The sequence below is a fragment of the Ostrea edulis genome, chromosome 7 (genome assembly GCF_947568905.1).
Source record: "Ostrea edulis chromosome 7, xbOstEdul1.1, whole genome shotgun sequence".
Taxonomy (NCBI): Eukaryota; Metazoa; Mollusca; class Bivalvia; order Ostreida; family Ostreidae; genus Ostrea; species Ostrea edulis.
In genome coordinates, this window is record NC_079170.1 from 48034916 (window position 1) to 48179094 (window position 144179).

Consider the following 144179-nt stretch of genomic DNA (forward strand, 5'->3'; position numbering starts at 1 on the left):
GTATATACAGAACACGTTCAGAAATAAGATAACTCAAAGCGAACACGAAAATTTCAAGTCCATATCAAATGCGCCAATATACTATACAGTATGTCAATTTGCATAATATATATCATATATTATATATATATATATATATATATATATATATATATATATATATATATAATCTTCAGAAGATTTGAAAAGAAAACGCTAAAGCTTAACTTAACATCTTTACGTTTCTTTCAGAATGCTGCTGCTGTATTTCCCATCATCAAGGGCATAAAAGGCGAAGATAACGAACAGTGGTCAATCTCACAACTTTTTGATCAACATGTATCTCACATCTAGACCTATACTCGACCTACGTCACAATCAAATGTAAATGCGGAGCCACGTGTCGTTTCCCGAAATGTGGTATTTTAAAGATATCGGTTTGATTTTTACATGGTGATATGAATGTCCGATATCGATTCCTTCTAAGGCGTTCTTATCAGCTGCGGTCAAATTTTGTATTAAAGGGGGGAACTAAAGAAGTTTCAAGCTTTAGAAAAAAAGCAGTTGGAGAACAGACAACATTTTGGGGGATGAGGGCGTGTCAATTGCATTGTACATGTCCATGAGGTACATTGACTATTCATGTATGTAAAAGTTTTAGAATCATATGGAATTACGCGGGCATCAGAAAGTTGGAGAGACGATGGGAAAGGGGCGACCAATTCATATTTCCATTATGATAATAATGTTATCTATTTTGTAAGGATCCGGGTTAAAATAATAGCCCATGCTTGTCGTAAGAGGCTACTAAATGGGGCAGTCTTTTTGATGAGACCGCAAAAACCTAGACCCCGTGTCACAGCAGGTGTGGCACGCTAAATATCGCTACTCAAAGGCCATCAGCGTCGAGCATAGACTTAAGTTTTGCAGCCCTTCACCAGCAATGATGACGTCTCCATATGAGTATAAAATTCTCGAGCGTAATAATTGCTAATTGCTGCATCGTCGGAAACCCACGGTTGATTACGCTTCGTTCCTCTCTCCATCACGTGATCGAGAGAGGAACGAAGCATAATCAACCGTGGGTTTCCGACGATGCGCAGCTGTTGAATCCAAATTATCATGAACAAATACACGGTAAGCTTGTGTAAAAATAAAAGTTCATACTTCACTGCTCCAGTGACCACAGACATCGTAGTTGTATTCGCTGCTCCAATGTTGCAGATATTGACGTAAGCTTCAAAGAACGGTTGCAAATAATTTGTTTTATTTCAAAGACCGTCAAAAATTTGTCTTTTTTATCTCATCCCCTTCCTTTTTTCAAAATTATTGGAACGACATCTGTATAACGCGATTAGTTCCATATTGAGATTGCATCTCATTAGATCAGAGTAAGTAGTGTACATGAACGTATATATCCAATTTAAATGATTTCATGACCAGTAGATATTCATATAAAACTTTGTCTCAGGATAAAAGATATAACACACATTCCACACATGCATTAATCATATCAGCAAAACCATCAAAATTCAGTTTGTTACTTTCGTTTTACATTCACAATGTGAATAACCTTCTCTAGGATGCTTTTTTCAGTTAAAATGTAAAATCTAATTGCAAACCACATGTATGCTTATAGTTTAACATATTAGTTCACATTATTATCCAAGGTTGTAAATATACTTAAATTTCACATATCGTATGAAAATATGATAATGTATCATTCAAGATTCTTAATTTTTTTTTTGGGGGGGGGTGTACTTGTTGTAGAGCTTATAGATTTAAAATGTTACTTCAACATATGATTTTCTTACGCAAATCCTTTTTCTGAGATAATAATCTGTAAATTAAAAACAATTTATTCAAGTCCATAAAAATTTGGAAAAGAGACCAATATTGACATCAAATGGTATTTTTAACAGTATTTCTTATAACAAGTTTGGTCTCACAAAGTGTACATTATGAAAATAGTTATTCAAATTTATTAAAATAAATGATTACATATCATTAAATATATAGTCTATGTTGTTTATTACAGTCCATTTGTTGGGGGAAATGATAATTATTAAGAAAAATAAGAAGGAGGAATACATTTTCATTAATACTGATTACATGTGGATGGGGTACTTTCTTGTGAGAAGCAATAACAATGACAATATCATTGTAATGTTCTTGTATTTATTTACGTTTTATGCTAAATTTTCCCCAGAGTTATTTTCCTTCACATCTACAAGAGTTATTTTCCCTGATAATGTGAATTAGTTATCTTTCTTTTTTAAAAGCGTTAATGTTCCTTACTTCCTGTTTACTTGTTTTGGGTGTGACCCACATCACTCACCGTTCACTCTGAGCTCCTCAGATTTTCATCCGTATGCAGGCACACAGTGTAAGTACATTGTGATATTTGTGCATATTTACTGTTGTGTATATCATTATGATGTGTATTATTTGCTATAATTAGGAATTGAGACTGTATCAGTAATTCTCTCATTCACTCTTAAAATTATGGAAAACCATTATTGTCATAAACGTTATATGTATAAAAGTACGGTTATCAAAATTTTCCTATGGAAAGCCATTTGTGCTATAAATACATATTTTGGACTTATATTGTTACTTTTTGATAGTTCTTCAGCCATTATTATTGTTATTACAAATTTGGCATATGTTTCATTCTATCCAATAGCTATTATATATGTTCTGTGAATTAATTAGTAATTAGAACATGTTTCTTTGTTTCAGTCTTTTACCACACACACGCACACGCATACATGTACATGGTTTAGGACTAGTACCACTTCGAAAGGAATAAAGTCTACTGAATTCCACCGAGATCTTTGTGAAGTTGTATACATGTACAGTATCATGGTTATACTATCTGCGAACGAATGGGCAGAATAAGCATGTTAACAGATATATTTGTTTAATGTTTATATATCACCGGAATATATATCTATCTTCTAAAGGCAATCTTTTCATGATTGACTCCATTTAAGGTCGAGTATATATATACCTTAACATGACTATTTAGAAAATATAAGTTTTAAACGCATCTTCCAAATCATGAATGACAATGACCATCTAAACGTCTGCATAACTAGTACAATTTTGAACCACATACATATAGAAAACAAAGTTTTACAAAGACAATACGGCTACTGAGTGAATTATATGATGATGAATCTTTACCCTGTTCACTTTTCTGAAATGTATCAGATTAATCAGTATTCCTGTGCATCAATATGTGCATTATCCATTAATGTTTGAGTGCATGTAAAGTAAATAGCTTCTTGGAAATCGACATATTATAATACTTTAACTACAAAAACCGTGAACTTGCCAGATCATTCATTCAAACAACGAGGTCAGATAGAGAATACAAATCATGAATGGATATTCACATGTACAAATTATATTGATAAATCAGCCACACAAGTTTGAATTAAGTAGGGTTAATAGTTCATTAATAGGAAATGGGCAATCTCTAAAACTTTAACGTTCAGGAACACCTCCAACAATGACACCGGTGATATGACTATAGTTCTGGATATTCTGTTTCGGCAAGCTCAACATTCAAAAAACTTTTAAATAATTCAAATTCTAAAAAGACTGAAGAAAATAAATCCTATACTACTTGATTAAAAGTGAAGATAACGAACAGTGATCAATCTCATAACTCCTATAAGCAATACAAAATAAAGAATTGGGCAAACACGTACCCCTGGATATACCAGAGGTGGGATCAGGTGCCTAGGAGGAATAAGCATCTCCTGTTGACCAGTCACACTTGCCTTGAGCCCTATATTTTGAACAGGTAAACGGAATAACCCGTAATCAAAATCAGTGTGAACAGAACGGCCTGGCAATTTGCATGAAAAACGTCAGACAACATTTGACCCAATGACAGTTTGTATTGGCAAACTAGATTATTATATAACGACCATAGAATTTGTGAAAAGTTGACTATAAATGAGACTGTTGAAACCCCCTGTAACATCAACTTGCTTGTCAGTAACCAATTAAAATCAGACTTCTTAGATTAGTACCCTATACTCTGCGTAAGTAGATCTGACAAAACCCGATTAGGGGTCATGTTCAGATGATCTTTATGTCAGCCAATCAGCGCGTCGGCTTTGAAATCGTCGGTATTCACAATTCAAGGAAAATGGCTGCGATTGTTTGGTTTGAAAGAAAACACATCGCAGCTAGATGCGACGTCACAATACACCGTTTACATCGACTGGCGTTATATTCCTCGCGTTATTTAAGTAAACCATCTTGAAAACTATTGAAATCGTACCCATCCCTATTTATACATAAATCAGAATTCACAATTTAATTTTGGTGCATTTCATATCGTAAGTTTTGTTGTTTGTATGAACAGAATAGATTGGGCATTATTGTGAAAGTTTAAAATTCGTTATGCGAGAATATACAATTTTACATTGAGGAAAAAATTTCGTGGGAGAGAGATTACAGCAATTTGTTTACGAATTGCCAGGAACCGTCTAAATAGACATCATTGCATGTATGGTGCAATCTGACTAGCTGATAGTTCTCATGAATATTCCAAGCGAAAGGTCATGCAGACATAACTCCCAATGGGGTTATGTCAGATCCTATTGTAGCGATTTCGAGTGCTTTCTAGGATCTGATTTTAATTAGATTGGTCAGTGACCTGCCTCATTTTCTTTTAAATGATCATATGCAGAACAAGCTCCAGTGGATCTAATATGTTGAGAGACATAAACACCAGATGCAGGTGGCAATGGAATATTGCTACATAAATATATGGGATGCTAACGAATGAGAAACTGAACTCATCCCGTTTGTCAGAAATTTGCATTGCTGATATAAAATTTGATGTCGTGACGATGAACAAGCAAATGCGATCATAAAATAGTTTTATGGTATGTTTGTTCACTTTGCGATGTGTGTTCGTAACAAATGTTTAACATCATGTAAAGATTACACTCTTACAATGTTAGTTTCGTAAATTGATACGCAGTGCAAGTCTCGAGTTGGTATAATATATATTTAAGAAAAGGCATTCTAAAATAAATATCAAAACGTTTTGGTTAGTTTGAAAATTATCTGACCAAGATATAGATTCACGGCGGTGTGACCACCCAACAGGTGATGTTTACCTTTCGTAGACAAATGACCCACCTCTGATGTTTCCAGGGGTCCGTGTTTGCCAAACTCTTTTTGTATTGCTTATAGGAGTTATAGAGATTGATTACTGTACGTTATCTTCACTTTTTCATAACAATTTCTACAAATACTTACTTATCGTTGTGTGTTTTGTTAAAAGAAGTCTTCAATCCCAAAATCTTAATATCCAAACTAAATAGATGAGACCTTCAACCACTTTTGTAAAGATAAACCCGCGCAGAATTTCTAGACTTACATTACATTGTGTGGTGCATTTCAAAGTATAGATAGCAGTGGTAAAGGGGATGGATTCTAGTAAAATATTGATTGTATCTTGTTTAACGTCTCTCTCCAAAAATTTTCACTCATATGGAGACCTGTGAAGGGTTGTACTCTGCACTTACGGCCATTGAGTAGAAAGGGTTCTTTAGCGAGGGTTCTTTAGCATGCCACACCTACTGTTACACGGGACATCCGTTTTTAAGGTCACCTCCAAAGACCCATAACATTCACACCTGATGCCGAGCGTTTGGCGATGGAACTGGCACTACTTGTTTTAACGACTTAGGTCTGTCGAAACTGGGATTCGAACCCCGGCCTTCCGCATGCGTGGCGGGCGCTCTAACCTCTAGGTCACCGCGGCGGTGTTCTAGTAAAAGGAAAATGGAATGTACTTCATATGAGAGTAATTAGAGTTATATTCCCTTGAGGTCAATATTTGCGATCAGATTGGTTATTCTTTTACTGATTCTTGTTAACTTAAAATGCTATTAGTAAATCTTGTAAATCCGGCTTTCTTCTCTATTCACATGCGGGTTTTTCAGTGGGCGTGGTTAGGCATTTTAATTACTCATTGTGCAAAAGACAGTAGCTATCGTACGACAAGCAAGAGCTTTAAGGAGTTGGGCTGGACTTGTCATGCAAATGAGAATTCTATACAATTGTCCTAATTAACGTTTTTCAAAATCTCACTTTTATGCAATGGCAAATAAAACTTCAAATTATTCATCCTTGATTACAGATGGCGCATGATCCGGTAACGTCCAAGGCGTTTCTAACCTCAAGTTTAAGAGAGCGTCGGAAGGACATGTTTAGATTAGAAAGTTGTTGAATATTTAGTAACGATGGCGGATTACGGTTCGTAGGACCTCATTGTGCTTAGAGACGAACTTAGAAAACACATTGCAAGACTCTCTGAGCGGAAAGGAAAGCACGTTGAGAGTTTCAGCTGTAACCGAATTTTCTCTGTCACATCGATTAAATAAAGACAGTAAATACACATTGAACGTTTTTCATTATAAACTACTTCGTGGTGAAGTTTACATAAACAGTAATTTAGGTTGAATATATAATATACAATACATTATAATTCTTTATAAGTTGTTATATTGCATATGTTTAAAACAATAAGATGCCTCTCTCTCTCTCTCTCTCTCTCTCTCTCTCTCTCTCTCTCTCTCTCTCTCTCTCTCTCTGATTAAGAATATCAATTATTAAATATACCCATATATATCTGAAATTCTATCATTAAGCTGTTAAAATGTGTAGTAATAGTGAATGTATATGTATAACTTCTCTTTATGAAATAAAATTCATGATAGAGAAGGCACATGTATACAGAGTACATGATATATCATACTACATTAAACATTTTATTTGCGTGTTTTAACTTATATCACTTACGTGATGACGTCACGATAGGTAAACAGTTTGCGATTAACTTTTTTTTATTAGTCCATAGGGCAAGCGAGAGCATAATAATTGGCAGGTCTTTCAACTTCTAAATTCACGTCTTCATCCATATACTATGATTGATATACTATGAGTTGGCTGTACTCTGCGTGAAAACATGACTGTATCGCATATAGGAATGGTTGTATCCAAATGACGTTTGTCCATGGTGCTACAGGAAACTGATGTAGGCCTACATACATGTAATTTGACCCGTGTTTACTTTCATGTATAAGGATTTATCATGTTTATATGTACCATGACAGTTCATGATATGAATGATTTAATACTAAAATACATCACTTAACAAATGTAGTACACTTTTCAATTTGAAGGTCAATTTGAATGTTCATACTTCAGATTGAAATCGAAGTTACAAGTGAATATTGAAAAACGTAATGCAATGATTTTTTAAAATAAAAACGACAATGAACAATAGGCCTATGTGTGGCTTTTATTATAAACACAACATTGTATATATGATAGCGAAATTTGTAATTTACTTCACTTGGATAAATTTATAGCTTTATGAATTTGCATTTAATTTTGATAAAAGTAGATATGATTCAAATTTTATTTCTAAAAAATTCAGAAATATCTTAATCTCTTGAGATGCATTTTTTTTCTGGTTTGCGTCAACTGTTAAAATAGGCTAGGACTAGTATTCGTTTCTTTGGCGTATTGGACTGTACTTCCATGGGTCAGTTGATAAACATGACATAACAACATAGCTATGATAATGCAAACTTTGATTAAGTTATGAAAGTTTGACAATTTCATCTCATACTTGGATTAATTTCATACGTATTGACTCTTGAAGAATCCAGACTCGTTTTCCCTGAAATTCAAACAACATTTTACAACACTTTTTGAATTATAACAAAATTAACAATGAAAGTAAAGTGTTGACATCAATTTACAATCCAGTCATCAAAAACGAAAGCAAGACCTAAGAATATTCACTGCCTTACAGTTACAGTCTGATTATAGCCACCCCTCCATTACAGTCGTGTCGTCGTACCGAGTGACGGTGTAAGAGGGGTTCTATTAGCAATCGCGTTCATTCATATTTTGACGATCTTGGTTAACTCTAAAATTAATTTTTAAATGACATCTGAAATGTATTTTTGTACCATACTTGGTTTATATATTGAGGACTCAAATTTCCCCTGTTCGATTATAGATCTAGTCTAGAAAGAGTGGGGGGGTCATAGAATTATAAGATCATTGATGACTGTATCACTAAGGATAGATAAAATTTCAGCATAAAACATTCATGCAGAATATTACGATCTACAAAGCAAATGTTTAATTCCCTGTAAATACTTTCTGCAACAAAGTCGTCATCTGATATCTGTGAAGTCGGACTGAACTGAAGACTGAAGTTTATAGCGCACGACGCTGAGTGGAACTTAAAACGATCGTTGTCGCTGTCACATTTGATGACAATGAACCAATTGAATTTTTTAAAAGCTTCATATCTCGGGCATTCTACCCCCACTCCCTATTTGCACAACAAAAACCTTACACTCTCTTATAAATCTTATGTACACCGGAAGTCAACAAGGGCGTAAACGAGTCTTGCGCCACCTATGTTTGAAATAGTGGAAACAACTGACAAATATTCGCAAATTGAAACATTGGGTGAACACAAGCTTAAATAGAATAATTCATGAACGCGAAGTATTTTGCTTGTTTGTTTTACTTTCCATAGCCTTTTTTCCCATAGCCATTTTATGATGTACTGCATACTTATATTGAAGGCGAAAACGTTTTAACATTCATATTTAAATTACAAATGTGTTTTTATTCATCTGTCATTATTTTGTCGCAATATGTAGTAACTTTCAATGAAATTGTGAGAGAGAAAAATTTGCATGCATTCACTCAAATGGAAGATCAGATCATTTCTTCGTCTTTTCTGTTTTATACGAAAGGCGAAGATAACGAACAGTGATCAACCTCATATATATAAGTGAATAAAACAAAAATGGCATGTATGTTTGAAAATGTTTTTTATTACCAGTAATTGAATGACAAAATGTTGTACATTGTATAGAAATGGATTAGTGATGACTAAAGACAGTGCAAAAGATACTATTAGACTAAAAATCACAAATAATGAACAGTGATCAATCTCACAAATACCACAAAGAATACAAAATTAAGAGTAGAGCTAACATAGACCCTTGGACATACCAGAGGTGGGATCGGGTGTTTCGGAGGAGTACAATATAAGTATCCTCTGTTGATCGGTCACACCCGCCGTGAGCCCCATATTTTGATCAAATAAATCCGTAGTCAACATCAATATGCATAGAACATTACAATTGATATGAAATATGTCAGACAGGATTCGACCCAATGACGTATTTGCAAATTAAATCCATATACGTACCATAAAATTTGCGAAATGCTGACTTTAAACGAAACTGTTAAAATCCCTGTAACATCAACTTATTTGTTAGGAAGCTGCATATCATATATAAAATATTTCACAGCCTTACCCCGTTTACATAAAATATTCCGCCTATCAAAATCTCCGTAGTGAATGGACTTTCATGTTATGAATATAATTAGAAAACCAACATATTTGATTTTAAAAAAAACAGGCAATATTTTAAAATATTTCATTATACTTCGCCATTGATCACTTAGGTCATTTGACAGAATACTAACGTGACATCAAGTCTGTGATTTCGAGGAGTACATATGTTTCAGGTAAGCAAACTGTCAATAAACAGATCTATACATTTGGTATCTATGTCTACTTACAGTATTCCTACTGAGGCAAATGTCCTCCACACCATAAAACCAAAAAAGTTGTTACATCAGGAGAAATTTGTAAAATTATTGTAATTTTTAATATTGCTGAAAATACATATTCATATTCACAATTTTCCCCAAAGAATATAAGAAAAACAATTCTGGTAATTTGCAGCTTGTCTTTGCTGTACATTTAAATGAAAAGATAAGAAAGAATACCATTGTGTGAATTTGTCATTTGTTGAAATAACAAATGACTACTACATGTAACTAAAATTGCATATTACATAATCATGCATAACAATGAATTGGCTGGGCTTACATCAGCTAATTGACAAATACCTACACATTGACTAGATAGTGTTTAAAACAGGCGGACTAGTCACGTGGCATAATCAGCCCAGCCAATAAAACAGGTACAAATGCTAAAATACACTAACAATATTTTCCTCCATTTTTGCATTGTTATCAAATTTTTACTTTAAGATTCAATTATGAAAACATTACCCAAAAGTTGAAATTATTCAAAACGTTGTTTTTGGTGCATTTCATGCATTAATGGCCGATTCACATTATTGTTTGATCAAATAATACAAAATCCATTTCCTAAAGTCTATTATAAGGTAATTGGATACCCAAAATTTTGGATGCATTTAATGAATTTGGACTTTGCTGTGTTGTTGAGTTTACAAGTAATATTGGTGAATAATGCAAAAATAAAGGCGAATTCGTGTGAGCATTTTGTGGTAAATATGTTTTTTTAGCTATATTAAATATTGACAATACTTTTACAAAATCCTATAGCAAATCATTTTGGTACATTCTATATGTCCTTGAATGTAGGAGTTCAACAACAGGACATATTTACCATAATTGACACATGAATTTATCACGGAAAGCACATTTGTACATTAATCTACAATGTAACATTACAGATAGGTCGATTCAGTTTTATCATTAATATAAACATTATCAATAAATAAGAATTCAAACTCTTGATTACAAGTCTCGAAACTGGCACCTGCTATTGTGCCTAACTCTATGTTGCTTCGTAACTTACCATACTGAACAATTCCTGGCTTGTTTTCCTGTTTGGTATTTTTCATGGCGTTTTCCAAAATAGTATTTTGTTCATGTTCAATGGCACTTTTATTAATTACACATCTTGCTTTTGTGGGTTCATTTCTTATATCTCCCTCTAGATCTCTTTCACACATGATCCCTTCATCTGAATGATCATTAAAGAGAGTTTTCTCTTTACGCAAAGTGTTCTTCGCATTTTTTTCACAATCATCGTCAGCTATCTTTGTTTGTGATGTATGACCATTTCTAATCAAATCAGTCGAACGTAATTTGATATTATCGTTAAGAAAATTTACGTCAATAGTGACGTCATTGATTTCTGTGTAAACATTGTCTCCTTCTAGAATAATACACGGTTTTTCATTTATCGCACTATAGCGAGGAATTTGGCGATATCTACAGATTTCCTTTATGATTATTAATATCAGCACTATGCATATCAATGTTCCAGGGGCTATTATTATCGAATCAAAACTCTTCCTACTGTTTTCTTCTTGCATTCCATTTTCTTTAACTGTTGATGTTGACTTTGGGGATGTTAAATCATTCATAAGTAATGCTTCAGTTGTCGACTCTAAAACACATTTCTTTTACTTAATTTGAAGGTATAGGTGTACATGTTTGACAATTCCCAAAAGTTGTTAGAAATCGTTATTGTGCAACAGAACACCTGAACATGTAACATATGTTTATTTTAAAGGGTTATATGATATCTTATTTCATTTTAATGGCATCCTTAAAACATAAAAATTTACACGCTCCATAGAATGTCAAAATCTTATTCTATTTCAGATTAAAGACAGTGTGCAAGACAATTTCATATAACTCGTAGTTCATATTTACGGTCATTTGCAGTACATGACATAAAAAGGTGTAGATAACGAACAGTGATCAATCTCATAACTCCTATAAAGAATACAAAAGTTACGCAATTTTCCAATTTCGCAAATCTAGATAAATTGCTATGTTTTGTTAACTTTTGTCTTTATGACACATAGAACGCAACGTTACCATTTTCACCATTTTAGTGTAATGGAAATGTAATTTTGTGGTAAAAACACACAGTTTCTTCAAAGCTGTGCTCGATATCTTCTGGAGGAAACATTGCGTCGACAAATAATCATTTAATGTCAAATTGCCAAAAATAGCGGACATAATTAAGTTTTATTTTGTGATGCAGTATTTCGAATAAACATTATTTTGATTTAACACCTCAGTTCCATCGGAATACATGTAGTAGCATAAAAGATAATCTTTATTTGGTGGACAAATACAACTCTTACCATATGTAGTTCTTTTAATCATGAAATAATGCTTGAATTTTCGGTTTGCTTGTGTAGAAATAATTTATCGTAAATGGAAAACAGACTCCGCAGGGATTCGGGTTAGAATAGGTACTCCGTTTCCCATGCTTTTCGTAGGAGGCGACTAAAAATGGCTACATGACATGGCTTCGTCATTAAACGACATCACTTGAAGCTGTGAATGTTCGGGTCGTATGGAACTCTAATGAATATCTGAAGGTATATTTGGACACAAATATAGCAGGAAAATATGTTACGAAATTTTCTATATTGAATTGATGAGGCGGCAATGCAACAATATAAGGCCTCAATCGTGCGTCTTTTTGTGCGCTTTAGATCAAAGGTTTTTATAAGTGCTCTCTGATCTGTCTCAATATTTTGTCAGAGAGCTACAGTTCTGCAGCTACCTAAACTGGTGACGTCTCTACATAGCGAAAAATTCTCGAATGTGACGTAAAACAACAAACTCACAAACAAAACATTTTATCATGAATGTATCCAATATATCCAATCTTATTTTTTGCATTCTAGGGTAATTGAATCTTTATAATCTTATTTATGTTGAGACTTGATACAATCAAAGTACCTTCACTTTCCTATACAACGTATATTTATGTCACTGGCCTTAGAAAAATATCAGGTATTTAGAGATATTGTTTTAGTTTTATTTTAAATGACCATTTTCCATTAAATATACGAGGAATTGACATTTTTATGTACCTATAATGATTCAAAACGTGTAAAAATCCTATGATCTGGATACTTTTATCTATATTGTGTCTATTCATTGCCCAAGTTAATTATCCATGAATAATTCTTATTTTAGATATACATGTAATTTTTGCAATTATCTCTTCAATTAATTAACCATTTCCAAATAATTATATATAACCCATGTTACTATTACTATCCCTAGATAAAAATGTAACGCAAATGAAACATTTCATGCGTGTATGAAGTTACAATGTTCTTTTGTTAAATTCTTACCTCTATGTGCAGACCAAGTAGTTGGCGGACATCCGTATTGGTGGTTACACTCAGAGATTGGACAAGTGCACCAAAATCCACAGCGCCATCCGTATCGCGGGTAAGGACATTCACTGGTACAATTATAACCGTAAAATCCAGGGACACATTCTACATTTAATAAAATAAACAAGAGGACATTGGGTCACATCGTTCACCTAAGCAGCACTTCCTAGCAATAAACAAGCTTGAGCAAACCTATCATTATACAAGCAGCTTGGTTCAGAAAAAAACTTTTTAAAAGTAACGACTAGACATTCATTGATTATCAAACTCGATTATTAAACTTGACTACACATTCATTAAATATCATATTGCCCTTGTAGACGGGTATGGTCTTTCATATTAACAAATTTCATCTAAGGATACTTTATGCCTTTTAGTTTGGTTCCCTTCACATGTAAAACTTTGATCCCCTATTGTGGTCCGATCCTAATCCCAGGGGTCTTGATTTTTACAAACTTAAATCTCCGTTTTGTCTAAAAGCTTTCCTATACATTTCAGCTTTTCTGGCCCAATGGTTCTTGGGAAGAAGATTTTAAATGATCCCACTATATTTTTGCATTTTGTTAATTATCTCCCCTTTGAAGGGGGCATGGCCCTTCATTTCAACAAACTTGAATCTCATTTACATAGAGATGATTTGTGTCTAGTTTGATTGAAATTGGTTCATATCAGCATGTAAAACTTTAATCCCCTAATGTGGCTATGATCTGAATAAATTTGAATCTACTCTATACCATTATGCTCTCATTCAAATATTTTCTCTTATAGCAAGGTGGTTCTTCAGAAAGAGATTTTTAAAGATTTTTCCTATATATTCACATGTAAATCTTTGATCCCCTATTGTGGCCCCAACATACCCCCGGGGTCCTGATTTTTACAATTTTGAATTTCCACTATGTCAGAAAGTTTTCGTGGATATTTTGGCTTTTCTTACCCAGTGTTTCTTGGGAAGAGTTTTATATGAACCCAACCTACTTTTGCATCTTTGTGACTATCTCCCCTTTGAAAAAGCCATAACCCTGCATTTGAACACACGTGAATTGTCTTCATCTATAAATGATTTGTATCAAGTTTGATTGAAATTGGTCCTGTGATTCTGGAAAAAATGTTCCTTTATATTTGCATGTAAACTTTTGATCCCCTATTGTGGCCCCAACATACCTCCGGAGGCCATGATTTTTACAAACTTTAATCTCCACTATGTCAGAAAGCTTTCCTGTACATTTCATCTTTTTTGGTCCAGTGAATCCGAAGATTTTTAAATGACCCCATCCTTTTTTGCATTTTTGTGATTATTTTCCTTTGAAGACGTCATGACCCTTCATTTCAGTAAACTTGAATTCACTTTACCCAAGGATGCTTTGTGCCAAGTTATAGTTGAAATTGCCCCAGTGGTTCTGGAGAAGAAGGTGAAAATGTGAAAGTTTACGACGATGACAACGACGCTTAAAGAGGTTCGCACCTGACATTTGGAGTAATGTCATTTTTTTAGGAAGTGTATTTTTTATTTCTACATTGAAGGAGAATTAGGAAATTAAAAAGAAAAATTGGGGTCGCAACACTTGTTATTGAGCTATAGTGTTCTAAACATGACCTTTGTGCACTTAAAATTTATTCAATCAAACTTGATTTTTCTGTTAGTGTCAACACAACATAAGCAATACAAATCAATCATTACATAAAATAGATGCATAATCATGTCCTCTAACACTTCAGGTGAAAAAAGAAATTAATACTAGTAAATAAAATAAATAATGACCTTTTTGCACTTGATATTCGAAAAACTTCATGATATCGAAACTGAGAGTTTAAAAGGACATATTAGGAGTAATGTCAATTTCTAAAATTTTACATACTTTTCAAGGTCAAGTTTTCCAGTTTAAAATGCAACTAAAAAACGTGGGAGTTGGAGATCAATTCTTTTGAATTATTGGCGAAAATACTGAATTTTTATACAAAATTTCAAGTAAATTAATTAAAACTTTTTAAAGAATCGGTGTTCTGTTTGAAAAAAATATATCAACCAAGTTAATAAATTACAACATTTGAACTAGTTCCAAGTCTCAACTACCTGTATCATGAATTATAAAACTGAAATACACGTATAGGGTTCTAAAAATAGACGATAAATTGGATGAAACAGAAACTGTAATATCATGCAGAGTTAGACATTTTTGATTAGTGAATCCTTAAGCCACAAAATATAGTCCCTGTCAAACCCTTTCAAAATTTGAATTGACACAAAAAATGTCAACTGGTCCAAGTGGAAAGGGTTCAGTAATAGATGTGTAATATATTTGCACCAATGGGATCAGTATTGAACTAGTGAATACTTAGTTGTAGCATCCTGCGCAGTTGTACTCAAAAGCTCAGGAGCTAACTTCCTGAAAGAACACATGTCATGTTTTCAAAGTATACAAAATTACATGCATTTTGTCTTCTTTATGCTTATAGTAATTAATTCTAATACTTCGCTCGCCCAAATTTTGCGATAATTAACCACAATACAGACTTAAATCTAAGCCCCGATTTCAAAAAAGTCTATTTAAATAGATAGGTAGTCACGTGGTTCAGTGACGTCACATGCGCCCTTGGATTGTGAAAGTACTGCGAGATATTATTAAAAACTCAGCTTCTAGGGGCCTAATTTATTCACCATGGGCAACATTTAAATCGATGTTGACAAATTTCCCGAGTTTTATATGTTTTCGCCACTAGTGCATACAAATAGCGATGTAAATGCCCAAATATAGCGAGGAAAGCGAGTATGAAATCGGCAACATTGCGAGTAAATAATGTTTATATGGGTCGCTGTCTACAAACTGTTTGGGGATGTTATTCCTTTATACATCTGTAATTGGCACTGTTTTTCTAAAATAAACAGTGCAGTCATTATTTAATTTTGGATTAGACAAATTATGATACGTTACATTGTTGACAACTAGACCCTAGGCCAAGCTACTGTCACGGGTGCATTTCAGAAAGAAAGAAAAAGAAAAACACCACACAAATCCATAAAAATAGTCAAATTTAAAGTGGAAATCACGTTATCTTATTTTGATAAAGCAATCTTATTATCAGTTTTGAATTGTGATCAGCACGTCGTTAGGAAGTGGGAGCACGGCGTTATATTGACGCACTCTTGAAATATTTTACGAGTTCAACGAGGAAATAATTTTATAATTTTATAATTCACTTTAAAGTTAGCAGATAAAATATTCTATTACCTATATAATCAAAAGTTCAATTATTTTGTATCATTAACATTTTTGTAAATTTGATCTACCAGTTGGTAGAAACTCGCAAGTTACATGGTATAATTATGTTGTTACAAGGTGAGGGTCAATTGATCCGAGTGTGTATAGAATGTATGCTATAGGCCTACCAGTGTTTATAGCTTCGATATACCCATGTTCTCGCAGTTTATTAGGGTCTCTGTCCAAGCGGTTTTTGAAAAGGAAACTGGGTTTTTGTTTTTAAGGTAAAGTTCTTGCTCCAACAAAAAATATCCACGTCTCTCTTCTCGCACGTTCCTTCGAAAAATTTAAAAATACTCAGTCTAAATCCTTTCTGTCGACAACTAGTACACCCGAGCACGGCACAAAACATTTTCATGCAATTTTATTTACAAGCCGTTAACGTGATAATTGGTTTTTTGTCGATTAAATCTGATCTGTTTATGAAATGGCTAATAGATGTTTTCAAACCCGAAGGCGCATATGACGTCACACACAATGGCGCGTAAAATAGCAAAAGTAAATATGCATATCGCAAGATTTGAATTTCATCGCTTTCAAACTCGAAAACTACGCAAAATATTTCATTTAAAACACATTTAAGGTACTTTTAGGCATGAAAAGAATTGATTTTGCTGAAAAAATGAGAAAGTTTAGAAACATGCGTTGTGTCCTTTAAGAAGAACAACGGAAAGTTTTAATCAGAAAAGCTCACTTGAATCTTTGGTTCAGGTGAGCTAAAAAGTGAAGTATGACATGCATGACATACTGTAGACTTCTTCGTGTTCGATGAAAGGGTGAAGATGACAAACAGTGATGAATCTCAAAACTCATATAAAGAATTTGGACATACCAAAGCTGGAATCAGGTGAATAGGAGGATTAAGCATCCCCTGTCGACCAGTCACATCCGCCTATATTTCTTCCATGTAAACGTTGAATAATTTGAACGTACCTTGACAGATATTGTTGACTCTGAAGTAATTCCTACAACATTCTGTTTCGTCTTCTGTAATGTTTCTAACGTAGAAAGAAAATCCAGTCGAGCATTAAAAAGCATTATGACTTTCATTCTGTAATGCGTTTAGTTTTGTCTGCACATTTGCCTATGTCATATGTAAGTATAATGCCCTGCTTGGACCATGATCAAATATACATGTGCACGAACAATCGTTGGGACTTCGTAAAATTTGATCATATGACAATTATCTATTATCAGGCGCATATAATAGGGGAAGGGGAGCTCTCGCTTTTTTATAATGATCAATATCCGTTATTTTCATATGCAAAAAATGATATAGGGGGAGGGGGTTCCCCCTTAACTATTTCGAGCTGTGAACAAGAAAAATTTCAGCTTGGAAGTGAAGAATTTAACCCATGTTTCGAAGTATGAACGCCCTCCAATTTACTTCAAATTTCCCCACAATTTAGATCTTAAAGATTGGGCCTTTTTGTACAAATATCGTGCCACGTAATTGATACGATCATGTGATGCTAACAACAGTAAAATGAACTCCTCTCTGGCATAAAAACACCAATAATAAACTCTTCTTACTAATCAATCTCTACATAGTGGCATGAATTGAGTGACATAATACCTTGCATATATGAAGTGTTCTTTTTCGTGACTAAATTCATATTTCGGGTATCCTCATCATTCCTGTGCAATGTAATACGTACAAACAGCAGAACTGTAACTCTCTGTACACCAGCAATCTCATCAAAATCAGCTCCTCGATCCGCTCCTCTTTTTTAAATGCCGCTACACGTGACAACATAAAAATAAAGGAGCGGATCGAGGAGCTGATTTGAATCAGATTGTGTACTCCTGTTACTATCTGTAGAAGAAAATTGGGTTAAACCACATTTGTTCCCAGAGATATAACAATTCCGCAGTTACTATCACGATAAATTAAGAGGTAAGCAATGAGAATACCTTGTGAAACGTCTTTATTTTGATAACCTCTGTCATGGTATTTTAACTACTTACCCTTTTGAACATCCATTTGCATAAGCTTTTCCAGAAAATAAAGCTGCAACATAGCAAGCAAAGACGGCATGATTATGAAACATTGTGCTGCACATTTAACAATCATGAAATGCGATATCCAATCTTCTGTGATCGTTTTTACGTCTCTCAAAGTGTCCTCATGCAGTTGAAAGCAGGACGGAATCCACGAATGCTTCAGTCTCTTAGATCCACCAAATTCTGTTTAGACTACAATAATTTATCATAGATATTCTACAAAAAAGTTAAAGATAACTAATAATGATCAATCTCATTAATCCTATAAATAACACAAAAGAGTACAAAATTAAAGCAGGGCAAACACGGAGTAACGTCAAAATATTACTATTTGAGTTGTTTAGATTAGAACATTCGTAGCAATCCCTTCAAGGACGTCCCGAGTTCGAATCCCAATTTTGTCGACACTTTTCCATCGTACCTGACATTCTACCCAATAACCCCCTAGGCATATAGCATCGTTTTTCAAAGGCGGGGAGGCAGCCAGGGGAGATGGTAGCTTAACTAAAATTCTTGACAAAACAAAAACACGAACACTATGTCATTTTCACAAAACTTTAAAATCCTAAATCAGGCAGGGATATTCAAGATTCATACCTTCAAAACTTACATTCTTCCTATTAACAAAAAATAGTTCGTGGGGGGTTACCAATTATATCTTTAATAACGAAAAATAAACGTCAAAAAGGAGGCATATTTATCTGATTCTCTGTGCCTGCCCACAAGTGGTTATCATAATCCATATAGTTGAAGTTTTCAGAATGGCAAACCTGATTTAAAGGGTTTCCATATTTGTTCGGGAAAAGGAGAAGAGTGCATGAGGTTGAGTACATCTACAAGGTTGGTATAGCATCCTCAGGATTCACGAAAGGACCCCGATTGGAGTCCAGGTCCGGTCGATACTTTTCCTTTCAGTCAGAATATGTATTCAGTATAATTATCATAGGTGTCTTCTACCTACACGTAACATGGATAACAATCGTTAGCTTTTGTCTAATTTTCGCTGGGTTTTTTTTTCTTGTTTACTTTTCTTTGCTTTTTGTTTGGTTGATTTTTTTTCTTTTGTTAATTTTTGTTGTTTCCTCTCTCTCTCTCTCTCTCTCTCTCTCTCTCTCTCTCTCTCTCTCTCTCTCTCTCTCTCTCTCTCTCTCTTATCATTATATTAAGTTAATTAGGTTATTGTTATGTGTTTTAGTTTGCTTTTTTGGGAGGGGGTGTTTGTTTGTGGGGTTCTTTTTATTTGGGTGTGGTGTTTGGTTTTTTTTTTATTATACATGTGTATGTATTATGTTTTTATACTGCATATATACCTCCTTATATGAATTTAAGCGTCAAGATTTTCACTCAGAAATAGTAATTCCCATATGCGATTGCAACCATTTTTATATGTATCATACGTTACCCAATAAAATGAACATGCACGTATTACAAATATACAGTGTTGTCTTCGTATGTCACTGGCGAATCAGGTGAGTATAGAGAATACAACTACGGTCCTCTTACCTTTGTAACAGGAAAGGAAAAAATGCAACGGACCATATCGGGATTTTAACCCGGACCCCCTGAACCCTAGTTAGTACAACTGATCTATCTGGCTACCGGCGATCGAACCCATCTGACCGCCATACCTTTGAGAGAAGCACTTTCCAAAAATTAGTTTGCGTATTTTGTGACCGCTACCCCCGCCCCAAGAGAGTATTGAAATAGTGTCATTTAAGGTTCCCCTTTCCATCCATATGATGATATTCCTGTGATCCTGGCATCATACATGTTAACTAGGATCAGGAGTGACATGTGTCATTAGATCATGAACAACCTCCTCTGAAGTATCAGTATCCACTGCTTATTCGATTTATTTGTCAAATATATATAATGTTGTTTGTTACATAGCTGATTGGAGAGAGAGAGACAATTTAACTCCGATATAACATAAAAATGCAGGGTGTATATTTGTCTGTTTACAATTTATAAAATATCATCCGAAAGTTATCATGAAGATTGGTAAATGAAAACCGAGTAAATGTACAGAGTGCATCTGTAAATTACATATTACGTACTGACATCTGTGTTAGGAAGAATAAACAAGAATACACATTACAAACATTAAAGTTCTGTCAACCTTTCGTGATTTACACTGTACCATGCATTTGCTCTAACGTGTACATGTATCTATTAACGAAAATTAAAAACATCAGAAATTTCTAAAGCTGAAAATCGCCAAAATATATGAAGACGTCACCAAGACCGGTGAAGGGGTTCAAATTTAGGCCTATGCTCGGCGCTTACGGCCATTGAGCAGTGGGGTTCTTCAGCGTGCCGCACCTACTGTGGCACGGGATATCCGTTTTTAAGGTCATCTTCGAGAACCCGTGACATTCACACCTGATGTCAAGCATTTGGTGATGGCATTGTCAATACCTGTTTTAACGACTTCGGTCTGCAGCGGTCGGGATTCGAACCTCGACCTCCCGCATGCGGGGCGAACGCTCTACCTCTAGACCACTGCGGCGGTCGAACAAACAAGAGAACGAGCAAACCGTGATATGGGCACACATGGAGCGCAATTCAAGTTAATCCCATATACCTCGGGGGAATGATATCAAAAACCGTTAGAGTGCGTTCAGGATTGTAGTGGCAACACTTTGTCTGAACGAGGGAGTGATTTCGCAGAAATTGCAACATCTTATACATTCCATTTCTTTTAAAAGGGAAGGAGGGGCGTATTCCCATGAGGAACATAACATCAACACCCCCTATGTAACATCTAATTTTGAAGATTTTGTCTTTACTGAACGTATTTTCAACCTCGGAATATGAAAAACATACGTTTTCGTAACATTTTCAAAATTGAGGACGATTGGTTGTCTGCACATAAGCTTTTGATTATAAGTTCTCGACGCAAATCAGGTGGTATTCTAATAGACAATGTATCCTTTTGTGTAAACATTTGAAATGAACTCGCCTTGTCCGCTGCCAACAACTTGGTCGTCGCATAGTTAACACCCCAATTCTTCCGTTGGACGTGGTGATGCTGAGACGTTTGATATACAGTAGTGAGTTCGCTTAGAATATTTCGGGTGTTATTGCGGTTGACGTGATGGTTGGCCATTTTGCGAACTCAATTATGTCGTACTTCTGTGGTCAGTGACTGTTCCTAATAGTATCGGGTCTTTTTAAAGGAAGTCCCGGGTTATGGTGGGTGTTGGCACAATAAAGAACCCTGACTGCAATGGCCGTAAACGTCATACATACGTGTATATCAAACATTTTGAAACTTCCGCTGAAGATGGGGACGTCTTTGCATGTCAGAGTGAAACATTATCGAATAACGTGTAAATAAAAAAAAACAATTTTTGTCTCAATGGCTTTCGACTACATGCTCAATGTGTTCATCAAAACTGCAAACGATAACTTACAGTCAACAAGATCTGGTGGCAGCATCCAGTTGTAGGCAGAAAAAATATTTTTCCTAAAATATCAACAGGGACATTTGGCAAACAGTTTTAAAAAAAACACCTCGCAGCGATGTTTTTAACTTCATACAATCATCAACATCCTACAATTGATATTTTTAGAAAATTCTTTCCGTATTTTGGCATGACAATACATTCGTATTTGGTGTATATTAAATTCACATAATAATTATCCCACCTCATTATATTTTATTCTGCAGAAACGGAAATGTTATGAGGAACAATTTATAGAATTGCAATTAAATTATTCAAGCCCTTTCCGTATAAAATAGGTGATGATACATAAGTGTAGCTGTTATTATTTCCTGTTATAGTTATTAAGTTTGCATCAGTACCGAGAGTTTCGTGATCATGAGAGAGAGAGGGGGGAATCATATTCAATATATACACTATTAAACTGTTATGCATAAATTTACCACGGTTATGACAAAGATCAAAAGAATGCCGCGGTCATTATTCTATGATATACCTTTATACGTTTTAACTGATTATGAGAAAATTGATTCACATATCGCTTCATTTCGAGTTTTGCTGATGCAACAATAAAGTCTATGACTTATGATTCAATTTTATATCATAAAAATCAATCATTATATGTTATAAAACAAATTCATAAATTACTGAAGAACATTTGTTATTCAGTAGAAACCAATCGTCTGCATTCCGAGTGCGATACAAATGTAAACATGGCGATGGACAGACAATTTCTTCTTGAACTGCATCTAAAGCAATTGATATAATCTTTTAACATCAAACTAAATACTTGAAATATTTTTGTTTTCAAAAATAGATTCCGAGGTTATCCTGCAACATACACGAAAACGCTATCATTATTTGTTAAATCATCACATTATCTGTGGTGGTTAATCACATCACATACCCAACAAACTAGACAGTAATATTCCTTATACTTGTGTTTGAAACAAACATGAAAATATAAATTCCACATATCAAAAATACTGTCTGATAGAAACTGAAATGCACAGGGCATTGCATGTTAATTTCCATAGTTCTATCCATTAAAGTCATCGATGTACATGCAAGTAAGAAATACCTATACCTGAATTAGGAAATTAGCACATTGGAACTTGGTTATCACAGAGAAAACAGTTGGAAATATAAATATATGCGATTGAATTAATTACAGTAGGGAAAGAAGAGCATTCAAACATTACAAGGATATTGATTTTATGTTTCGCAATTTTGAAATAGATAAACCCATATATGAGCAAAAACACTGGCATTTCATAGCTCAGGATAATCATTGAAGTGTCCAGTGAAATAACCCAACAGTTTAAAGAGGTTCGCACCTGAGATTTGGAGTGATGTCAATTTTTTGGGGAAATGTATTTATGATTTCTACATTGTAAGAGATTTAGGAAATTAAATATAAAACCTGGGTTCGCAATGCTTGTTATTGAACTACAGTGTTCTAAACATGACCTCTTTTGTACTTAAAATTTACTCAAGATTTATTCAATTAAACTTGATTTGTCTGTTGGTGTCAACACAATATAAGCAACACAAATGAATTATTTCATAAAATAGATACATAATCGTCTTCTAACAATATAGATTAAAAAAAATTATTACTAGTAATGGAATTAAATAATGACCTTTTTGCACTTGAGATACGAAAAAATTCATGATCTCAAATTTGAGATTTTAAAAGGACACATTAGGAGTAATATCAATTTCTAAAATTCCACATACTTTTCAAAGTTTTGTCTTAAAATTTTAAATGGAACTAAAAAAGGGGGTGGAGATAAAAAAAAAATGAATTATTGGCGAAAATACTAAATGTTTATACAAAATTTCAAGTAAATTAATTTAAACTTTTTTAACATCGGTGTTCTTTTTGGAAACAACATATCAACCAAATTAATAAATTACTTTGATTAATAAAATAAACAATAAACTAATTTTTGAACTAGTTTCAAGTCTCAATCCTTGCATCAATATAAAACGGAAGTACATGTATAATAAAATAGAAGATATATAGGATGAAATTGTAATATCATGCATATATAGAACTTTTTTATTAATCCACTTGATCAATCCTTCCGCCACAAATCCGTCCCTGCCAAACCCTTTCAAAATTTGAATTGACACAAAACAAATTCAACTGGATAGGGTTCAGTGATTGGTGTGTAATATGTTAGCACAAATGGTATCAGTATTGAACCAGTAAATATTTCGTTGTAACATCTTGCACAGTTGTGTTCAAAATCTCAGGAGATATCTTCCTTAAAAGTGAACATGCCATTTATTACTGTGATCAAACAAATGACGTATAGTCCAAAATATACAGAATTAATTGACTGGGATAACTTAATACAAACAACCGTTTACTAATGTCTAGGTCTGCAAATGAGCAAATAAACATATAAATTACACAAATTGATATCAGCCAATATACATAAAAACTAATAATATCAAAAAAGTTACGCACAAAAAGGCTATAAAATCAATATTCTTTAATTTCTTAAACATGACACGCACCTCATCCTCATCCACCCCCAGGAAAGATACTACGATAAGGAACTCAATGACGATTGAATGAAAACCACAGAGGTGTTCCAGAGAGTGAGATGAAGGGTAAAATAAAGGAAGATGATACAGAGTGTTTGATAAAGCGCACGTGTCTGTGTTCATACCAGGGATATAAAAATCCTGTATTACATAACAACTATATGATGAACGGTATTCTCATCAGCTCGAGCATATTATGTAGGTGTAAGTTCTCTAGAATTGATTGTCTTTGAATAATTATATTGGAGTTGTAAAGTAACGAAATACATTGAACTAACCAAAGCTTTAATTCCAAGATTATGATAAAGTGTAATTTCAATATCTAAAATACTTCACATACATAATTCTAGAAATGGACATTACTATGAGGTACGTGTATAGTGGGAAGGCAATCGTATGCTATGCTATTGTGGAAGTGTGCAGTTTATGCCGTCATGTGTTTTCAAAACTGATTTTTTTTTTATTGAACTCAGTCACACTACGCTTTCTTGCGAAAGCTATTAAAAGATTAAACTATCGGGAGGAAATAGATAGAAAGGCGTTATAACGCGAAAAAAGGCATAATAACGCAAAGTGAAAAGGCGTTATAACCCGAAAAAAGGCGTTATTACGCCTTTTTAAAAGGTGATATTATGCCTACATTATATATACACCTCGCTATAATATTTAGTCACTTTCTTTGTTTAAAGAAGTAGATGGAAAATTACATACATGCAACCCCTTCTTCCCCACGTTCTGTATCACGCATTGTCTTTCGACAGTAGTAACACCCTATTTGTACATGAGTGTAAAGATAGAAAATTCAAAGCTGGAAATATAATTTCCTTTTTAAAATCTTGTCTACATCATATTTTATTAAAAGATGCATCGGATATCCATTCCGAGATAAGATTTGCATATGTATCTGCCGAGATTTTTTATCAGTTAAGGCTCAAAAGCATTAGATCTTTTATTCTTTATCCGGATAATATATGTACAATACATTTAGACTGAAATTGCTACTATTAAAACTCATTTTTATGAATTGAATTGTTATAGATTAGTCAAGTTTATAATTAACATAAATAATTACGCAGACGCCAAGTTTTTCTCCATTCCTCTTTGAAGTTGTTTTTTATCTGAGTACATCATGTTACATGCATGCACTGATTTCAGCTACTTAGTAAATCTTTTCTTCATCCATCTTCTGGGCAGCTGAATCATTTATCTTCCTTAGTAAAGATTTGAAGCTGTCTTCCCTCATGTTCAACGAAAGAGAAAAAAGGTATATGGAATGATTCGTCTATTTATATATAAACATGACTTTCAAATCGCGTAATAACGCCTTTTGGAAAAACGTTAAAACGCTTTTAAGAAAGGTGTAATAACGCCTTTTGAAAAAAAAATTATAATTTCCGAGAGGGACTTTAAACAATGTAAAACCGAACTATCATCTCTACACACGCCTTACACTAACCGGTTAAACTGTCGACCGATTTTACGACGCCTTGTCGGGATCGTTTCATGAGGTTAGAGTATTCAGGGACAAATAATCCGAGAATGAGCCAGGATATTGTTCTGAGGCATGCAGTGGAAATGCGTCTTCCTCAGTAATCGTCATGTAACACTGGTATTAAACTGATGATAGTAATGATCGTTACTATCATCTCAAGATGGCGGAAGGAAATTCCGGAAAGACCACGTTTACTTATTATATCTATTTGTATTGTTTATTTGCGAATGATATGTAGGTAAGAAATATCATACACTAGCAACAATTACGATCAGGTGTTATTTTATCTTTTATACGGCTCATATGAACAGAAAATTTGTCTTTGAAAAAACAGCGAGGATGATAGTAACGGAAATAAATGATGATAGTAACGTAAGAACTTTCGTTACTATTTAAGTTCGATGTATTGACCCCGTCGTCTCCCTGTTTTCAAAACTGGTAATGAATGAAAGTGGAATATAAGGGTGATTGAAGCAATAATTTTATTAAATTCAAAACGTTATTTATTTTTTTCGACTGCGTATCGTAGCAAAGAAGGATAACTCTAATTGATTTCAAATTCGGGTTCGGACTGCACATTATTTGTGTGCAAATACAGACTGCAAGTAATGATTGTTTTCTTCATCCACATTGTCAACAAACTCAGTCAGGTAAATACATGTACTTCTGTAGTCGTAACTTTTTAGTGAAACAATCGTAGGTGTACGTGCTACTTTCACGTTTACATCTATTTTACGAATTACGATCAGGTAGGTATAGTGAAACCACAGGCCTCTGAATTTCTATCAATAAGCCATTATATGATTGATCAGAGGGATATATATATCCCCTCTTTATATAAATTTAATGTATTTATATATAGAGGGGTTATATATATCATTCGGATCAATCATATAACGGCTTACTGATAGAAATTCAGAGGCCTGTGGTGAAACGGACAATCGGGCGATCAATCCTGCAATATTTTAATCACATAAAAAGTCATATTTATGCCTATATATTTTAATACGCCCGCTCTCAATTTTTCCTGGCTAGCGGTGTTACTTTTCAATTACAGGGATTTGACTTCTTTTCCTGTGAACAAACTTTTTTACGTCAATACTCTGCTTATATAAAAACCTTTTTTTTTTCATTATATGATTTTCAACGTCAAGATCCTGTGTTTTCGATCTATCGACGGTCTATTTTTTCTTAAACAAATGATTTGTCCTCTTCTTGGTCGAGGCAGACATCTTCAACGACGGACATCACGCTCATTTTCTCTTACTCGTCTCAAAAATGCAACCCGCGCGGCAATTTTTAACGAACTTACCGACAGTCTAAGAAAGTTAAGACAGCTCTAAGGCAGTCTTAAAATTGAAGACAAAATAGCAATCTTAAGTCTAAGTGATTTTTTTGTGATCCACTTTCAGACCAGTCTTAAGATTTAAGTGCAAATTTATTGATTCAGACAATCTTAAAGTTTAAGACAGTTTCATGATCCCGGAGCCTGATCACCAAAGACCACGAAGATATTGTCAATGAGGAACCCCAGCATATTTTTTTTTCAAGTTCAGAGTATTTGTGTGTGGAATCAGAGTAGCGTTTATCAAAGTAATTTTTTGGTTGACTGATCACTAGATAGGAATATTTTTGTTTTCCATTTTTGTTGGAGAAGCGTACTATGATGTGAATAAAGTATAGTCTTTAATTTATCGTGAGGAATGGTCGTGTAAAGAGTTGAAAAGTGATACATTTTGATGTTGTTGATTTGAGAAAAGTTTTGTGATTTCAAGTTTACTAAAAGTTCTTTAGAATTTTTTAGAATCCACATTTGATTTACACCACTTCTGGCATATGTAGTCGCACATTACGTTTGAAGTTTCTCCTTCACAACTGTTAATATTTTCATGACGAGCAAAGATAGGGACTTGGTAGAACAATTACTGGATCCAGCAATGTATCTTTGTAAAGGTTTTTATGAAGTTTAGGAATCCAGTATAGGTACGGTAACTCATATTCATCCGACCCATTGACTCGGATATTAAATGTGTCTAAAACTGAAGCATGGTTTTGAATAATTTCGTCTTTTGAAAGGGCAGTTGGAGTATAGGTACGATTACCAAAAACTGTAAGTAATGCCAAGTTCGTTTAATACAGTTGTGATAATGAGCTTTACAAACAAAGACAACGTTGGTACAAACTTTGTCAGCTAGAACCAAAACATATTCCTCATGTAACATATCTACTTCTTTTATCACTTCTTGTTTACTAAACACAGACGAGTAGATGGTGCGTACTTTTGTTTTAATGTGTCTAATGCGAGATTTTAATATTTCTCTTATACGTTTAATCCATTCTGACAAGGTATTTAAGTTCTTCATCATATTTAGCCCATCGTCTGACATGATAATCCTCGACAGTATTTATAATAGAAATGAAGTTCTGTCGCCAATTAAAAGACCGAGATTTTCCGTAATTAGGACCTTTTAGAATAAGAGGTGATGTTGTCAGTCTTTTTGACCAGAGACCACATGTGATGATTTCTCTGGCCGATTGATTTTTCTGCTACCTGTAGAATTGAAATTATTATCATATCATTTCCAACAAAATAAGTAAAAAAAAAAACAATACAGATGACAGAATTCGCATACCACGTTATCATTTGATAAAGTATAACGACATGTGGATGTGTTATATGTGCATACTGTATACAGGGTTATTTTCGCCCTGTGTTATTCTCGCCTTTCTACACTTGCAGACAGTTTCGCACTGTTATAAATTCGCCCAGACATAGTTGTGTTAAAAGAGAGATAATGGAAAGAACACTTTCGCCCAGTCTTAAATTCGTTCCTTTCGAATAACAAGCTGTGATATCAACCATTATATTTTATCCCTTATGACAAGAAAATCATGAGATCACGAGCAAATTTATTTTTAATCTGATGAATATAAATCAGTTTCATCATATACATTATTACTAGTATATTGATTGATTTTTTATTGCTTACCATCCCACTCGAGAATTTTTCACTCATGAATATGGAGACGTCACCAATGCCGGTGAGGGCTGCAAACTTAAGGCCTATGTTCGGCCCTTAGGGCCTTTGAGTAGGGAGGGATCTTTATCGTGCCACACCTGCTGTGACTCGAGACCTTAATGCTTTTTGTGGTTTCATCCGAATGACCGACCTATTTAGTCGCCTCTTACGACAAGCAAGGGGCACTGAGGACCTATTCTAACCCGGATCCCAACGAGATTACCAGTATACAGTTGGTTCTTTACAATTACACATTCAGATTCATAAAATATCATGTTCCTGTAATTTGCTGGTTTGCGTGGAGCTAGAAATAATTCCTCCATTGTTACCACTGTTTTTGGCAGTACATGTTTTGAAAGCTGTATCCATGATGACCTGGTATCAATCTTGTCTATATCTTTATTCCTCACATAGATCTACTCACTGTCATTATACTCTCTAGCTGTTAATAATATGTATACATGTAAAATGGCGAGGTAAATATTCAAGATTTAAAAAAAAAAACATAAGTAGGCCTATATGAGGTGGGTTAAGACAAATAATATCTTATGACACTATCTATAACATTGAAAAACCTATCGACAAGAAAAATATTAAATATTGTGTGGTTGACATCAAGTGAAATCTGAAAAAGTTCAGATAATTAACTTGTCAATCATTTTTATATTCATTTTTGGCCTGCCTATGTTAACATTCATGCAGTGATTCTTAACATTCGATTTGCATGATCAGTAATCATAATATCACTTGACTGAAATTGATATAATTTTACTCCACCTCGAAAAAGTGTTTAGTATATAAATTGATACTTACATTCTTCGATCGCACATGCTGGTTTAAACTCTGCCTTCAACATAGTCATTCGTAGAATCGTACACACATTTTTAAACATGGTCATACTTAACTGCTGGTACGGATTTTGTTTGGACAAGAAACAAAATTTAGCCAATACAAAATAGAAAAGGCATGATATAATATATTTGCCTTAAAGCGACTAATCGATGAAGTGGAAGTAGCGTTTGTATGTCCAGCAAATCTCGGTAAGTCACGCAAGTTCAAACGGTTTGGCTTTTTAACCCTACTTGTAGGCAGAACTAATTTAAATTTCATCGACATATATAATGGCAGATACCGAGTTTGTTTACCAGAAAAGTTATTTCCTGTTCAAGTGTACACGATACATCTCCAATATGGCAGCGGCCTTGCAATAGTCGCCGTCTATGCCAATACCCGTTCCATTGGCTATTGAATCAGCAACTCCTGTCCTCTTCTATTTCGAATTCCTAGGTGCGCGAAGCATATATATGTTTTCAGCCTTAAACTTAAACATGACATTACATTTATAATTTTTTGCTTGTCTACGCTCGACAATTGACGAAATAAAAAGAAAAATCGAGATGACCTGCGCAGTTTGGAGAAGAAACATTGGAAATTTTAAACCCACTTTAATATAGGTATAAGAAAACACTGAAGTATCTTTGCGAAACCTGCACGAAATAACAAGGCTTATCCACAATGGATAACCCCCATTATTTTGTTTCTCAATCAATCCTTTTATCTGGTTGGATAACTACGTTTCTAAAGTAGCGAAAGTAGTTTGAAAATATTCTGCACTGTCTGTCTCCTGGGAGGATTTTATTTATTTATCATACTCCCAGCCTGTCTGTCTTCCTTTCGCTTCAGAAAAATTGCAAATTATATTCGATTTTAATAATTTCTTCCTATCGCATTTCATTTTTTTTTATTTGCGACCACTTCAGTATTTGTCCGTTAAGCTGGTGTGTACATAACATGAACCTCAGAAGTAGATGAATAGCAGATTCAACTCAAATATGAGTCTGAATTTCAACTACTGCATTCTCTATCTATCTATCTACTTTTATCTACTTAATACAAACCGTTAGACCAGGAAGTCATATCCGTTGAAATTCCTGTAACACAGAATGCTAATTTCAGTTGTATGGGTTTTTTACATTATGGTATGGCATGCCAATTTCACAAGTGATTTTACATTTCATGAAGTTGATATTTAAAATGTAAAAGATAATTTTATTTCTATTAGATAATATAAACTACAGCTTACGAATGATAAATCAAGTATGCCATACATCTGTGAAGTCATTTATTTTATTTGATAGGACGGATCAGTCCAGTACAGTTTCATATAAACTTGTCATGTTTCTGTGTGATCACATTGTAAAGTTTAGATAATATCCAATGGTTTTGTTTTAAAATTTGGTCGATACAGTTTCATTATCGTGCAAAAATACCTTCGCAACAATACTCTTATATTCAACTAAAATTAATGTGGGCAGCCGATATTTAACACATTTGTGAAATACACTGTACGGGTTTATTATTGATCATGATTATCTTCTTGTATCCATACTTAATCTTGCATTCTGTCCCCTGTATATATATTGACGTACAATGTAAGAAAATAGTGCAATCAAAGAAAAAAACTATAAATTTCCATGGAATTATGTACTTTGTGTATTTACGTTTGATTCACATTGTGGGAAAATCCTATGTTATGGATAGTTTACTTTGTCTATTTTTTTTATTCATTAATGTTCTTACTTATAAGTAATTTATTCTTGTTTTATATCTATTTTCGCAATCATCTCTTTATTATGTCTCCGAACACAAAGTGTCGGAGACATATTGTTTTTGCTCCGTTTCTTATTATTCTTATTTTCTTCTTCTTCTTCTTTTTATTCCTCTTCTTTCCAGAGAAATTTGTCCGCTCGATTTTATGAAAGTGTTTCAACAGATCCACTTCAAACTTTGTGAGCTGATAGGGGGTGATGAGGAGGGGTGCAATCAACTTTCGAAATTTTCAAAATGGCCGTCGTTTCAAAATGGCGGCCAAAAACGTCAAAAAATCAAGGTTGTCGGATTTCAACCAAATTTTATTTCTAGGGTAATTTGGTGACCCCGAGTTCATTCCCACCATCAAAAAAAAAATTTGAGCCGCCATTTTCAAAATGGCCGCCATATACCAAAATATTTGAAAATGTTAAAATCTCTACAACATTTGATTTCTCGGGTAATTGGAGGGTCCACAGTTCATTTTTAGCATCAGTATTCCCTTCCAATCAATTTTCAGATGTTTCAAAATGGCCGCCATTGAAGAAAATGGCGGCCAAAAATCAAGTCCGTCGGATTTCAACCAAATTAGTTTCTATGGTTTTTTGAGGATCCTGAGTGCATATCTGGCATCAAAAACCATTTCTGACGTGGGGAGGTGTTCGGAGACATTTGTGTTGGCATCCCAACACAGTTATAGCTCGTTTCAAATGTTTTTGATAATTATACATAATAATTATTAATATATATACATCACATCCAGATCAATATTCTAGACAAATAAAACATTATACAGGTATGAAGTTACGTTTTTCTTTAATTCAAAATCCTACCTCTATTTGCGGATAAAGTTGAACATCCGAGTTGGCGGTTACACTCAGACTCCGGGCACTGACACCTATACCTACAGAGCTGTCCGTACCACGGGTAAGGACATGCAGACTCACAATTATATCCAATGAATCCAGGGAGACATTCTATAAGTGATGAAATAAGAAAACAGTATAACACACACGATACGCTGCAATCTGCATCGTGTTAGATGATGGATAATAAGAACGTACCTTGACAAAAATTGTTGACTCTGTAGAAATTAACACAACACCCTGGTGCGTCTTCTGTAATATTTCTAACGTAGAAAGTACATGGGGTTAAACATTACAAGCATTAAAATATTTATCTGTAAACCCAATTGTGAAGCCATTCAAAATACATTAGTCCCCACCACATTACAAAGGCTAAAGTTATTCTTTCCAACTCTTATTCAATCGCAGTATACCCAATACAACTTTTGCGTTATCTTTCTATACTAATGAATCCAGAGATCAGGGCTTACATTATTTCTCGGGTCAAAGCTGTCATCAAATCGATGTCCAACATGCAAGTAAAATTCGTCTCTACAAATGTGTGCAATAAATACAAGTGTAAAATAATAAAGCTAAAAGCCACTAGGAGACGAGCTGCATTTATGATAAAAAAATGTATGTCCATGAAGATTCTCGGCGCTCCATGAGATTTCATCATAGGATGATCAACACGGTCCATTAAATTCTTAACATTATTTCTTAATGTATTTTCTAAACATTGGATTTGATATCACGTACAAATAATATGTATGGCTGTAAGAAAGAAATCATACGGAACTATACGGTAATTTTATATTTTAAAGTGATTATAAATGAAGTCAACATACATGTGTAGATGCATCATGCCTAGATCTAAAACTGTGGAAATAAAACAAAAATAATATACACCTAGATCGAAAACCGTGGAAATAAAACAAAAACAATATACACCTAGATCGAAAACCGTGGAAATAAAACAAAAACAATATACATCCAGGCGTGTTTTTGGTCAGAAAGTAAACTTATGAATCTTTCCTAAATATCAGACGTATGTTTCTACGTGAATCAGATCGTACATTTTTATCCCTGAATGAGCCTTGCACAATGAGTTTAATAAAAATGATTGTCTGTAATCGTAAAAGTAAGGGAGATTATAACTATTATCTGTTTTATTACTTTTTTAAAGCAAAATCTATGAACATTCCATACAACATACCGGTATCATTTTGGGTAATTTATACTTATTAAATGTGTAAATATCATACCAGGTGCAGAACTGTACCTTTCTGGTAGTAAATTGGGATGAACCACATTTTTTCCCAAAATCATTTCGTACAGTTCCGCAATTAACAAATAAGAGGTAATTAAGCATGTGATTTTTAAAAATTCATATGGTTCAAGAATAAATACGCTTCAAAAATAAAACCGTATTAAAGAAACGTTTTAATTTGACTACTTACCCGATTGAGCATCCATATGAATTAGCTTTGTTAGAGAATATAGCTACAAAATAGCACATCGATACATGATTGGGAAACATTGTGCTGCATGTTTAACAACCTTGAGATGACCTATCTCTCTCTTTTACAACTGTCACTGTGTTACAAAGTACCTTCATCAAGTGAAAAACAGGACGGAAATTTAAGCTGTCAGCTGTACCTCATGTTGCTTAATGATCAATGATTTACTGTGAGTATTCTTCGACCTTTAACGCTGCTTCGAGGATCGGTTAACTCGTTTGTTGAAGTATTTGCAATGACAAAATCTTTATTCTCTTAAACTAAATTACAGTATAGAGAAGTAAACAAGTAATATAATATAGATGTACATGTAAGTCGTGAGTAAAGGTACCTTTGTCGGGGGAAACGAGATAAAAAAAATAAACTAGAATATAATATGTTGTCCACGGATGGATTGATTAACATGGAGAACATACTCTCTCAGAAATAATTTTGATGAATTTACTTCAATTGATTGATTGATTGATTGATTGATTTACTTCTGATTAATTTACGTCTGATTTGTGTATCAAACAGTTTGGGTTTTTGGAGTAATAACTTGTCATGAACAATGCTTTTGTTTGTTTTAAGGATTATCTCCCTCATGCATAGCTCTTATCCTTGGACGAATTGGGCTCCACTTGTATGGCACGCTGTTTTTGGCTATATTTAGATCTAAAACTTCATAGTTATTTCGGATTTCAAACATTTCGGTTGAGCATCACTGAAGAGACATTATTTGTCGAAATGCGCATCTGGTGCATCAAAATTGGTACCGTATAAGTTTTACATAATCATCATTACAATTGAATAGATAATGAAATTCATCTATCTCTTTCATATTGCAAAGCTGACATGATCTATTTTCTCTGGGTTGACCACACATCTACCTGTTGCTATAGTGTAGCGGAGAATATCGTGCATTATTAGAGTTATCTTTCTTGGTGTGCGGAACTTCGTTTCGTCTGACATCGGTCGTTGTCTATCTATCTGGCTTGTCTCAGCCAGTCAAGGTTTTTGTAACCACACACAATTTCAACTTTGCATAAGAATTCTACTTACAACTCATAATTTCAGGTAAACCGTTTAATTCTCCACTGCATTCCTTCCTGTTATCATGGTTACTTTTTATTTTGGTATTTTGGGAACTTATTCCAATTCTTTCTGTTATTATTTCGAGTCATTGTCTATATCACGTAACAACTTGGGGTACTTCAGGCTAATATCCCTGTTACAATACAAAATATTTTCAATAGTTTGTAGCAAGAAACGCTTGACGTTCTGATTTCCACAGGCACCTGAATTATGGCCGTTATTAACCCTTTTCTGTTTGTTTGTTGTTGTTTGGGGGTTGCGGGTGGGGGGGGATTAATTTCATTGAAATGTGTGGATTCTCTGTCTATCCCATCCCAATTTCGATTAATGTTATCGTTTTGAAACGCTTTTTCTAAGCTTGGGAGATTTGTCTTCTACTGGTATAATAACATACACAATAGAAGACCAATCTCCAAAGCTTACAAAAACCTTAAAACAATTACATGAATCGAAATTAGAAATGGAATACATTGGGAATCCACACATATCGGAAAAATTATCGCCACAAACAATTCAGAAAGGGAGGGAGAGTAGTATCCATACACCAGGTGCCTGCGCTGCTTTCGACTTCCAGTCTGGCTGACGCAATTCCCTTCATGTCTGATCCCTGCACAATAGCCCATGGGTAATTAAGAGAATCAATATTGGTGAGAAAAGCTTTGGTCATTGTTTAAAGATATTTGTTGATACAACTGCAATAAAATTATCTTAAAATATATATATTAGAATTGCAAACTTTTTTCTTTCCTTGTCGTATGGCATGTGGCATGTCAAACGTTGCAATATTTGATCTTTTTCATTTGTATTGTATAATTGTCCATTTCTATTCTATATTTTCCATTTGCATTGTATAATTTTCCATTTGCATTGTATAAATTCCATTTGTATTGTATAATTTTCCATTTGTATTCTATATTTTCCATTTGTATTGTATAATTTTCCATTTGTATTCTATATTTTCCATTTGTATCATAATTTTTTCGTTTGTATTGTATAATTTCCATTTGCATTGCAAAATCTTTCATTTGTATTGCATACGAGGGATTGTTTATTTTGATTTGTTACGAAGGATTCCATTAGTTTAGGTCCCACTTATATTTAGCCGTCACCAGCTGCAGGTGACGTACCACAAATAGACTTACTATGCTACATGTATGTGTACGCTCACAGTGGCGTAGCAGTGGGTGTTCTTTAACGTGCCAACGCCTGTCGCATGTTTTAATGTTTTAAGGTCACATTATCCGAAAGATCCGTGATTCTCACTTTTAAATAGCAATGCGTATGGGAATGTATTAACTATATTTACGTCTACGGTTTCATGCAGCTATGGCACGAGTAGAACTCGAACATGCGACTTCACGGTTACGAACCAAAGGGTATATCACTTAACTACCGCGATCTGTTCCATATAAGGACTAGTTGAACATACATGTAGCTAGCAATGAGAAATCTTGCGCCGGGACACCCCTCCCCCTTTTTTCCCTTCACAAATATGATATTTTGTATAGAGATGTCGAAAACAGCATGCATGTACTTTTTATTTTGTCAGAACGCACTTGTTTCAGGGGACTTCAGGGACAGATCCAGGAATTTGCGGTTACGGGGGCGCCACTTTATGAGACAGGGGGTCTGGGGGCCAGGACGAAGCCCTGGTGGGGGTCCAGGGGCGAAGCCCCCGGAAGCTCCTGGATTTTACAGATTTTATAGAGCTTGAAATATGTCATTTTTAATACAGTGAAATTGGTAAAACGACGCAAATTTTAAGGGTTTCTGGAAAAATTAAGTTCTCTCAATAAAGTAATTCAAGAAATCAAAAGATTTTGTCATTTATTTCTCCGGGAATGGGAGAAATTATTGCTTCTTTTATCGTTTAATACATTTTTCTAAACAAGATACCAAGATTTACCTTAAATTTGAAAATTTTAGGGCGGGGGCCGCCCCCCTTAAATCCGCCACTGACTTCGCCCTCCCCCTGCACCCCCGTCCCCTCCCTCCACCAAGGCTTTGTACTGGACTCACTAGGGATCTTAAGGCAGTCTCCAGACATCCAGCAGTTTACTGCGTTCAGAATTATCTATATCAGCTAGTGGTTAAATAGGAGACTAGTTTGAATATGCTGATCTCATTAGACGCATAAAAGCGATAAATTAATGGGGGGGGGGGTGTTACACCATTACACTTAGCAAATACGGTACATTCCTGCGAAACGTGGCTCCTGAACTTTACCTCTTCAACATCTTGCGTAGTACCAAATTCAATAAACGATAACTTAAAAATCAAACTCGATGTGAACAATTGGTGGGGACCCAAGGGCCGAATTAAGTTCCCCGAAGCTGCTCAATTCTGACTAAATAAAAATGTGCATGCTTTTCTAGACAGTTCTATTTTTTATTTTTTTTAATGATGGGGGGATTCGCCATTACTAGAGCTAGCTACGTAGTTTTAAAAATAACTAGTCCTGCATGGACCTGATCGCGGTAGCTCAGTGATATATCGCTTGGTTTGTGGGCGGGAGGTCGTGAGTTCGAGAACCGTTACTATCATTGCCGCATCAAACCAAGACAGTGATTGCTCCTTTGCCAAACACTCGGCATTTAAAAGTGAGAATCACGGGTCTTTCCGTAATGACCTTAAAAACAGATATTCCGTATCGCTGCACAGGCGTTGGCACGATAAAGAACCGTCATTGCTACGGCCCTGTGTGCTAAGCACGTCTGCATTTGTGGTACTTCAGTGACGTTAACTAATGAAATCCTTCGTAACAAATCAAAATAAACATTTCCTGGATACAATACAAATGAAAAATTATGCAATGCAAATGGAAAATATAGAATACAAATGGAAAATTATACAATACAAATGAAAAAATATAGAATACAAATGGAAAATTTTACAATACAAATGGAAAATTATACAATACAAATGGAAATTATACAATGCAAATGAAAAATTATACAATGCAAATGGAACATATAGAATACAAATGGAAAATTATACAATACAAATGGAAAAGATCAAATATTGCAACGTTTGACATGCCATACTTGTCGTTTCCTACTTATTTGAGAAAAAAGTTAAAGCTTTTGGATGAAAAAAATCCAATTGTATAATTTTCTTACGAAATGTTCTAGATTGTATGGGTCTTATTACTTTAGGAAAGATAACTCTTCCATCCGGAATTATTTTAACCAACAATCTTTATATTTATTATAGATGGCTGTATAAAAAAAATTCTTTTGAATTTGACCTTTCCATTTCATTAATATAATTGTGTATTTTCTATTTATAGATGTTGATACAGATTTAACGGCCAATTTTCAAGAAATTGAAGTTTCATGTTATAAAACCCCTTTTTTCAGAAATAATTAAGAACGCCTGACGTCTAAAATATTGTTTCGTTGTATTTTATTCAGACGTGGTAAACAGGGATATTTCAAAAGACAAAATCAGGAGTCATAGAGTATGCAATTTAGAATTGATGACATTCAATTTCCTATAAAGAATGAATGAAAAAATTGTGAAAAATGAACGATAAATCTGAGGTTATTACATATGTTTCTATAAATATATGAGGAAAAAAAATACCAGGTGTGTCATTCCACCTTAAATGCAGTTTGTAGGCGTTGTCGTAAATTCGAATGACTTTTCTTTTAAATTTTAGAAATTGCTTTTCCTTATCATCCATTGTTCGGCAAAGATAAGTAAGTTCATTATTCCAAAAATAATTTGTGCATGCGAAATTTTTTATGTGAATGGGGTGTTCAATGAAAGGTGAAGATAATGAACAGTGATCAATCTCATCAATCCCATAAGCAATACAAAATAAATTGTTGGGCAAACACGGACCCCTGCACACACCAGAGGTGGGATCAGGTGCTTAGGAGGAGTAAGCATTCCCTGTCGACCGGTCACACCCGCCGTGAGCCCTATATCAAATTTTACTATTTTATCGTCTATTTCCTTGACAGTTATACAGCACAAATTATGGCATATTTTGTCGAGATCATTTTGTGTTTCACGCCATATTTCAATCGATCTTACTATTTCCAAAAAGGATGATCAGACAGAAGCTGAGAACATAAAGTTTTGTGGAATTCCATTTATATTTCTTTTCATTATCAACGATACTTGAATGCTGACTTTTGTTTTATTTTGTGTTTTGACGGGTACGCGTTTTTAGCAACACTATACTTCTCATCCTTCCCAATTTCAACATCAAATATTTATAATTCATGATCAGGAATTTTGCTGTTCTCACCAAGAACATCCATCATACCAGCATTTCTTCAATGTCTTTATACGAACATATTCTATATGTCTTTACAGCGCATTACCCTGATTGTTTTGCAGTGCTTGTAAATGTCGTTTTACTCACAAACATAATCAATAACAAAGCGTCTGCGGAAAAATAAGGTGTACCCAACAAGAGCGAGTAGCAAAGCAATTACCACAGAAATTATATTATTACAATATTGTGGATCTAATTATCAATATTTTTATTCAAATGTGTAACATTTCCATACACGATTTATTTACTACTCTAAACTACCTAATAGGAAATCCCTTGCGTACTGGTGAAGATTACACAAGGTGAAAATACCCCTGAATACAGGACCTTCAACATTTCTATAAACCAGTGCTTTTCCTTTATTTACAACGATGAACACAAATTTATTTAATTTTCTTCTTTCAACATTCGGTTGAGGCATCATTGTCTTTTGTTAACGTACGCAATATTTTTTCGTGTGTGAACAAGATTTCTCTATTAGTTTATCTTTACTAATAAATCAAGCAGATTACTTTTATTCCATTTTCAACAGTACAATACAATACCGTTATTTATCACTTGAATATAAAATGGCATTTTCAAAGTTGATATTTTCAAACTATGAAAATATAATATGTGTAAATATAAGAACCGGAACTATATGTCCTAAATCATCCCCAATATGATATACATGTATACGATTCAAAATAATTTTTAGAGATATGATCATTTTTTACATGTTTAATGATTGAATAATCAAACTAAAATTGAATATAAAATATCGTATTCCTTAAATGCATCCTCTATTCGTTCAACTTAGAGGGGTTTCCACCTGAAGTTTGTACATGTAACATTGTCAGTTTCGGGGAAGTATACTTTTGATTTCTACATTGAAGGGGAAGTATGAAATTAAAAAGAATAATTGTGTTATAGTGCGTGTTATCCAATTACAGTGTTTTCAACTTGACCTTTTTGTTTTGCTTACGATTTACTCGCAAAACGTCCATTTTTTCGTGGTGTCAACACAATATAAGCAACCCAATTCAATCATTTAATTAGTTAAATACATACCTATATAAATACATATTCTAAATACTTACCTAGACACAAACTTATATTTATAACAATATATATAGTGTCTTTAACACAACACGATTCATACTAGATAAACATAAAAACAAAAATGTGGACCTCAGATCTACGGAACGTAAGAATAACCATATACTAATTTGATTACAACTCTTCCTGAATAAAAGAAAAAGCAAACAAAACACATATATCAACATTAACTATAACTGTTTTTATTTCCTTCTATCGTCATTAAACTCCGAATTCAAACAAAACAAATTTAGGGTAACATCTTAATATAAATATCTATACAGTACAAGACAGAGATCTTTTTTATAACCTACAGGAGAGAGGATGTACGATATTAAGTCAAATAAAAACAGAACATTCTATAGCGTATGATGCTTACAAGCGACTACCTCAAAAAAGTGATCATTACAAAAAGCTAAACACATAGTTTTTAAATCGAGGTAAGCTACTGACAAACAAGTTGATGGTACAGGGATTTCAACAGTCTCGATTGAAGTCAGCATTTCGCAAATTATATGGTCGTTATAACGATCTAGTTCGTCAATACAACCTCGCATTGGGTCAAATGCTGTCTGACGTGTTTCATACCGATTGTTAAGCCGTTCTTGGCACACTGATTTTGACTGCAGATAACTCCGTTTACCTGATCAGGATATGGGGCTCACGGCGGGTGTGACCGGTCAACAGGGGATGCTTACTCCTCCTAGGCACCTGATTCCACCTCTGGTGTGTCCAGGGGTCCGTGTTTGCCCATCTATCTATTTTGTATTGCTTGTAGGAGTTATGAGATTGATCACTGTTCGTAATCTTCACCTTGCATGTGACATAACACGAATTAACATGACATTTTTTGGTAACATATACAGCAACAAATAGAAGAAAGTTAAAATAAAGAGTTCTGTCTGTTTCTGAAACTACAGCATTTCCATAGAAACAGTACTTTTCTTTTGCAACACATTCATTGTTTATACTCCAAATAATGGTATTTCTAGTTAACAAATTGTATGAGGCCATGGGCTGCTTAAACAATGATGGAGATACCTGAAATTATATAGATGTACTAAAATGAGAATACTTTACTTGACAAGCCTTTAGTCAATAAACATATAAATACATATTGTGAGTACTAATATTGAAATATATACAAAATGTATACCTGTTTTGTCCCAATACTGCAGGCACTGAATCAAACTATGATGACCACAAATGATTATTTCTCTACTGTATTGTTATCTCTGGTACCTATATAATTGAAATTATTGAAATTGCATACCACGTTATTATTTGATGAATTATAACGACATGTGGATATGTTATATGTACTTATATCAATAAATCTACATAATTGTTAAACGTGTTTTATTCCTTCCTCTGAAATATCAAACTATGTCTTCAACAATTGTATGTTATCCGTTTTGACAAAAAATGATGAGATCGCAAGCAAATTTATTGATGAATATAAATCCGTTTCATCACATACATTATTACCAATATATAGTTGATTCTTTACAACTATACATGTACAATAACGATATCAGATTAATGAAAAATTTGCTAACTTAGGTGGAGCTGGAAATAACTCCTCCATTAGTTTAGTTGTTTTTGGCAGTGCACTTTTTGGATGCTGTACCCACGATGCCCTGGCATCAGTCTTGCTTACATGTTGATACCTTAACATAGATAACAAAAATAGATCTATTCAATGTCATTACATTCTCTGTTGTATCTATAAATGTAAAATGCCGAGTTAAATGTTCAAGATTTTTTTCAAGAACATTAATAGGCATAATGAGAAGGGTTTAGAAAGATAATATTTTATGATAATATCTATAACATTGAAAACCTATAGCCAAGTAAGAAAAACATTAGATATTGTTTGGTTGCCACCATATGAAATCTGAAAAAGGGTTTAGATAATTAACTTCTCAATCATTTTTATATTAATTTTTGGCCGGTCTATGTTGACATTCATGCAGTGATTCTTAACATTCAATTTCCATGGTCAGTAATTTAGTATAACTTGATTGAAATTTATATGATTTTTTACTCGACCTCAAAAACGTCGTGTTTAGTATATAAATTGGTACTTACATTGATTAGGTAGCTTCGATCTCTCATGCTGCCTTGAACTTTACCTTGAACGTGGCCATTTGTAGAATCGTACACAAATTTAAAGACATGGGCATACTTAATTGCTATTTCATATTTTATTTGAGGTTTCCTTGTCCAAGAAACGAAATTTAGCCAATACAAAATAAAAAAAGGCATGATATAATATGTTTACCTTAAAGTGTTAAATCGATGAAGTGGAAGTAGTTTGTGTATATCCAGTAAATCTAGCAAAATCAAACAAGTTCTTACATTTTCGCTTTCTAACCCTATATGTCGGCAGAACTAATTTAAATTTCATCGACAGATATAATGGCGGATACCAAGTTTGTTAACTAAAAAGTTATTTCCTGTTCTCGGGCGCACGCTGCATATCCAATATGGCGGCGGCGTTGCACCAGTCGCCGTCTGTGTCAATACCCGTTGCTTTCGCTACTGAATCAACAACTCCTGTCCTGTAATATTTCGAATTCCGAGGTGCGCGAAGTATAAATATAAGATATAGGGTTCACGGTGGGTGTGACCGGTCGACGGGGGGTACTTGCTCCTCCTAGGCGGTCCGTGTTTGCCAAACTCTCTATTTTGTATTGCATATAGGAGTTATGAGATTGATCATTGTTCGTTGTTCTTCACCTTTCATATATATTTTCAGCCTTAAACTTGAAGAAGACAGTAGATTGGTATTATTATTTTTTGTATGTCTGCTCTCGACAAAAGAAAAAGAAAAAGAAAAATCTAGATCACTTGCGCTGTTTAGAGAAGAAATATTGGAGATTTAAACCCGCTCTAATACAGGTAAATGAAAATACCGAAATATTTCGCAAAATTTTCACGAAGTAACGATGCCTATCCAGATTGGATAAGGATAACCCCCATTATTTTATGTCAAATTGAAAATATTCTGCACTGTCTCCTGGAAGGATTTTATTTATTCATTGTACCCCCAGACTATTTGTCTTCGTTTGTCTTCAGAAAAATTGTAAATTATATTCGTTTTTAATCCTTTCTTCCTGTCGCTTTGATTTTTTTTTTCTATTTGCGACCACTTCAATTTCTGTACCTTAAACTCGTGTGTACATATATTATGATTATTGGCGTTAGACGACAGAAAATAGTGCAATCAAAGTCACCACCACATTTCAATGGAATTATATATTTAGTGTATGTATGTATGATTCAAACTGCGGGAATATCCTATGATAAGGATAGTTTAACTTGTATATTTTGTGTATCCATTAACGTTTATTCTTGTTTTGTTTTGTTTTTTTACGTATTTTTGCAGTCCCCCCTTGTATTTAAATGTTTTCAGTAATTATACATATAAATTATTATTACACCATCTCCAGATCAATATTCTGGACAACTAAAACAAATTATACAAGTATGAAGTTACGTCATTCTTTGATTCAAATTCTTACCTGTATATGCAGACGAAGTAGATGGTTCACATCCGTACTGGTGGTTACACTCAGACTCCGGGCACCGACACATATACATACAGTGCTGTCCGTAATACGGGTAACGACATACACGCACACAGTTATGTCCGTAAAATCCAGGGAGACATTCTATAATTAGTGAAATGATAAAGTACAGTATAACACACATGATATACTGCAAACTTCATCGTGTTTCATGATGGAGAATACGAACGTACGTTTACAGAAGTTGTTGACTCTGTAAAAATTATAACAGCATTCTGGTTCTTCTTCTGTAATAGTTCTAATGTAGAAAGTACAAGGGGTTAAGCATTACAAGCATTAAAATATTTATCTGTAAACCCAGTTGTGGAGTCATTCAAAATTCACTGATATATACTCGTGCCTACCACATTAGAAAGCGTAAAATTATTTTTTTTTTCAACTCCAATCGAATCGCAATATATCTGATATAAAAATTCAGACTTTGGTGTTATCTTCCTGTACTGGTGATTCCAAAGGTTAGGGCTTACATTATTTTCCGGATCAAATCTATCATCAAATTGATGTACAATATTCTATGTAAATTCGGTTACACGGCTGTGTGCAATGAATATAAATAGAAGTTCAGAATAATAAAGCCAAAAACCACTAAGAAATGAACTGGGTTTATGATCAAAGATCAAAAGCATTTCTATGAACACTCTCGTCGAGTTCAGGGGATTTGATCACACGATGATCAACACAGCCCATTAAATTTTCAATGTTATTTCTTATTTTTCGAAAATTGAATTTGACAACACTTCGTACAAGCAATGATATGGTTGAAAAAAAATCATGGACTGTATGTTAATTTCATCTTATACGGTTATTATAAATGCATATATCATATATGTATGTGTATATGTATCATAATTAGATATACTTGTTCCTAGGGAAATAAATAAAGATATACATCCATGTATGTGTTTTTGTCAGAAAGTAAACATATGAATCTTTCCTAAATATCGGATCAATGCTTCTAGTTGAATCAGATTGTACATTTTCTATCCCGGAGCCTTGCACAATGAATTGGATAACAGTCATTGTCTGTTATTGTAAAACTATGGGAGATTATACATATTCTCTTTTTGATTTGGTAAAGGAAATTATTTTACTTCATGTCAATTCTGTACAACATAATCATTTTGGGTAATTTATACTTATTAATAGTGTGAAATGCCCAGAACTATATACAACATGTAGGTACAATCATAAAAATAATAGATTTAAGAAAATGTCATGCGGCGAAGATCACGCACAGGATAGTATAAATATATTCTAATGTCTTTGCATATCTGTAGCTCTCTGGCAGTAAATTGGGATGAACCATATTTGTTCCCCAAATACATCACAGTTATACAATCAACATATAAGAGACAAGCATGTGATCTTTGAAAAATAACAAGGTTTAATAATCGAGCTTCAAAAATAATACCGCATTAAAGAAGCTTTTTGATCTGACTACTTACCCTCTTGAGCATCCATATGAATTAGCCTTCCCAGAGAATATAGCTACAAAATAGCATATCAATACGACATCATTGGGAAACATTGTGCTGCACGTTTAACAACCTTGAGATGACCTATCCACTCTTATAAAATTGTCGCTGTGTTACAAAGTACCATCATTGAGTGAAAAACAGGACGTAAACAGTCAGCTATACCTCATGCTGCATGTTGATAATTTACTATGAATATCCTTCGATCTATTGTCAAATGAAAACGTTTCTTCGATAATCGGTTAACGCAGTTGTCAGAGGCATTCGCAAGAATCCCTTAATCTCCCGATTTCAACTTTCAGTCTGGCTGAAACATTTCAATTCGTGTCTGATCCCTGCACAATAACCATGGGTAGCTAGGAGTATCAATATTGGTGAGGAATCCTAAATAGGGATCCGTAGGAGGTATTTTATTTTAGGAAGGATAACTCTTCCATCAGGAATTTTTGAACCAACAATCTTTACAATATGTTTCTTAATAAGCTGTTTAAAAGCTTTTTTCTTCGAGATATATATATATATATATATATATATATTATATCCATGAAATGAGTATATTTGTTTTCAGCAATAAATGATGGGCGATTCAAAAACGAGCAATAGAGCACGTCTATTCTACAAAAATGGAAAACACCTTTTTCTGATACTCCATTTTTATAGAAGGTCAATGCTTTACAAAATTTCGTTAACCAAGATAAATAACATTTTAGCAGTACTGATAATCATATCAGTTGAATGAAAAATGCGGCGACAACGCTCTAACCTCTCGGCCACCACGGCATGAAAATGAAGATAATGCGCTAACGAACAGTGATCAACCTCATAGATTCCATACAGAATACGAAATTCAGGGTAGGGCAAACGTGGTCCCTAGACATACCAGCAGTATGATCAGATGACTAGGATTAGTAATAATCCCTCGTTGACCAGTAACACCCGTTCATATAGTTAAAAATGAGGACCTCAAATCACTGATTTTAAAAGTTCCTAAATTTAAAAAAACCTCAGTCTTTCAATTGACGGCAAAACTTCATCTCTATTATGGATTGAGCTAAAACTGAAAACAAAGAAATTGATACTTTGTCGGAATGGATTAAAAGTATATGAGGAATATTGAAAACCCGCATTAGGCACATCAAAACCATCTATACTTCTGTGTTTAGTAAATCAGAAGTGATTAAATAATTAGAGAGCTTACATCAGGAAAATGTTTTATTTCCGTGCTGACAAAACTTTTACCAACATTGTCTTTGTAATGCTCATTATTAGAACTGTATTGTAAACGAATTTAGCATTAATTTGGTAACGATTCTTATACTCCAGCTGTCCTTTCAAAAGAACATGAAACACCAGAGCATATTCTACGTATGCGTATGATCAGTTTTTAAATCAAGACAGGCTACTGGCAAATAAGTTGATGGTGCAGGGGTTTCACCAACCTCGTTTAAAGTCGTTTATTTGCAAATTCTATCGTCGATATAATATAGTTTGCCAAAATAACTTATCATTGGGTCAATTGCATACCGATTGTTTGGACGTTCTTTACAAATTTATTTTGAGTACGGATTGCTTCATTTACCTAATCAAGATTTAGGGTTCATGGCGATAGTGATCGGTCAACAGGTTATGCATCATCCTCTTAGGCATCTTATCTCACCACTGGTATGTCCATGAGTCCGTGTTCACAAAATGCTTCCTGTTCGTTCCTCTCTTTGATATTTTGAACACTAAAACATTTTTGTTACGCAATCCTTTGTCTTTTTAGACTTTTATATAGAAGAAAGTTCACTTGTACAGTGAAAAGATTAACTGCAGGTGTTCAATAAGTTGACAATTGCTGTTGTCAACTTATTGGACAGTGCCAGGTAAACCCAATAACTTAATCTACAAGTAGGATAAAAACAAAAGAAAGATAATACGTTTGTCAAAGAGATACAAATTTAATTCTATAGTCCCTACAAGTAAGAATCCACACAGATATCGGAAAAATCACTGAAACACTTAAAACGATATTCCCCTTAGTAGAATTCTCTGCTTCAACTTTAAGATTCACAATTTTTAAAATTCCATTGGCCATTATTATGTCGCATCAAAACTTAAATTTGAAGACATATTTCAGTACTGTATTTGAATTTCGCTGGATTCAGAGACACATTCCAAAACTTCTTCACAACGCCTTTTTATGATTTCTTTATTAGCATACCCTAATTCTGAATTATTATTTTCGCTTTCATGAATAATTTCATTTCGTGAGATGGGCGTAATGGGATCTTTGGGCTGGCGTTAAATATTTCCTCATCCAAATATTCGAAAACACAATGCTTTTCATATCAAAATTTGGCTCCATAACTTTCTCACTCTCCATATCCAGAATATAACGCTCATTAAGATAATATTTGCAGCACCTTCATTAAAATCCTTAAATTTTGATTGTGCAATGAAAATGCTCTCCCCATCAGAGGATGGCTCAGTACTATAGAGTGAGTGAATATAAAACCTGCAGTACAAGACTACTTACCTGACACTGTCCAATAAGTAAACAAAAGAAACAGACTTCTACGCAAGACTGGTTATATTGTCAGACTATTCAAAAATACCTATATTCATAATTATCATTGTGTTTGGGTTTACCTGAGACTGTCCATTCTTAGAACAAAAGATACAATGTTTTAAGTAGGATATAAGACTCAAACTGTCCATTCTCTGAGAGAAAGAACTGGTCTCGGCCCTACATCTTAATATAGATATCTATACAGTACATTTTGACAAGAGGTCATTTCACAAGTTATAGGAGAGAAGATGTACGATATTAAGTTAAATAAAAACAGAACATTTGAAAGCGTACGATGCTTACATGTGACTACCTGAACAAAGTGATCATAACAAAAAGCTAAACACATGTGAAATAATAGGAATTAACATGACAGTTTTAGTAACATATACAGCAACACATAAAAGAAAGTTGAAATAAAGAGTTCTGTTTGTTCTGAACTACAGCATCCCCATAGGAACAGTACTTTTCTTTTGCAACACATTCATTGTTTATGCTACATATAATGGCATATTTAGTTGAAAAATTCTATGGGACCATGAGCTACTTAAACAATGATGGAGGTACCTAAAATCATATCGATGTAATGAAATGAGTTTGATTTACATTACAAGACTATTCACACAGTCACAAAGACTATTAGCAACAGAAATGTAGCTCTCTAAAAAAAAATTGGAACAAATCAGAGATCTCTGATATGTTCCAATATTTTTTTCAGAGAGCTACAGTTCTACAGCTAAAAGACTATGAGATATTGTGTGGTTGACACCAATTGAAATCAAAAAGAGTTATGATAATTTAACTTCACGATCATTTTTATACTTACAGTATTTTTGGCCTGTACGTGTAGGTTGATTTCCATTCAGTGATTCTTAACACAGTAATTATAGTATAACTTCATGTGGGCTTTTTTTACTCAACTTCGAAAAATTTGTGTCTAGTATATGAATCAATACTCACATTGACATGGTAGCTTCGATTTCTTATGCTTGCTTGAACTATTCCTTGAATATGGTCATTCATAGAATTTTATACATAGTTAAAAGATGGTCATATTTAACTGTTATTTCTGATTTTGTTTGAGGTTTAATCATCCCAGAAACAAACTTTAATCGATACAAAATAGAAAGACCATTATATACATCTATTATGTTTGCCGTTAAAATGTCTAATCGATGAAGTGGATGTCAATTAGTTTCTAACACTCGTCTCTTGGAAGACTTTTATTTATTTCCTTATACTCCCAGACTGTTTGTCTTCCTTTATCTTCAGACAAATTGTAAATTATATTCGTTTGTAATCATTTTTTCCTTTCGCGTTTAATTTCAATCCTGTTTGTGACCATATCGATTTGTCCGTTAAATTGGTGTGCATATTACATGACTATTACAAGTAATGAAATGCTAAATCAACTCAAATATCAATCTGAATATATATTACTATATTCTCTATCTAGCTATCTATCTACTTAATACAAACCGTCACTAGACCAGGAGATCATATCCCTTGAAATTCCTGTAAGACAGAATGCTAATTTCAATCGTATGTCTCTTTACGTTAGGGTATGACATGTCAATATGACATGCCAATGTCACAAGTGATATTACATTTAATGAATTTGATAATTAAAATGTAAAAGATAATTTTATTTCTATTAAATGATATAAATCATAGATTACGAATGATAAATCAAGTATGTTATGCATGTGAGAAATCATTTTATTTTATTTGATAGAACTGATCAGCCCAATACAGATTCATAGAAATTGCCATGTATGTGTTTTGATCACATTGTAAAGTGTAGATAATATAATGAATTTGGACTATACAGTTCCATTGTGGTATTATAATACCAAGACGATAATAATTAAACTAAATCAATGTGGACAATCGATATTTAACATATTTGTGAAATAGTCTGTACATATTAATTGAAACTAAAATCAACATCATGAATTTTCTTCTTGTATCCATACTATTTCTTGCATTCTGACCCATGTATCTATGTTGAAGTTCAATGAAAGAAAATAGTGCAATCAAAGAAAAAACCTATAAACCATGAAATTATATGTTTAGTATATTTACGTTTAATTTACGCCGTAAGAAAATCCTATCATATGCATAGTTTTCCGTGTAGATTATGTGCATACATTAAAGTTTATTTTTGATTCAAACGCATTTTTCCAATCATCGCTTGTATTTAAATGTTTACAACAATTATTCATAAGAATCATTATCATACCATCTCCAGCTCAATATTGTAGACAAAACATATTATGCGTGTATATTATTACGTTATTCCTAAATTCAACACCCTACCTCTTTTTGCAGATGAAGTTGCACACCCTTATTGGCTAAGATTATATTTGAAAAATCTAAATTTTTGTTATTTTTTAAAACAGAGTTTACAGACATCTAGCGTACAGAAGATTCGTTCGTTGGATCTGGCAACGGCTTGGGAAAAACAACCGGAAAGTTCTTCCATCCTGTGCTGTGACTAAAATTAGAAATTGTTTTCCATCACAACAGTACTGTGGATGTAAATACCCTTCTTGATTTATATATGTGATAAATTTTTCATGCATTTTTCATAATTGATAAAAATACATATCAACAACATGGTTTGATGTTCAGTTTTTATATTGTGCATATATGTATATCAATCATCATTAATTTAATTTGGGTTAAACACAAAAGGCCCACAGGCCCCATAAGTCTACTGAGTTTTAATTAAAAGTATCACTAGACCCAAGAGCTTTGAAATATATAGCAATTTTTCTAATTTTCATATTTATCTACCCAGGGAATAATGAAATTTAAAATTTTGGTAGAGGCTTTTCTGCTATGCCTACAGTTATTCTTATACATGTTACAAATGTGAGGTTGTAGAGAACAGGAATTTTTAAAATTAGTCAATTTTTGGCAGTTTTCGTCTTGTCCAACAAACCCAAAATATACTTCATACAGAATTTGAAAAGTATTGGAATGGTAGTTATCAAGAAAAGTTAAAATTGTTCAATTCTTGATGCACAACGACAAACACAAACCAAATGCAATAGGTCACTTGAGTGGCTAGTGACAACAAAATTAAAAGTTACAAACATGTATATTTAAAAAAAACAACCATGGACATCAAAAATAGACTGTATGGACGCATGCATGTACACTGTATTTCAAAAACAATAAAACATCAGTTCTTATTGAAGCGGCTGACATGGCTGGTAAGAAGATCAGACTTTGACACATGTTTGTAGGAGTTCGCAATCGGAGCAGGAGAATTACCAATCACATCCACTATAAACTCCCTGGAGTTTCTGTAGGAACCAAATTCTTGTTTCACATTGATCGCTTCCTGCATCAATTCGATGGCATAATCTGAAATACGCAATCATTTATGCATTTGATAATTCAAAATAATAACAAATCACAACAATTCAATACATGTGCATGTCATATACTAGTATTATAAATAATCCAGTCACATGTACAACAATTCAATACATGTTCATGTCATTTACTAGTATTATAAATAATCCAGTCACATGTTTATTCACTAAATAATAAATGTATAATTCACTATCATATTAATAGAGGTCATGGCTTTACAATGTATCCATTTCATATTTAAGGGGAATTTTTGAAAATGCGTTTGAGAGCTTTTAAGGGAGGAGTTTAAGGTAGAGCTTCATAAGATTGTAAAATATCAAAAACAGGTATATAAATGACTGATTTGATATTACATATATTGTAAGCCTTTGGTTGTTAAAGAAAATGAATTAGAATCTATAAGGTGTATGTGCTCGATAGCTATTGTATGTAAACCAACCTGAACCAATTTTACATCAAGGATCTGTTGCCGCTCAAGATCCATCAAACTGTATGATCCATACTTGGTTGTATGCCCCGGTGAACAACATCTAGCATCTACACCAGTGTTGTCTCGTCGTATGTTATCAAAAAGGGCATCCAAGTAACTTTGTTGAACATTATGAAATGTCCTTTCCGAAAAGCACACTATGTTCGCATGATTAAACATCATCAAGTTTTGAACTATACTGTTCCCACTTATCAGAATTGCAGCAGACAGGACAAGGTTTCCAACAGACATTGATCCAATGAGAGGTTGAGATTTCCATGTAAAACTTTCACCACAAACACATATTCTTGACACAGACAGCATACTCCCAACAACAGTCTTGTTATTTACACATTTTTGTCCACATGCAACACATTGGTTCAAAAGCTGATCAAGACGCTCTTCAAAAACAACAAATTTTCTGCTTTGGTGATTTTGTGGTGGTACGGTTATGTCGTGGGGATTATTGTTTTCGTCATTTTCTGTCATGTCCACCTCCTCTTGTGGGATCCACTCTGACTCTGTTGACTCGAGGCTGGAAATTAAGTCCATGCTTTCGTTCAGATTGACAGGTAAACAGTCTGTCTCAAATTCTGTGTGGGTACCTGTAGATGTTACAGCGACTCTTATATCTGTCTGTAGTGAGACATGCCTGCGTTTCTGAATTAAAAGCACACAAAATGAACCAGACATAGTTTCTAAGTTTTATATAACTAATAATGTGATATATATATATATATATATATATATATATATATATATATATATATACATGTATATATATATATATATATATATATATATATATATATATATATATATATATGAACTGCCTGAAAAATCATGTAGACATGGAGAAAGCATTAGCAGTAAATAATTGTTTATCAAAGAATGTGTCATTCTGATTTTCATAAACTATTTTATTACTATCAAATCAATTTCTAATACACACATGACACATGTATATTTTTTTAGCATATATGGATGTGTGTTTTTATGTTTCAATCAAGGTATCCATTTAGATTTACACCAAATTACATGTAATATGTTTAAAACAAATAAGATATTATAATTCATGTCATATATAGCTCAACAAATCTTACAATCAATCCATATGTGGTTTGTGTAGCCATTTCATATGTGTCTGTCCCAATGTCATTGTGAATGGCAGGCTCATCAGTAGATGCACACTCTTGGTTGTCTTGGAATTGGGGAGGTGGAGAAAGAATGACTTGTACATTCTCATCAATTTCTAACTCCTACAAACAAATTGATAAAAGTAAGTTTCGGTGAAGAATGATTCGTGTGACTGGAAGGGGGGGGGGGTAATAAAAGTAAGCTTTGGTCCTTTTAAAAGAATTACGTGGTGGTGAGGTTGTGTGTAAAAACCAAATAAAATGAACCGAGTATTACTGGATTAATGTCAATAAAATAGCCAATATGTTTAATATAATCTATATTGAAACATACCTTCGTGGTTCCTCTTTTCTCCACAGCTCTGGAGGTTCTGCTTTTTTGTTTTGGAAGGAGAGGGTCTGAATCTGTTTTCCGTTTTTGGCCTTTAGGTACATGTAACGGTGTGTAATTAAAGACAGTTGGAATTGCCTCTTTCTTTAGTTGTAGTCTTGAGTAGCCCAAAGACCGTGCCTTAGACGGCTCAGTTACGAAACAGTCCTCTGTAAAATGACGTTCGCACAGCTTGGAGTGTTTCGACGGCCAATAATCCACTGTTTTTAATTTTCTTACCCAAACTTCACAATTCTTTGTGTCTGTAGGGAAATTGAACATTGCTATCCCCTTTCCACATTGAACATTGCAGTTTGGGGCCGCACATAACACCATATTTACGTGTTGTTTATTCGATGTTTCTGTCTCCTGCTGATCAGCGTCTATAGTTTCAATATGGCGGGTTCGTGTCAAGGGGCGTAACTCCCACAACATTTTCCGCTCTGACACAAGTGCGATATCTTTATCGGTGCGTATCGCGTATATTTGACCAAAATTAACCAAACAAACCCGCACAATCATTTTATATGATATAAATGAAGCAAATAAATACTTAATATAAATAAAGTGGTTTTTCGTTTCAGTTGACCTTTAAGACGATATTATGCATCATCTTTGTCTTAATTCTTGAAGAAAGTTTTCTCTTTACAATGATATGAATATGTTTTTACATTTGTCTCCCTTCCACTTAATAATACATCTTTTTGAACTGTAATCTCGTTATCTTCGGGTAAACTTTCATTAACCATGAATTCATTAATTTCCTAGTGAATCTTTACCTCATGAATGCTCTACGATACATTATTCGTCGTACGGAGACCTAAAAATCTGTGATATTTCCATACCTCCCATATGATAATTAGCATCAAAACCAGATTTATCAGTGTTCCGGATGTTACTATTATTGTAACCGGATGTATATCTAATTCAGAAAAAAAATCGTTACCAAATCCTTCTTGCGTTGTTTTTTCTTTGACTTTTATTGTAGACGTCGAGGACATGAAAGTTGCTTCTAAAACAGATTACATTCACTTTAGTATTTAATAAAAAAAAAAAAAGAAAACCACAATACTTTTTGATAGTTGGTATTATGTGGTACCATAGTTTTAACTGTGATAATGTAGCCCTTCCCCATTTCGGGTGAGTGTTTCCTTTGGTGCAAATATGGCCCATGCAGTTAATTTTGGGAAATTGGGAAGAATTTGATCCTCCAATTACGATATACTTAGATAAGGGGGATATTCGTTCAAATTCAGAGACCAATATTTAATATCCCATGGCAAAATTCGTAAGACGTTTTCAAATATCAGACGGAGAATGATTAATTATAAGCTAACTATTTCATATGAATTATAACTGTTCAAAATGACATACCTGTTGATTAATTGTATAGACAAAACGTGTGAATGAAAAGGTGAAGATCAATCTCGCACCTTTCCCTAAATAATTCAAAATTAGAAGTGTGGCAAAAACGGACCCCTGGACACACCAGAGTTGGGAAGATGTGTCTAGAAGTAAATATTCCCTGTTGAATAATAAAGTGTGTGCATGGTCATCATGGGATACTTACTTCTCCTAGGTTCATAATCCCACCTCTGATATTATTAGTGGATTCTTAGTTTTCATCCCGTTTGTGACCATTCCGATTTTGTCCGTTAAACTGGTGTGTATATTACATGAATATTACAAGTAATGAAATGCTAATTCAGCTCAAATTTTTCTCTGAATATTTATTACTATATTCTCTATCTATCTATCTTTTTATTTAATACAAACCGTCACTAGACCAGGAGGTGGTATCCATTGAAATTCCTGTAAAACAGAATGTTAATTTCAATCGTATGCTTTTTTACGTTAGGGTATGCCATGCCAATTTCACAAGTGATATTACATTTAATAAATTTGATATTTCAAATGTAAAAGATAAATTTTCATTTCTATTAGATAGTATAAACCACAGATTACGAATGATAAATCAAGTATACCATGCATCTGTGAAGTTATTTGATTTGTTTGCCCAACTCTCTACTTTGTATTGCTTATAGGGGTAATGAGATTGATCACTGTTTGTTATCTTCACCTTTCATTTGATAGAACGGATCAGCCCAATAGAGTTTCATAGAAATTGGCATGCATACATATATGTTATGATCACACTGTAAGGTTTAGATAATATAATGAATTTGAACTATACAGTTCCATTGTGATATTAGAATACCATGACAACAGAAATTTAAACTAAATCAATGTGGACAGTTGATGTTTGAGCCATTTGTTAAAATGACTATACGTATTAATTAATACTACAAAAAATCATTTTATCATGAATTTTCTTTTTTTATCCATACTTATTTTTGCATTCTGACCCTTGTATCTATTTTGTCGTTCATTGAAAGAAAACAGTTGAATCAAAAAAGAAAAAACCTATAAACCATAAAATTATTTGTTTTGTGAATTTACGTTTGATATACGCCGTGGGAAAATCCTATGATCTAAAACTTATACGGTACCAATTTTGATGCACCAGATGCGCATTTCGACAAATTATGTCTCTTCAGTGATGCTCCACCGAAATGTTTGAAATCCGAAATAACAATGACGTTTTAGAGCTATTATAGGCAAAAACAGTGTGCCAAAATGATATGTTTTCAACGCATTTTTGCAATCATCGCTTGTATTTAAATGTTTACAATAATTATTCATAGGAATCATTATCATACCATCTCCAGATCAATGTTGTAGACAAAACATATCATGCGAGTATTTAATTACGTTATTCTTTAATTCAAAATACTACCTCTATGTGCAGGGGAAGTAAATGGTGCACATCCGTACTGGTGGTTACACTCAGACTCCGGGCACTGACACCTATATATACAGATCTGTCCGTACCACGGGTAAGGACATGCAGACTCACAGTTATATCCAATGAATCCAGGGCGACATTCTATAATTAGTGAACTAAAAAAGTATATTATAACACACAGCATACGTTGTAGACTTCATCTTGTTTGATGACGGATAATAAAAACGTACCTTGACAAAAATTGTTGACTCTGTAGAAATTAACACAACACCCTGGTGCGTCTTCTGTAATATTTCTAACGTAGAAGGTACAATGGGTTAAGCATTACAAGCATTAACACATTTATCTGTAAACACAATTGTGAATCCATTCAAAATTCATTTGTCCCCTCCACATAACAAAAGGTAAAGCTATTCTTTCCAACTCTTATTCAATCGCAGAATACCCTATAAAACTTTGGTGTTATCTTCATGTACTAATAATTTCAGAGATCGGGGCTTACATTATTTTCCGGGTCAAAGCCTTCATCAAATCAATGTCCAACATGCAAGTAAAATTCGTGTCTATAATTGTGTGCAGTGAATATGAATACCAGTGTAAAATAATAAAGCGAAAAGCCACTAAGATATGAGCTGCGGTTATGATCAAAAATGTATGTCCATGAAGATTCTCGGGGCTCTACGAGATTTGATCACACGATGACCAACACCGCCTATTAAATTCTTCACGTTACTTGTGATTGAAGTTTTTGAAAATAGGATTTGACATCACGTATAGATGATGCATATGGCTGTAAAAAGATATCATACGGAAATATATGGTAATTTTTTTATTTGACAGTGATTATAGATGAAGTTAACATACCTAGATCTAAAACCGTGGAAATAAAACAAAAACAATATACACCTAGATCTAAAACCGTGGAAATAAAACAAAAACAATATACACCTAGATATAAAACCGTGGAAATAAAACAAAAACAATATACACCTAGATCTAAAACCGTGGAAATAAAACAAAAACAATATACATCTAGATCTAAAACCGTGGAAATAAAACAAAAATAATATACACCTAGATCTAAAACCGTGGAAATAAAACAAAAACAATATACATCTAGATCTAAAACCGTGGAAATAAAACAAAAACAATATACATCTAGATCTAAAACCGTGGAAATAAAACAAAAATAATATACACCTAGATCTAAAACCGTGGAAATAAAACAAAAATAATATACATCTAGATCTAAAACCGTGGAAATAAAACAAAAACAATATACACCTAGATCTAAAACCGTGGAAATAAAACAAAAACAATATACATCTAGATCTAAAACCGTGGAAATAAAACAAAAACAATATACATCCAAGCGTGTTTTTGGTCAGAAAGTACACTTATAAATCTTTCCTGAATATCGGACGTATGTTTCAACGTGAATCAGATTGTACATTTTATATCCCTGTATGAGCCTGGCACAATGATTTGAATAAAAATTATTGTCTGTAATCGTAAAAGTAAGGGAGATTATAACTATTATCTGTTTTATTGCTTTTTTAAAGAAAATGGTATTATGAAAATTCAAAACAACATAAAATTTGGGGTAATTTATACTTTTTAAATTGTAAATGTCATACAAGGTGCAGAACTCTCTGGAAGTAAATTAGGATAAACCACATTTTCCCCCAATTTTTTCGTACGGTTCCGCAATTAACATATAAGAGGTAATTAAGCGTGTGATTTTCAAAAATTCACATTCGTTCAAGAATAAATGCGCTTAAAAAATAATACCGTGTTAAAGAAACATTTTAATGTGATTACTTACCCAATTGAGCATCCATATGAATTAGCTTTGTTAGAGAATATAGCTACAAAATAGCACATCAATACGACATGATTGTGAAACATTGTCCTGCACGTTTAACAACCTTGAGATGACTTATCTCTCTCTTTTATAACTGTCGATGTGTTACAAAGTACCATCATCAAGTGGAAAACCGGACGGAAATTTAATCTGTCAGCTATACCTCATGTTGCTTGTTGATCAATGATTTACTATGAATATTCTTCGACCTTTAACTCTGCTTTGAGGATCTGTTAACTCGGTTGTTAAAGCATTCGCAATGACAAATATTTTCATTCTCTTCAGCTAATTCACAGTATAGAGAAGTAAGCAAAAGGAACATAATATAGATATACATGTAAGACGTGGGTAAAAGTACATGGGGGGGGGGTAGAAAAAACAAACAAGAATGTAATGTTGTCCACGGATAGATTGAGTAACCTGGAGAACACACTAACTCAGAAATGATTTTGATGAATTTACTTCAATTGATTGATTGAATGATTTATTTACTTCTGATTGATTTACTTCTGTTTTGTGTATCAAAAAGTTGTTCAAATTTATAATTATTGGGTTTTTGTAGTAATAGCTTGTCATGAATAATGTTCTTGTTTGTTTTAGATCATCATCATTACAATTGAACAGATAATGAAATTCATCTCCTATCTCTTTCATATTGCATATCTAACATAATCTATTTTCTCTGGGGACATTCGTCTGCCACCGGTCATTGTCTATCTATCTGCCTTGTCGCAGCCGGTCTCGGTTTTTGTAACCAGACACAATTTCAACTTTGCATAAGAATTCTACTAACAACTGATAAATTCAGGTAAACCACTTGATTCTTCATTTCATTTCTTCTTGTTATCATGCTTTTTTGGGGTCATAAATAAATCTTATTTTGGGATCTTATTCCAATTTTTCTGTCATTCTTTCGAGTCATGGTCGATATCTCGTAACAACTTCGGGTACTTCCGGGTAATATCCCTGTTATAATAGGTAGTTTGGTATTACATGAAAGGTACAGATAACAAACAGTGATCAATCTCATAACTCCTACAAGGAATAGAAAATAGATAGTTGGGCAAACATGGACCCCTGGACACACCAGAGGTGGGATATACAAAATATTTTCAATAGTTTTGTAGCCAGAATATATTGACGTTCTGATCTTCTTAGGCACCTGAAGTATGGACGCTACTACCCACCTACCCCTTCTGGGTTTTTGTTTTTTGTTAATGTTGTTTTTGCTGTTGGTTTCTTTGCAATAATTTCTCTGAAATGTGTGGTTTCCCTGTGTATCCCATCCCAATTTCGATGTATGTGATCATTTTGAAACGTTCTTTGTAAGCTTGAGATATTTGCCTTCTACCCGCATAATAACATACACAATAGGAGACCAATCTCCAAAGCTTACAAAAAGCGTGAAACAGTTACATGAATCGAATTGCATACACAGGGAATCCACACATCTCGGAGAAATTATCGCCGCAAACAATTCAGAACGAGGAGGTAGAGTGGTGCCTGTGCTGGTTTCGACTCCCAGTCTGGCTGACACATTTCCTCTCGTGTCTGATCCATGTACAAAAACCCATGGGTAATTAAGAGAATAAATATTGGTGAGGAATCCTAAAATGGGAGGAGATGCTTTGTTCATTTTTTAAAGATATTTGTTGATACAGTCTGCAATAAAATTGTCAAAAAATGTATATTCGTGCATCATTATTGCAAACTTTTTTCTATCCGTGTTGTTTCCCACTTACCTGAGAAAAAAGTTAAAGGTTTTGAATGAAAAAAATCTAAATGTATAATTTTCTTATAAAAAGTTCCAGGATTTTCGTGTCTTGCTATTTTAGGAAAGATAACTCAATCATCCGGAATTTTTTAAACCAGAAATTTTTATAATAATTTTTATAGATGGCTGTATAAAAACTTTTTTTCAATTTGACCTTTGCATATCATTGATATACATCTTTATTTTCTATTTATAGATGTTGATACAGATTTAACAGCCAGTTTTCAAGAAATTGAAGTTTGATGTTATAAAAAACACTTTTCAGAAGTGATTAAGAACGCATGATGTCTAAAAATATTGTTTTGTTGTATTTTATTCAGACATGGTAAAAAAAGAATATTTCAAAAGACAAAATGAGGATTTCTAGAGAATGTAATTTAAAATTGATGAAATTCAATTTCCTATACAGAATACATTTTAAAAATTGTGAAAAAAGAACGACAAATCTGGGGTTATTACAGATGTTTTTATAGCTATATGAGAAATTGGTAAAGGAAAAATTACCAGGCGTGTCATTTCACCTTAAATGCATTTTGTAGGCGTTGTCGTAAATTCGAATTACTTTTCTTAAGTTGTAGAAATTGTTTTTCTTATCACGCATTGTTTGCCAGAGATATGCAAGTTCATTATTCCGAAAAAAGATAATTTGTGGACATGCAAAATTTCTTCTGTAATCAAATTTTACTATTTCATCGTTCATTTCCTTAACAGTTATACAGCACCAATTATAGCATATTTTGTCGAGATCATTTTGTGTTTCACGTCATATTTCAATGAATGTTGTTTTTCTCAACAAGGATGATCAGAAAGTAGCTGATACCATAAAGTTTTCTGGAATTCCGTTTATATTTCTTTTCATTACCAACGATACTTGAATGCAGGGCTTTTGTTTTGTTTTGTTTTTTGATGGGTACTCGTTGTTAGCAAAACTATACTTCTCATCTTTCCCATTTACAAAATCAAATATTTATGATTCATGATCTGGAATTTTGCTGTTCTAATCAAGAACATCCATCATACGAACATTTTCTGTTTTGTCTTTACCGGGTATTGCCCTAATTGTTTTCCAGTACTTGTAAACATCGTGTCGCACACAAACAGGGCATCTCCGAAAAGATAAGGTGTACCTAACAAGAGCGAGTAGAAATGCTATTACCAAAGAAACTGTATTATTTCAATATTGTGGAACAAATTATTAATATTCTTTTTCAAATGTGTAACATTTACATACACGATTTATTTACTACTCTAACCTATCTAATAAGAAATTCCTTGCGTACTGGAGAAAATGACACATTGCGAAATACCCCTGAATACAGGACCTTCAACATAACTGTAGACCAGCGCTTTTCCTTTGTTTACAACGATCAATACAAATTTATTTCATGTTCTTCGTTCAACATTTGGTTGAGGCATCATTGTCAATTACTAACGTACTCAATATTTTCTCGTGTGTGAACAACATTACTGTACTAGCATATCTTTACTAATAAATCAAGCAGATTACTTTTATTTCACTTTCAACAGTGCAATACAATACCGTGATTTACTAATTGAATAAAAAAAATGGCATTTTCAAAGTTGATGTTTTCAAACTATGAAAATATAATATGTGTAAATATAAGAACCGGAACTATATGTCCTAAATTATCCCCAATATGAAATACATCTATATGATTCGAAATGATTGTTCGAAATTGATCAAATTTTACATGTTTAATGACTGAATTAGCAAACTAAAATTGATTTTAAAATATCTTATTGCTTAAATGCATCCTCTATTGGTTCAACTTAGAGAGGTTTGCACCTGAGCTTTCTACATGTAAACTTGTCAGTTTTTTGGGGAAGTAAGCTACCGACAAACAAGTTGATGGTACAGGGGTTTCAACGGTCTCGATTGAAGTCTGCATTTCGCAAATTCTACAGTCGTTATAATGCTCTAGTTCGTCAATACAACCTATCATTGGGTCAAATGCTGTCTGACGTATTTCATAATGATTGTTAGGCCGCTGTTGGCACACAGATGTTCACTACTGATAGCTCCGTTTACTTGATCACGATATAGGGCTCACGGCGGGTGTGACCGGTCGACAGGGGATGCTTACTCCTCCTAGGCACCTGATCCAACCTCTGGTGTGTCCAGAAGTCCTCGTTTCCCCAACTATCTATTTTATATTGCTTATAGGAGTTATGAGATTAATCGCTGTTCGTTATCTTCACCGTTCATACTTTTGATTTCTACTTCAAGGGGAAGTATGAACTTAAAAAGAAAAATTGGGTTATAGTGCGTGTTATCGAATTACGGTGTGTTAAACTTGACCTTTTTGTTTTTCTCATGATTTATTAGTCCGTGGTGTCAACACATCATTGAATTAGTTAAATACATACCTATATAAATACATATTCTAAATACATACCTAAATACAATCTATATTTATAACAATATATATATTAAAACTGATCACAATAACAATGATCACAGAAGTTAGTGTCTTTAACACAACATGATTCATACTTGATAAACATAAAAATAAGAATGCGGACCTCAAATCTACGGAACGTAAGAATAATTATTTATCAATCGGATTAAAACTTTTTCTGAATAAAAAAGCAAACAATGCACAAATATCTATATTATTTATAACTGTTTTTATTTCCTTCTATCGTCATTAGACTCCGAATTCAAACATCTGAATATAGATATATATGCAGTACATTCTAACAAGAGGCCTTTTTACAAGCTAAAGGGTCAAATAAAAATAGAACGTTTGACAACATATGTTGCTTACATGTGACTACCTGAACAAAGTGATCTTTACAAAACGCTAGATACATATGACATAATAGGAATTAACATGACAGTTTTGGTAGCATATACAACAATACATGAAAGAAAGTTGAAAAAAAGAGTTCTATCTGTATTTGAAACTACAGCATATCCATAGGAACAGTACTTTTCTTTTGCAACACATTCATTGTTTATACTCCAAATAATGGCCTTTCTTGTTGAGAAATGGTATAAGGTCATGAGCTGTTTAAACAACGATGGGGATACCTGAAATTGTATCGATGTAATCAAATGAGTATGCTTTACTTGACAAGCCTTTAGGGTACATTGTTAATAAACATATAAATACATCTTGTGTGTGCATGTACTATTATATTGAAATGTATACCTGTTCCATCCCCATCCTACAAGCACTAAACCAAGATGTGATGTTGTTAGTCTAATTTTTTCGTACCATACCCACATGTGATTATTTCTCTGGTCGATTGCTATATCTGCTACCTGTATAATTGAAATTATTATGTATCACCTACGACAAAATAAGTAAACAATTAAAGATGACAGAATTCGCATACCACTTTATTACTTGATAAATCATAACGACATGTGCATATGGTATATGTACTTTTATCAATAAATCTGCAAAACTGTTAAACAAGCTATATCTTCAAAAATTGTATGTTATCCGTTATGACAAGAAAATGATGAGATCGCAAACAAATTTATTGATGAATATAAATCAGTTTCATCACATACATTATGACCAGTATATCGTTGGTTCTTTACAGTCATACATGTACAATCAAGATAATCAGATTAATGAACAATTTGCTAACTTAGGTGGAGTTGGAAATAACTCCTCCATTAGTTTAGTTGTTTTTGGCAGTGCACTTTTTGGATGCTGTACCCACGATGCCCTGGCATCAGTCTTGCTTACATATTGATACCTTAACATAGAAAACAAAAATAAATCTATTCATTGTCATTACATTCTCTGTTAATACTATCTATACACATAAAATGCCAAGTTAAGTATTCAAGATTTTTCAAGAACAGTTAGGCCTATATGATAAGGGTTCAGAAACATATATAGAGTATCTCGTGGTTGGTGGTTAGGTATGATTAACATTCAAGGAGTTGTCTGTTTTCTATCCCCGAGTCTTAGCTAGGGAATAGAAAACACACAACGAATTGGATGATAAGCATATCCAGCCACAAACCAAGGGGGTTCTTTTTATCAAATTTCTCATCCCAACAGACCATTGAATTCGCATTTCCAATATATCCTCTTTTGTTTACCTCAACCCTAACTACATTCGTAACGTTAACATTATGCCGCTTCAAATAATTCGTTGGGAATAAAAATGAATATTGACTGTCACAATGTTTAAATCAGAAAAAATCAGTTTTAAATGAGGAAAAAATACGTTATAGAACGTTTTACTTTGAAGTGTGAAATTTCCTGAATATGTCAGTCATCCGAATATCTGTCATACATGTAGATGAGGCGCGGTCTTTCTTTGCATTTGTTGCACATAGCCGCATGTATAAATGTTGACGATGAATTTTCTACCATGTATATCGCCATTCAGATAATCATTATGTTTCCTGTGACATGGAGGGTCGTGAGCCTTTCATCGTTATATGTGCTTATATTTCTTACGTCTGTATTTTCATGATGGAATCGTTTTGTGTGCAGTTGAATATGGTGTATTCCAGGTTCATTTAGTGTTGAAAAGTTGATATCCCCTAGATAAAGGGGCAAATATGTGAAAAATATCTTGGTGTGTTCGCTTCCTGCTGTAAACTATCGGGTTTTCTAAAACTCAGAAAGATTTACACGGTAAGAAATGACCAATTATGACAATGAGGCGTTCAATAAAACGGTTTCATTTTGAGTTTTAAGATAAGCGATTTCAGTTCATGACACCTAATGTGGATTTTTTATTCTCTCAATGTATTTTTGTTTTCTTGATCATTGAGAATATTGATACAAAACACCATCAGGGGTTATATGCAACGCCGAGCTGCAGCATGTTTCACTTTTTCGAGACGATAACTAGGCTAGATAATGCATATGATAGGTCTGTTCCCTCGATTCCTTCACATATGAATTCATTGTTTTTTAAATTTGAAGAATTTAAAAACACGTGTGCCACTTACATCAATTTTTACAATCCTTATGGAATTTTGTCACCATGATCTAGTTCCTATGCATATTACGTCACCCGGCTTAGGAACACCTACTACGGGATACAAACAATTTATCCTATGAGTGAAGTCCACTAGATAAAGGGGTGAATATGTGATAAGATATTTTATGACACTATCTATAACATTGAAAATCTATATCCGAGAAAAATATGTTTACCCATATAACAAAAGTGAAGTTTTGTGGTAGCATTTATCCTGGCCATTCACACAGTCACAAAGACGATTAAATATTGTGTGGTTGACTCCAATTGAAATCTGAAAGAGGTGAGATAATTAACTTCTCAATTATTTTTATATTCATTTTTACCTGTCTGTGATGACACACATACAGTGATTCTTAAAATTGGATTTGCATGGTCAGTAAGTATAATATAACTTGATTAAAATTGATATGGTTTTTTTACTCGACCTCGGAAAAAGTTGTGTCTAGATACTTACATTGATATGGTAGCTTCAATCTCCCATTCTAGCTTGAACTCAACTCCACTCGTAGAATCGTACACAAATTTTCAAACATGGTCATATGTAACTGCTATTTTTGATTTCATTGTCTCAGAAACCAAATTTTGCCATTACAAAATAGAAAATGCATATTATAATTTGCTAAACTCTTGATTTTTTTTCCTATATTAAACTAATGCGATTTAGAACAAACATTTGAACTGTTAAACTAACTCTCACACTTGTGGTCTATTGACCGATAACTGTTGGCCGGGCAATAGTCTGCTCCATTTCCATTGGCTACGCAAGTCACGTGGTTTTTGACCTGCTGCTTTGTTTATATACACAATGGCGAGGTTCATTTATTTGGTTGACACCTGATGATATACAGATTTTTCTCGATAAAATGCAGAGGAGAAATAGGAAAAATTGAATTAATGATTATTAATTCTGTAGAATATTGGGTATATTTTCTTTTAAACTAGTGGATACGTTGATAAACGTACGCAATTACATTGTCTTGTTATCAATTCAAAGTCAACAAACCATGACAGACCATGTACGTCTAGTAGAAACAACGTTAAAAACGTAGGTGTTTAACAAAATAGTTGAAATCTGTGTCTTAGCTGGGGGGTTTTAGCCTACAGCTTTGGGCAATTGATCCGTTCTTGGGCCAAACAAAACAGCTGAATCCTCGGATCCAGTCTATAACTGTAAACTGTTTGCCTGTAAAGAGTGGAAGAAAACACACGTGGTGTTTGTTTTTATCCAGCGTGTAAAATCTAGGCAATCACACAAGTTCTCACATTTCCGCTTTCTAGCCTCATATCTACGTAGAAATAATTTAATATTCGTCGGCAGATATAATGGCGCATACCGGGTTTGGTTACCAAAAAAGTGTTTTCCTGTTCTGCGGTGCACGTTGCATATGCGATATACAATATTGTATTAGTCGCCGTCTTTACCGTTACCGTTACCCGTACCACATCTCTTGATTTGGCTACTGAATCAGCCTCTCCTGTCCTGTAATACGGGCTCTTAGATTTCGAATTCCTAGGTGCGCAAAGCATATTTATTCCTTCGGTCTTGACGATGACATTACATTGATATCAATATTTCTTTGTACGTCTGTTATCGACAAATGACGAAATAAAACGAAAAAGCTATATGAAATGAACAGTTTAAAGAAGTAATCTAATATACGAGAAAGAAAACACCGAAGTACTTTGTAAAACCTGCACAAAATAACAAGCTTTATCCAGATTGCATATCCCCCATTATTTTGTAACATCGGCCTCCTGGAAGTTTTTTATTTATTTCTTATACCCTTCCGTTTTCTTCAGAGAAATTGTATTTCTTCCTATCGCATTTATTTTGTTTCCTATGTGCATCTAGTGTTTTTCCGTTAAACTGGTGTGTATATTCATGAGTATACACGTATCAACACTTCGCGCAAGTTGCGTCCATTGTCCGCCATCTCCCGGTTAAAAATCGTATTTCCCTACATTGGCCTTTGTAATTGTCTTTTCTGTAGCTTTGACATCTGTTATTTTTCCATTAATTGCAGTCAACTACAATAATGCCCCAGATTGGGGTAACCCATTAACTTGTATGAAAACTTGGTAATTGGCTAAAATTCAAAGTAATAACGTCTTACATTTGGTAAGGTAAAGAAGGAAGACTTGTTTTTTCATCGATTGACCTTTGGTTGACCCCGCAAAGGGACGTAACTCGCGGCGAATTGGTGATACTGGTATTAGAAGTAGATGAATTGCAGATACAAATCAAAGATAATTATGAATTTCTATGTATTCATTCTATTCTCTCTCTAATACAAACCGCCACTGGACCAGGAGGTCGTGTAAGTTGAAATTCCTGTAAAACAGAATGCTAACTTAAATCATGTTTTATACGTTAGGGTATGGTATGCCAATTTCAAAAATGAATTTGCGTTAAATAAATTGAATATCCCAAATGTATCAGATAATGACATTCGTTTTGAATCCTTTCTTCCTATCGCATTTAATTTTTTTTCTTTTTGCGACAACTTGTTGGATACAAATTGGATACTTTAAATGTAAACGCGAAATTTGTTTTCACAGATAACATAAACCATAGATTACGATTGGTTGACCAACTATACCATGCATCTGTGAGGTCATTTTATTTTTCTTTGATAGAACGGATCATGTCTAACACAGTTTCAAACTATTTATTGTCAGTTTCAGTTTCTATGCGATCCTCTTGTAAAGTTTATATCATATTCAATGATTTTGTTTTAAATTATCGACTATACAGTTTCATTAAGGTGCTGAAAATACCATGACAACAATAATGATTAACTAAATCAATGTGGACAGTCGATATTTAACATATTTCAGAAATACTCTGTATGAGTTTATTGTTACTAAGATAAACCCTCTATCGTGGATTTTCTTCTTGTATCCATATGTATTCCTGTATTCTGAACCATCTATCTATGTTGATGTTCAATGAAAGAAAATAGTGCAATAAAAGGCATCACGCTTTCCTACACATTTCCATGCAATTGATATATTTAGTGTATTTACGTTTGATTTACTTTTTCGGAAAATCCTATAATATGGATAGTTTACCTTGGATATTTTGTCCATCCATTAGCGTTAATATTCATGCATGATTTATCTTTGTTTTAAACTTATTTTCTCAGTAATCCCTCGAATTTCAATGTTTTCAATAATTATACATAGGAATCATTTTCCCATCTCCAGATCAATATTCTAGGCAAATGAAACAGATTATACAGGTATGAAGTTACGTCATTCTTTGATTCAAAGTCATACCTGTATGTGCAGACGAAGTAGATGGTGCACATCCGTATTGGTGGTTACACTCAGACTCCGGGCACTGACACTTATACATACAGTTCTGTCCGTAATACAGGTAAGGACATGGATACTCACAGTTACATCCCATAAATCCAGGGAGACATCCTATAATTAGTGAACTAATAAAGTACAGTATAAAACACACGATATGCTGCAAACTTCATCGTGTTTGATGACGGATAAGAAGAATGTACCTTGACAGAAACTGATTCTCCGGAAACCATGACAACATTCTGTTGCGTCGTCTGTAATATTTCTATCGTAGAAAGTACAAAGGGTTAAGTATTATAAGCATTGAAACACTTATTTGTGGAGCCATTCAAAATTCACTGATAAAACATAGTCCCTGTCCCATTACAAATGATAAAATTATTCTTTTCAACTCCCATTCAATCGTAATATATTTGGTATAAAAATTCAGACTCTGGTGTTATCTTCCTATACTAGTAGAGGTCAGTGCTTGCATTATTTTCCGGATCAAACCTGCCATCAAATTGATGTACAGTATTCTAGGTAAATCCGGTTCCACAGTTGTGTGCAATGAATATAAATAGAAGTTCAGAATATTAATGCCAAAAACCACTAAGATATGGACTGGGTTTAAGATGAAAGATTAAAAACATGTCTATGAACACTCGTCGGGTTCATGGGATTTGATCATACGATGATCAACACAGCCCATTCAATTTTTTAATGGTATTTCTTATTTTTGGAATATTGAATTTGACAACACTTCGTACAAGCAATGATATGGTTGTGAGAAATAGAATGGAATATGTGGTAATTTCATGTTATACGGTGATTATAAATGCATATATCATGCATGTATGTGTAAATGTATCATAAGTAGATCTACTAGTACCTGTGGAAATAAATAAAGATATACATCCATGTATGTGTTTTGGTCAGAAAGTATATGTATGAATCTTTCCTAAATATCGGACCAATGCTTCTAGTTGAAATAGATTATACATGTTGTTGTCCCAGAGCCTTGCACAATGAATTGGATAACAGTCATTGTCTGTGATTGTACAACTATGGGAGATTATACTTATTCTCTGTTTAATTTTTAAAGAAAAGTTGCGTTACTTCATGCCAATTCTGTACAATATATCATTTTGGGTAATGTATACTTATCAAAAGTGTAAAATGCCCAGAACTATATACAACATGTAGGTTAAATCATAAAAATAAAAGTTTTAAGAACACGCCATGCGGCGAACATCCCACACAGCGTGGTATAAATATATTCTAATGTCTTTGCATACCATACCAGATGCACAGTTGTAGCTCTCTGACAGTAAATTGAGATGAACCACTTAGTTCCCCCAAAAACATTACAGTTCTACAATCAACTTATAAGAGACAAGCATGAAAGGTGAAGATAACAAACAGTGATTAATCTCATAACACCTACAAGCAATACAAAATAGATAATTGGGCAAACACGGACCCTTGGACACACCAGAGGTGGGATCAGGTGCCTAGGAGTAGTAAGCATCTCCTGTCGACCGGTCACACCCGCCGTGAGCCCTATATCCTGTTCAGGTAAACGGAGTTATCCGCAATTAAAATCAGTGTGCCAAGAACGGCTTAACAATCGGTACGAAACAAGTCAGACAGCATTTGACCCAATGATAGGTTGTATTGACGAACTAGATCATTATAACGACCATAGAATTTGCGAAATGCTGACTTCAATCGAGACTGTTGAAACCCCTGTACCATAAACATCAATTTGTTTGTCAGTAGCTTATCTTTGAAAAATCACAAGGTTTAATAATAAACGCGCTTAAAAAATACCGTATCAAAGAAGATTTTGATGTGACTACCTACCCTCTTGAGCATCCATATGAATTAGCTTTGCTAGGGAATATAGCTACAAAATAGCACATCAATACATGATTGTGAAACATTGTGCTGCACGTTTAACAACCTTGAGATGACCTATCTCTATCATTTACAACTGTCGATGTGTTACAAAGTACCATCATCAAGTGAAAAACAGGACAGAAATTTAAGCCGTCAGCTAAACCTCATGCTGCATGTTGATAATCTACAATGAATATTCTTAAATCTATTGTCAAATAAAAACGTTGCTTCGATAATCGGCTAACTCAAGTGTTAGAGGCATTGAAAAGAGGCGCTTGACTCCCGATTTCAACTTTCAGTCTGGCTGAAACATTTCCATTCGTGTCTAATCCCTGCACAATAACCATGGGTAGTATTGGTGAGGAATCCTAAATAGGGATCCGGAGGAGGTGCTTTGGTCATTGTTTAAAGATATTTGCTGAATTTGTTGATATTGTCTGCAATAAAATTCTGTAAAAGAGTATATTCTTATATTAGCATTGCATAATTTTTTTCTCTCTCTATCGTTTCCCACTTATGTGAGGAAAACGTTATGACTTTCGGATGACAAAAACGTTTCAAGTTGTTGGGTCTTGCTATTTCAGGAAAGATACCTCTTCCATTCAGATTTTTTTAACCAACAATCTTTACAATCTGTATCTTATTATGGCTGTATAAAAGCTTTTTTAAAATTTGAATATCATTAAATACATGTATAGATGCGTATTTTCTATTTATAGATGTTGATACAGATTTAGCAGCCAGTTTTCGAGAAATTGAAGTTTGATGTTATAAAAAACTCTTTTCAGATATAATTAAGAACGTATGATGTCTGAGAAATATTGTTTCGTTGTTTTTTTCTTCAGAGAAGGTAAACAAGAATATTTCAAAAGACAAAATGTGGATTCCTAGAGTATGCAATTTAGAATTCGTGAAATTTAATTTCCTTTAAAAGATGAATAAAAAATTGTGAAAAATGAACGACAAATCTGGGGTTATTACAGATGTTTCTATAAATATATGAAGATTTAGTACAGGAAAAATCATCAGGTGCCTCATCCCACCTTAAATGCATTTTCTTGGCGTTTTCGTAAATTCGAATGACTTTCCTTAAGTTTTAGAAATTGTTTTCCTTATCACGCATTGTTTGCCATAGATATGTAAGTTCATTATTACGAAAAGATAATTTGTGGACATGCGAAATTTCTTCTAAGAATAATCCAAGGTATTCATCGCTGTCTCAAAAGAAGAGTTTCTTCACTTTAGTGTGTAGGTATATCACAATGCAGTACATCTTGATAATAGGTACTATGTAGCAGTCTAGAAATAAATTAAATAATGTAGCCCTCTTCATTTTAGAAAACATTTTAAATTGACGGCAGAGCACCACCATTCCATATATTATTAAACGTTTCCGGTTTGAATTAATTTAAATAAGGTGAAATATAGATTCTAATTCAACATACAAAATCCTTCATTAACATAACTGATTATTGCAATGTGTTTTCCCACTCGTTTACATCTTTACCCAAAGACAGTTTTCACGTTTACAGAAAATACAAATGATCAGAAAATATCAATATTTTGAAGAAATAGATATTACTGACTTTTGATACAAATTGGTTAATTTTATAAAAATTGTCTTTAAGCAAATAATCCCCATTACATTGCTCTTCAGCAAAACATAGGAATAAAGAAATTTGGCAGTTAGACCCGCTCCCAATTTTTGATTTCGGAAAAATACTCTTGCTCTACGATATTGATTTTTAGATTTTGCAGTCACTAGCGAAAATGACATGAAATTAAAAGTTTTTTGATAAATAATCGAACATATCAAGAGTGGTTAACAAAGCAGCCGTTGCACATCACATCCACAATTAATGCAAATAAATTTTGAGTACTGTAAATATTTAAAGAGGTAATAGAGGAATATCGGAAAAATAAAGAATGAAAACTTTTGATATAAAATTGATTTTGATTTACTGTATAATCCAATATATAATATGATATGAATTACCGGGCACATTTTGATTTCCAATTATTTCTGTTTTAATTCCATGTTGCCATAAAGTTTACTATTACATGATCTTTGCATCGTTGGTTATTAATTTTAGATGACTTACTAAGTATTCCAGATATATTGTTCGTCATTTCATTTATATCGTTCAACAATTTGGTGGATTTCATGACGTAGTGTTTGTTGATTTCTTTCCTTTAAATATTTACCTATAGCTTGTTCACAGCCATATATGTGATTATAGTTTGAACAATTGTCATAACGCAGATTGCATCCCAAACAATAAAGTGGTGTTGGACAGGGACTGCACAATTATTTTCATAATACACAACAATACATCAATGATCAATGATTTTAAAAACTCGTACGACGTCACATGAAAGTGGAATTACTTTAAATCATTCCTGTGGCCATTTTTATCGAAATGTTAATTTTTCAGAATCAATGTCATAGTTTTAGTATTCCTGAATAGATTATAATCACGCGTCCGCCATTGAAATCCAAAAACGAGGCTGACCTGTCTATGGCGTGCCTGGAGACAAAGTGAAATGACGAGGCCCTAGAAAAATCGGTCAGCTTGGGCGCGACCTTTTTGGCATCTGTGCCAGGGACGAACAATGTCATTTGGCAAAATCATCGATTTATTTAGATTGATGTATGATAGGAACATAAACTCTGTTGAAGTCTTTCCCAATAGTTATTATACAAAATTTTGTTATGGAGGTACTCAGTAGGTTAGCACGTTGACTGCTGAACTGTAGATCGCGGTATGTTGTTTTTTTTAGATTGCCTTCTACTAAAACTACATTTGTTGACTAAATAAGGTAAATTTGAGAGTTTTAAATATTAAATTATTGTTGTACATATCCTCCATTTTTCATCCATATCAAATTTCTCTGGTGTAACATACCTCCTTAAACATAACATTGAAAGTCTAAGTTATATGTATGAAAAATAAATTATATTTTTTCAAAACATTGAATCCAAGGACAATAACTCTGTTTCCACTGATTCGTTTATCAAGCCCATTATGCGATACATTTTCTTATCTTTTGACAGACATTTTTTATACTTTTTGATAAAAAACAGTTTCATGAAATTTTTATGAATAATTCAATGTATCATATCGTTATGTCCATTTTTTGTGAAATTAAGGAAAAGTGCGATAACCTATACAATCTATTAAATGATTTACTAGTTTTAACGCCAATAGATAGATACACTTTCTGTACTTTTACCAGACAATAATACGAACATGGAGTTACATTAAATAGATGCGTTTCTACAAATTTCGTTCCCCTTTGTACAACTTCCGGTACTAGTCGCCTATATTAAAAGACATGTTCTACACCAAATATATGCAAAAATAAGCTTCATCATACTCGTTGTTTTTAAAAGGCAAAAAAGGATTTCAAGTCCATATTATACATTTCACTATAATTCCTCTTCCGTAAAAGCGGATATATTTAAAAGAACATATTAGCTATTTGTATTAAAACTTCCCATATATAAAATGTAGATCAATTTCCCTGTTTAAGGGGGCACCAGCCTATGTGTGCCTTTTAATACCCAATTTCCGAGTTGCCCAATAGTTGTTTCACCTTGTTTAACTCTTACGCACGATGAGACGCAAAATGTGTCTTCGTACACTCGCAAATGTTTATCGCTGTGTTAATATATTGTATAAGAATGATTCCCATCTGCCATGCAACTTCCCAACTGCTGGAAAACATAACTTGTAGTGGGTTTATGAGTATTTGAGTCGAAGAGGGAAAAAATATTACATATTTGCCGTGCCTAGATCTCGATCATCTTAGTTTTAATTCAAAGAACCTCAGTCTTTCATTTGGCGACAGAACTTCATCTCTGTTATGAATTCTGTCTACTATTACGTCAGATTATGAGCTAAATATGAAAAACATGATACCTTCACGGAATGGAGTAAAATTACGAGATAGGAGAAATATTAAAAATCCTGAATAGGACACACTCAATCAAAAGTACAATCTATCTTTCCGTGTTTAGCAAACTAGAAGTGATAAAAGAATTAGATAGGTTACATGTACAGGCACTTGACATTTTAAGAATATCTATAATTAAAAAATCTCTTCCTGTAAACAAAATATTTACAAGGTATATCCCGCCGCCATCTTGGTTTTCGTTTTTACTAGCTGCATCGCTTGAAAATCTCGGCGAAAAGTTCGATATGATATGATAATTAGACCCCTACCGTTTAGAAGCAACTTTTTCAAAGTCTTACCTCTCGCATCGTCATGGTGAATAGGAAATAAAGTCCACTTATCGGCTATAATCAACCGTCAAACATAGTCTACTGTTTCTCAAATGCGAAAAATCACAAAATTCAAGTTTACTGCATGTTACACACTTCCCCCTTTTTATCTAAATTGACAACAATACATTGCATGACATCCATTCAAACGTTGATCATAATCATTTGATGTCAAACATACTATGGTATCTTTTCATAACCATAAGCACATTTTCCCTGCTCTTATGAGTAATGTTGCATTAATTAGTTGAGTTATCATACATCCTATATTAAACTAACTCTAAAACGGGGCGCTATCACCAAGATTCACATCACTGGTTGAGGTATATTAAATGCCAAGGAATGAAAACTCGACTTGAGGGGTTGCTATTTTTAAATTCTAAAAAACTAGAAGTTACTTAAGTTGCACAAAACAAACTCGTAATTTAATTAGATCCGCCACTGCTGCAGTTGTAATATGACGTCAAACGTAGACCGTGACGTCTTACATGTCATTTTTGTCATTTTAGAACAGGCATGTTCCAAAACTGCATTATAAACATGATAAATGGTAATATTTACAAGTTGTGTTTTGTGTTTAGACAAACGTTCAGTTGGGTTTCTTGCTTTGTGCTAAGCAAAACGATTCAAAGCACACAAGACACATATATCCATATATCTATGCAAAATTTTATTTGGTAAGCATTCAGCCATTTTAAGTGTCAAGCCGGGAAATTATACATACATGTATGTCTTATTTGAAATACATATTTATGTTTCCTCATGTTGCACAAACTCACCGCAGCTCCGTTTATGCTGAGGTTAGATCAATAACATCAACACCAATATAGAGATGAAATATGTCATTTATTCAAATGACGCAAATAAGGAAAAATATATACATAATATAATAAGGGGATCAGAACAAAAACTATTCACACAATACATAATGACATATCAATATGCTGATCCCCTAAATTAACGGAAGAACAATATTTGCAAAAATTATAAAATTGATTAGGTCTACAGCAAAAAGATGACACATCAAAAATACAACATATCATTGCAAGTAAGGTAGGAAAGGATGGGGTAGTGGTGGGTGTGCCAAATTTTTTGATGCTATCAATAGCTTCGATGAAGTGATAATGATCCAAGGCTGAATGGTCAGTTACCGACAGCATCAAAACACGTGACAACGATAATAAATTTTGATTGGCTGTTATCAGACAAGGGGGTAAGATTTGGTCATGGAAATTTTCGGAATTGCGTAACAAGTCTGCCGCAACTGCAGAACTGGGAAAAGTTACATAATATGACACCTGACACCTGCAAGGCCTGGGAGAAGACCAGTAACATTACACATAAAGAAAAATCAAAGCCACAGAGTTACAAACATTTCAAAAAGTATATTAACTTACTAATATTTACATACAAAAAACAGCATTCAACACATAAATGCAATTATTTACATAATTGTTGTTTTCCGTTATCACTGAGAGCCCGATGACATATTTTTTATACAAATATTGTATATATGGGAGTTCTATAAGAGCTGAAAACAATTTTTGATTGAATTTTAAGCACTACGCTTAGACTGATTTATGTTTGAAAATCAGTGATTTTACAAATTTCTTCAAATTCTGGAAAGTTGTTACCTCTATATACCTTGTATGATTTTTGAAACAGTTGTAAAATTGGGGAGGGGGACTAACCAAATAACAAACTAGTTGCTTCTTTAGCTGGTTGAGAAATTCCTATTTCTTTTTTCCATATTTTAAAATAACAAATAGATTTTTAGTAGGAAAATTGGTTGGTTATTTTCAACGCACAATATCATTTCCAAACACAAAAACAATACTTTTAGTTCCACTGGAATGGCCCTGAATACAATATTATCATAATGTCTGAACAACACCTATATATATTATTAAAATGTCGATGAATTTTCCGATCAACAATATTAAGTACAAAATAAATATGTAATTATGAAAACAAATATGAATTATATTCTTATAAATTTTGGTAGCCAACCACCTATCCCTTAAAAATGCTTTTAAATGCAAGCTTTATCTACATTTGTATCTTTTATAGCTTTTCTGTACTTAAGTTGCCAACGAATTTTATTTTACAGATATAATATTTAGAACACGCAAAACTTTTCTCAAATCAACAACATGAAAGCCGTAAGACTTTCCACCACTTTATATGACCATTCCTTACAATAAATCAAAGACTAGACTTTTTTTATCATAGACATGTGTTTCTTCAACAAAAATAGAAAAAGGAAATATCCAAATCTATTAAGCAGTCCTTAAAAACGGCACTCCGATTCCACGCACAAGTACTTTGGTTGAAATAAAAAATAATATACTGGAGTTCCTTGTCGACAATATATTCGTAGTCTTTGGTAATCAGGTCTTCCAAGAGTCAATTGGAACACCCATGAATACAAATTGTACTCCAATCTTAGCTGACCTGTTTTTCTATTCTGATGAGGCAGAAGTTACTGTAGGGGTTCCAACAATCTCATGATAGGTTGTATTGACGAACTAGATCGTTATAACGAACATAGAATTTCCGAAATGCTGATTTCAATCGAGACTCTTGAAACCCCTGTACCATCAACTTGTTTGTCATTAGCTTGCCTCGATTTAAAAACTGATCATACGCAGAACAAGTTCTTGCGTATCGAATGAGTTGAGAGATATCAACACCATATGCAGGTGATAATGGAAATGTGCTACATTTATATGGGAAGTTGACAACGGAGACGCTGAAATCATCCCGTGTGTAATACATTTGAGTTGTCAGTTTGCCTTTAATGTCTACTTTCAATAAAATATCTAAATATGAAGCAGAAGTGGACGACTCTGTGGTGTCTTTTATTTCGAGCTCACAGGGATATATCTACTATGTCGTTAGTTAAAAAAACTGATTATGCCTTCCTTCCGTGCATTAATCAATCTAATCAGACAAAAAATGGAAATGAACTCGCCTTGTCCAGTTCCAAAGCGGTGAAAGGTGAACATCCCGGTCGTCGCATAGTCAACACCCCAAATGTTACATTGGACGTGGTGTAACACAAGTGACGTTATGTCACCAATTGAATCATCGGACGAACATAAACTCAAACAAATTAAGCATCAATCTTTAACAATAGTACATATTTTCTTATTCGATAAACAATGTGGTCGACACATTGAAGATATGGTGATACAATGCATACACACACCACATGTTTCAATTAGTCTATATATGATATGCATAAAATGGTTTTCTTAACGTTTTATAGATGTGTTCTGACTATAGTCTAACGTTAAAGATAAGTTGATTCAGTCTTGGCATTTACGTAAATATTATCAGAACATTCATCTTCATCATCCACATGAAAACAATTTATTGTGGTTGATTCCATGTAGTTTTGCAAGTCAAAAAATGGTCCCTGCTTCCTCCCATTGCTATTTTGAACGATGTCAACAAATGCATGTTCATGAAGATTTTCATCGTTTACCAACGGAAGTGTCTCTCTTTTATCTCAAATGTGACGCTTGTGTTCCTGTTTTCCATCATCTTTGACTTCTTTCTTAAATAAAGTTTTCTCCTTACACACAGTGCTATAAACATCTTCAGACCTGTCTTCCCCCTTCTCAGTTAAAGGTGTATGTCCGTCTTCGATACATTCTTTAGAACTTGTAATATCATTATCCTCGTGGAAACCTTCGGTAACGATGACTTCATTAATTTCTATGTAAATGTCGTTTACTTCATGAATTCTATACGATACATCATTCATCGGACGCAGACCTAAAAATGTGCGATATCTGCATATTTCCCAAATGATCATTAGTATCAAAACTAGACTTATCAGTGCCCCGGATGTTATTATTATTGTATTATCTAATTCAGAAGAAGTATCTTTACACAATACTATCTGCGTTGTCTTTTCTTTGACTTTCACTGTAGAGGCCAAGGACGTGAAATAATGCACTGTTCTTGACTCTAAAACAGATTCCATTGACAATATTTTAAGTCGATATTATGCATCATCTTTGGCTTAATTCTTGAAGAAAGTTTTCTCTTTACAATGATATGAATATGTTTTTACATCTGTCTCCCTCCCCCTTAATAATACATCTTTTTGAACTTTAATCTCATTATCTTCGGGTAAACTTTCATTAACCATAAATTCATTAATTTCATAGTAAATCTTTACCTCATGAATGCTCTACGATACATTATTCGTCTTACGGAGACCTAGAAATCGATATCTGCAAATCTCCCATATGATTATTAGTTTTAAAACCAGACTGATCAGTGTTCCGGATCTTACAATTATTTTCTCCGAATGTAAATCTAATTCAGAAAAAAAATTCGTTACCAAATCTTTCTTGCGCTGTTTTTTCTTTGACTTTTACTGTAGACGTCGAGGACATCAAAGTTGCTTCTAAAACAGATTACATTCACTTTAGTATTTAATAAAGAAACAACACAATACTTTTTGATAGTTGGTATTATGTGGTTTCATAGATTTAACTGTGATAATCTAGCCCTTCCTCATTTCGGGTGAGTGTTTCCTTTGGTGCAAATATGGCCCATGCAGTTAATTTTGGGAAATTGGGAAGAATTTGATACTCCAATCACGATATACCTAAATAAGGGGGATATTCGTTCAAATTCACAGAGCAATATTTAATATCCCATGGCAAAATTCGTAAGACGTTTTCAAATATCAGACGGAGAATGATTAATTATAAGCTAAATATTTCATATGAATTATAACTGTTCATAATGACATACCTGTTGATTAATTGTATAGACAAAACGTGTGAATGAAAAGGTGACGATCAATCTCGCATCGTTCCCTAAATAATTCAAAATTACAAACGTGGCAAAAACGGACCCTTGGACACACCAGAGTTGGGAAGATATGCCTAGAAGTAAATATTCCATGTTGAATAATAAAATGTGTGCATGGTCATCATGGGATACTTACTCCTCCTAGGTACCTAATCCCATCTCTGATATCATTATTGGGTTCTTAATTTTCATCCCGTTTGTGACCATTCCGATTTTGTCCGTTAAACTGGTGTGTATATTACATGAATATTTCAAGTAGTGAAATGCTAATTCAGCTCAAATATTTGTCTGAATATCTATTACTATATTCTCCATCTATCTATCTTTTTACTTAATACAAACCGTCACTAGACCAGGAGATGGTATCCGTTGAAATTCCTGTAAAACAGAATGCTAATTTCAATCGTATGCTTTTTTACGTTAGGGTATGCCATGCCAATTTCACAAGTGATATTACATTTAATAAATTTGATATTTCAAATGTAAAAGATAAATTTTCATTTCTATTAGATAGTATAAACCACAGATTACGAATGATAAATCAAGTATACCATGCATCTGTGAAGTTATTTGATTTGTTTGCCCAACTCTCTACTTTGTATTGCTTATAGGGGTAATGAGATTGATCACTGTTTGTTATCTTCACCTTTCATTTGATAGAACGGATCAGCCCAATAGAGTTTCATAGAAATTGGCATGCATACATATATGTTATGATCACACTGTAAGGTTTAGATAATATAATGAATTTGGACTATACAGTTCCATTGTGATATTAGAATACCATGACAACAGAAATTCAAACTAAATCAATGCGGACAGTTGATGTTTAAGCTATTTGTGAAAATCACTATACGTATTAATTAGTACTACAAAAAATCATTTTATCATGAATTTTCTTCTTTTATCCATACTTATTTTTGCATTTTGACCCTTGTATCTATTTTGTCGTTCATTTAAAGAAAACAGTTGAATCAAAGAAGAAAAAACCTATAAACCATAAAATTATTTGGTTTGATATACGCCGTGGGAAAATCCTATGATCTAAAACTTATACGGTACCAATTTTGATGAACCAGATGCGCATTTCGACAAATTATGTCTCTTCAGTTATGCTCCACCGAAATGTTTGAAATCCGAAATAACAATGACGTTTTAGAGCTATTATAGGCAAAAACAGTGTGCCAAAATGATATGTTTTCAACGCATTTTTGCAATCATCGCTTGTATCTAAATGTTTAAAATAATTATTCATAGGAATCATTATCATACCATCTCCAGATCAATGTTGTAGACAAAACATATCATGCGAGTATATAATTACGTTATTCTTTAATTCAAAATACTACCTCTATATGCAGGGGAAGTAGATGGTGCACATCCGTACTGGTGGTTACACTCAGACTCCGGGCACTGACACCTATATATACAGAGCTGTCCGTACCACGGGTAAGGACATGCAGACTCACAGTTATATCCAATAAATCCAGGGCGACATTCTATAATTAGTGAACTAAAAAAGTATATTATAACACACAGCATACGTTGTAGACTTCATCTTGTTTGATGACGGATAATAAGAACGTACCTTGACAAAAATTGTTGACTCTGTAGAAATTAACACAACACCCTGGTGCGTCTTCTGTAATATTTCTAACGTAGAAGGTACAAGGGGTTAAACATTACAAGCATTAACACATTTATCTGTAAACACAATTGTGAATCCATTCAAAATTCATTTGTCCCCTCCACATAACAAAAGGTAAAGCTATTCTTTCCAACTCTTATTCAATCGCAGAATACCTTATAAAACTTTGGTGTTATCTTCATGTACTAATAATTTCAGAGGTCAGGGCTTACATTATTTTCCGGGTCAAAGCCTTCATCAAATCAATGTCCAACATGCAAGTAAAATTCGTGTCTATAATTGTGTGCAGTGAATATGAATACCAGTGTAAAATAATAAAGCGAAAAGCCACTAAGATATGAGCTGCGGTTATGATCAAAAATGTATGTCCATGAAGATTCTCAGGGCTCTACGAGATTTGATCACACGATGACCAACACCGCCTATTAAATTCTTCACGTTATTTGTGATTGAAGTTTTTGAAAATAGGATTTGACATCACGTATAGATGATGCATATGGCTGTAAAAAAGATATCATACGGAAATATATGGTAATTTTTTATTTGACAGTGATTATAGATGAAGTTAACATACCTAGATCTAAAACCGTGGAAATAAAACAAAAACAATATACACCTAGATCTAAAACCGTGGAAATAAAACAAAAACAATATACATCTATATCTAAAACCGTGGAAATAAAACAAAAACAATATACATCTAGATCTAAAACCGTGGAAATAAAACAAAAACAATATACATCTAGATCTAAAACCGTGGAAATAAAACAAAAACAATATACATCTATATCTAAAACCGTGGAAATAAAACAAAAACAATATACATCTATATCTAAAACCGTGGAAATAAAACAAAAACAATATACATCTATATCTAAAACCGTGGAAATAAAACAAAAACAATATACATCTATATCTAAAACCGTGGAAATAAAACAAAAACAATATACATCCAAGCGTGTTTTTGGTCAGAAAGTACAGTTATAAATCTTTCCTGAATATCGGACGTATATTTCAAAGTGAATCAGATTGTACATTTTCTATCCCTGTATGAGCCTGGCACAATGAGTTGAATAAAAATTATTGTCTGTAATAGTAAAAGTAAGGGAGATTATAACTATTATCTGTTTTATTGCTTTTTTAAAGAAAATGGTATTATGAAAATTCAAAACAACATAAAATTTGGGGTAATTTATACTTTTTAAATTGTAAATGTCATACAAGGTGCAGAACTCTCTGGAAGTAAATTAGGATAAACCACATTTTCCCCCAATTTTTTCGTACGGTTCCGCAATTAACATATAAGAGGTAATTAAACATGTGATTTTCAAAAATTCACATTCGTTCAAGAATAAATGTGCTTAACAAAATAATACCGTGTTAAAGAAATATTTTAATGTGACTACTTACCCAATTGAGCATCCATATGAATTAGCTTTGTTAGAGAATATAGCTACAAAATAGCACATCAATACGATATGATTGTGAAACATTGTACTGCACGTTTAACAACCTTGAGATGACCTATCTCTATCTTTCACAACTGTCGCTGTGTTACAAAGTACCATCATCAAGTGGAAAACCGGACGGAAATTTAAGCTGTCAGCTATACCTCATGTTGCTTGTTGATCAATGATTTACTATGAATATTTTTCGACCTTTAACTCTGCTTTGAGGATCTGTTAACTCGGTTGTTAAAGCATTCGCAATGACAAATATTTTCATTCTCTTCAGCTAATTCACAGTATAGAGAAGTAAGCAAAAGGAACATAATATAGATATACATGTAAGACGTGGTAAAAGTATATGGGGGGGGGGGGGTTAGAAAAAACAAACGAGAATGTAATGTTGTCCACGGATAGATTGAGTAACCTGGAGAACATACTAACTCAGAAATGATTTTGATGAATTTACTTCAATTGATCGATTGAATGATTTATTTACTTCTGATTGATTTACTTCTGTTTTGTGTATCAAAAAGTTGTTCAAATTTATAATTATTGGGTTTTTGTAGTAATAGCTTGTCATGAATAATGTTCTTGTTTGTTTTAGATCATCATCATTACAATTGAACAGATAATGAAATTCATCTCCTATCTCTTTCATATTGCATATCTGACATAGTCTATTTTCTCTGGGGACATTCGTCGGGCACCGGCCATTGTCTATCTATCTGCCTTCTCGCAGCCGGTCTCGGTTTTTGTAACCAGACACAATTTGAACTTTGCATAAGAATTCTACTAAAACTGATAAATTCAAGTAAACCACTTGATTCTTCACTTCATTTCTTCCTGTTATCATGCTTTCTTTTTTTTGGGGGGGGGGTCATAAATAAATCTTATTTTGGGATCTTATTCCAATTTTTCTGTCATTCTTTCGAGTCATGGTCGATATCTCGTAACAACTTCGGGTACTTCCGGGTAATATCCCTGTTATAATAGGTAGTTTGGTATTACATGAAAGGTACAGATAACGAACAGTGATCAATCTCATAACTCCTACAAGCAATAGAAAATAGATAGTTGGGCAAACATGGACCCCTGGACACACCAGAGGTGGGATATACAAAATATTTTCAATAGTTTTGTAGCCAGAATATATTGACGTTCTGATCTCCTTAGGCACCTGAAGTGTGGACGTTGCTACCCACCTACCCCTTCTGGGTTTTTGATTTTTGTTAATGTTGTTTTTGCTGTTGGTTTCTTTGCAATAATTTCTCTGAAATGTGTGGTTTCCCTGTGTATTCCATCCCAATTTCGATGTATGTGATCATTTTGAAACGTTCTTTGTAAGCTTGAGATATTTGCCTTCTACCCGCATAATAACATACACAATAGGAGACCAATCTCCAAAGCTTACAAAAAGCGTGAAACAGTTACATGAATTGAATTGGATACACAGGGAATCCACACATCTCGGAGAAATTTTCGCCGCAAACAATTCAGAACGAGGAGGTAGAGTAGTACCTGTGCTGGTTTCGACTCCCAGTCTGGCTGACACATTTCCTCTCGTGTCTGATCCATGTACAAAAACCCATGGGTAATTAAGAGAATAAATATGGGTGAGGAATCCTAAAAAGGGAGGAGAAGCTTTGGTCATTGTTTAAAGATATTTGTTGATACAGTCTGCAATAAAATTGTCTAAAAATGTATATTTGTACATCATTATTGCATACTTTTTTGTATCCGTGTTGTTTCCACACTTACCTGAGAAAAAGGTTAAAGGTTTTGAATGAAAAAAAATCTAAATGGATAATTTTCTTATTAAAAGTTCCAGGTTTTTCGTGTTTTGCTATTTTAGGAAAGATAACTCAATCATCCGAAATTTTTTAAACCAGAAATTTTTATAATAATTTTTATAGATGGCTGTATAAAAACTTTTTTTCAATTTGACCTTTGCATATCATTGATATACATCTTTATTTTCTATTTATAGATGTTGATACAGATTTAACAGCCAGTTTTCAAGAAATTGAAGTTTGATGTTATAAAAAACACTTTTAAGAAATTATTAAGAACGCATGATGTCTAAAAAATATTGTTTTGTTGTATTTTATTCAGATATGGTAAAAAAGAATATTTCAAAAGACAAAATGAGGAGTTCTAGATAATGCAATTTAGAATTGATGAAATTCAATTTCCTATACGGAATGCATTTTAAAAATTGTGAAAAAAGAACGACAAATCTGTGGTTATTACAGATGTTTTTATAGCTATATGAGAAATTGGTAAAGGAAAAATTACCAGGCGTGTCATTCCGCTTTAAATGCATTTTGTAGGCGTTGTCGTAAATTCGAATGACTTTTCTTAAGTTTTAGAAATTGTTTTCCTTATCACGCATTGTTTGCCAGAGATATGTAAGTTCATTATTCCGAAAATTTGTGGACATGCAAAATTTCTTCTGTAATCAAATTTTACTATTTCATCGTTTATTTCCTTAACAGTTATACAGCACCAATTATAGCATATTTTGTCGAGATCATTTAATTATGTTTCACGCCATATTTCAATGGATGTTGTTCTTTTCAACAAGGATGATCAGAAAGTAGCTAATAACATAAAGTTTTGTGGAATTCCGTTTATATTTCTTTTCATTATCAACGATACTTGAATGCAGGGTTTTTGTTTTGTTTTGTTTTTTGACGGGTACTCGTTGTTAGCAAAACTATACTTCTCATCTTTCCCATTTTCAAAATCAAATATTTATGATTCATGATCTGGAATTTTGCTGTTCTAATCAAGAACATCCATCATACGAACATTTTCTTTTTTGTCTTAACCGGGTATTGCCCTAATTGTTTTGAAGTACTTGTAAATATTGTGTCGCACACAAACAGGGCCTCTCTGAAAAGATAAGAAGGTGTACCTAACAAGAGTGAATAGAAATGCTATTACCAAAGAAATTGTATTATTTCAACATTGTGGAACAAATTATCAATATTCTTTTTCATATGTGTAACATTTACATAGACGATTTATTTACTACTCTAAACTATCTAATAAGAAATTCCTTGCGTACTGGAGAAAATGACACATTGCGAAATACCCCTGAATACAGGACCTTCAACATAACTGTAAACCAGCGCTTTTCCTTTTTTTTACAACGATCAATACAAATTTATTTCATTTTCTCGTTCAACATTTGGTTGAGGCATCATTGTCAATTACTAACGTACTCAATATTTTCTTGTGTGTGAACAAAATTACTGTACTAGTCTATATTTACTAATAAATCAAGCAGATTACTTTTATTCCATTTTCAACAGTACAATACAATACCATCATTTACTATTTGAATAAAAAATGGCATTTTCGAAGTTGATATTTTCAAACTATGAAAATATAATATGTGTAAATATACGAACCGGAACTATATGTCCTAAATTATCCCCAATATGATATACATGTATATGATTCGAAATTATTGTTAGAGAGATGATCAAATATTACATGTTTAATGTCTGAATATTCAAACTAAAATTGATTTTAAAATATCTTATTGCTTAAATGCATCATCTATTGATTCAACTTGGAGAGGTTTGCATCCGAAGTGTGTACATGTAGCCTTGTCAGTTTCTTTGGAAATAAGCTACTGACAAACAAGTTGATGGTATATGGGTTACAACAGTCTCGATTGAAGTCTGCATTTCGCAAATTCTACAGTCGTTATAATGATTTAGTTCGTCAACACAACCTATCATTGGGTCAAATGCTGTCTGACATATTTCATACCGATTGTTAGGCCGTTCTTGGCACACACTGATTTTGACTACGGATAGCTCCGTTTACCTAATCAAGATATAGGGCTCACCGCGGGTATGACCTGTCGATATGGGATGCTTACTCCTCCTAGGCACCTGATCCCACATCTGGTGTATCCAGGAGTCCGTGTTTGCCCAACTATATGTTTCTATTTTGTATTGCTTATAGGATTTATGAGATTATTCACTTTTCGTTATCTTCACCTTTCATACTTTTGATTTCTACATTGAAGGGGAAGTATGAACTTAAAAAGGAAAATTGGGTTATAGTGCGTGTTATCGAATTACAGTGTGTACAACTTGACCTTTTTGTTTTGCTTACGATTTATTTGTCCGTGGTGTCAACACAATATAAGCAATCATTGAAATAGTTAAATACATACCTTTATACATACATATTCTAAATACATACCTAAATACAATCTACAATTATAACAATAGATATATTAAAACTGATCGCAATAACAATGATCACAGAAGTTAGTGTCTTTAACACAACATGGTTCATACTAGATGAACATAAAAATAAAAAGTGGACCTCAAGTCTACGGAACGTAAGAATAATCATTTATAAATTTGATTAAAACTTTTTCTGAATAAAAAAGCAAACAATGCACATATATCTATATTATTTATAACTGTTTTTATTTCCTTCTATCGTCATTCAACTCCGAATTCAAACATCTTTAATATAGATATATATGTAGTAGATTATAGCAAGAGGTCTTTTTACAAACTACAGGGTGTACGATAGCAAATCAAATAAAAACAGAACGTTTGACAACATAGGTTGCTTACATGTGACTACCTGAACAAAGTGATCATTATAAAAAGCTAAACACATGTGACATAATAGGAATTAACATGACATTTTGGTAACATATACAACAACACATAAAAGAAAGTTGAAATAAAGAGTTCTGTCTGTTTCTGAAACTACAGCATCCCCATAGGAACAGTACTTTTCTTTTGCAACACATTCATTGTTTCTACTGCAAATAATGGCCTTTCTTTTTGAGAAATTGTATGAGGCCATGAGTTGCTTAAACAACGATGGATATACCTGAAATTGTATCGATGTACTAAAATTAGAATGCTTTACATGACAAGCCTTTAGGATACATTGTTAATAAACCTATAAATACATCTTGTGTGTACATGTACTATTATATTGAAATATATACCTGTTCCATCCCAATCCTACAAGCACTGAATCAAGATGTGATGTTGTTAGTCTAATGTTTTCTTACCATACCCCACAAGGGATTATTTTTCTGATCGATTGCTATCTCTACTACCTGTATAATTGAAATTATCATATCACAAAATAAATAAACAATTAAAGATAACAGAATTCGCATACCACTTTATTATTTGATAAATCATAACGACATGTGGATATGTTATATGTACTTATATCAATAAATTTAAAAACTGTTAAACCAGTCTTATTCCTCCTCTGAAATATCAAGCTATGTCTTCAACAATTGTATGTTATTCGTTATGACAAGAAAATGATGAGATTGCAAGCAAATTCATTGATGAATATCAATCAGTTTCATCACATACATTATTACCAGTATATAGTTGGTTCTTTACGGCCATACATGTACAATCAAGATAATCAGATTAATGAAAAATTTGCTAACTTAGGTGGAGCTGGAAATAGCTCCTCCATCAGTTTAGATGTTTTTAACAGTGCACTTTTTGGATGCAGTACCCATGATGTCCTGATATCGGTCTTGCTTACATATTGATACCTTAACATAGATAACAAAAATAGATCTATTCATTGTCATTACATTCTCTGTCAATACTATCTATACATGTAAAATGCCAAGTTAAATATTCAAGATTTTTCAAGAACAGTTAGGTGTATGTGCAAAGGGTTCAGAAACATATATAGATTATCTTATGGTTGGTGGTTAGGTATAATTATCACTCAAGGAGTTGTCTGTTTTCTATCCCCGAGGCTTAGCTAGGGAATAGAAAACACACAACAAATTGGATAATAATCATATCCAGCCACAAACCATGGGAGGTCTTTTTATCACATATTTTATCCCAACAGACCATTGAATTCGCATTTCCAAAATATCCTGTTTTGTTTACCTAAACCCGAACTACATTCGTAACGTTGACATTATGCCGCTACAAATACTTCGTTGGGAATAAAAATGAATATTGACTGTCACAATGTTTAATTCAGAAAAGATCATTTTTTAAATGAGGAAAAATTACATCCAAGAAAAATATGTTTACCTATAAAACAAAAGTGAAACCTTGTGGTGGCATTTATCCTGGCTATTCACACAGTCACAAAGACGATTAAATATTGTGTGGTTGACACCAAGTGAAATCTGAAAGAGTTGAGATAATTAATTTCTCAATATTTTTAATATTCATGTTGACCTGTCTGTGATGACACCCATGCAGTGATTCTTAAATTCGATTTGCATGGTCAGTAATTATAATATAACTTGATTAAAATTGATGTGATATTTTTTACTCGACCTCAGAAAAAGTCGTGTCTAGATACTTACATTGATATGGTAGCTTCGATCTCTCATTCTGGCTTGAACTTAACTTGAACACTCGTTGAATCGTACACAACATGGTCATATGTAACTGCTATTTCTGATTTCATTGTTCCAGAAACAAAATTTAGCCATTACAAAATAGAAAAGGCATAGTATAATTTGTTAAACACCTTGATTTTTTCCTATATTAAACTAATACGATTTAGAACCAACATTTAAACTGTTGAACTAACTTTCACACTCGTGGTCTATTGACCGATAACTGTTGACCGGGCAATAGTCTGCTCCATTTCCATTGGATACCCAAGTCACGTGGTTTTCGGTCTGCTGCTTTGCTTATATACGTAATGGCGAGGTTCAATTATTTGATTGACACCTTATGATATACAGATTTTTCTCATTCAATACAGAGCAGAATCAGGAAAAATTGAATTATTGATTATCAATTCTGTAGAATATTGGGTATATTTTCTTTTAAACTAGTGGATACGTTGATAAACGTACGCAATTACATTGTCTTGTTAAAAGTTCAAAGTAAACAAACCATGGCAGACCATTTACGTCTAGTAGAAACAACCTTAAAAACGTAGGTGTTTAACAAAATAGTTATAAACTGTGTCCTAGGACAACAGCTGGGGTTTTTTTAGCCTCTGGCTTCGGGCAATCGATCCGTTCTTGGGTCAAACAAAACAGCTGAATCCTCGGATCCAGTCAATAACTGTATACTGTTTACTGTTAAAGAGTGGAAGAAAACACACGTGGTGTGTGTTTTTATCCAGTGTGTAAAATCTCGGCAATCACACAGGCTTTCTAGCCTCATATCTACGTAGAAATAATTTAATATTCGTCGGCAGATATAATGGCGGAAACCAGAAAAGTTATTTCCTGTTCTGGCGTGCACGTTGTATATGCAATATACAGTCTTGTACTAGTCGCCGTCTTTACCGTTACCCGTACCACATCTCTTGATTTGGCTACTGAATCAGCTTCTCCTGTCCTGTAATACGGTCTCTTAGATTTCGAATCCCTAGGTGCGCGAAGCATATTTATTCTTTCGGTCTTGGTGATGACATTACATTGGTATCAATATTTTTGTACGTCTGCTATCGACAAATGACGAAATAAAACGAAAAAGCTATATGAAATGGACAGTTTAAAGTAATCTAATATAGGAGAAAGAAAACACCGAAGTACTTTGTAAAACCTGTACAAAATAACAAGGTTTACCCATTATTTTGTAATATCGGTCTCCTGAAAGTTTTATATTTATTTATTATACTCACAGACCGTTTGTCTTCCGTTTTCTTCAGAGAAATTGTATTTCTTCCTATCGCATTTATTTTGTTTCCTATTTGCGTCTAGTTTTTCCCCCGTTAAACTGGTGTGCATATTCATGAGTATACACGTATCAACACTTCAGGCAAGTTAGGTCCCTCGTCCGCCATCTCCCGGATAAAAATCCTATTTCCCTACGTTGGCCTTTGTAATTTTCCTTTCTATAGCATTGACATCTGTTATTTTTCCATCAATTGCAGTCAGCTAGAATAATGCCCCAGATTAGGGCAACCCATTAACTTGTTTGAAAACTTGGTAATTGGCTAAAATTCAAAGTAATAACGTCTTACATTTGGTAAGGTAAAGAAGGAAAACTTGGTTTTTCACCGATTGACCTTTGGCTGACCTTGCTAAGGGACGTAACTTGCGACGAAGTGTTGATACGGGTATTAGATGAATTGCAGATTCAAATCAAAGATAAGTATGAATTTCTATATATTCATTCTATTCTCTCTCTCTAATTAATACAAACCGCCAGTAGACCAGGACGTCATGTCCGTTGAAATTCCTGTAAAACAGAATGCTAACTTAAATCATGTTTTATACGTTAGGGTATGGTATGCCAATTTCAAAAATGAATTTGCGTTAAAGAAATTGGATATCTCAAATGTATAAAATAATTACATTCGTTTTTAATCCTTTCTTCCTCTCGCATTTATTTTTTTCTATTTGCGACAACTTGTTGGATACAAATTGGATACTTTAAATGTAAACGCTAAATATGTTTCAACAGATAACATAAACCATAGATCACAATTGGCAGACTAAGTACCGTATATCATGCATCTGTGAGGTCATTTTATTTTTCTTTGATAGAACGGATCATGTCTAACACAGTTTGAAACAATTTATTGTCAGTTTCAGTTTCTATGCGATCATATTGTAAAGTTTATATCATATTCAATGATTTTGTTTTAAATTATCGACTATACAGTTTCATTAAGGTGCTGAAAATACCATGACAACAGTAATGATCAACTAAATCATTGTGGACAGTCGATGTTTAACACATTTGTGAAATACTCTGTATGAGTTTATTGTTACTAAGATAAACCCTCTATCGTGGATTTTCTTCTTGTATCCATACTTATTTCTGTATTCTGACCCATGTATCTATGTTGAAGTTCAATGAAAGAAAATACTGCAATAAAATCATCACATTTTCCTACACATTTCCATGCAATTGATATACAGATGTACATGTATTTACGTTTGATTTACTTTGTGGGAAATTCCTATGATGTGGATAGTTTACCGTGGATATTTTGTGTATCCATTAGCGTTAATATTCATGCATGATTTATTCTTGTTTTAAACGTATTTTCGCAGTCATCCTTTGTATTTCAATGTTTTTAATAACTATACATAGGAATTCTTATACCATATCCAGTTAAAAATTCTAGACAAATGAAACAGATTATACAGGTATGAAGTTACATTTTCCTTTGATTCAAATCCCTACCTGTATGTGCAGGAGAAGTGGATGGTGTACATCCGTATTGGTGGTTACACTCAGAAAAAGAGCACTGACACCTATACATACAGTGCTGTCCGTACGACGGGTAAGGACATACACGCCAACAGTTAGGTCCGTAATATCCAGGGAGACATTCTATAATTAGTGAAATAATAAAGTACAGTATAACACACACAGGATACGTTGTAGACTTCATCTTGTTTGATGATGGATAATAAGAACGTACCTTGACAGAAACTGACTCTCCGGAAACCATAACAACATTCTGTTGCGTCGTCTGTAATTTTTCTATCGTAGAAAGTACAAAGGGTTAAATATTATAAGCATTGAAACACTTATCTGTGGAGCTATTCAAACTTCACTGATGAATTCTAGTCCCTACCACATTACAAAGGGTAAAATTATTCTTTTCAACTCCCATTCAATCGCAATATATATCTGATATAAAAATTCAGACTGTGGTGTTATCTTCCTGTACTAGTAGAGGTCAGTGCTTGCATTATGTTCCAGGTCAAAGCTTGCATCAAGTTGATGTACAGTATCCGGTTCCACAGTTGTGTGCAATAAATATAAATAGAAGTTCAGAATATTAAAGCCAAAAACCACTAAGCTATGGACTGGGTTTAAGATGAAAGATCACAAGCATGTCTATGAACACTCTCGTCGGGTTCAGGGGATTTGATCACACGATGATCAACAGTCCATTCAATTTTTTAATGGTATTTCTTATTTTTGGAAAATTGAATTTGACAACACTTCGTACAAGCAATGATATAGTTGTGAGAAATATCATGGAATATGTGGTAATTTCATGTTATACGGTGATTATAAATGTATATATCCTGCATGTATGTGTACATGTATCATAATTAGATATACTGGTACCTGTGGAAATAAATAAAGATATACATCCATGTATGTGTTTTGGTCAGAAAGTAAATGTATGAATCTTTCCTAAATATCGGACCAATGCTTCTAGTTGAAATAGCTTGTACATTTTCTATCCCGGAGCCTTGCACAATGAATTGGATAAAAGTCATTGTCTGTAATTGTAAAACTATGGGAGATTATACGTATTCTCTGTTTAATTTTTTAAAGAAAAAATTGTTTTACTTCATGCCAATTTTATACAACATATCCTTTTGGGTAATTTATACTTATCAAAACTTTAAAATGTGCAGACCTATATATAACATGTAGGTTAAATCATAAAAAATAATAGTTTTAAGAAGACGTCATGCGGCGAAGATCACACACGGGGTAGTATAGATATATTTTAATGTCTTTGGATATCATACCAGAAACACAAATGTAGCTCTCTGAAAGTAAATTTGGATGAACCACATTTGTTCCCCCCAATACATCACAGTTATACAATCAACATATAAGAGGCAAGCATGTGATCTTTAAAAAATCACACGAGATTTAATAATAAACGCGCTTTAAAAATGATACCGTATTAAAGAAGCTTTTTGATGTGACTACTCACCCTGTTGAGCATCCATATGAATTAGCCTTGCTAGAGAATATAATTACAAAATAGCACATCAATACGACATGATTGGGAAACATTGTGCTGCACGTTTAACAACCTTGAGATGACCTATCCACTCTTATACAACTGTCGCTGTGTTACAAAGTCATCAAAGTACTCTCATCAAGTGAAAAACCGGACGGAAATTCAAGCTGTCAGCTATACCTCATGTTGCTTGTTGATAATTTACTATGAATATTCTTCTACGTTAATGTTGAAATATTAACAATCACTGAATCTTTTCTCTTATATTTCTTTTGAAATTGACATTGCCTTCATCATGCAATATTTACATTTACTGAATCTTTTCTTTTATATTTCACTGCTTTTATCACACATTAAATACATGATCGTTGCAAACTAGTTCGGTTTTCTTTTACCTCCTGTCTGCATAATCATGACCAAATATGGAGTGTCATCAAGATCAAAGGGTGCATTAGCTGTTCTGTTTAACGCCAATGGACCAACCATATGATATTCTAGAACTTAATTCTAGTTTATATTTTTTTAAATGCATAAAATAATAGATATTATAGTGCAATGTCTTTCTTTGTTGTTTCATTTGCGTGATGATGGTAGCAATCACTGCATAAAAAATTGCATTTTTTCTGCAATGCTAGCTACCTTCATCACCCGATGAAACAACAGGGAAAGCATTTGATTGTTTAAATAAATACATGTCTGTTGCAAACTAGTTCGATCTAGTACCACCTGTCTGCAAAATGATTACCAAATATGGACTGTCATCAAGGTCAAAGGGTGCATTGGCTGTTGCATTTAACGTAACAAATGGGTCAGCCATATCATATTTTAGATCTAAATTCTAGTTTATATTTTAATAGAACAAAAAATTATATAGATATAAACAATAATGATGAAGGTGATGAAGGTAGCCATCATTCCAGAAAAATTTCCATAACCCACTTAACGCGAGTTATGCATTTTTCCTGCAATGCTACATTGTACATGTAGCTACCTTCATCAACCGATGACACAACAGAGAAAGACGTTTAATTGTTTAATTAAACGTCGTTTGAGCATTCACAAGAGTCGTTTGACGTCCTGATTTCGACTCCCAGTCTGGCTGACACATTTCCCTTCATGTCTGATGCCTACACAATAACCATGGGTAGTTAGGAGAATCAATATTGGTGAGGAGTATAAAATTTTTAAAAAATAAATAAAAAGGGAGGTGCTTTGGTCATTGTTTAAAGATATTTCCTTAAAGACCCAACTTTAAGTTAACGCTCCCAAATTTTACCTGTGTCGCGATCAATGATAAGCCGCTGGTCAATCCAACTTTTAACAATAGAGCTTAGGTTGATTGACGTTTGCAGAGACCGTGGTCTACAGCAACCTGAGAAAGATGTTTGATAACAATCATGGCTAATGATGACCGGTGTAACCGTGCTGGCGGTCGCTGGTGACCAGGGTCGCTCTTAATAGAATATATAGGGAAAAGAACGACTCGGATCACCGGCTTCTGCGCATGCGTGGTATTTAACTCGAAGCGGTGCCCTACTGGTTTTAAATCCATAGTAATAATAAACCCCCTTCTCAGTTTTTCTGTTTCGTATGCACATCATAACTTGAAAGATACAAATTAACTTGTATTATCCAACTCCAAAATTGATATTTTAATGCATAAGATTTCTGAATTATGTCTAAGATATCTAATAACGAATAAACAACTTGAAAACAATGGCTGTTTATTCAAAGCATATTTACAATAGTGTTATCTCCATAACAATTCCTAAGTCATCTTTTATATTTTAATCACATGATAACAGGTGTGAACAAGGCACAGCTAGACGCCTTGAACTTGGATTAACGTGCAGGTGTAAACAATTACCTGTAAATAAAATAACACCAGGTTATTCTACCGTGACCAACCTTCGTAATCATAAGTACAAATACCACTCGCCCAATTTACGAACAATACGTAGACACATATTCAACATTGTTTTATTATTTATTTATCTATTTTGCATAGTATGTTTCTTCTCTCACCCTCTTTTATTTCAAATATATTTTCTGATTATCTGAATTCAAATTATCTCCGATATGCGAACAACCACACATCTACTGTATACAACTTGGAGGTTTACTTTGGGTGTTTTTGTACAAAAGTGGAAGACTTTCCTATTACGAGATAATTCTTTTTGTGTTAAAATTTAACCAACTAGACTCTATATACATGTACATATAGCAGGATCGTGTATAGGAACCAGCAGGCATGAGGGATCGTGCCATCCTTCTTATTCCCAATAAAAACCATAAGACAACAAAACTAACGTCTGGCGGCTTTTTTCGTCTTTATTTACCTAATATCTATTTATTTATTTTCAAGGTCAACGTATATCTGTTCACTTATGCCCCAACTATAATTGCTTACAAAGGACACGTTTCAGTTTCACGAAATTAGTCAAAATAGGATTCATGTTTGGTATACGGACAAAAAGTCACAGGATAAACGTCACTGGACAGAAAGTCACAAAATATGTAGAAAAGTCACAAAAATGACTTAGCAAATGAGACCCCATATATACTTTTAAGATAATAATAACAGGTGGTACCCAAACGCTCACTAAAGCTGTTGTTCAGACACCAGACATTTCTTACAGTGGATTAGGAGGTACAAGGGAATACATGTCATCATTATTGATGTTTGTTTTGCCACATTTAGCACCTTCAGTTCATTATTAAATGTTCATTATCAGATAATAAGAACGGAAAAATCATTAACTTGTTTATATATCAATTATTATATGATAGTTCACTTACTTCTTGTTTTGACAATGATTTGGAGTGAAAGGAAGCCAACCATAATTCTGTCATCAGATTTTGTTTTGACAATCATTACATGTAATATGTAGTATACTAAACCAAATGATCATCAAGCTTATTTCATCGAAATAAGAAATCTCTCTTTTTAAAAATCAAAATGATATTTTACAATAAATATGATAAAAGGAATAACAATTTTATAATTATTATCAAAATCTCATAGAAAATATAAAGTTTGCATATATATTTTCTTAAACTTTACAAAAAGAACAGATATGTTTTCAAATATATATAAAAAATCAATAGTTTTTTATTTTCTTATAAACTGTAACTTTTTGTCCTATGACATTTTGTTCTACTATCATAAAATTCTAATTGTGACTTGGTCTTATTTTCTTATAAAGTTATGACATTTTGTCCTGTGACATTTTGTCCTACTTTCATAAAATTTCTTATTGTAACTTTTTGCCCATGGTCATATTGGCCGTGTCTTTTTGTAATTTGTAAAGCTGTAAATGGTTTGAAAGGAACATAATTTCAGCACAATGTATATATTAATTATGACTTTAAAAGTTGAAATATTTTCATGATCCTGGTTCTAATTAGGAACATTTATTTGAATCATTTTTTATATATCATAAAATTACAATTTTCTTATATCAAATTCATGACAAGGAACTACGTAAAAATGAGCAGTACTTTGAGTGAATCTCATTCTTTGCAGTCAGCCAATAATATGATAGGACTGGCTTCACGAGTATGTACAAAAGCCACGGTATCGACGTCCAGTTGTTTAATATCATCATGAAAGCTGCTGTCTTTGGATCGTCTTTTGTCTCGCGTCTCGGAAGATCTACCGAAGCAGACCCGAGAATAAAATATTTTGGAGTTGGTGGCATGACAGCAAAGGAGCCAAATCAAACCTGCCTGCAAAACCTGCTTCAGTATTCCCCTGATCGAGTTTTCATTCATCTCGGTGGAAACGACATTAGCGTTGACGGACAACCTAGGAAGGTGGCTGAAAACGTCCTACAACTGGTGCAGGTCCTAGAAGACATAGGAATTGGAACTGTTCTCGTGGGACAGATTCTAGACAGAAATAAGAAGACCTAGGGGAGGGGACTCACCCCCACCCCCTCTAAATCCGCAACTGCATAGATATGTAGACTTCTATATATTTTGAATTAAGGTATGCCATGTATAATGAAGTGATAATGAACAATTTTGAAGGATTTAGATCAACATAAATGTTTATTGTCAAATAATGATGAAAGTGAAGCAGATGAAATTCACATGACTGGTGAATGATTCGAAGCTGACATTTTTGCACTTAAGACTTTTTAGAAGAGTTGTCTGCCCTTTGTATAATTAAGAAAAATCTAATTTTCTAAAAATGTGTGTGGTCAATGATTAATTTTATTTCATATTTTCATTAAGAGAAAGTGTATGTAACTTTCTACCAAGAGATTTGTATGAAACTATAACTTCTTTTTAAAATATTGTAATAAAACATGCTTCATATTTTGTCAGAACTGACTAGGGTATGGTCTGTAAAAGTTGCACAAGGTGCAAATGGGTGGCGGTTTGATTTGAAATAGCTAATTTAAGTGTAGTTTCAGAATTCAGGAGAGAAAAAATGGGGAAAATAATTATTTTGAATTAATTATGAGCGTCGGTGTCTGGGGTCGCTCTTCAGAATGACCGTTTCATATTTTCTCAGAACTGACTAGGGTATGGTCTGTAAAAGTTGCACAAGGTGCAAATGGGTGGCGGTTTGATTTGAAATAGCTAATTTAAGTGTAGTTTCAGAATTCAGGAGAGAAAAAATGGGGAAAATAATTATTTTGAATTAATTATGAGCGTCGGTGTCTGGGGTCGCTCTTCAGAATGACCGTTTCATATTTTCTCAGAACTGACTAGGGTATGGTCTGTAAAAGTTGTACAAGGTGCAAATGGGTGGCGGTTTGATTTGAACTAGATAATTTAAGTGTAGTTTCAGAATTCGGGAGAGAAAAAATGGGGAAAATAATTATTTTGAATTAATTATGAGCGTCGGTGTCTGGGGTCGCTCTTCAGAATGACCGTTTCATATTTTCTCAGAACTGACTAGGGTATGGTCTGTAAAAGTTGCACAAGGTGCAAATGGGTGGCGGTTTGATTTGAAATAGCTAATTTAAGTGTAGTTTCAGAATTCAGGAGAGAAAATATGGGGAAAATAATTATTTTGAATTAATTATGAGCGTCGGTGTCTGGGGTCGCTCTTCAGAATGACCGTTTCATATTTTCTCAGAACTGACTAGGGTATGGTCTGTAAAAGTTGCACAAGGTGCAAATGGGTGGCGGTTTGATTTGAAATAGCTAATTTAAGTGTAGTTTCAGAATTCGGGAGAGAAAAAATGGGGAAAATAATTATTTTGAATTAATTATGAGCGTCGGTGTCTGGGGTCGCTCTTCAGAATGACCGTTTCATATTTTCTCAGAACTGAGTAGGGTATGGTCTGTAAGTTGCACAAGGTGCAAATGGGTGGCGGTTTGATTTGAACTAGATAATTTAAGTGTAGTTTCAGAATTCAGGAGAGAAAAAATGGGGAAAATAATTATTTTGAATTAATTATGAGCGTCGGTGTCTGGGGTCGCTCTTCAGAATGACCGTTTCATATTTTTACTTCACACAATCCGAAAAAAAAAATTACTTGAATTACATGTAATGCATTAAGAGAATTACACAATTTGAATTTATTTAATACTAATAATAATGCTTTGATTAAATAATGTACAAGAAAGTGGTAGTTAAAACAATTATGGGGGTTACTAGTCATGGTGTAGAAGGTAATTTGAAAACAGCAAAATAACAACTTTATTATTTTCAATGGATCCATAATAATAAAAAAATTCAGCACAGCATGAAATTCTGATTGGCAAGACATTCTTGAAAACTTTGGTTTAAAACTTTTGTTTTCACCTTTTGAGCACTGACCTTTTCTTCATTATTGTTCAGGCCAAATAAAAACATGTGTGGTTACAGTTAAACGACAGTCCATAATTTTTACCTCCGACCCTCAACTATCTTTTTTTCCGGTTTTTAATATTTCCTAAATTCGTTACCATATACAAATAAAATACACACCTTTTTCAAGATTTTCTTTTATGAGAAGGGTTAACTTTATTTACCACTATATATAGGTTTTTGGCCCATTTTCCTTCAGGTGAAGCTTTAAGTTCTTTCATAGCCAATATATAGATACCGTTCAAATGCTTAAGCTGTAAACACTTACAACAGGCCATCTAACGTTAGACAGAGATTGACATAGAACTAAAAAAAAATGCTTAAATACACAACTGAGCTATCACCCTACTTATTTTTGAAACAGTAAGAAAGATTAAAACTGTAACCTGGGTGAAATATGACAACATGATTTTGGCAAATGCACTGATTTTGTTCTGCATTTTTATTTTTTAAAAATATATATATGTCTTAGAATTGTAAACACTAGGGTGATCCCTACCAATTTTGATAAATATATGTAAATGGTATATGCAAGGAAGTGACGATAAAAGAAAACTGTTTCCATCTTAAGTCTATAATAAAAAAGAAATTAAATATCATTCCTACATACCAACACTATATTTCAAGGGATTGTAACTGAAACCACACATAGTATTTTATTTCGTCTCTTCATTTTGGCTTTCTATAACATTTATTTTTATTCATTCCAAATTAGATCATACTTTTTACATTAAGCACTGAAATTTTTTAAAGCTTCATTATAATTGTTAATGTTTTGTTTTTACTTACTAAGAAAATTTCAGGACTTTATTTTTGATTTGGGTTTAAATTTTTATTCAAAATTATGGCTCATATGAGGATACCTCCACATGGTATGAGCTGGGCAATGATGTCACAAAATTACCTTCTTTCTTAGTCTTATTAAAAGAAGTGACATTAGCAGACATCCTCGTATTGTAAATATATATCTGTATCTAGTTTAAAAAGAACGCACTTTCACATTATGACCCCTGGTCTACTTTTTTGGGGATTGACAATGTTATGGTTTTGGCAATTATTTAATTAAGGAAATCAGAGGTCATGATTTGAAAAAGCTTGAATCTACAATACCTGAGAATGATTCCATATTAATAAGACTGATCACTGTTTGTAAACAAATTTCTTCATTCCTCCTATCTAAAACTAAATTGCCCATTGCCAATTGTGTTCCTCACTTACCCCTGGAGGGTTAAGATTTGACCAAACTGCTTCACTACTTGAAGATGCTTACATATAACTATGAATAATCATGACTTTGCTGTTCTTGAGAAAAAGATTTTTACAGTTTCTTCCTATGTATTTGTATGTAAAACTTTGATCCCCTATTGTGTCCCATTCAACACCCGGGGGCCATGATTTGAGCAAACTTGAATCTGCAACTATGTCAGGAAGCTTTCATGTAAATCTCTGCTTTTCTAGCTCAGTGGTTCTTGAGAAAATTTGAGTCTGCAATATGCCAGGAAGCTTCAATGTAAATTTTAGCTTTTTTGGCCCAGTGGTTCTCGAAGATTTTTAAATGAAACCCACCCTATTTTTGCATTTTTATGATTATCTCCCCTTTGAAAGGCTCATGGCCCTTCATTTGAACAAACTTGAAAGCCCTTTACCCAAGGATGCTTTGGGCCAAGTTTGGTTGAAATTAGCTTAGTGGTTCTGGAGAAGAAGTCGAAAATGTAAAAAGTTTAGACAGACAACGGACAACAGCTGATCATAAAAGTTCACTTGAGGTTTCAGCCGGTTTTGATATTTTGATATATAGCCTATCAAACTCCAGTAAGATGAGGGTGATACCAGACAGTCAACATTAGAAAGTGCACTGTTTCAAAATTACTTGTTGATATATTACAAATATGCGTGATGCTGTTTTATAACTGACCTTTAGGATGTTTCTTGGTGTTTGAAATTAACCATAGACCGAGTCTATGTCAAATGGCACTGGTCTATAACAATTGTAATTGGGATATAACAAAACGTGTATGTTAATTTTCTTAGTTTAAAGCAATTGAGTTATCCCACAAGTCAACGTCTGATAAACGTTATGAGGAAAAGAGAACACTTTTTTGGAAATGGAAAGAAAATATGCTTTATAAGTATTTTAAAAGTCAATAAAAATGTTTTAAATTTGTGTTATTTTTTTCAATGTTGCGGTCTATACCAATTCGATGAGGTCTATGTCATCTAGTTTTGGCATAAACCCAGTCTGTACTAAGTTTTAAACGAATTTCGAAAACTGCTTTTCTGTTACTTTAATTCAGAAAAATATACTGACAACACGTCACACCAGCATATTTCTTTTCTGTTTTACCACACCCAAACATATAAAAGATGTGGTGACTACAAATGAAGGGAAGAAATGCATTAAAATGCACCATTTTAAATCATTCTTTTTAAATGGGTTAACCTCCCCCCAAACCCCACAGTAAGGTATAGATGTATTTGAGTGCAACCTGATGTTATTAAAGAACAGACGTAGCTCAAAAATTGCAAATTCACATGAAACTATGCTACTCTACAGATTACTTCGAAAAAAATGTATAATTCAAATCCAACAAAAAAATCAACAGACTGATTGAAATGGATCACAGATTAAAATGTATCACAATGAGGGAAATTGGGATGTTTTGGAGAATTGACAAATTCAATGCAGAAAGAATTAAAAGGATCAGTAAATGATGTGATAATACTTGCCCTTTGACCTCTAAATATCAAGGCTCTACCATATAGAAATTTCATGCAAATGATTATGCACATTTTTACTGTATGCTCGAGAATGTCCAATATATAGGATGTTCTCTATTCGTTTTTCACAGGATAAATAATTCATATTGTTCATTCCAAAGATAATTGATTATTGCATTGGTATAAATTTTCTTCTGGCATGTTTTCAAAGAAATGAATTTAAACTAATTTCACGTGTTTTGAACTACGTGAAGTAAATTATTTTAATGGGATATAAACTCCACATCTCCATTCTTAACATTAATTCAACATAAATTATCCACTTTTCAAATACTGAATGTCTGATATCATCATTGAAAAACACTAGCATACATGCCAACTTTCCCGATTTAGGCGGGATCTTCCCGATTTTACCCTCCGGTCCCGCTTTCCCGATCGGGAAAGCAAAATTACCCTAAAATCCCGATTTGAAATTTTTTCCGACCAAAATTTCCGATTTCACGATTGAAAACGAGTTTGAAAGCGGGATAATCGTGAAATCTCGTGACCAGAATTGGAAATCCCGCGTCATTTCTGAACTGGCCAATGAGAAATCGGGACAATAGTCAGCCATTGCTGTTTACCTGTGTCGCATGGTTCGCATGGTGTCGGGTTGGTCTGCCTGTGTCGGGGTGTTTATTGGACAGTACGAAGCATGTTTTAATAGTAATTAATCGGGAAGACGGATTTCAAATTGACCTATCCTTTACACAAACGTGAATGACAACGATGCTAGTGTCACCACCAAACAATCGGACATTCCGCCTCTCGCTGACAGCATCCAAAATTTGCAATAAGGTACGTCAAGTATATATTTTTTCCAACTATAATAATATAGGCTATCCAAATCTATCCGTCTATAGCGATGTATTATATAGTCTATATAGTGTAGTATTCATTAAATATACTTTGTGATGCGTAATTCGCTCAAGTCTGTACTGAATTTTTTATTTAGCAAGTAGCCTTAATTTACAAGTAAAACGGAATATTTTGATGTGGGTTTTTTTCCTGGTAATTATTTCAGATGTCATGGGTGCAAAGGTTTTGTTCGCAAACTTCATAGCAGGGCAGATCACTCCTTTTTTGGTTGCAATGCAGATTATTCCACCAGTCTCTGCAAGCCCATGTTTACAGACAAGCAAGATCGCCTTTGCAGTCGTACCTAAATGCATGTGCTTTAATTTAAATTTTGATATATAGACCGGCCAATGTTTATTGTATGGTGTAAAAGGATGCAACCTTAAATATTATTTGATATTATGTATGTGACTTGTTGGAGAAGATTTTTTGCTGAATAGATGATTTTAATAAAATATTAATGTATATCTTTCAAAGTTTTTTTTATATAGTTAATGGTCAAACACATATGATGTTGTGTTAATATATGATACATTAACAATGATTTGATTGATATTTTATTTGAAAAGACAAATATTTATTTTCATGGTAAAATGTCGTGAATTTTGAGCGTTGAAAAAAGGTCGTCGCGCGCAAAATCCCCCATGGGGATTTTCAAAAGTTGGCATGTATGCACTAGATATATCTATAGATATGATGTTTACCTAGAAATGTAAACCTGAGTCGGTCAAAAACAGGCACCTATCTTCTTAGTCAGGTTAGTGTTACATAACCATGATAAGTTTATTGGATTGGCTAGTTGTGCTTTGTGCTCATTTAATTACAAATGAAAATTAGTCATGGGGCTTGGATTATTCTGACCACAAACTATGTCGAAAATCTGCTTTAAATTCATAATTCATAAGTAATTACGCAAAAAATTAAAACTAAATACCTAAGCATTTCAACACCTACATAAAAATATTTCATTGACATAGCTGATGGCTTTTCGATATTAAAAAACACAATAGAGGAAATTCGAGTCACAACTTTGTTTTGAATTAAACTGGTACAGTGTGATCATGATTCGCATTTATTCATACTAGCAATTAAATCATAGACAATAAAAACAATATTATTTACTTTTTCTTTTTAAACCACTATCTTACTTTCAAGGTATTGTTATCATAATCATAATGATATAAATCAATCGAGACTCGATCGCTCGAGTACAGGACGACATTGGTGGGATGCCGATCTCGATGATTCTTGCATGTAAAATGAATAATTATTAGTAAGTTTCTGTTGATATTTTTGCTAAAGGAGCTGCACTAGTTATATAATTTAATACATTAGTTAAAATGCACGTCTTCTTAAAATATGTGCATAAATGAAGTTCATATGCCGATCACAATTTCAGATGTAGAATTAAAAACAAAGCATTTTCTGGTTTTTAAAACAAAATAATTCAATAATACCAATTGTTTTATTGTCTTTTGGTTTTTTTTCATCACCAAACTTCACACTAATTGCTGATTACAACCATATAAAATGTTTACAATTACCTATGGGTCGAATTATGCGAGCGTCGAACAGCAGGGCTACCGCTATATTTAGAGCGACCCTGGGCACCAGCGACCGCGATCACCGCTACACCGGCAGTCTTCAGGTATCACACCGGTAATTATTTTCACTATATATTACTATAGAGGGGAAAAAATCATTAAAAATCAGTTTACAAAATTGATGCCGAATAACGCAGTCAGACACGTTCTATGTTACCTATCTCGTCTGCCGACACCAGAAAAACAACACCCTACGCGGCATTTTCGAAAAAAAATTACCCGCAAACAAGACTACCCTCAAATCCACGTGTTTTTCACATGTGTGTAAACAGCCGGAGTGCACCTCAGGAAGTAGCCTCAGCTACCAACAGCAAATAGTTCCTTTGTATACACTTGATTATTTCTACAAATTACACAAAATTTCCTAATCAGGGGTACAAAAATTAAGAGAAAAGAAGAAGAGGAAATGAGAAAAATCGCGCAAGGAAAAAAAATATTTCTTTAAATATATGGAACTACAATTGACTAAGTTCATTTTGATTGGACAATTACCGGTGTGATACCTTGAAGACAACTAAATCTTCATCAAAAAATGTCAAATTTGCACAGCAGGTGCCCGTTTCATTCATCAATAGTATACCCCATGCACACAGCGATCGGAGCAAGATAACTGACGTAACTGGTGATTTACTTCCCCTGGGGACTATCGTGATTTCTGCCTGTTTCATCAGTGAAATATGAGGCGCGTGTGGTACTTTTTAAATTGAAATAACTTTGTATAAAATCAAGATATTTCCGCAAAAATGGTTTCATTGGAAAGAAGAATGATGAAATTTGCTATTTCAATCACTTATTAATCCTAAATTTATTTATACATTTTTTTAAATTGCTAATTATTTCAAATTTCATATGAGTGAGATCTTTGGTTTTGTGAAAATATTCAATTTTCGGTACTATAATGGAATCTGCATCTGGTCAATTTGGTATCCTAGAAGAGCCCATTAATTACGCTTAACAGATTAAACCAAGTTGATACTCACGGGTGATTAGTGTTTCAGATAATGGCCCCCTAATCTGGCAGGGGTTGTGCGTATTTAGCCTTTCTTCAAAGCAGGGGTAACACATTAAGAAGACTAAATACTGATTAAAACAAATAAATAAGACTAAAGTCTGACTGGATAATATGACGTTTTTAAACGTGTACACAAATCATACAGAAATCATCGATGTAACTGTTCATTACAAAAAATTTAAGCTAAAACATTTCCTAAATTTTGGTTCTAAAGAAGATGTAGGTCAAATATCAAGGGCGCTAGGTATAGTGACGTTGAATTGCAAGTGTTCAAAATGCTCAAAACGGTAAGAATATCTAGTGACAAACTTGATATGCAGGACAGAACACAAATTTTTGCTCAACGCTTTAGAAGCCGGCAATAGAATTATGGCCTACGTCGTCAGAGCCTTGATATCCTGCTACGGAGGGGACTGTCGTAAATCGTGCCAGAAATATTACCTCGCGTGTTGGGCCCTTAAAACGAATAATTTGATATCTTCTGTGTTAAGGAGACATTTTGATGTTCATATGAGTGACCTTGACGGGCATTTACCATGAATTATCTGAATTTCTCTTTATGACATAAAATTAAAAATAAAATAAAATTTCTAAACTCTACGCAGAAATACGAAATCTCTTAATTGGGTTAATTTACAATAAGGACATTGAATCAAGAAGTCGTAGAGTTATGTATGATGCTTATGAATGTCAAGGAAAGTCCATCTAACAGTTGCGCAAGGCAGGAGGAGGGGGGTGGGGTTATTGTGCAATATGCGTATTGTAAAATCGATGTGAAATTTTGATACGTCTTTTGGATGTGTTAAGTGTTAAAACCGCCGGTGTATGCTATGTAGATGGGTGTTTATACAAATATTTACGATTTTCTAGCTGTATAAGACAAAAAATACGTTGTTGATACGTATTTAGATGTAATTGAAATTTCGCATTGTGTATTGCGTCATGTTTCTTGAATGACCTATTAAAACACCGTTTTGTTTTTCAAACCTCTTGTTTTGATATCCAGTGCTGATTTTGAGCCGATGAAAAGGGAAAGGACTGAGAAAAACGGGAAATTCTGAATTTCACGACTTCCTTCAAGGTATCACACCGGTAATTATTTTCACTATATATTACTATAGAGGGGAAAAAATCATTAAAAATCAGTTTACAAAATTGATGCCGAATAACGCAGTCAGACACGTTCTATGTTACCTATCTCGTCTGCCGACACCAGAAAAACAACACCCTACGCGGCATTTTCGAAAAAAAATTACCCGCAAACAAGACTACCCTCAAATCCACGTGTTTTTCACATGTGTGTAAACAGCCGGAGTGCACCTCAGGAAGTAGCCTCAGCTACCAACAGCAAATAGTTCCTTTGTATACACTTGATTATTTCTACAAATTACACAAAATTTCCTAATCAGGGGTACAAAAATTAAGAGAAAAGAAGAAGAGGAAATGAGAAAAATCGCGCAAGGAAAAAAAATATTTCTTTAAATATATGGAACTACAATTGACTAAGTTCATTTTGATTGGACAATTACCGGTGTGATACCTTCAGATCTCGAGGAAAGCCCCAGTATACCTGAGTTTTGATAGCATTGACTCGCACTTAGTATATTTTAATTTCTAATCGTATGTTCTCTCTCCATCTGTATACATGTATTATAGATTAAACAATCAGAAATCAAACAATAATAATAAAAAAAAAAAAAAAACACCAAACAAACACAAGTTATTGGAATATATTGTGGCTTTATATTTATAAAAACATGAACAATTCTTTATTGGCGCAGCACATCAACATGTATAATAGTTAAATTGCCCATGCGTAAAACTGTTACAGTAGTTTTTAAAAAAAAAAATGCTTCTGTTTGAGATACCACATGGATTATAAATTACACAATCAGACATCAAACAATAGTAAAAAAGCATAAATAAGTTATTGAGATATTTCTATTTATAATTTATCACGGCTTTATATTTAGAGAGAGAGAGAGAGTTATTGAGATATTTCTATTTATAATTGATCCCGGTTTTATATTTATAAAGAGAGAGAGAGAGAGAGAGAGAGAGAGAGAGAGTTATTGAGCTATTCATAATTGATCACGGTTTTATATTTATAAAGAGAGACAGAGAGAGAAATATGTAAAACTGTAGCAATAATAAAGATAGATGAAATAATATGACATGGCAATAGTGTTGCATACGTATGACAATAATTACTCATTTAGTCAATGATTGAGAGTAAGGGAGAGAGAGAAAGGGGGGGGGGTAGACTAGCTATGTGTCAGCTTCTGTTTGGGATACCATCGTTACATAAACACTACCTCCACAGAAACCCTAAAGAGAGAGAGAGGAGGGGGTGTAAACTTCGTGTCAGCTTCTGTTTGGGATGCCATCGTTACACAAACACTACGTCCACAGAAACCCTAAAGAGAGAGAGAGGAGGGGGGGGGGGTGACTTCGTGTCAGCTTCTGTTTGGGATACCACCATTACGCAAACACTACAGCTACAGAAACCCTACAGACGGCCCATATTGAGGGGTATCTTGATCATTCTTCATTTGGTTGTACATGTACACAGATCTACTTGGATTTATTCATTCTCTCGAAATATGGATATTTTACCTACTACACCCACGACACCGCGAACTCCCAGGACACCAGGAAGTGCCCGGAAACGCCGGGTAATATTATATTTAGGAAATTATTTATATACGATATATAGCAATTTAATTAGAAGTTTTAAAAAGCAAAGGTTTAGAAATGGGCTAAACCTGTATTTGCAATACATAAATATGACCAAGTTTGAAGGTTTACGGGAAATAGAAATGCGGTATGCATGTAGGTAGAAATTTTAATTTCTTTTTTTTTTTTTTTTTTTTTCTTTTTTTTTTTTTTTTTTTTTTTTTTGCACAAATCAAGACACTAAGCATAATTTGTAATAACCTGAAATATTTCCTGTGTATATCATAAAAATATACACAACAACCGATCTCTTGGCCAGGTAAATTCCAGGTAAATAACATTGACCATGGATAAGCTCCGCCTACATTCAGTGATCCGTGGAGCAACCGTACGGTGGGTTTTTTTGGTCTTTAAAGATAGTGAAATGATGACATTTTTATCATAAATACCTCATTAAATGCTACCCATATCTGTGTTATTGAATAATTATCTTGCTTCTTGGTGATGCCATGTGAGTTGTGTGATAGAATTTAAAAGCCCGCTGTAGGTTCATTCCAAATTTTATTTTACCTGGATTGTGACATAATCATGACAAATCATCAAAACATAAGCATCCTTCATTTCGAGCTTGAGAGTAAGATAAATTCTGTCAAACATGATTTTTTTTAATATTGCTGTTACAAAGTTAATTTCACAGAGTGACAGGTTGATTCCTATATAGGATACAAATTCTGTTTACAGTATGTAAGCATGTATGTAAAACTTATACGGTACTAATTTTGATGCACCAAATGCGCATTGCGACAAATAATGTCTCTTCAGTGATGCTTAACTGAAATGTTTGAAATCCGAAATAACAATGAAGTTTTAGAGCTATTATAGCCAAAACAGCGTGACAAAAAAGTGGAGTCAAATTCGTGTAAGGATAAGAGCTATACATGAGGGAGATAATCCTTAATTTTGAAATGAATTTCTAAATTTTATAACAGCAATTAAATATACATCCGTATTTTCATGTTAGTAACGAAGGACTTAGCTACTGGGCTGTAGACTAACAGTCCACCAGCAGAAGCATCGACCCAGGGGTCATAATGTAACACAGGACCACAGGACCACAATGTAAACTAGTTTATACAACTAATTGTGCAATCCTGTATAAATAAAGGATATTATTATTATTATAATGTAAAACTTATCTGTTAAATCATAAAATACAATGCGAAAGTTATCTAAAATATTGATACATAACGAATGTACAGTATACATCTCTAAACTTGTATTTCTTTGGTGTTTCGTCGTTTCAGCATTGTATTTTTTTCTGCGATGCTGGCTACCTTCATCACCCGATGAAATAACAAATGAAGAGTTTTATTGTTTAAATGAAGTTGACGACATCGTTGCGGGAAAAATATCCATGATTACATGCGACTGTTGATTTCGTTTTGTTTGCAGAATTGCCCTTTCAATGTGACATTCTGGGAAAAGTTGATTCTTTATCATTGAAAAACAATTTTCTGACCACTAAAGGATATTTTATTATAGTTCATACTACAGTTCCGACCAACAGATTGAATTTTTAAAAAAAAAAAAAACTGAGAAAATATAATTGTCGCTCATTAAATCAATTTGTTGTTTCCTGCTGAATTAATTATATTGTTTCGTTTCCTGCTAAATGTAATTTGATTTTTATATTTCGTTTCCTGCTGAATAGTATATCGCTATTTCCTTTTAAAATCTATTTTGTTGTTTCCTTTTGAATTGTTTATCCTCCATTCTCATCATACATTTCTTTTTGCATTTCCAAAACTCCTAATACTAAAGTCAGTGTAAATCAACTTCCCCTTTTAAAAGTACCGATCTGCGTAGATGATCTAAAAATGAAATAAAAACAGCAACACTTTATACACTCCTCTATTTTTATTTAGGACATTTTGATATACACTGTAATTGATTGATAGAAAGATCCGTCTATTTAATAAGATGTTGCATATTGATAGATATTCATTTTATTGCTACTGTGAACGGAAAACCATAATCAGTGATAGTCAGCCATGTCTATATATCAACGTCGGGTTCTCACTACGTAAATATACACATAATATCCCTTAAATTTTTTGGCATATTTTGTCAAGTTTTAGTTTTTGAAATATTTAACTCTTAAACCTCTGAAATTGTTTCATGTTTTTAACTATTGTATCGGCAATGGCACATGCGTACATGCTAAAGGAGAGGAATTAAAAAATAAAATACAGATAAAAGGCTGATGGAATCCTAAAGTTATAATGTCTATCAGTTTTTTTCTTCTTATGTGAAATTAGGTGAGTGCAAATTATTTTTCTTATTATTATTTTATTCATTTATAAAGCGCAAAATTACATATAGTTTTTATGCGCTGTACAATGTTTGTGCTAATAATCATTGATAATATACTAATAAAAGACCTGCAAGAGCTATAAAGGAAATGATAAAACAATAGAAAGAATTTAAATAAAACATGGTAATAAAATGACAAAGTGGTTGACTTTGACTTGACAAGATACAATTGGCATACAGGTATTCGTATGCTGGATCAAAATTCAGTTTGCAAGAGTTTGCACATGAAATCCTTGATATTGCACTGAATTTTACATTCACGGGGCATATTGACGCTTGAACAAGAGTGTTTTTAGGTTCTTACGGAATGCTCCGTGTGCTTCAAGCTCTCGGGAGTTTCAGTGGCAGTTTATTCCACAATTGTGAACCTAGTGTTTTTATGGCTCTTACACCGGTAATACCGACCTGTAACACTTTTGTCTTTCGGCACCGGAATTTGTACGGCTATACCATCAATTGAGAAGAATATGCAATAAAGAATCTTCTTTGTTAATGATTCTTTTGGCAACTACATTCCTTCTACCGCATTTAGTTAGCCAAATTTTGTTTCCAATTGTTCTTACTGGTTCGAAATAGTGACCCATGTTTCGTCACCAGTAACAATGTTTGCAAATTGTCTTTGATTGAATTTGGGAAACATTTTGAGCAATTGCTTATCGGTTTGTACTCGTACCCGTTTTTGGTCATCTGTCAATATATTCAGTATCCATCTGTCAGAAATCTTTGGTACTTTCAAAATACGCTTGAAAATGAAATGCACCCGCGATAGCGATATGCCAACAGCTTTGGTAATATTACGAATCGTGTATCTGCCATCCCTTTCAATTATTTCCCTGACTTTTGAGACAGATCAGCCAGATTTTGCTGCATCTTTGACGGACTCTGTGTCAGTTATAAATTTCTTTCTCCACCTACGAACTGTCTCATAAGATACCTTATCAGACCCATAAACTTCCCCCAATTCAGTAAAAATCTGCATTACCGAATGACCGAGTTTTGTGCGAACTTTTATATAAGCTGTAATTTCTTCAATATTCTCAACCCGTTTCCCAACTACAACAGTGGTCAACGACTGGCTCTATTGAAATAATTATGAGTTTAAAACTATGTGGAGCTGAAGACTCGTGTTTATACCGTTGGAAAGGTATTGAATAGAGCTATTCAAGTGTATCGTCATCCATGAAATCGTGCAAAGCGTTATTGCGCTGTGGTACAATACATATTACATATCGAACAGCCCTCGTAAAAGGAAATAAGAACAGCTACACTTAATGTATCAATACCTATTCTATATGGGAAGGGTTTGAATAATCTAATTGCAATTAGGTAAAAATTGTTGTTCAAAACATTTCCGTTTCTGCAGAATAAAATATAATGAGGTGTGATAATTATCAAGTAGACTTGATATACATCAGTTACGAATGGACTGTCATGCCAAAATGCGGAAAGCATTTTCTAAAAATATCAATTGTAAGATGTTGATGATTGTATGAAGTTAAAAACATCGCTGCGAATTTTTTTTTTAAAACTATTTGCCAAATGTCCCTGCCGATATTTCAGGAAAAGTATTTTTCTGACCACATCCGGATGCTGTCACCAGATATTTGACTGTAAGACTAGGCTGAAGCTAGCAGCCACTAACCAGCAGCCAATAAGGCCATAGAAGCTAATAAGAAAGTTCATCAAAGTACTACGAGTAATCAGACGGAATACTAAAACTTAACACATAATAAATGAAATTTGATAATTTTTCAAACAATTAATCAACAAATTTTTAATTACCAAGTTTCATATTTTAACGCAATTAAGCTCACCTGAAATTTTCTGACGTTACATCACATTGGGGGATAATGAATGTTAATAACAATCTTTGAAGAGTCCACCAAAGGAGTATGCAGGCAAATAAGTGGACCCCCAGGACTCTCATTTTTCGCCCTCAGTTTGGGGCTATATGGGGTACATGTACCACCTGGGACCACCAAACGGTGGGACCACTTTACAGACCTCTCTAATAAATGACTATAGGGTGTTGGAATACTGATAAAGGACTGTAGAACAATGAAGTCAAATATATATAGAACCTTTAAAATGGGTCACATAGGTCTTTAAGGGCATTTAAGCTCACCTGAAAGTTCATGAGTTTGCATCATGTTGGGTCATAATAGAGGCTAATAACAACTTCAAAATGAAGAGTCCACTAAAAGATTATGCTGGTAAGAAAGGAGTCCCCTACAGCTATCATTTCTCATCCTCTGTTTGGGGCTGTAGGGGTACCACCTGGGGCCTCCCGAGGGTGGGGCCACTTTTCAGACCTCTCTAATAATTGACTAAAGGGTATTGGAATAGAAAAAGATTGATTAACGACTATAGAACAATGATGTCAAACACCCTTAAAAGGGTCATATAGGCCTTTAAGGGCAAGTGAGCTCACCTGAAAGTTCATGATTAATAATGGAGGCTAATAACAGCTTAATCTTTGAAGAGTCCACTAAAAGATTATGCAGGTAAGAAAGGGAACCTCTAGAGCTATCATTTGCCACCCTCAATTTGGGGCTGTAGGGGTACCACCACAGAAATCATTCGGTTCCAGTACTGTACAGTGTTAAACATATGCCTATGATATGAAAATGTCCATCCAAATTCACCCTGTAAAGCCGGTATAGGAATAAATCTATACATATACACCAAGGTATGTATCTAAGGGAACGACCATCTCAACACAATAGAAATTTTGAAATCCCCAAACTTCTGTACAATAATCTAGCACAGGAGCAAAACAGTTCTGGAAAAAACACTCAACGGTGAACTTCCAATATTTTTTTAAAGAATGGATTTTTGAGATAGTGGCCCCCCCCCCCCCCCCCCCTCTTCCTCCCAAGTATTTGAAAGGGTTTACGCATTCTTTTGGAGGCTAAATTTTTCATTGAAAATTATGCCAAGATACTTATATTCAGGTTTGTACTCTACAGTTGCGTTTTGAAGCTTGAAATTAAATTCACATCGACTGCCCCTTTCCCTAAATTGTACAACTCCCGATTTGTCAACATTAATTACCAAACGCCACTTTTTGCATCACTTCGAAACTGAATCAATAATAACCTGCATGTTTTTTACTGAATCCAATTTCAAGGAAATATCTGTATATAGTTGTTTCCCCAAGTGACATATCCTTATTAAGACTTAAGTTCATTTGCAAGATCATTTGATAAACAATGCAAAAAGTGTTAGTGAGACATTGTCTCTCTGCCGGATGCCCGATTGACATTGGAACCAGTCCGTACACACACCCCTGTTTTAACCGAAGATTCACTCTTCATGTACACTAATTTCATTGAATGATAAAAATTCCCATCTTTCCGGTTGCGAACTAGCGAATTAGCGAAAAGTACAAAACATTATAGTCAACCCTATCAAATGCTTTTTGCAAATCTATTAAATTAACAAGTCTTTTCTATTTTGTAACATGCTGTTCAGTGTTAACGTGACCAGGACTTTCAGCGAAATCCATTTTGCTCACCAACAAGTAAATCATTATTCTCCAGATAGGCTGCAACCCTTACCAAAATGTAAAGTTTGCTGCAAATTTGCCGCAAGTTTGCGGCAAACAAATCAGTGTGCCAGAGCTGTTTGCCAGAAGTGTGCAGCTAATGCCGCTAGCGGCATACAGTGTGCCACTAGCAGCACACAGTGTGCCACTAGTGGCACAGTGTGCCAGAAGTGCACCGCAACTTTTCCTAAACGATACAGTGTGCCAGAAGTGCACCACAACTTTTTCTTTGGTATTCAGAATCAAAACTATGTGCCAGAAGTGCACCACAACTTTTTCTTTGGTATAATTCAGAATCAAAACTGTGTGCCAGAAGTGCACCACAACTTTTTCTTTGGTATTCAGAATCGCGTGCCAGAAGTTCACAACTGTTTTCTTAAAATTTTAGAACTGAAACAGCAAGGGCACCAAAGTTCACGACTTTTCTTGAATATTTAGAATAAAAGAGCCATTTCAATATATCCATCACAACATTTTCTATAATAGAACATATATGCAACATTTCTCGCACCCCTTCCATCCATCTTCTTGTCTTAATAGGAATTAGCGGTCATTTTGTCACCAAATATTGAATTCAATGAAAGTTGCCCTATAATAGTTATTATATATTAAAGTAATAATTACACTTGTATTTAATTATTTCCAACACCTTTTAACCTCTTGAAAATGATTATGTGATTTTGGTGATTGAATATTATTAACATTGCAAGACAGTATAATTATTCTCTAGTTACCTTTGCATGCTGTCAGCAAAATGTAAATGCTGTTTTTGTTTTTATTTGAGAAATGATTTGATTTGGGTGCAGTGAATACTTCTTCCGTATATATTTCTTTACATTAAAAGCGGTTATCTAACGTAGTTTTATTAGGGTTAATTCTCTTGTTTTTGTACATAATAAGAAATAAATGTTTTTATTAGTCATCAATATGTATTTCAATATCATCGAGAGATTTTGAGGAAAAAAAAGAAAATGGTTGTCATCACTTTCACAGCTAATGCCCCTTTAAAATAAGATGTAAGTGCACATGCAGTGCAGGCATCTGAATTTTAATCTAATTAGAAAAAAAAAGTGAAGAAAAATATCTATATCTAAATAAATGGAGAGAGAGAGAGAGGGGAGGGGGTCTTTTCTTTTCTTTATTGACATGTATATCTGTTGATTACAATTCAGATACTGGGTTTGTGAGTTGAAATTAATCAAATGAGAGTGGTAAAAATTCACCTTTATATCGTATAATTTACATATCAGGATTTTATCCAGGTACGTTATTCTGCTTTGTGGAATGCTAATTGATACTAAGTTAGAATAATCTAAGCTGTATACCAAAGTAGGTCTTCATGGGGCTTTACGGCTCTATGCATCGCAAATAGAGATCGGGTTCAATGCGTCGGGTGTGGGATTCACTCAATATTATATGCTGAGCGCGAAAGTTGATATCAACAGACGCCATGATGTGATACTGGTAAACATCTTGAACATGAATCGAGAACAGGAGTTGATGCAGATATTCTGAGGAGAATCTTCCAATCATTGAGTAAGTGATTTACTGTGTATCTTATAAACTCTCTAATATATTGTTCAAAACGAAACTGACCATCGCTCATTGTATGTTGTTGCGTCAAATCTTGCAAGTGTTTACGTTTATAAATTTACATGCTTCATTCAATTCTTTGAAATTATGTGGAATTTATTTTTTTTAAATTTCCTTTGTATGAGATTAGACTCCTTCTAGTTGCATTATCGTAGCCATCGCGGATTTTTTTTTTTTTCTTATACATTTGGACAGTACCATATAGGCACTTAAAAAAATGGAGAGAGAGGGGAAAAGGCCGAAAAACAAACAAATAATTAGGCCTATTTCCGTAATAATTATGCTATTTTTTGTTTACTTTCTACTCGGATTATATTTGCAAAACTGAATAGTTTATTCAGTAAATGGTGTTTTTTAATGAATGGTTGATTATTTTTTTTATTCAAATGCTTATGATTTGAACCCAGATGTCCAGTTAGAAAAGTTAAACTGCATTATGATCAGGGATGTGACCTCCAGAATCTCAATTTTGTCACTCCCATCAATGCATATATACGTTATTAAAATGGATTGAAGATCTTGTCTTGGCAATAAAGTTAATTTGTACGTAAAGTCTGGTCAGCATGATATTAACAGTTGTACATCAAATATTGCATTTATTAGCCCAATGGGCTATAACGCAACATTGATTATTTCTTGGCTTTGAAAATCGGTGGCCCCAGGTGTTGGGCGACGGTAATTACATGTACACACCCCTGAATGATTCCTCCTATGTAATAGACGCCTTGCAAACTTGTATATAGGACGGCCAATGGTATCTCGTAATTATTTACAATTTTATATCTTTTTCAGAATATATTTCATGATAGTCGTGAAGATACAGAAGTTGTGATGGTGTTGATAGGCTGTCTTCAACTTGCCATATCTGAGAGTTCCAACATGCAGGCCTGGATTAATGTGTATAAATCACTAATGAATTTACTTAGTGTTATTTAATTTTTAAAAAAGAATGACATTTCAATTTATACACACTTGCCAAGTGAATCTGATGAGACTACTACATGTATTTGTGAGTAAAGGCACTCTGTCTTAACCGAAAAACTATTTACAGTTTATCACAACAAATGGATGGGACAGTAGAGTTGTTGCGGACAATATGTGATTGTGATGACCAAGTACTGAACAAGTGGAAGATTAGAAGAAGGTCCAGAATTCAATCATGTTTTTGATTCTAAGGCACAGACAGCATGGAGATAGTCCTATTATTCTCCCATTCGTCTATGATGGAGAAACTTGTGTAAATGTTTACAGTGTTCTCCCTAATAAGTGCCCACAAGTCTGTATTAATTTATCAGAATATAAAGTCCTTCACAGTACTGACTTTAAAATTCATGTAGATTGTCTCCAGATTTTTCTGAGGAAAAGTGCATAGTTTACATGTGTGAATTTTGAATATATTTCATTCTTGTCTGCAAATGTTGCCGAAACCTGTTATTGATGCACAATGCACATAGTCATGTTATGCAAATGATAGACCTCCTTTAAAATTACATGTCCTTAAGATCATGTCAACTCCTTTGTCTTAATTGTATATACAATTCTAGCATTTATAGCATCATTTGTATAGCACTTGCTAGTTTAATAAGGATTTTATTTTTTAAAAACTTTCATTTGACATGATTGATCTAAAACGGCCAAAATTCACAAATCTATTTAAATCACAACCTGACCTTAGGCCAGAAAAGTGCCACAGTGGGTTGATATTTTTCTCTTGGATCTTGAAAGAAATTCTTTATGCAGCAGTTTCCAAATAAAATGTACTCTCATGGCCAGGGTGGGACTTCACCGAGAACTTTTTAACACTGCACAATGCAATATTTGTGGATTAGAAGCTGTTGCAGTTTCTTTAAGTTTTGTCTCACATCTTGTTATAATTATATTTTATATTTTTGGTCGGGTTTCACAATGTGCAAACAGTTTATAAAATGGTGAATGACTGGTGGGCAAGCGACAATAGCGTCCCTGTAATAGTACCTACTTTGTGTAATCAACTCCTTTCACACCTCTCACTTGATGTTCCTCAAACTTTGTACAGTAGTTAGGGATACATTGAAGATGTGCGTGTACCTTTTTGAAAGTGATCAGACATTTTTTGAAAAATTTACATGTAGTTAAACTTCGTCATTTTTTAAGCATTTCTTTAATCGACAGTACCTATTTTGTGTAATCAACTGCTCGTATACCTCTAATTTGACATTCCTCAAACTGTGTACAGTTGTTATGAATACATTGAAGATGTGCTTATGTGTTTTTGAAAGTTATCAGACTTTTTAAAAAAAAAATGTACATGTAGTTGAACTTAAGTCATTTTAAAGCATTTCTTGAATAGATGGTAACTATTTTGTGTAATCAAATCCTCATGCACCTCTAACTTGACATTCCTTAAACTTTGTACAGTTGTTGTGAACACATTGAAGATGTGCATGCGTCTTTTTGAAAATGATTAGACTTTTCTTTTTCTTTTAAATTACGTGTCGTTGAACTTGGTCATTTTTTATGCATTTCTTGAATAGATGGTACCTATTTTGTGTGATCAACTCGTGCACATCTAAATTGATATTCCTCAAACTTTGTACAGTAGTTATGGACACATTGAAGATGTGCATGTGTCTTTTTGAAAGTGATCAGACTTTTTTCAAAAAAATTACATTTAGTTGAACTTTGTCATTTTTTTAAAGCATTTCCTGAATAGATGGTACCTATTTTTTGTTATCAACTCCTCTTACAGCATTTATTTGACATTCTTCAGACCTTGAACAGCTGTTATGGAAGCATTGGAAAAGTGCATGTGTCTTTTCGGAAGTGATCAGGCATTCTTTGAAAAATTTACATGTGCATGGTGAAGTTGAACTTAGTCATTTTTTAAGCATGGTACTTTATGTAACCAACTCAGCTTTTACTTAACATTTTCCAGACCCTGTACATTATAGATGTTATAAAAACATTGAAGATACATGTTAACATTTTAAAAATGCTTCTCTTCTTTGTTTTTTTTTTTTTTGGTTGAAAAATTCTACCTTTAATTGGTCATTTTTCCAGTATGTTTCTACTGTTGTTCCTATGATAGATAACATATTTTACAAGAACCTGGTCATTTCTGTTTTTGAATCTCTCTTTTTTTTAATTAGTATTTTTGAATATATGTTAATTACTTGATATGTCATTGTTCTTGAAATTATAGTAATTGAATTATTATTGTGTTTTTGTTTTGTAATATGACAGTTTATATAGGATCCCTTAATTTCGAGCAGACAGTGTCAGAAGTGTGCCGCAAGTTTGCTGCAAACTGTGTGCCAGAAGTGTGCAGCAAGAGTGTGCCGCAAGTTTGCCGCAAACTGTGTGCCAGAGGAAAAATTTGCATACGAAAAGTATACTTGCGGCAAATATGCCGCACACTGTGTGCCAGAAGTGTGCAGCAAGTGTGTGCCGCAAGTTTGCTGCAAACTGTGTGCCAGAGGAAAAATTTGCATACGAAAAGTATACTTGCGGCAAATATGCCGCACACTGTGCCAGAAGTGTGCAGCAAGTGTGTGCCGCAACTGTGCCACAAACTGTGTGCCAGAGGAAAAATTTGCATACGAAAAGTATACTTGCGGCAAATGTGCCGCAACTAGTTGCGGCAAACTTGCCGCAAATGCGCTGCAAATTTGCAGCAACTGTGTGCCAGAGGGCTTATATTTTGGTAAGGGAAGTCTTGTGTTTAATACAGAGCTATTGACATTATGAATTAGTTACCACAGAGTAAAGTTACATATGCGGGTCACTGCTTGATTCCTTTGAAATCGGACATATCATAGATCGACGCCAGTTCGAAGGCATGGGCATAACAAAAATATAACTTGTGGATAGGTTATAGAACGTGTTCGAATTGTTTAGTACTTCAAATAGGATTCCGGCATAACCGGAGGGTTTCCCATTTTTCGCTTTCGTTATGACGTATTTTATATCCCATAGCTCCAGGGGTCTTTTAAGTTACAGGCTGTTTTCCAAAAACGGATCCAGCATGTTATTTTCCATGAACATAATCAGTCACGGCGAGTGTGACCGGTCGACAGGGGATGCTTACTCCTCCTAGGCACCTGATCCCACCTATATCCAGGGGTCCGTGTTTGCCCAACTCTCTATTTTGTATTGCTTATAGGAGTTATGAGATTGATCACTGCTCGTTGTTTTCACCTTTCATACTAGTATTTTGGTTACACAATTTGAAAATTTTGATTTCAAGACTTCACAGACATTATTTAGGATCTGTTGATAATTTGCCGTACATGCTTTGTAACGTTCTAATGGATTTTTTAAAATGTACGTTGTGATTGTTGACCGAGTGATTCAGTTCCCTCCAAAATTGTTTTGGATTGGTGCGTGAAAATATTTCAATATTTAGGACTAGATCAAATGAGTATTTTAATTGTTTTCATAGAACCAGATTCATTTGTCCGTATCATGCTGAGCTATTTCAGATTCAGATTTCAGATGCATTCTGTTGGCGTTGTCGTAAATTCAAATGAATTTTCTCGTTCTTAATTAAGTTTTACAAATATAATTATTTTCTTTTATGTCTTTACGGGATATTAACCTAATTGTATTGGGAATCCTGCTGTTGAAGAGGAAGGTCAGAGGGAATTCTACTGTTGAACAGGAGGTCCAGAGGGAGCTGGTTAGGGACAAATCCTACCGTTGAACATGATGCCTATGGGGGAGCTGCATGGCTCTGTGGAGATTTCCTCACTAAAACACTGGTACTAGTACTCAGGAACTATCAGGCTTCCAACGGTATGACATTCATGAAAAATTTAATGAACTTTTAAATCATTCCTGTATTCATTATATATGTGTTTTCTATGGTGTGCATTAAATGAATTGATCATATCTTCAATTATTTGAGCTTATGTTAATTTGGCGCTCCATAGTTCTCTCCCTGCGTAAGGGAAAAGAGTACGAATTCATTTCCCATAGACCTCAATGCTAACCTTTCGCCCTCTCACTAATTAACTATATTAATTCTAAACAAATGACCGCAAACATTTCAAAGTTTATTCCAAGTGTTGATAAAAACCGACAAAAATTATATAGGGTCCCATGACTGTTATAGGCCATATTTGTACTTTTTTACAACACATAGCAATCTGCAGTAAATTACACCCTTCATTTTAATCACACCCCTACCATGGTAATTTCCTCAGTCATTTCTCGATTTTGTGCGATAATTTTTCATCCTGACAATTAATTTGAACCTCTATAATATTTCTTTCAATTCCAAATAATTTCACTCTTGATATTAGCCAATCACGCAACACCTAGACATGCATGTACCTCCGCTCAATCTTGGGTAAACTGCGTCCAGGTTTTTAGCGTGCGGAGGTTTGGTACTCTCATTCCGTAAAGGTGTTTCAACACATATATAATATATAAATATATAATACAAAATAAAATCTACAAAATTATATGTATAAATATATTCAAAACATTGTTGTGACGTCAGTCTTTGTCTTGACAGTACTTTATTTTTCGTACTGTACAGTGTACTGAACATAGTCCAGTATTATTAAGAGCAGGCCAATATTATGAGAAATACTGTTTTAAATAGATCAATGTTTTAAGTAAGATACAAGACTCCGATGGTCTAAATTATGTCAGATACGGAACTGATCACTCGCCGCTACGCGGCTTGTGCCAGTCCCGTATCTGACATAATAGACCATCCCTTACATATACCAAAATGAATTTAAACTACTTAAGGATGCTTATCTATGTAGTAAATCTTTACATTTAAACAGCAAACTGTCATGGTACTCACTAGTAGAAAAAGCTTTAGAATATGTTAAAATTGGATATCCGTTAAGAGATTTTAGTCAGTATAGATTTAAGAAAATTGTAAAGAAATTACTCTGTGATAAATACACTGAAACCTGGTACAATAATCGAAATAAATTTAAAATTGATGGGAAACTGTGCACTTATTTTAAGCTTAAGGAGCACTTTGGTTTTGAGAACTATCTTAATAAAATTAAAAAATTTGATATTAGACGATCTATTTGTAAGTTACGGATATCAGCTCATAAATTAATGATTGAAGTTGGTAGATATTCTGGTATACTAGGAATGAACGAATATTTAACAAATGCAACTCCGGTTTATTAGGTGATGAGATCCATTTTTTGATTAAATGTGAAAAGTTTGCTGATGAAAGAAAATCTTTTTGTGGTGCTATAGAAAAAACAGTTAAAAATTTTACCAAACTCAATGATGAACAAAAATTCATTTACATACTATGTTCTGAAGAGCCATCCATTCTAAATATAACTGGAAAATTTATTTTGAACGATATATGACACTGTATTTGTATATAACTATGTGTTAAGTAATCACTTCTTTCTTTACTTGTATATGTATATGTACATTATTTGTATGTATTTTCATGCTGCCCCATGAGGGCCCTTGATTGGAAATAAATATAGTCATCATATAGTCATTATACCATGTGCAGGCACTCGACGTTTTATAAATATCCATGAAAATTGTCTTCCTGTAAACATAATATTATGAATATTATGTTTACAGGAAGACAATTTTTTTATTATAGATATTTAAAACGTCGAGTGCCTGTGTATATTTATAAGTTGGACCACCAACACCACCCCTAAAAAAATGGTGGACCTGGCCTCTCCCCTTAGGAAAGATTTCTGGAACACGCATATAAAAGGTGAAGAATCCATATATACCCCAATTTAGTGTTATGCTACATGATATTGCTGGTTTACGAAAAGAAAAACACGTAAAAACGCTACATGATATTGCTGGTTTACGAAAAGAAAAACACGTAAAAACAAATAACAATAGAATTATTTTTTTTTTTACGAATAAATCATTTGAAAATGCTGTGGATCCGCCCCTGCACTCGAGTAACTCCGTGGTGGCAGTGCGTGATCACGTGATGCAAGTTTCCCTGACGAAGAATGACGAGTTGGTTGTTTACAACATGGCGGATGCCATAGGCGGCAAACCCCAAAACAGTTAAATATTGCGGCAGTTATAGTCTTTTGAAGTGATTGTCTTTTCATTCAGGTAAGTAATGAGTTTCGAGGAACTTATTAAAACCATTTAAAATGGAAATCTTTGCCATTTGGTTTAACTTTGCAGTCTCGCAAATAGTTGAATTGGCCTTTTTCGAATTTCCTCGAAATATTGACATTTACATGCTCGTTAAAATATACCTATACTATGAAATATACATCCACGTTTTGAGAGATCTGATAACTTAATTAGAATATTTTAAATCTGTTAAAGGTATTTTATAATTAATTCTAAATCATAAAGAAAGTAATTTTGAATGATGTAGAATATGGAATGAAAAACATGGACTTTGACAAGTTTTATGAAACAAACACTAGTGGAGTATTCTAATTCTAATAGGAATTACTTTAGTGGAGTATTCTAATTCTAATAGGAATTACTTTGTACATTACAATCAATTATGACACACTTTTGAGTTCTGGTCTATTTTCGGTTTGTCATAGTTTTTGTATTTCATGGCTCGATCATGAGATGATGGAATTTTTTGTGATACTGCTCAAAAACTGAAACGTGATTGTTTTCGTAATGATGATATAGATTTCCACGAAACTGTTCAGATGGGTAAGTTTGCTTAAATTAGAGGCTATCACATCATGTAGATGACTCTATATGATTTACAAATAGTGTTTAAAGTCAACGCTATAGCTATTTAAGATAAATGTTAGATTGACTTGTGATAAAATTAATTGTGAGTATTAAGTGATAGTGAAATCAGCATTGATTTATTTTATATTCAATGAATACACAAATGGTTTAAGCTATGCTGTAGGCATATAGATATTTGCTTGATAGGATATTTAGAACAGGAAAAATAATTACAGGGTATTATGCTAGCTGTTATCTGCACTATGTAATAATATACATTAATAATTATATATCACTATACAATATAATGATGTTCCTTTGATCAATATTAATCAATAAAGTACCAAATACTTTAATATTTAATTAATATAAAACATATTTTTAAACAAATATGTTTTTCTATCATTGTACATTTACTTCAAAGTGCAGTTTCTTTATATTTTAGTCATGACTTGTCTAATGATATAGAAGTGTACAGATGCTTGTGTGCATCAAACATATGGCTTTAAAAATGGCTACAATATCTACCTAGGACAATGATTTCATTTGTGACTTTTGATAATAATCAATGATTAGAACTTTACAAAGAACTACACATCAATTATGAAAGGGGCCTCCGTAGCCGTGTAGTTAGAGCATCGCACTCAAAATCACACAGCCTATCACCTCTGGTCGGCGCGGGTTAGAATCCCGCTCACGCCGGTAAGTGAGGAAGTTTCCCAGTTTACTTTCGAATGGTTGGTGGTCTCTTCCCAGGTACAATGTATTTGGGTTCTCTCTTCCACCAATAAAAACTGGGTGCCACCAGATAACTGAAAAATTGTTGAGTATGGTGGAAAACAGCAAATCAATCAATCAATTATGATTTGTCCTGATTCTTATCACTTCATTTTACTATAACACAAAGATTTAATTTTTTGTAATGATAAGAGAGCAAATTTATACAAACTTCTGGTATCTGGAAAAGTGAAATTGAATCCTCACATTACCCATAAAATATACCTCAGGCTCAACGATAAAGGAATTTAAAATCCCATTTCATTGATCAAGAAAAATTAAAGACTCATTATTTAGATGCATATCACCAGTCTCTCCAGAAAGCACATGCCATGAATATGGAAATTTATATGTCTCGGTAGAGGGTGATTGATTTACACCTTATACATGTTATATGTATAGTCTAAATACATGAGAAAGAGCTGTTTTTAAAAGCATATATTAAAAATTTCATGAAGTCTGTTAAATCTAAAAAAAAAAAAAATTAAAATAATGTAACTTGGAGACAAGCTGTTCATCAGCTCTTTCACTACAACAGGAATGCTACTAATCAGTACAGGTGCTGTTAGAACTTGTACCAGCAATTGGTACAAGTTGACAATGTAGTAAATTAAATTATGTTAAGCAAAAAGTTGAAGTGCTTGTGTTTAGTGAAGCTTTTTTGTCCATGCTGATAATTGTGTAGTAGTAATATTGCTGCATGCCGTCATATTTCTTCTACTATCCCAACAAGTTTCTGGTTACTGCCTTATTCCTATGAATTATTGATATTTTTCCTAATTAAAGTCCTGTTGAGCTTTTCCCATTCTTGTTATTTCCATCATTAGAAGATTTTTAGAAATGTTTTACTATACTCACTTGAAAACTAAAAAAAAAAAAGGTTTATGGTTTTGCAAAAGGTGGAGCTTGTATAAAGTAGATTTGAAGTGGCTGTGTGAAATACCAATTGTGTATCATATAGCCATGCTGTAAGCCATTGTGAATGAATTATTAAGTAGTGTGTGTAGTAACTTTGTGGCCACCTTTCCTGTATGTAGCTCAGTGTTGGAAATCAATGGACTTTATTGCCATTTAATTTCCATGGTTATGATATTTGTTTTAAGTCTTCAGGATCAGGATGCCTGTTGTTTATTGTTTAACCACTCCGTTCTGTACCCTTTCTTATGGTCGCATGCCTGTAAATATAGGACCTAAGAAGATGATGTTCGATTTAAGAATATTTCAGAATTATTAATTACAATCTGGGATTTTGATTTCTCATTCATTGCCAGGTAAGAGATCCTATGAATACGGAGTTCAGTCCAGCTCTTCGACATGTTTATCTTAATTTGCTGGTCGATAGGCCTTAAATAACCAAATGATTGTATCAAACTTAATGTCATAAATGTCATGTCAAGAGATGTCATATATATATATATATATATAATGTACCTAATATACAGAGTTATCCTCTAGCTGTTTATGAATACACACATTTATAACAGAGTATGATAAAAAAGAAAGAATATCTTTTCGAACTGAAATCACAGAGCTGTTGCCCCAAAATGATTAAGAACACAGAACTTTATAAGAATTGTGTTCTGTGTTGTATGTTTCGACATGCTCTGGCCCTTTTCTCTGTGTATAACTGAATCTGCCGGGAGTGTTGCTACCAGTCATTGTTTATGCAGTGTAAAGTTTTAAATCTTTGTTTACCTGTTATAGATATAAATGACAATGTTATCTGCTGGTCTTTGGGGCTGATAAAGTCTAAGAGAAATAAAATCATGGAGATTGGTCGACTTTGGCTGGCATTTTAAATTCTGTTAAACTGTGTTTTTTTTATAGTTGCTTTTAAAAGTGTTTGGAATTGTTTTTGTTCATGTGTATACCAATCTTTAATCGGAAATATATATTGTATATATATAGTTGTCTCTGTCTATTCATCCTCGTCATTAGATTTTGAACAGTCTCCTTGATTATTCAAGCCTTTGAACAGTTAAGGCATTGTTATTCATGGTCATGTCTCAAAGGTCAAAGCCATTCAGAAAATTATTACTTGGACACACATATCTTTTCAAATGTTCAATAGACTTAGATAAAAACTTCATAAAACTATGATACTGTTTCAGAACACACCACAACATTGCCATATAACAATACTTGTTGATATATACATCACAGCAGTCATATTTCAAGGACCACTGTCCCTCTGATAAGGACATTTTTACCATCTAAGTGAAACCAATAATTTAAGGATTATTAATTTTTTGGTCTAAATGTGTTACTTCATAAACTTAATGTGCACTCTCTGAGTGTGATATTTAATATGTCTGAACTCTGAACAAGAGCTGCAGACACCCGTCTGTGTATAATGCTGAGTCTGAAAAAGATGCATATACATGTAGGAATTCTGCTCCATTTTCACTGACAGTTGCTTGGTTTTAGCATGTTTAAGGTTTGTTTTGCTTGTCTGCTGTATATTTTTCTTTCAAAAATATTTATACATGCTACACCCCAAATAACAGAGAAATCAACAAATTCTGGCTTCTACATGTATATGGGAGTCAAATAATGACGATGGCAGCCATACAATGGTGTTTGACAGAAACAAAGAATAACAAACTCAGTATTTTACATTTGTTGAAAACACATGATCTCCGGGCTCCTGACAGAGGCACAACTGGGAGCCTACATCATATTTAAGGGATGCACCAATTCTATACATCAATTCCTATGCCCTAGGAAAGTCGATCTAGTGGAAAACAATTTGTTTCTGGAATGTTGAGTGGCTGTTTTTATGAAGTATAAAATACGTTTGTAAAATTCATGTTTGTATTGAATACAACGTTAACAACTTCGATTAAGTGCTGTTGAGATAGGTGTGTATATAGTCTGAAAATCCAGCTGGAGATAAAGAGGAAACCGGTCAGTGACTTTTATATTGGCATTAACTGATGTTGCACATGTATATATTTAAGTCTAAAATTCATGGATTGTATTAACGACCTCAGGATTATCGCCTACATGGTAATATTATACTTGTAACTCCATGAACAGATTGACATATAAGTGCTTCATGTGGCTGATGTGCTATATAAAGCAGTGAAATTAATTTGCAGCATAGCAGCTAGGTTGGCACCTCGGAATCAAACTGGCAGCTTCCAATTTTCGTTGAACCTTTTATGTAGATAACACTTGGACTGATTATAATAAAAAATTAATTGGTTTATCATCAATTATGATAATTGCATGACTATGATAATTCTATAATTATTGAAATTTGCTTTGAAATTGAGGACCTTAATTGGTTTATTTATATATCATGTTTAGCTATTAGCCCCATATGACATGTAGCATCTAATAGGTTTGTTATTCAATTTCACCTGGTGTAAGGAGAACTTTTAATATCTATTCAGTAATGTAGAGGATAATATGTAAGGTGTCGGTAATAAAAGCTGATTATGTAATTGTAATTTATCCAGTATATTACTTCTGATTACGAACTGATAATTGCATGATAAATGATTTTGAATTGATTCACTTGGTAATAATTAAAGCAGATGTATAGTACTTATCTCCACTATACTGTTAAAGTCAGTAATACATTAAGTATACTACTAAAGCTAGTGTTAACAACCAGTTCTCCTAAGTTCTATTGACACATATGAGAGTTATGCACGAAATCTTCCCTGAACAGAACACCAGCCCTGAATGTAGTGGCTGAGCCTAAATGAAGATGATGCTGTATGCTGCCTTATTTTCACTGCTATTTTATTTTCACCATATAAAAAAAAAACGTAATTAAAACTGACAATTCATTAGAGATTTGTCGACCCATGTAGAACTTTGTAAATGTACAGGTACTACATGTAAGTTCTGTCTACAGTTTGATATTTGCTTCTGCTGGCAAAGCTATTTGTATTCCCTGTTTTCATGCACATTTAAATTTAAATTTTAAAAAGATTTTTATGTCCATTAAATTGTGTTTAGATACTATGGTTAAGTTTCCATTTGTTTAAGTAGACGCAACTTGTAAAAATGTTATAACGTTTTATAGAAATACCAATATAATTATATGACAATCTCTTTGTTCGTGCAGCTTGCACAGTATTGAGCAGTACATTCATAATATATTTACCCCCCGATTGTCTTAAATTTCACATTTGTCATGATTTTAAAATGGGTAAATAATAAAAGTATCATATGTATTAATGCATGTTAATTTATGTCCTAGCTTATACAATGATTGACAAGTTTAAAGCAAGGAAGAAAAATTGTTTTATTATATTACCTTTAAAAATTTAAGACCCATTGCAGTCATTTCCTTCTAATATATTCTCAAAACAATTTCCTGGTAAAGCATAAAACCCTGCAGAACCACTTTACATGTACAGACATAGAGTCACAGGTAGCTGTTCTCTGAAGTATAGCTGCACAGAGATTTACCTGGATAATATAATTTAAATCTAAACAAGGACGAGATTTTCTGTTAATAATATCTCACTGCCTTGTTTGATTTGACATCCAACCATTGATACATCAAACCGAAACCTGTCGCTCTATCGAACATGTTGAAAATTGATATATGTAGTGCAGATATCTCTATTACATAGGTGTAGGTAAAGGGTTTAAGAGAAAGTTCCGACTTAGAATTTCCGATTTCCTATCTCTAATGGTTTCCGTCGATAGTGTTTCTAATGGCAGCGATTTGCTTATGTATCGATAAAGTTACAAGCTGGGAGTTATGCTTGTAAACTTTGTAAATATTTTAATAAGTTTAAAGAACTCATCAGTTATTTTTTGGAATTTCACAGGTTTATAGCTGGGATTTAAATATTTAAAATATGGAAACAGTTCCAGGTAAATTGTACATGTTCGCCCTACATTAGAGGTGTAAATGTATTAATGATTTGTGTATAGTGACTGATCATGTATTTACAAATTTAATCAATGATAATGGAGTGTTGATAGGTACATAATCAATATTATCTTGTGACTTTTCATGTGCATATAAATGTATAGCAGTAGTCTACTTGTTTTAAATATTTGAATCATGCTTATTAATCTAGGGCAACCCGTCATCAATTCAGTACATCTTAAATCTGGTTGTAATTAAAACTCAGAAAATATTTGTTGCATTGATCAAAATCTAGAATTTAGATGTTTTGAAGGAAATTGGTCAACTTACAATACCAACTGATTGTGTAGATTTAATAGTTTGTGTATGTGTGTGTGCTGTGAATTACATGAGCTTGAATTCATGAAATAATCCTGACACACGTGTCGCCGTCTTCTGTGATCCCAAACATAATTCTACAAAGCAACTAATTATACCCAGGAACATAAGTGAACATTAGCACCTTGCTAATTACTAACTTTGTCATTTCGTTTCAATTTCTTTTTATAATATATTTCTTCGATATATCTCTTTTCTAACTGACATGTTTTTTGAAGATTTTATTCGTATAGATTTGAAAAATATTAACATATAACGTTTTCAATTTTCATAAATATTTTTTTCTAAAAAATTAGAACATTTATATTTGAATCTATTAGGCATGTTTTATTAGATATTGATATCATGCACCAAATTACAGCGAAATTTGGACTCAAGAATCTCTTATATGCAAACAAAACACCTTTTTTATCATTCCGGGAAAAATCACAAAAAATTCATATAAAGTAATTGAGAGCTTGTATCACTCTTTCGATGGGGAAATCATACTTTATAATAGGTGTTTTAACGAATCATTAAAAATAGGTGTTTTAACGAACCATTAAATTAAAGTTTAGTGTATTGAGCCACCTTAATTATACCCTGGAACATTTATCAAGTGAAATTAGCACCTCACTTATACTAACTTTCTATCTTTAATTGAGTTTTTTATGATGAGGTGTTTCAGACTTCAGAGAGGATCGGACAACATTCAGAATAAATTGTTGTAACTACTCCATAATATCATACTGACCAAAACTCCAAACTTTACAGGGACTTATATCTAATCACTCTGAGAAATGTAAATCTGTGATACAGCATATCTTATGACGGACTGCACACTAACAAAGATCATCTGGGACATGTGTATAGGTATCATAAACAGTTTCTTTACAATAGGAATCTAGAATACATGTGGATAATGATAAACTGTGCTCAAAGGTTCTGGAATGAGGATACAATAAACTGTACAAAAGGGATCGAGGATACTTGTGGATATTATAAAGTGTACAGTAGGGATTTAGGATACTTGTGGATATGATTAACTGTACAGAACGGATCTGGGATACATATTGATATGATTAAATATACATAAGGGATCTGGGATACTAGTGGATATGATTAACTGTACATAAGGGATCTGGGATACTTGTGGATATGATTAACTGTACAGAAAGGATCTGGGATACTTGTGGATATGATTAACTGTACAGAAAGGATCTGGGATACTTGTGGATATGATTAACTGTACAGAAAGGATCTGGGATACTTGTGGATATGATTAACTGTACAGAAGGGATATGGAACACATGTGGATGAAAGGCGAAAATAACGAACAGTGATCAATCTCATAACTCCTATAAGCAATACAAAACAGAGTTGGGCAAACACGGGCCCCTGGATATACCCATGCAGATCAACATTTTTCAAAAGGATCCTGTGGCTTTCAAATTGGGAAAAATTGTCAACATTTTGATCAAATTGGGAAAACCTAAACATTATTGTAAACATGCTAAATATATCATATCAAACAAGAATTCAAACACAAATTGATGTCATTCTTCTTTTATTTAACTTTCTTTTCTTTAAGCTGTTAAAATTTTCAACTATATTCTTTCTAAATCATCTAAAATTGATGCGTCTTTGTCATGTCGTACATAAACTATTCACATTGAACTTATTTTTTAACAAATACGTTTTTCACCCGTTTTTATTATTGGGAAAAATGCATGTTAAATTGGAGGAAAATTGGTAATTTTTGGGAGGGGAAAGGGCCGATATTCGGACCTAAAATGGGTCTTAAAAAATCACTGTATACCAGAGGTGGGAACAGGTGCCTAGGAGGAGTAAGCATCCCCTGTCGACCGGTCACACCTGTTGAGAGCCCTATATGTACAAATAAATAAATAACTCTCTCTCTCTCTCTCTCTCTCTCTCTCTCTCTTAAATGAAGTGTAGTACTGACAGAGGTGTTTTATCATGTTTCTATAAATATAACACTTGAAAACTGTTGAAAATGAGATGAGGTGTAATGCCCAGGTGTTTTGATATAATAAAAGGTCTGGGCTAGATTGTTGTAGTAATGGTCATTGAATGGAATTTAAAAGCCACAAGACCATTGTTTGCCTTGAGTTATAAAACTTAAATCTTTCATCTAAAATTTTATTATTTAGATGTACATGTATGTTCTAATCTTTGGTGTAGATAATGAAACTGTTTTGGAAACATGCAGGCTATTTTCCATAGCTCCTGTCAGATGCAACTGAAGTACCATTAAGTTTCTCAAACATTATGTATTTAAATGAGTGCTTCAATTTTAATGCAAACAAATTGCACATATACTATTATAACCCCAACTTTCAAATATTTATTTTCAAGTGCATTTTAAGCAGAATATAAATCATACCATAAGCTAAAAGGAAAATGATCAATAGTGATATAATTCATCAACTTGAGATGTCAGTGCTTTTATTGACTCAGAATAAATAATCTTAGAGTAACTCACTATAATGCTGAATTTACAACACACACACACACACACCCCCCAAAAAAAAATATTTCTATATCCAGCAGAATTTAATGCACATAAATCATTAGTAAATTCCCGAATGAATGCAATTTTATTTCATTTATCATTCACCTGACATTGGACTTCAGCGTGTTAAAGAGTTTACTTTTAGGTTACCATGCGATGTGTAATCAGGTTAAAAGCAAAAAAAGTTTTTTGAAAGTGCACCTGTAATTGTGATCCATGTAGATTACGTGGTGCTCCTAGTGGTCTGGTACAGGAATCGATTACTCATTTAGTCCCCGCATGCTTAGTCCAATAGCTGGGTTACCAGGAGGCTCTGTTTGCCTGGTGAACATACCCCAGTATTATTTTTATCTTAATTTAAGGTACCTTGTATTTATTTCCAGATAACACAAAACACTTCAAGTGTATATATCTTATTGTAGGACTATACCAAAATAAAATATTTACTTTCACTTCTTATAATCCTTTGATCAGCTACTAAACAGGTCTATTCTAAACACACTATTTAAATCATGGTACATTTAATTGTTAACTAAAGAAAGTTCGGTACTGGGAGTCCCGTGGGGATCCGGCCGGGTTAGAATAGGTCCTCAGCACCCCTTGCTTGTCGTAAGAGGCGACTAAATAGGGTGGTGTTTCCGATGAGACCACAAGAACCAAGGCCCTGTGTCAAAGCAGGTGTGGCATGATAAAGATCCCTCCCTGCTCAAAGGTCATAAGTGCCAAACATAGGCCTAAATTTTGCAGCTCTTTAACGGCAGTGGTGACATCTCCATATGAGTAAAACATTCTCAAGCGGGACGTTAAACAATGTACAGCCAACCAAACAGTACTGCTAGTGTACAGTTAGGGGATAGGGGAGATAAAAAGAAAAATAGCCATGCTCATTGTGCTGGGAGATTTTTAATTGCAACAATGTACACCCGAGTTGATTGTCAGGAAGTTAATTCAACGTTGTGCAATATATATATATACATGTATAGTAAATATTTTGAACATATTTTCCATCTTTCTTCAGTTGTCACTGAAATTATAGTGTAATAGCATAGCTGGAAATATTAAAGGAGCAAAAATTGTAAATTTCATGGTTCTTTTGGGTCCAAAGGGGGAGGGGGGGGGCAAGACCTTTAAAACACAGTGCAATCTTTAAAAATCATCTTTATCATATCTAAACATGTACTGGTAGTATATAAAATGGTGCCCATGCAATTATAATGAGCATAAAGGCCTCACTAAAATTGTGAATTCTTTTCTCGATCTTCACCAGAGATCAATGCCCCAGAATGGGGTTATTTGAATCATATACAGTGTAGTTAAAGTGTAAGTTATTAACCTGGGGGAAAAAACTTCTTTACTTTTAAACATATAGAAAATAAGAATATAAAATGGTTGCATAGTTATATCATCTTAAAAGTTTCTTGTTGAAAGGATCGGATCTAGAGGCTCAGAACCCCTGGTTGTGAGGCTACTTGGCACAGTGATTGCTGATGACCAAACCTGAAGCTTCATCTGGCCAAGTTCAAGGTCACTAGCATGAAAAAGACCAACCTATTTGTCCAGATTACAGATTTTTAATGTAGAGATGTCAGAAGCTCATACTATTAGCACACACTGGTTGCTTATCACCAGACAGCATGTCGTAACCCCAACCCATGTCCTTTGTCCAAAATCAAGGTTACTTATGAAAAAAGTTAGAAATATTTGTCATTGGTCATAACTTGTAATTGAAAGACATGAGCAGTTCATATTTGGGACAGTGAGTCATGATCCAGAATAGTGACTTACAAGTGTAGATATGCTAAAAAACCATACAATGCTTAGATATGTAAATTTTGGTGCCCACTCATATGATCTTCAAGATTATGTTGATTGATACATTGTACATGTATAAACATTATCCTATTTTTGATTATCATATCATTTACTTTCTATGATGATAAAAAGGAAATAATTAAATCTAAATACTGGGCATTTAAGTATCACTGATGCAATGACTTCATAATATGAAATGACAAAGATTATCTTCATTTTGTAGAAGAACCAGAGGAAATCCCATCAGCAAACGTCAAGAAGGACCATTTATTGCAAGAGGAGGAAGGTCCCACTGAAGTTCAGGCTGGGACTGACCCCCCAGAGCAAGAGGACGAGGGTCCAGCAAAAGTTAACACTGGGACTGACCCCCCAGAGCAAGAATACGAGGGTCCAGCAAAAGTTGACACTGGGACTGACCCTCCAGAGCAAGAAGAGGAAGGTTCTTACCAAGGGAACCAGACAGATATGGAGGAACCTGCTAGCAGACCGACTGACCTCAGTAAAAGAGGCTCCAGAAACCTGGCTCAGATGGACGGAGAGGAGGTGGACACCAGCAAAATGAAATATGTCGGTAAGTTCCCCGTTATTGATTTCTTTTCCATATTAAATTCATGAAAGTCCTGCCACTCTTAATGTGGGGCAATGATCTAATAAGGTATACATACTCATAGTAAGATTTTTTAGAAAGTGAAAACCTCTTTGAAGACCATGCAATAACCTCCCCCCATTCTAAGAATTTTTATATTATTCTGCAACAGAGGGAGTTCAATGTGCCATAGTGGATGTGATGGATACAGGGTTCACGATGCCAGAGGTCATCGTCATGGAAGGTCAAGGTGTTTTATTTGAGAAGGGAGGCAGGAAGACTCTAGAGATTGTTCAGGTAATAAATAAAATGCAATGTATCATTTATTTTTCTTTGGGATTATTTTTCTTTAGACTTGAAGTTGATCAAAGATTACATTTATATGCTGTCATTTAATGTTCTAATGTACTTACTGATAAGTAAAGGAATATATATAGCTCTCTTTGTAAATTAATAAAGTGTTAAGATGGGGTGTTAGATCATCAAACATTAAGCCTGATGACAGTCTTTGTCACTTCCAGGTACATGTACATGTAGATCTACAATGAGTTAAGAAGAAATAAAATTATAGATTGCTGAAGAATTAAATAAGATATTTGTCATAGTGATATAATGAATCTTGCTGAGTAAGAACACAGATATCATAGAAATCAAATCACAGTCACAGAAAAGTTTTTTGGTGGGTTTTTTTTTCAAGTATATCTCTGACTATGATTTAAGGTTGCTGTTGCTGACATAGCTGTCACAAAGTAATTTTACCATGCCTTAAAGCCAACACAGCAAATATGTCTGCAACCATTATTGAAATGGTATTTAACAGCCTCAAATCAGCTTTATAAAAAAAAAGAAGATTGACATCAGCAATTTTCTGTGTTTTATATACCTCTTACTATACACTATAGCTGTTATGACATGGCTGCAGTAAATGTTGTCAGAAGTCTGCACATCATTCTTGTGCCTGCTGATAACTGCATATTATGCATTATGTATTATGTTTTATTAACTTCATCTGATGTCAGTGATCAGCCAGTCAGAATGTAGCATTGCTGTTAACAACCACGCAATTATTGTAAGGTTTCTCAGAACTTTTCATTGATGAAGTTTATTGCATTTACTAAGTATTTCGCTGGTTTTGTCGACTAGGTGATCCATGATGGTGATAGCTTGAGGCCTGTGATTGGTGGATTCAGTTCAAAAGAGTCAAAGGTCAAGGACAAAGAAGATAATTATATTCAACAGTTCAACTTAGAGGGAGAATACAAATTTGCCGTGTAAGTCTAAAGAGAGGTATATTTTATATGATGTGGTTTTTATATTAAAAGACCAAAGCTGTTTATCTTCATATAGAAAATTGGTAGGAGAGAAGACAGGATTATTGAAGGAGTCAGATAGAGATCTAGTGGCCAAATACTGTAAAAGTGATTATTTACATGTGAGGGGAATTTACATTAATTACGCAGTCACGTAATAAGCGCGTATGTTTTCCCCACACATATATATACTTATAAATATGTGATATAGTAATATTATATTCAGTTACCGCGTACTTTTCCTCCACGCGTAATGTTGGACTTGGAAAAACGCGTACATAACCCCAGCGTAAATAACCACCTTTACAGTACCACAATATTCAGGGATAATAATCAACTTTATAAGCCTTTATAAGTTGTGGGACATCTATGAACTTTATATTGAAAAGTATCAAGGAATATTCATCCATTTTTTAGTTCCAAAATACGATGTACCCCATTAACTGTGATTGTTAGACGACGGCTGCCACTGAGGGCAGAGGTCACGGATGAAGGGTTCAACCCCAAAATCATTGCCATTGAGCAGGGAGACACGGTTGAATGGTCTTGGAAGGATTGTTCAGTTCCTCACAGCGTACAGGAAGTGAATTATCTGTTTGACAAAGGAGTGTTTGTTAAAGGCCAGTGGTCAGATGGAGCGAGGTAAATGTTTACATCCTCTGTAGATTCTCTGTGAACAGATTTTTATGATGGACAGTTAAAGTTTCCTATTTGTGATTTGTTTGAAGTTTTGGTTTATGTGTTGATGACTGTCTAAACCTTTTAACGTTTCTTTATAGATACATCTTATAATATATAAATTATCATACATGTAGATGGTTTCTAAAAAGATCTGTATATTTTTTTTCAGTAATGTTGTTAGAACAATTACAGGAGACTTTTCCAAGAAATTTCCGTAAGTATTTGAAGTAGAAGCATTTTTAAACCATTAATATTTAAAATTGTCAGACTCTAGGTTTCTTTTTTTAACATATAACTTCATTCCAAATATTTTAGTATAAATATGTATGTAATTATATTTCCTTTCATTTTTAATCAGGCGTCCAGGAGTGTACTATTTCCAGACGGAGAGTGCGGAGCTTCACAAGCAGCATTTCTGTGTTGTTAGGGTCAGACAAAGTATCAGGTACTGAAACAATGCTGTATTTCTTTAAGTTACTCTTAGACCAACAACTATTCCCCCTCATCTATTCCTGTCAGTATCAGAGTACAGGTCTTTTTTTTTTTATTTTATTAGAAAATCTGAGAGAGAAAAATACTATTAAAGAAACACTACTGTTGTAAGGTCCTTTAGTTTTTGCACAGAATCTTCAGAAAGGACAGTATATTGTAATGTGATTTTCCTCTACCACAGGGAGTATAAGGTGGAGATATCGGACAGGGCATTCCATCCCCCAGTGTTACTGATAGAGACTGGGGACAGGGTGTGGTGGTACTGGGACAAATATAAGGTAGGTCCAACATTCAGACAGTGAGTCATAACATGGAAGAAAAAAATACACTGGTGCATTGTACTGCATTTTCCCCCCCAGAAATATGTAGTCAAATTAACTATAACAGTTTTATAATTTAAAAACAAACCCAGAAGTTTCTGAATTGAAAACTTTTAATGGATGGGATTTGAGCTTATTAAAAAAAATTGACTTCATTATTTATATTTTTTGAATACCGATACGGATATATAATTATGTTAATGTGTTTCACTTATTACAGTGCAAAAAGCACCATTGTGTGTACCAGATTGAGGCTCCAACATTGGACCAAGATGATGAGGAGCCGTATCAACCAGTTCAGAATGGTTTCCGGTGGAGTCAACCGAGGTAGAGAAGTTAATCATGGGTTTGAAATCACACTGATTCTCCATTAAGTCCCCACTGAAATGAAAATCAAGCAATGAAATCATAATGTACGTATTGTAATTCTTGAATTTTAATCATAATTATGTAGATGATCTTTGATGAGTTTTAAATTTGTGTTGCAGTAAGCAAGGGCTGCTCTCCCATGTATTCATGGAGCCAGGTGTTTTTTATTACTCGGACCAGAACTTCCAGGAGGCAGCTGAATACATCGGTACCGTGATTGTCAAACCCAAACCAAAGGAGCATCGGGTCATGATCCAGGAGAAGGGCTTTGACCCAGGTAAATAATATTTGCACAGTAAAAATGCAGTTATAAATCCACATATAAATCATGCAATTACTGTGCAGTTATAAATTATTATTATTATGCTCCCTGTTAGTTTCTTCCGCAATAGTCTCATAATGCACAGTTATTTATAAACATACATTGTCACTATTTCTTTCGTGTCTTTATTTCTTTTTTGGCCTGTTCAAATTTTTCATATAGTAAACTGAAATGTAAATATTTTTCATATTCCATGCCAAAATATAGTATAATCAAAATGTAACATCATTATATGTAGTGAGTTGTCCATGCAATCATTTTCAGTGTATGACCGAGTAACAGATGGATTGTTCATTCTTTATTGGAGTCTAATGTGACGTACATGTATTTAGAAGATGAAATTAGACATTGAAAATATGATACTGCAAATTTATCGTAGTTTTGATTTCACAAATGTTAAGTTTGCAAGTTTGAATTGTGATTTCTTATATGGTAAACAGTGTAAATAGTTTTATAATGTGACTGACTTCTACAGCGACATCAGAAAATTTTTCAGATAGGTCGAAATTAAATCCACTGTGACAATGAGTGCTCCCCGTGTAACAGACCGTTGCTGAATTTTACCTTTGAAGATGAAGAATGAAAACTTAATTGATGTAGTAGAAAAATAAAAACTTTGTTAAAAAAATCATGTATTACTCGAAAAGATAAGACCATTCCTCTAGATGTGTATTAATTTGATGTTTGCTTAATATCACCTTTACTCACTATACTGAATGAGTAGGAACTATATTTCTATCTGTCTGTGAACAGAGGTGATAAGGATCAGGACAGGGGAGATAATCTCATTTTTTTACTAAGAGTTACCTTACTGAATGAGTAAACACTATATTTTTATCTCGCTGTAACAGAGGTAATAAGGATCAGGACAGGGGAGAGAATCTGGTTTTGGTGGAACCCCATTCTGTTTTCCAAAAAGAATATCCAGGTGTTATTGAAAGAGGTGGAAAAATGTCTGAATCCAGCTACAAAACGACCTTCAACCCCTGAGGATGAATGTAAGTCACCTCTAAAGTTAAAACACTCTTAGATTTAGCCATATCAAGTGTTGTAGGTACATGCACATAAGCTTTGAAGTGTTCTGCCAGTTTAGATCATTAGTCTAGAAGTTATTTAACTGGAACAACACGGAGATGGTTTGAGTTAATGTAAATGACTTCTATATATTGTGAGACTTAATTCTATGATCTTGTGTTATTATACATTGTGATAATATCAGCTAAACAAAATTTTCATGAGCATTCAATTTGTTCATAACCATATATATACAACATTATTTATGATTATTCATTTTTAATATCAAGACATACTTGGGTCCATGAATGCAAACATGAACTTTAGAATGCATCCAATTTAACATAAAGATGTCTGATATGAAAATTGATTTAGGCTAGGTATATGATTTCCATTATTTGGAATTAGGAGGTCTAGATTACTTGTTTCTGTTTACTGTTGTATTTTGACTTACAGCTAAATACCAGCACCCAGACGAGGAGACGGTGAAGTTGATGACAGATGTAGGGTTCTCATCAGTGTTTTACTCCACAACTGGCGTTTACCAATACAGAGTGCGCAACTCCACGGTGTGTTCTGTGATCGTCAGCCCTGGGGAGAAGGTCAGTGTAGGACAGGAAGTGATGTCATAGTATAAATTATTGCACATGTGCATTGTAGGTAGTACTACATGTTATTAAAATTCTTTCTTCAATGAGTCATGCTTTTATTTTGGCTTAGAAAGAACAAAAGAAACAAGATTTGAAATGATATGTTCAAAACAGTAGAATAAGTGATTTTTGTTATTCATCTGGTCTGAGTTCTTATGTGTGTACTTGATAAATTGAAGTTTTCATTAAATACTAGCATATTCTGTTAATGGTTATTTAATCTTTTTATGTTTAATTATCACCCTTAAATCTTATTTCCTTTTTCACAGAATCACACCATACACTTGACCGACAGTGGTCCAGAGCAGAAGGTCATCATGTCTGTCCGACCCAATGACAGGGTCTGGTGGGTGTGGCAGAGCACCAAAAAACAGCACAATGTCATGCAGGTCTCCCATCAGGGCGACCCCTTTCCGGGAGGATTCTGCAGCGGAATGGCTCGAGACTCTCCTTCTGCTTTTGTACACACATTCAAATTCCCAGGAGTGTTTTATTACAAAAGGTATAAAGTTTGGTGTGCTGAATCTGCTATTTGAATTTGTAAAATTTACTACTTCATTTAAGGATTTTAGTTTGATTATATCTTGAACAAGAATTGTTGACAAAATGAAAATTTAAATCGCAGAATTTTAGGCCAATAATTAGATACTGATTTTACAGTCAGTCCTCACATGCAGTGTGTAATATGCAAAATTCTACTATTTAGTCAAAGTTTGCCAAAGATATTTGGAGCAGTTGTTGTGACCACCCAGCCAGTGGTTCATGAGGTGGAAGTTGGTCCAATCATACGACCTGACCCCATCTCGGTCAAAGTTCATGATATTGTGTGCTGGATCTTCAACACTTCACAAAAGGAGAATGTGATGGAGATCGACCACCCAGACCAAGTGGTGGAAAACCTGCAGTGTGAAGAAGTCAGTCCTAGGTAAGCCGGCACAAAGTCTGTATGTCTGTCTGTGAGATCCTGGTATCTAACATTATCCATTCTTTTCTTTTTAAGAATGGTGACTTGAAATTGTTGAATTCATAGTACCTTATTTGATACTTTTCAGATTGTGCATGTAGTAGTTGTGGAGTTTAGTTGAGTACTTGATTCACATTCAGATTATGACTGGTTTACTTGTAGGTGTTGTTTGAGCAAAGCCATCGACAGGACAGGTGTCATTCATTTCTACAGTAAATCCTTCAACAAACAGAAGAAAAATATTGAAAATGTAAGCAGTTGTTAAGTCTTTATCATGAACAGGAAACCAGGGAAGCATTTTACAAAAGAACTTACGATTTACCACCAACTTTACACTCTGGAATTTTCCTGTCTATTGCGAGATCATTCACTCCAATGCATAATGGTGGGAAAATGTTAAAAATTAAACCTCAGAAATGTTTTGATTAAATCATTTGAACTTATAACTATGAAATGCAATTTAAGACTTAACTTTTTCGTAAGTTTTTTGTAAAACGGGCCCCAGGATCACTGTGAATACCTTTGATACTTATGCTTTTAAAAGATTTTGCATGCTAAATAGAAATGATTTTAATTTCACAAATAGATCTTTTTCATTCAGTCTTTGAAATTTAACGCATGTTTTGAAAATTGGCAGTATTGATTTGCAAAACCTTCTCTCCTTAGTACCTGGGTGATGTGAGATTTAGCAGTGTTATTAGTGATGAACGTTATGACAACACCGTCATCAAGTTAGATAAACATGGATTCCACCCACATTTTGTATACGTACAGAAGGTAAACAATGTCTTTATATTCAATCATTTATGTATCAATTGCTGTAATCTTTATAATTTTCATTTATAACAAGAGATTCATCACAAAGAAAGACAACTTCTGAGATACAATGACTAAAGATTTAGCAAAACTGATTGTATCATATCTTGGACCTGTTGCAAATATTTTCTTTGGTACAAAATCTGATTTTATAATCAGAATGATTGACAAAATTTCAAAACTACTTGAAGTTAAGTGGACTTGATTTCTTTTCCAGGGAGAGAGTGTTCGATGGACCTGGATCAGCACGGACGAAGAGCACAACATAATTCATGTTACCTCTCCAGACAGCAAGGTAAGGCGAGTGAGTGACAGATACTGTACAGTGTAAACAATGAATGACAGATACTGTACAGTGTAAACAATGAATGACAGATACTGTACAGTGTAAACAATGAATGACAGATACTGTACAGTGTAAACAGTTAATGACAGATACTGTACAGTGTAAACAGTGAATGACAGATACTGTACAGTGTAAACGATGAATGACAGATACTGTACACTGTAAACAATGAATGACAGATACTGTACAGTGTAAACAATGAATGACAGATACTGTACACCGTAAACAATGAATGACAGATACTGTACAGTGTAAACAATGAATGACAGATACTATACAGTGTAAACAATGAATGACAGATACTGTACAGTGTAAACGATGAATGACAGATACTGTACACTGTAAACAATGAATGACAGATACTGTACAGTGTAAACAATGAATGACAGATACTGTATACTGTAAACAATGAATGACAGATACTGTACAGTGTAAACAATGAATGACAGATACTGTACACCGTAAACAATGAATGACAGATACTCTACACCATAAACAATGAATGACAGATACTATACAGTGGAAACAATGAATGACAGATACTGTACACTGTAAACAATGAATGACAGATACTGTACAGTGTAAACAATGAATGACAGATACTGTACAGTGTAAACAATGAATGACAGATACTGTACACTGTAAACAATGAATGACAGATACTATACAGTGTAAACAATGAATGACAGATACTGTACAGTGTAAACAATGAATGACAGATACTGTACACAGTAAATAATCAATAAATAAGCTTTCCCTCTTGTACATGTATTGGAATTTACATAAAGGGTCACCCCCCGTACAAAGGGAGCTAATTTAGAAGTGCTCATACGATGTTAAAATAAAAATCTTCTCGAGAACCATAAGAGTCCATAATGTGAAGTAAATCTGAAGGCATCCTTGTGTATTGTATAGCTCACAGTATGACCCACTTGGCCAGTTTTTATTATTTACATAGGAATAAGAAAAACATATGATAGTGCTTGAAAATCTTCTCCATAACTACAAGGGTACAATTATATGTTGAATTAATATGCAAGCTTCTTCATGTTAATTAGATTGAAGCTTGTTCAAGCCATGACCCAGTGTTCAGGGCAGGGGTCATAAAATGGGTGTAAAATTTGACACAGGAATGTGGGAGAATTTTCCAATCATTATGCAAGCTTCACAGAGGTAGATTTATAGGTTGTTTTATACTGTGACCTTTTGGGTCAGAGCAGGACTGTAATATTGGGACGTAATGTTTCGTATTGGAAAATGCCATTCCTCAGGTGAGCAATGTGGCCTCTGGGCCTCTTGTTTTTATACATCATTGTGTACAACTTATAATTCACATTTTCAGTAATTTCATTTCATTTTGATTTCATAATTTTATTTCCATGATTATGGTAGTGAAAATAAAACTACTCAGTAATATAAATATTTCATTCTTTTAAAAGAATGTTATTATTTGTGAAAATAATTTCGGATATTATGTGTCGATACTTTGATACTTTATCAAACATTGTATTTGTTACCTACAGTAATAAGTTAAGAGTCATATATAGCGAGATTTTTTCAAATCCTGCCCAAAAACTATTCTTTAACATGTGATGAATAATCAGTAAATCATTCATGATGTGTACTTATTTTGATGTGGTTCATATTTGAGCACTTCTGGCAGTTAAGCAAGACCTCTACTTCATGACTGTACTAATCTAAGATATGAATATCTCCATTCATCCATTATCATATGCAGAAGAAGTGCTATATCGTGATTACACCAAAGAGTTCATCAGCTCCAATTGCATCTTCCCAAGTCAAGGGTTTCTGATCTACCCCCCTTTATATGGAGTGGAGCGGATCAGAAACCCTTGACATGGGAAGATGCTCCATATTGGGGGAAATTTTAGATATGCTAAAGTGATTCCACACACAGTATTCTGCAAAGTATAATTTATAAGAGCAGAAATACATTTGTTATTGTCTTGCTTTATCAAGGATCGTAATGGCCAAATGAACCCACAAGTGAGTCTGTATATATATGTATTAAACTGTTTCCAAACAATATCATGAGTTCATATCTACCACTATATACATGTACAGAGGTAGCCACAGTCTTAGTAGTACTTAGAGTAAAATTCCCTGTCTAGTGTATATGTATTTAACTCTTTTTATTTAAAGCTCATCTCTGGACGTAGGAAATTTAAAATTAAGTCAATCCTTTCTCTCCCTCTCTCTGTAAATCTTTTTTATAATTTCCACCCTTCTGTTCATATCAATACCATCTAGTTTTTAGTATAACTTCTATATAATAATTGTTTATTATAAACAGAAATGTGCAAAACAGGTGAGCCATTAAAAAAGAGATATTGCAGGAATCACAAAATATTTAATGTACATTACGTTTCATAGAAGGAACAGCCTAATATGACAAGATCTTATAACATTGGTGATTTTAATATTTGTTGTCTTGAAAATTTCAATTCAAAGTCTTGAAAACAAATTTCATAAACACAAACAATCAAACTCCAGGCATTGAAATACTATAAATTGAATTTTCTAATGCCCACTTTTATTTATGACTCTTACCTTTTGTATGTTTTTCGTGCAATTTCAGCTATGACATTACTTATTAATTGTAATACTCATTTTGATGTCATAGTACTTTTGTACAGTGTATATGTAGCCTTGTGTTTCACTACTATGATAAGTAAGCACAGCTGAAGACTGGTAACATGGTTGAAATATTTCAAAAAAGTGTTTAGAATTTTATTTATGATTTTAATTTATTGGAAATAACAATTGTATATAATTATGTTGATTTAAAAAAAGTACAGTAAACTGCATTGTATATTATGTACTTCATTTGAAAGCTTTTCAAGACGTTGAATTGAATATTTCATGATCATGGTGTCTTTTCAAGATTTTTTTAAAAATTAGATCATTTTGTCCAACAGGAGCCTCTTAATGTTGTTGGTGGTGTCAAATCATTTAACAGCGGCAAATCTGTTAAAAATAACAGCTTTCTCCACACTTTCGATGAACTTGGAAATTTCACTGTGGCTTCCCAGGGTGCACCTGGATATTCCTGTACAGTTAATGTCATATCATCAGGTAAAATATTTCCTTGGACTGCAAATTAATTATATCATGTTATCTAATTAGGTTCCGATCAAGGACAAAATTGTGTCTGGAATTCGTGGATTTCGAAGTGGCATTATGGAGAAAAATCGGGAGTTTTTGCACACGTTTGATAGGATTGGACAGTACTTTGTAATGTCTGAAGGGGCGCAAGATGAAATCTGTACTGTTTTTGTGGTAGATGGTAAGAGAGGAGTGAGTTTTGGGGCTTATTAATAGCTAACATGCATTTAGAGTTAAAGAAAAAT

At 33.6% G+C, this 144179-nt stretch overlaps 6 protein-coding genes and 5 long non-coding RNA genes across 21 annotated transcripts in view; 3 read left to right on the plus strand and 8 right to left on the minus strand.

Annotated features, from left to right (window-relative positions):
- Positions 1-7054: 7054 nt before the first annotated feature.
- Positions 7055-22030, minus strand: LOC125653700 (uncharacterized). 2 transcript variants are annotated; one of them, XM_056144599.1, is made up of 6 exons: positions 21727-22030; positions 19081-19267; positions 18275-18502; positions 17240-17304; positions 13005-13154; positions 7055-11287 (listed from the first exon to the last, which is right to left on the minus strand). In XM_056144599.1, exons 3-6 carry the CDS (start codon positions 18367-18369, stop codon positions 10560-10562), a joined length of 1038 nt encoding a protein of 345 aa, XP_056000574.1. In that variant the 5' UTR covers positions 18370-18502; positions 19081-19267; positions 21727-22030; the 3' UTR covers positions 7055-10559. The 2 variants fall into 2 exon arrangements, with proteins under 2 accessions (XP_056000574.1, XP_056000573.1); XM_056144598.1 differs by lacking the exon at positions 21727-22030 and having other exon boundaries at positions 19081-20418.
- Positions 22031-40160: 18130 nt separating this feature from the next.
- LOC125655063 (cell death abnormality protein 1-like) lies at positions 40161-47139 on the minus strand. 3 transcript variants are annotated; one of them, XR_008797051.1, is made up of 8 exons: positions 45259-47132; positions 43987-44051; positions 43748-43897; positions 42505-42556; positions 42312-42355; positions 41780-41890; positions 41377-41462; positions 40161-41261 (listed from the first exon to the last, which is right to left on the minus strand). XR_008797051.1 is itself a non-coding variant. In XM_048885216.2 (7 exons), exons 1-6 carry the CDS (start codon positions 45339-45341, stop codon positions 41450-41452), a joined length of 474 nt encoding a protein of 157 aa, XP_048741173.2. In that variant the 5' UTR covers positions 45342-47139; the 3' UTR covers positions 40161-41261; positions 41377-41449. The 3 variants fall into 3 exon arrangements, 1 of the variants encoding a protein (XP_048741173.2); XR_008797052.1 differs by having other exon boundaries at positions 42312-42556; positions 45259-47133; XM_048885216.2 differs by lacking the exon at positions 42312-42355 and having other exon boundaries at positions 45259-47139.
- A 1899-nt stretch (positions 47140-49038) lies between these two features.
- Positions 49039-53023, minus strand: LOC130048201 (uncharacterized). The gene is made up of 3 exons (XM_056144601.1): positions 52799-53023; positions 51666-52355; positions 49039-51214 (listed from the first exon to the last, which is right to left on the minus strand). Exons 1-3 carry the CDS (start codon positions 52826-52828, stop codon positions 51197-51199), a joined length of 738 nt encoding a protein of 245 aa, XP_056000576.1. The 5' UTR covers positions 52829-53023; the 3' UTR covers positions 49039-51196.
- A 31-nt stretch (positions 53024-53054) lies between these two features.
- Positions 53055-53723, minus strand: LOC130048202 (THAP domain-containing protein 5-like). Its single transcript, XM_056144602.1, has one exon. It carries the CDS (start codon positions 53721-53723, stop codon positions 53055-53057), a length of 669 nt encoding a protein of 222 aa, XP_056000577.1.
- Positions 53724-61966: 8243 nt separating this feature from the next.
- On the minus strand, positions 61967-66881 carry LOC125668556 (uncharacterized). 3 transcript variants are annotated; one of them, XR_008797054.1, is made up of 5 exons: positions 65086-66881; positions 64805-64902; positions 63270-63380; positions 62822-62934; positions 61967-62700 (listed from the first exon to the last, which is right to left on the minus strand). It is a non-coding gene; the product is annotated as an uncharacterized LOC125668556 (long non-coding RNA). The 3 variants fall into 3 exon arrangements; XR_008797055.1 differs by adding an exon at positions 64597-64679 and having other exon boundaries at positions 64805-66881; XR_008797053.1 differs by having other exon boundaries at positions 64805-66876.
- An 887-nt stretch (positions 66882-67768) lies between these two features.
- Positions 67769-74215, minus strand: LOC130048203 (uncharacterized). Its single transcript, XR_008797056.1, has 3 exons — positions 74084-74215; positions 68150-68211; positions 67769-68060 (listed from the first exon to the last, which is right to left on the minus strand). It is a non-coding gene; the product is annotated as an uncharacterized LOC130048203 (long non-coding RNA).
- A 725-nt stretch (positions 74216-74940) lies between these two features.
- On the minus strand, positions 74941-82887 carry LOC125657058 (uncharacterized). The gene is made up of 6 exons (XM_056144600.1): positions 82008-82887; positions 80538-80602; positions 80299-80448; positions 79292-79327; positions 78471-78536; positions 74941-78091 (listed from the first exon to the last, which is right to left on the minus strand). Exons 1-6 carry the CDS (start codon positions 82088-82090, stop codon positions 77628-77630), a joined length of 864 nt encoding a protein of 287 aa, XP_056000575.1. The 5' UTR covers positions 82091-82887; the 3' UTR covers positions 74941-77627.
- Positions 82888-86163: 3276 nt separating this feature from the next.
- LOC125655066 (uncharacterized) lies at positions 86164-90198 on the minus strand. 2 transcript variants are annotated; one of them, XR_008797058.1, is made up of 3 exons: positions 87507-90198; positions 87042-87155; positions 86164-86920 (listed from the first exon to the last, which is right to left on the minus strand). It is a non-coding gene; the product is annotated as an uncharacterized LOC125655066 (long non-coding RNA). The 2 variants fall into 2 exon arrangements; XR_008797057.1 differs by having other exon boundaries at positions 86226-86920; positions 88120-90198.
- Positions 90199-101907: 11709 nt separating this feature from the next.
- LOC130048204 (uncharacterized) lies at positions 101908-102619 on the plus strand. The gene is made up of 2 exons (XR_008797059.1): positions 101908-102092; positions 102319-102619. It is a non-coding gene; the product is annotated as an uncharacterized LOC130048204 (long non-coding RNA).
- Positions 102620-115792: 13173 nt separating this feature from the next.
- LOC125653745 (uncharacterized) lies at positions 115793-118152 on the plus strand. The gene is made up of 2 exons (XR_008797060.1): positions 115793-115856; positions 116009-118152. It is a non-coding gene; the product is annotated as an uncharacterized LOC125653745 (long non-coding RNA).
- A 9792-nt stretch (positions 118153-127944) lies between these two features.
- The window catches only part of LOC125654190 (uncharacterized), a 65823-nt gene continuing 49588 nt past the window's right edge, over positions 127945-144179 (plus strand). For 4 of the 5 annotated variants that reach the window (XM_048884013.2, XM_048884015.2, XM_048884018.2 and 1 more), the window contains exons 1-18: positions 127996-128235; positions 133162-133509; positions 133697-133821; positions 134668-134795; positions 135252-135476; positions 135685-135729; positions 135874-135960; positions 136189-136285; positions 136548-136654; positions 136816-136973; positions 137870-138016; positions 138489-138634; positions 138952-139184; positions 139389-139607; positions 139809-139896; positions 140313-140423; positions 140680-140757; positions 143956-144115. In XM_048884013.2, the coding sequence (XP_048739970.2) occupies positions 128220-128235; positions 133162-133509; positions 133697-133821; positions 134668-134795; positions 135252-135476; positions 135685-135729; positions 135874-135960; positions 136189-136285; positions 136548-136654; positions 136816-136973; positions 137870-138016; positions 138489-138634; positions 138952-139184; positions 139389-139607; positions 139809-139896; positions 140313-140423; positions 140680-140757; positions 143956-144115 (2518 nt within the window). In that variant the 5' untranslated portion in view covers positions 127996-128219. Of the gene's footprint in view, positions 128236-133161; positions 133510-133696; positions 133822-134667; positions 134796-135251; positions 135477-135684; positions 135730-135873; positions 135961-136188; positions 136286-136547; positions 136655-136815; positions 136974-137869; positions 138017-138488; positions 138635-138951; positions 139185-139388; positions 139608-139808; positions 139897-140312; positions 140424-140679; positions 140758-143747; positions 143905-143955; positions 144116-144179 lie in introns of all 5 variants that reach the window. The other variant, XM_048884020.2, reaches the window with a different exon arrangement.

Excerpts from the sequence above, each read along its gene's own strand:
- LOC125655063 (XM_048885216.2), bottom strand. The coding sequence starts at position 45,341 with ATGTTTCCCAATGATGTCGTATTGATATGCTATTTTGTAGCTATATTC. Across the intron at positions 44,052-45,258 it reads TCATATGGATGCTCAAGAGG|AACTATTACAGAAGAAGAAC; the intron begins GTAAGTAGTCAG and ends TTTCTACATTAG. Across the intron at positions 42,557-43,747 it reads TACTTCGTCTGCATATACAG|ATTTACTGGATATACACAAA; the intron begins GTAAGAATTTGA and ends TGATTTTGCTAG.
- LOC125653700 (XM_056144599.1), bottom strand. The coding sequence starts at position 18,369 with ATGTGCAGCACAATGTTTCATAATCATGCCGTCTTTGCTTGCTATGTT. Across the intron at positions 17,305-18,274 it reads GCAAATGGATGTTCAAAAGG|AAACATTACAGAAGACGAAA; the intron begins GTAAGTAGTTAA and ends TTTCTACGTTAG. Across the intron at positions 11,288-13,004 it reads TACTTGGTCTGCACATAGAG|AGTCGACAACTGAAGCATTA; the intron begins GTAAGAATTTAA and ends AATGTGTTTTAG.
- LOC130048202 (XM_056144602.1), bottom strand. The coding sequence starts at position 53,723 with ATGATTGTGCGGGTTTGTTTGGTTAATTTTGGTCAAATATACGCGATA.
- LOC125657058 (XM_056144600.1), bottom strand. The coding sequence starts at position 82,090 with ATGTTTCACAATCATATCGTATTGATGTGCTATTTTGTAGCTATATTC. Across the intron at positions 80,603-82,007 it reads TCATATGGATGCTCAATTGG|AAATATTACAGAAGACGCAC; the intron begins GTAAGTAGTCAC and ends CTTCTACGTTAG. Across the intron at positions 80,449-80,537 it reads AGTCAACAATTTTTGTCAAG|AATGTCGCCCTGGATTTATT; the intron begins GTACGTTCTTAT and ends CACTAATTATAG.
- LOC130048201 (XM_056144601.1), bottom strand. The coding sequence starts at position 52,828 with ATGGCTACACAAACCACATATGGATTGATT. Across the intron at positions 52,356-52,798 it reads AAACCACATATGGATTGATT|AAACGCAGGCATGTCTCACT; the intron begins GTAAGATTTGTT and ends CTTTTAATTCAG.